Source organism: Lactuca sativa, chromosome 2 (genome assembly GCF_002870075.4).
Source record: "Lactuca sativa cultivar Salinas chromosome 2, Lsat_Salinas_v11, whole genome shotgun sequence".
NCBI lineage: Eukaryota > Viridiplantae > Streptophyta > Magnoliopsida > Asterales > Asteraceae > Lactuca > Lactuca sativa.
Window position 1 is genome coordinate 3,494,610 of NC_056624.2, and position 144,179 is coordinate 3,638,788.

At 39.6% G+C, this 144,179-nt stretch overlaps 1 non-coding gene across 1 annotated transcript; it reads left to right on the plus strand.

The window, feature by feature from the left end:
• Positions 1 to 83,020: 83,020 nt before the first annotated feature.
• Positions 83,021 to 83,127, plus strand: LOC111908561 (small nucleolar RNA R71). Its single transcript, XR_002855904.1, has one exon. It is a non-coding gene; the product is annotated as a small nucleolar RNA R71 (small nucleolar RNA).
• The last annotated feature ends 61,052 nt before the right edge of the window (positions 83,128 to 144,179 follow it).

Consider the following 144,179-nt stretch of genomic DNA (forward strand, 5'->3'; position numbering starts at 1 on the left):
AGGACACCGAGAGGAACCTAGAGAATTATACCCCCCCCCCCCCCCAAGATGTTTCTAAAGCCCTTTCGGAAACATCATCTACATGACAAGTTAAGTTTGGAGATTGACTCAAATCATGAAACCATTCTCATAGCTAGACCACCCAGACTACTTAGCACCAACATAAACACCGAAGGTATTCGGTCGATGGAACGACCCAGTAAGTATGAGGTTATCAAACCAAGACTTGATCCATAGAGAACGCCTATCCACTCAAAAATAGGAAAAGCTAAGTATCCATAGGACCACTGACTACTAAGAATCAAACGAAACCATACTCAAGGATCAATATCCCTTATCCCGAATCGAAGATTTACTCAACCTACTCCTAGAAGCAAGCAAAGAATCAACCTCCCACTAGTTCAAAATCTCTTAGTAAAAAACTCCCATGGCAACTTAAGAAGTATGAGGCCAACCATACCTCACAAAACTTTAACTTTGGTAACAAACGTGTTTGCCCTAAGGTTTAGAGACACAACTTTTGGGGCATCAAATATGTGATCCTCATTAACCATGACCATCCATTCACTTCACCATATAGGATGCAAAGAAAGAATACATGTGTGTTGGGCTGATATGACCAACACCCAACTAACCAAAGGAGCAAAGTCAAGGGCCAGTAGTAAAGGTCCGTTAGCACACTAAGCAAAGACTTAAATTCTCCTAGGAACGAAGAGACTAAACATAACAGAGACACTCACACCTTTTCCTTAGTACTTGGGATACTGCTTTAGAACGAATTTTGGGACGAAATTCCCTCTAACGGGGGGATGATGTCACAACTAGCAATTTAGGGTCAGATCTTAATCCGTGAACAAGATGATTCCTCCATGTAAATTTACAAGGACCCAACTAAAAAAATATATTCAAACTACGATGCCCTTTTAGTTCATACTTTCATATATTGTGATTCAAACCAAAAACTAGATCCAATAAGCCAAGCCCAATAATTTTTGGGCCATAACCCATAAATTCTCAACCCAATACCCTTATTGGACCAAGACTCTTGTAATGGGCTCAAACGGACTAATAACCCCTCTTTTGGGCTCTAAGCGGCCAAAAACTTCTTAATGAACCAAGAACTCTTTTAGGCCAAACCCAAAAACTCGAATCCAATCCTTTTGGGCCAAGAAATCCTTAAATTCGGATTAGCCCATCTAAACAAAAAAAAATAATAAAAAAGGGAGGAATTTTATATGCATGCCACCTCAATAATACACCAAAAATAATAATGTTATATCGTACATACATCCATGCAAATGATTATTGTCCAAAAAATATCCAAGACTACTCTCCTCCCTCCTCTCCATTTAATCGACCTACCTTCCTTTCCCCTCTCCACCATTAATTTTCAAACTTTACTCTCATTTCACTCTTCTCTCAAGATTCTCTCAAGCATTTTCGAGTTCATCATCTTTAAAGACCAATCCTAGGCTTTCTGGTAAGATCTACACCAAAGTCAAGTGTTTTGTTTCATATTTATGCTTAGAACATTCAATTTACATACTTTGTTGTGTGTCAAACTCCTTAGAACTGATGGGTTATTAGCATTCTAACACTCCTAAGTGTACATGCAACCCTAAATACCTTGGATCTATGTTTTCTCTATTATACATGCAAATATAAACATCCAAGGTATTATCCTAATCTAGCATACAATATATATCAATATAACAAGATAGAATACATACCTTGTTGTTGCTTGTGTTCCTTGAAACCTTGTGAGCCTAGCACCTCAAGTGGTGATGCCTCAAATGGTTCACACAACACCAAATACACTTGGAATAACTTGAGAGAAACTAGAACACTTCATGAAATCGGTTAGCCCTCTCTAGTATATTCTAGTGACCGATTTTGGGAAGAATAATATCTTTATATAGTGTTACAATTAGGGTAAACCCTAATTGTCATGACTTTCCATTTCCTTGGATCCATGGGTTCAAATACACCATGGAGCATCCATGGAGCATCATATGGGTTTTGGCCCAACTAGATAATCCATGGAGCATTAGCCCACTATATAAGTATGGATGATTTACACAATCAACCCATATATTTAATTAGTCTTCTTTTGATCACTTAATTAATCCTAGATTAATTCTTGATCAATACTAATTAAATAATCTTATTATTCTTATTATTAATATACTAGAGCTTATAATATATTAATAACCATTAGTGTCTTATTTCTCTCATTATAGTCTACCCAAGTGCATGATGCCATGCAACCCAAATGGACCATGCCGGGTCGGGTCAAGTCTTACCAATTATAGTTATGGACTTAGACATTAATCCAACAGTCTCCCACTTGGATAAGTCTAAAACTATTATTGCGTATGACTTCAGGAACCAACTAGCAATCGTAGCTCTCAAAAGCTTCTGTCGAACTCTGACCTTGTAGATGAACTCTGATTTTTGTCAACGACTTGTCCATTAGATAAGGGATCATATATTCCTCCATTCTAGATATCATATGGACTGAGACATGGATTATAATCATTCTCTCTGTCCATTTGTTGTTTCCCGATTTCCGATTTATGACGACTGACTAATTGAACAAATCAAATCAGTCCTGGCCCGGCCGAGCACTTCTATTTGTCATCATCAAATCATCGAGGGGCCCACAGATATCGCTTTCATCCCGAAGGTAAAAGGAATGGATAAACTTCGACTCATATGGCTTGTTCTACTACTTGTTGAATTATACATAAAGACACGTTTTATAGCACCGAGTTACCAAATGCAGTTTCGTGCAATTAATGTACAACCAACTCATAGTAACAACTCATATCTCTAGGTTTGAAGAATATAAGATATTATCGTCTCATGATCACTCGTGATAAAATCCATGAAGTGATTCCAATGAGCGCGGGTTGAATCCAATACTCAGAACTTATGAGCACTCATGAGTGTTGTAGCCCTTTGTCCAACAACTTAGACCTCTACAAGCCAACCCATGACAGTCTTAATTCATATCTACTTCCAACATATGACCGACTGTGGATGGTTTGAATAACTTAGTCATTCCGGAAGGATAACCTAGTTTATTCGGGAAGTCAAAACATGCAAAGTGAAACACAATAATAATTGAATCCAATATGGTCTCAGAACTTATGAATATAAATAAAACTCCTTTTATTTATCACCATATGATTACACATTATTCATTGTATATTGTTTCAGCTATCAACATTATTCTTGAATTTAAAACAATAGTTGTCCCATGCTCCAAGCATGCACACTATGTTTTCTAAACAATAGTCATGCCATACACCAAGTATGCATACTATGTTTGTCTATGATCTTTACTTTGTGAACTAGCTCAATTGAACATAACTTCAATGATTCTCTTTTCACACTCTCAAATCCTTACTGTAAATACAAGAATTCCAAATTCATGTTATTTACTGAAATCTGTTAGATTCTAAACTTATATGCATTGATCCTCTTGTAATGATTATGCACAAAGTCAGAAAGACTTTGCAAAAATCATTACAGAGTATTCCAAAGGAGATCAAGTCCTTGGAACCATCCTTCTTGCATTAAGTTTCCTTAATCTTACACAGATTGAAAATTCTAACTTTGAAACATTTCCAGATTCCATTTCGACTATCACTTCTGAACAAGAGTTGCCTCCTTACAGATTATGTCAATATGGTCCTTCCAGAATTATCACTATACTTCCAATTTTCCTTGAGCAACCAATCTTTGGTAAACCTTAGATTGTCCTCGACAATTGTTTAATCCTTTTAGTCATATCCAGTTCTAAACCTTTTCCCTTCTTAATGCCCCAGGCATTTGGAAATTTTTAGAAAGGATGAATATAGCACATGTAATCGATCCTATATTCGAAGCATATGGGACACGATTCATGATGCTCACATAAAGACTAAACCAGTCTTTTGCTATAACATTTCCATTTCAATTTGCCAAGTTCTCATAATTCAGATTATGAAAAGGGATGCCGTAATCATAATCGAATTTAAGAACGCAAATAATGGACCCATATACAGAATTTCCTTATGTTGAGCCATTCCAACATGAAATTCATATATATCCTTGACTAAATGATTAAAACCTCACGATCTAAGCTTATAGATTTGAGATGAAGTATAATTTCCTCTCCCTTAATTATAGCAAAACAACTTTTTCCCAATTGAAACCTTTTGTTTTCTATAATTAACATTGCTAGCTTGCAATACTTATCGTAATTATCATGCTCCCACTAGAAATCAATACTTTATTGACCAAAGTTCAGATTTCTGATACTGGATTGTTTTTTTATAGAACTTTATCAAAATCATACACCTTCTCTTAGATAGCTCATGGGTGTGTCAAAACAATTTTAAGAACTATGAAAAGGGATGCCGTAATCATAGTCTTGATTGTTTTGACCTTTGCCATTTCTCACAAGTCCAGGTTAGTGTGCCGGTAAACCACACACGCTCCACTAACGACTTTGAGAATGCAAATATCACAATTGCTATCTAGCTAAAATCTACTTAGTGGAAGTGTTTCCTCACCATCATTTTCATGAATCAGAGAGAAACCTTATGACACTTAGATTTATTGGTGTATGAGTTCCTACCCATATGAATTTGTCAAAACCATAATCACAAGACAAGGATAATAACAAATCCAAAACCATATGGATTGAACTCAATCTTAATTTCTTGCCACCTGGCAGCTCAAGGGCCTACCATTGCTTCCAAGTTGTTGTGCAACACATTGAGAACTCTAAGAACTCATATGCAAAGCCAACTTTAACTAGAATGGGCACAGAATATGTCAACACGATAGGTTATAAACCTCAAGTCGTGTGCTAGTGAAGAACTTCAGGTTTCATTCTTGATTAGTTCTTGAGAATTTCAAGACCTTTAAGACTCCCACTGTCCTCTTGACCTATAAGACTCCCTTGTCAAACATCCAAGAGATAGTGCGAATTCTAATCAAGACAAACACTTCACACAATTGGCCTAAGTTGGTCTTTGTTTTATCCAAAACATCACAACTTACCAATTTCAAATCTACAAGAGTAGAAAACTTTTACTCTTACATTTGATAAGTGTTTTAAACCTTCTTTAAGACATGTCACTCAAATTACAATCTTGGAGTATGACTCTAAGACTTGTATTGGAACGAAGTATGACTCATCTTCTTGATTTAACCATTTCAACAATTCAAGATCCCTTCTTCTTAGTCATAAGAATGCACTAAGACTTCCTTAGAGAACTAATTTTGATATGGTTTCTTAATCATTAGGATGATCACAAAACTGATACTAAAGTACTCTCCCATCTTTTCAGATTTGAGAAAATTTTATCCTTCTGCCTAATTTGATTCTTCTTATTCGCTCTGCCTTACATTGGAACATTTTCCAATGTCTCAGAGTTACACTTAAGTTTGTAAGTATAATAATATTTACTGAGCTTTAGTAAACTATGACGAATAGCCTTATATCTTTTGTGTTGGACTTAATCAGTGCACATGACTATGTACTCGATCCCTTAGTCCATTACTTGACTCACACATCCATGTGAACAAATAATTAGTCTTAATTTTTCCAATACTTGAAAGTTCTCATTCATCATGCTATACAACTTGTCCCGGTCCAATTGAGACTTGGGTGATGAGAATGTTTCCTTATTTGGTAAATTTAGACATTACCACAAATGAAGGAATCGATTTCATATTTCCACTCTTGCTATTAATGGAATCATATAAGCAACAATTTTTTTTCAAATGCCATTGTAAGGATATTTAAAATAAATAAAATCAAAAATTTCTTTTATTTTAAAACTATGCGGAAAAACTTATCCTTACAACCCATATGAAAACTTGTTGTTATCTATTCCAAAGCAATATCTCATAACTCCTAAGAAGTAGCTCAAGAATCCGATTTTCAAACTTCGCGATAGAAATCCATCTATGCGATCAGATTCAGCATATTCTTTCTTTAAGTTCCTTTACTTTTCTTTGATTCTTAAAACATCACCATGTGACCCAGTCACATCATGTATAAGGAATCTCAGAATAGAAACTTAACAGAGTTAGAGTAGTGGACTTTTACCTGAAGTAGAGTCAATCTTATTGACTTTAACATCCTTAGGTAAATTAGGCAGCTTCGCAACTAATGACCCTTACTTTGGCAATATAAACATATGGACCCTTTGATAATGGTACACGGGACTATCACAGACTTAGCTTTTCTCTTTACCATTTGTTCAACCGAGTTGACTATGGCCAATCCCTTTCCATTAGGAAGAGAATGCTTTTTCTGTATTTCCAGTGTCACCATTGTCAATGTCCATAAAGTTTCAGGAAGTTGATCTTAACAATAGATAAGATCATCAAGGGTCTTGTCATAGTCTATTTCATAGGTGTCCCAAAAGAACTCACTATGTGACTTAGAAAGTGATTGAACCACCAACTTTCTCAAGACTTTGACACCCTTCTCTCCTGGCTTGTCAATATGTGACTACATCTCCAAGATGTGATCACACCTAGACCTTGCCTTGCCAATAGGGCTTGAGTGACCTTAAACTTTTCAAGAACTTGTGGGTTAGGGAGAATAATTGGAGGAGGAGAGAGAAGTTTGATATCCATGCGACATCATCTTCATTTAGGAAAGCTTGTTTCAAGAGATTTGGGAAGATCATAAATGTCTAAACCAGACATGTTTTGGAGATATTCAAGATAGTTGATCTTAAAGTCCTTAATATGACACCCAATATGAAATATTAAGGCTAGGACCCAACAAACTATTTTATAACTTAGAAGAGGTATGCCGTAATCCAAGCTATAAAACAATTTGAAGGTAGGTGAATGACGATTCACCAATTTCCACCAAGATAAACGAAATGTATTATTTGGTTTTAATTGGTTTTGAAACTCCTAGATCTTTTGAGATTCATTGAACTGTTCAATGGCATGTTTCAATCTCGAGTGTGCCCTTCAGGTTTTGTGACTGGGATGTCGAGGATCACAAAACAAGGTGTGAAGTAACCATGAAAATTACTTGGTACCCTTAAGTGTTTACCCCTCAATCGATGTGCCGGTTAACCACACACGCTCCATCGATACTATGATAAACATTAAGTTACCCTTTGCCTACCTTGTTAAATACGAGTTAGTGTGCCGGTTAACCACACACACTCCACTAACCGACTTAAACAAAGTGCAAAGTGTAATTTCATGGATTAGCACCTTATTCACATTTTCCTAAGTAACTAAGATTGGGAATTATTAAGAGTTTAGTTACTTAGTATTTATCATTAATACTTTTAATGAAGGAAGAATTATAGTCATGTCAAACCCGTTCGGCTAACGACCCTCCACCAGTCAAGCAAGCGGTGGGTGAGAGTGGACACCCATTAAGTTGCCATTTTATAGGCAACAACCTTATACCCACCTTATAGACCGGCTTCGTGAATGAGGCGTACTAGCGGTAAGACCGACTTTACTCTTATACATATATATATTATTAACTTATAATATTATAAAGTATAAGGGTTGAATTTTAACTTTTAAAATTCTAAGGGCTAACTTGGAATTAAAGTATTCATAAGAGAAAACTTTACAAATTCCAAAACTTGAGGGCAAGTTTTGAAACTATTCAAAACTAATTAATTCCATAACTTATATGTTTAAAGTAGTTTTAATCCAAAAACTCTTCAAGTTCCATAACTTGAGGACAAATTATGGAAGACTTTAAACTAATAAAGAATTAACTTTTTCTTTATTTTATAACTTATGAAATTAATTAAGGTTACATTATTTTTTTTATATTTATTTAATGAAGAGACTCTTGGTCCTCCATAACTTGAGGACAAATTATGGAGTCATAACTCCAATTAATTAGAACTAGACTCTTCATTTTTGTAACCTTTGCCAACTTTATGAGTTTTATGAGTCTTTAATGTGACTCTTCATGTAACTTGAGGATAAGTTACACAAACACATTTTAGAATCAACTCTTAGATTAATTTGGATTGAAAACAACTTTTTCACTCAACTTTTCTATTAATCTAAGCAACTCATAAGAACAAGATAATTCAAATCAAACTTTTTCATGTAATTAGTCTAACCTTTAAACTAATACAAAACATGAATCTATTGACAATTATCTTGAAAATGGATTAGCATGAACATTACCACATTAAAAACAAGTTTATAAGTTCAAAAACAACTTAGGGTAATGTTCCTAGTCCATTTCTAGCCAAAAACCTCGAAGATATGCTGTCTGGGGTCCAACTCGTCGAGTGCATGAACACAACTCGGCGAGTTGGATGCATTTTGCCTTGGACTCGTCGAGTCCCTTCATGGACTCGGCGAGTCTGCTAGGCTGACAACACCAATTTCGATTTTTCAGCTTCTATTGCAGGTATAACAAGAAAACAAGCCTAGGCTCTGATACCACTGTTGGGTTATTAGCATTCTAACACTCCTAAGTGTACATGCAACCCTAAATACCTTGGATCTATGTTTTCTCTATTATACATGCAAATATAAACATCCAAGGTATTATCCTAATCTAGCATACAATATATATCAATATAACAAGATAGAATACATACCTTGTTGTTGCTTGTGTTCCTTGAAACCTTGTGAGCCTAGCACCTCAAGTGGTGATGCCTCAAATGGTTCACACAACACCAAATACACTTGGAATAACTTGAGAGAAACTAGAACACTTCATGAAATCGGTTAGCCCTCTCTAGTATATTCTAGTGACCGATTTTGGGAAGAATAATATCTTTATATAGTGTTACAATTAGGGTAAACCCTAATTGTCATGACTTTCCATTTCCTTGGATCCATGGGTTCAAATACACCATGGAGCATCCATGGAGCATCATATGGGTTTTGGCCCAACTAGATAATCCATGGAGCATTAGCCCACTATATAAGTATGGATGATTTACACAATCAACCCATATATTTAATTAGTCTTCTTTTGATCACTTAATTAATCCTAGATTAATTCTTGATCAATACTAATTAAATAATCTTATTATTCTTATTATTAATATACTAGAGCTTATAATATATTAATAACCATTAGTGTCTTATTTCTCTCATTATAGTCTACCCAAGTGCATGATGCCATGCAACCCAAATGGACCATGCCGGGTCGGGTCAAGTCTTACCAATTATAGTTATGGACTTAGACATTAATCCAACAAGAACACCCATAGTTTTCGAGATCTCTTCAAGGCACAAGCAAAACTCAAGGTTTCTTCTTCATCTCCTTATACATCTCAAAAAACCCCAAGGTGAGCTTCATACCCCCATGTTTTCGGTTTTATAATGTTTTTGGGGGGCGAATACAAGTGCTTTTGTGTTAGATTTATGTATATATGCATGTTTATGTGTTTAACTTTTAGATCTTTACATGAAAATGAAGTTTATCACTTGCATCTTCATATAAACTTTGAGAAAAGTATGTGTCCTCACATATAATACTTGTAAACTTGTAGATCTGGGATTTACGCACTTAAAATAGCAAAAACAAGTGTTGTGAACAAGCTTAGATAACTTAAACTCAAAAATCAGCCCTTAACAGAAAAGTTTTAGTACAATATCGGACTGTTTTGAACAACTTATTGAGAATATTTTTCAAAACTGTTTTACATGCAAACATTTCATGTTATTACCTTTAATATGACTATGCTCATGTTTTCATACGATTTTTCTACAATTTTTGGTGAATTTTACAAAACTGCCTATCGAATTTGAAATAATTTCGGACCATTCTGTGAAGGTGAGCAATTTCACACTTGTTAGAGGCTAATAAAAATTGTGAACAAAGTAGACAAAATTTCCAAACTTCTAGAATTTATGAATCCAAATTTCGACTTACGATGATTTTTCTACAAATCTTTCAACAACTAGGTCAGAAAAGCCAAAACCCAGAAAAATGTATATTTCACAAAAATCAAGCCAAAAATGATATTTTTGACAAAAATGGGTTTAAAATGTTATTTTTACCACAAACTAGTCAAAAACACAAGTTTTGAACAAAATGGGGGCGAAAGTGTTATTTTTACCATAATTGGGCCTTAATTGAAAACTTTGTGGCTTATTGGGCCAAGAACATCATTTTTTCAAAAAGTGGGCTTTTTATAACAATTTTGTAAATAATGAAGCTAAAGTAAACAAAACAATAACAAACGGGTTAAAAACGATATTCATATCCTTCTTGGGCTTGGAAATAATATACATGTTTAGTGGGACGTTGTGTCCTTTTACATGTATATTGGGCTCGGGATACATATTCATATCCTTATTGGGCCTGGAAATAATATACATGTTTAGTGGGCCTTAGTGTCCTTTTACATGTATATTAGGCTCAGGATAGACATTCATATTCCTTTTGAGCCTGGAAATAATAGACACGTATTGTGGGCCTTAGTGGTCCACTTACATGTTGATTGGGCATGGGAATGAGTTTTATATGTGTTATTCTTTCTTTTTCGTGTAAATTTTCGATTAAGGATCTAGTGAGACCTGTCGGTTGGCACTTTTGAGTGTACAATCGTAGCCTGTAGTTATAACCAGAGTTTCCTGGAGGGAAAGCGAGAGTTTGTGTACAGATCTATATGGGGGTGACACCGCACACCTGAGCTGTTGGCTACAGTTAGACTAGGCCAGTCTAGGGTGACAAAACCTTATTCTATTCTGTTGGCGTTCATAAAGACGCAAAGACAGGCGAAATTGTCATTATCTAGTATGGTTATAACGACTCACTTAGAGGAATTAACGTTATAGGATTTACGGGAAACCATTCTATTTTCTTTCTGGGATAAAACAAGAAACCATTCTATTTTATTTTTGGGATAAAACAGGAAACCATTCTATTTTCTTTTTGGGGTAAAACGAGAAACCTTCTTTTTGATAAAACGACAATCTATAAGCATCGGTACTCAACCACCGGGGTTGAGATTTCAGCATTATCTATTGTAGACAACATCGGGTTGTCTGGAAATCATTCTCTTTCTATTTCCACAAACATTAACACACATGCATTAATATAAGATTGGACACAAATATTTCAAACCATTTCTTTTTAGAAAATATTAGATTTTTGAAAGCATTATGAAAACGATTCTAAACAAGTACAAAAACCATTTTTATTCAAAACTGCTTATGAACTCACCAACTTGTTAGTTGATGCTTTTCAAAATGACTTGTATTCTCAGGAGTTCCAGTAGCAGGTAATAAGTTCGACTATAAGATCAAGTGGTGAGACTTGAAGAAATTTTACTTTCGTATTTTTGTGTAACTAATGAACAAGATTCAATATGTAAGCTGTGACATCCCCAAAATCACGGCCAGAAAAGACCGATTTCATTTATGCTTTTTAAAATAATTTCAGAGTAAATCCTTTTGATTTAAAAGAGTTGCGGAATTTGTTCCCAAAAACAAAATATGATAAGATAATATTTATCAAAGCATTTTATCAAGAGATGCATTTTCATTATATAATCAAAACTCGGGATGTCATGTTTCGATACAGACCATAAAGCATAAACGATAACATTACAAGTCATTCAACAAATATATACACATACAAAATTGTAAACAAAACAACTCGATGATTCATCCATCTTATGGCCTTGTGCCACTTCCTGTAATACAAATAAAACTGAGTGGGTCAGGCTTGGGAGCCTGGTGAGCATATAGGGTTTTCAACCCACAATAAATAATTATATTTAATTTCACCAACTAACAACAACCCGATTACCCATTCCCGTTATCCTCACTTTATGTCCCTAGAACAACATCTATCTCAAGCGACCTAATCTAGGATTTTCATCAGGACGGACATTACTGCTAAGGGGTTTCCTCAATAATAGATATCCTAAAGGCAACTATGAGGGGGGGGGGGGGGGGAGTAGAGTACACCGGTGAACACATCGTTCACAACACCTACAGGTTATGAGCCTGCTAGCGTTCCACAAGAATGTCTAGAAAGAGACTTTGGTTGTTATCCATACTCTGTTGAATAACTAGATCAACAACAACAACATCGAGGCCTCTCATTTGTTTATCACACATCAACTATCTACCCATGTTCTACCCAACATATTAGTAGATAAAAATATATATATTTTTATACATAGTTTAAAACCTGTATAGCATTCTCATTCAATACATATTCCACATAACAGATGAGGCACACCCACATACACGTATTTCATAGAGAATAAATCAATTATATGAGATAGAAGAAAGTGAATATACATTCACACATATAACAACAAAATATACACATAACACGTATATCGTATAAAATACTTCATAGTTATGCGTTAGAAGAAAATAACTACACACTCACTTGATCAGAAGATGATCGGACAGTACTATGACTTGCAGAAGTAGTATCCCTCAGTAGATCTGGAAGATCTTCACAAAAACCGGGCTTCTCGAGGGCAGAGCTTCGGCTCGGGAATTGCACTTCTGGGGAACTTCGGGGCTTCGGAACATGCTTCGGGGCTCGGGATTAATACTAGGGCATCGGGATACTTCTGGCATGCAAAACGATGCAAAACGGGAGAAAGAGAAGAGAATTTGGCAAAAGAATTTGGCTGCCCTCGCATGCCCTTTTATAGGAGGCTGAGGCCTCGCAGTACGTTGGGAGTACTGCTTTACGCAGGATGTAATGCCTCGGATCGTCACTGCATGCATCATCGGAGCACTCGAGTCTGAGGCGGTGCATGCATCGGGGTACGTTGGGCGTAGTTCGGATCAGACCAATGACTCCTTTGGATATTATCTGAAGTAAAGATTAAATAAATAAATATTAATCATTTGAAAATTTCTGAAATTCATATCTTCTTCATACGAACTACGTTTTCGACGTTCTTTATATCCATGCGTAGGTGAGACTACGGTCTACAACTTTCGTTTAGACTCCGTCGGCTAATTTTGACTTTATTTTTATTATTTATTTTTAGTAGGCCGGGACAAGAAAACTCCGTTATAAATTCTTAACTTCTTCATCTGACGTCCATTTTCGCCTATCCGTTCATCGTTTCACTACAATTAACAAGATTTTCGATTCTCGTTTATATTGTTTCGGCTAAGAACCTCTAAGGCTAAATATCGCTTTAACGTAAATTTCACTTTTTACGTCATTCAGCGTTGCCGGTTCCATCACGAAACTTCGATAGGTCATAACTTCTTCGTTATAACTCGGATTTCGACATTCTTTAAATATTCGGAAACCACGTTTCAACTACTACAACATTATCCATAGATATCGGCTTTATCAAACATTTCATTTTGATGCTTATTTTTAATTCTTAATTCAATTAAGTCACATAGTTAAGCACAAAACACATAATGCTCAAGTAATACACTTCTATTATTTCAAAACGGGTTACAAAGGTTAACCTAGACTATTACATCAACATTAATGACAAGCCCAGAAACACATGTGTTACAATTCTCTCCACCTTAGAATGATTCCGTCCTTGGAATCACACATCAACAAACAAATGCGGATAGCGACCCATCATGTCACTCTCCGTCTCCCAGGTGAGATTCGACCCATTCTTGTGTTTCCATCGGAGAAGCACTAACTCGACCGTCTTGCGTCGTAACTTCTTTGTCTTTTGGTCAACGATTTCCTCTGGTTCTTCAATCAACCTTTTGTTCTCATCGATTCTTAACTTTGAAAGTGCAATCATGTCAGGAACTTCTCCCGTGAACTTCCTCAAATAACACACATGGAAAGTGTTATGAATTCCATTAAGTTCTTTTGGTAGTTCGAGCTTGTAAGCTTGGTTCCCACTCCTCTCGAAGAACTTTAAACGGTCCAATAAACCTTGGACTTAACTTTCCCCTTTTGCCAAATCTTATTAGTCCTTTCCACGGCGAGACTTTAGGCAAAACCGAATCTCCAACTTCAAAAGTAATTGGTCTTCGCTTGTTGTTAGCATAGCTCTTTTGATGATTCTGAGCTGCTAACATTCTTTCCCTAATTATTTTCAACTTTTCAGCGGTTTCATGAACCATCTCGGGTCTCATAAACTGCTTTTCCCCAACCTCAAGCCAACAAGACGGCATACGACACTTCTGTCCGTACAAAGCTTGATAAGGTGCCATCTTTATGCTCGAGTGGAAACTATTATTGTAGGAAAATTCTACCAAATTTAAATTTTCATCCCATTTACCTTGTAATTCCAAAGTACATGCTCTCATCATATCTTCAAGTATTTATTCGTTCGCTCTAACCATCAGTCTGCGGATGGTAAGCTGTACTTAAACACAACTTGGTACCCATTTCCTCTTGTAGACTTTTCCAAAACCTCAAGGTGAAACGGCTATCACGATCCGATACAATCGTTAACGGAACACCGTGAAGCCTCACAATTTCCTTCACGTAAGAATTCGCAAGCTTATCCATAGACCATTTCTCCTTGGCTGCTATGAAATGCGCACTCTTAGTGAATCGATCAACGACCACCCAAATCACGTCGTGTCCATTCTTTGTTCTGGGTAGTTTAGTGACAAAATCCATAGCAATGTCTTCCCACTTACCCATAGGCACAGGCAATGGTTCTAAACTCCCGTACGGTTTCTGATGTTGTGTCTTTACTCTCGCACAAGTCACACACTCAGCTACATACTTTGCAACATCAAGCTTCATCGTCGGCCACCGGTAGTAGGGTTTCAGGTCCCTATACATTTTAGTGCTACCGGGATGAATTGAGTACATGGTTTTGTGAGCTTATTCCATCCGAAGATCTCTAATTCCTCTTGTCTTAGGTATCCAAATCCGATCTTGGAACACCTTTAGTCCATGACTGTTTATACCGAACACCAACGTTTTTCCCAAACGTTCCTGTTTTCGGTCATTCTTCTCAGAAGCTTCCTCTTGAGCTTTCTTTATACTTTCCACAATGGTCTAGACAACTTCAATTCTCAATGCTCTTGGTCTTTTTCTTTCAATATTGACTTTCCGACTGAGAGCATCAGCAACAACATTTGCTTTACCAGGGTGGTAAAGTATCTCACAGTCGTAGTCCTTAAGTAATTCTAGCCAGCATCGTTTCCTCATATTCAATTCCTTCTGACCGAAGAGATATTGGAGACTCTTATGATCAGTGAAAAGTTTGCACTTCGTGCCATAGAGGTAATGCCTCCATATTTTCAGAATGAAAACTACCGCTGCCAACTCCAAATCATGAGTCGGGTAGTTCCTTTCATGCTCTTTCAACTGTCAAGACGCATATGCGATCACCTTATCTCTTTGGGTCAAAACACAACCCAATCCAACACCAGACGCATCGCTATAAACAGCGAAGTCTTCAACTCCATCGAGTAGAGAAAGTATTGGTGCCTCGCATAGTTTCTTCTTTAGCTTCTCGAATGCTTCTTTATGCTTATCATACCAAGCATAAGTAGCTCATTTGTAGGTCAAAACTATTAATGGGCTAGCGATCGAAGAAAATCCTTGGATAAACCTTCGGTAATATCCGGCTAATCCCAAAAAGCTGTGGATCTCCGTGGGACTTTTTGGTTGTTCCCACTTCATCACGACCTCAATCTTTGCTGGATCAACCATTATCCCTTCTTGGTTGACCACGTGACCCAAGAATTGGACTTCTCAAATCCAAAAATCACATTTGGAGAAATTTGCATACAACATTTCCTTCTTCAAAACTTCTAACACTTCTCGCAAGTGTCTACCATGCTCCTCAAGGCTTTTTGAATAAATCAGAATATCCTCTATGAACACTATCACAGATTTATCTAGGAACGGATTACAAACCCTGTTCATTAAATCCATGAATGTTTTTCGAGCACTGGTTAGTCCAAACGACATAACCAAAAACTCGTAGTGCCCATATCGTGTTCTGAATGTAGTCTTCGCTGTATCCTGCTCTCTTACATTCAACTGATGATATCCTTGTAGGGTTTTAGTATACTACAACATCCTATGGTGCACATACAACCTTAAATACCTTGGATCTATGTTTTCTCTATTATACATGCAAGTATGAAGTTTCCAAGATATTACCCTATACTAGCATACAAATATCATATACTTGGGTAATCAGATGGATAGAATACATACCTTTGTTTGATGTAGCTTGTCTTCATGAAGCTTGAGTGCCTAGTGCCCAAGTGTGAAACCTCAAATGGTTCACACAACACCATGAACTCTTGGAATAACCTTGAGAATAAGTATACTTTGATTCTCTCTAGTGAAATCGGCTAGCCCTTCTTAATGTACCCACACTAGTGCCAATTTCACAAACCAAGGACCTCTTTATATAGTGTACAGATTAGGTTTAAACCCTAATACCCATGAACTTTCATTTCTTATGATCCATGGGTTAAATACTCCATGGACTATCCATGAAAGCTTAGCCCAACTTAACTGAACTTGGCCCATCACACATATATATCTAAGAGTCCATATTTAATTAGTTCCTTTTGATCACTTAATTAATTATAAATTAATTCTTGATCAATACTAATTAAATAATATGATTGTATATTAATATTTTAGAACTTATAATATATTAATATAAAATCACCAGTATCCTTTTTCCTCATCTTGTCTATCCAATTGTCCCGATGCCATGCAACCCAAATGGACCATGCCGGGTCGGGTCAAGTCTTACCAATTATAGTTATGGACTTAGACATTAATCCAATAGTCCACTTGGATAACTCTAAAACTATTATTGTGTATGACTTCAAGAACTGACTGGCAATCGTAGCTCTCAAAAGCTTCCATCGAACTCTGACCTTGCCAATGATCTCTGACCTTTGTTAATGACTTGTCCATTAGATAAGTGATCATATATTCCTCCATTCTAGATATCATATGGACTGAGACATGCATTATTAATCATTCTCTCTGTCCATTTGTTGTTTCCCGATTTCCGATTTATGACGACTGACTGATTGAACAAATCAAATCAGTCCTGGCTTGGCCAAGCACTCACATGTATCATTATTAAATCATCGAGGGGCCCACAGATATCGCTTTTATCCCGAAGGTAAAAGGAATGGATAAACTTTGACTCATATGTCTTGTTCTACTACTTGTTGAAATATACACAAAGGCACGTTTTATAACATTGAGTTACCAGATGCGTTTTCATGCAATCAATGTACAACCAACTCATAGTAACAACTCATATCTCTAGGTTTGAAGAATATAAGATATTATCATCTCATGATCACTCGTGATAAAATCCATGAAGTGATTCCAATGAGCGCGGGTTCAATCCAATACTCAGAACTTATGAGCACTCATGAGTGTTGTAGCCCAACTTTGTCCATCAAATTGGACCTCTACAACTCAACCCATGACAGTCTAGTTTCATATCTACTTCCAGCATATGACCGACTGTAGATGGTTTGAATAACTTAGTCATTCCAAAAGAATAACCTAGTTTATTCTAGAAGTCAAAACATGCAAAATGAAACACAAGAATAATTGAATCTAATATGGTATCAAAACATATGAATATAAATAAAACACCTTTTATTTATCACCATACTGATTACTCATTATTCATTGTTTCGGTTTTATCAACTTTATACTTAAATTAAAAACACTAGTTGTCCCATGCTCCAAGCATGTACACTATGTTTTTTCTAAACAATAGCTTTGCCATACACCAAGTATGTGTTGGATAAGGTGTCTAAGTCCATAACTATTTTTGGTATGTACTTGACCCGACCCGGTATGGTCCATTTGGGTTGCATGGCACCGTGCAATTGGATAGACTAAATGAGAGAAATAACACTTGGAGATTATTAATATATTATAAGTTCTAATATATTAATAATATTATTTGATTAGTTTGATCAAGAATTAATTTAGAATTAATTATGTGATCAAAAGATAACTAATTAAATATATGGGTTGATTATGTAAATCATCCATATCTTGTATAGTGGGATAAGAGGCTCCATGGATTGTCAAGTTGGGTTCCACCCATAGGATGCTCCATGGATGCTCCATGGGAGTTACAAACCCATGGGTCATGGAAATGAAGAGTCATGACATATTAGGGTTTAACCCTAGATGTGTCAACACTATATAAGAAACATGTTCTCCACCTAAAATCGGATACACTAAGAAACAAGAGGGCTTGGCCGATTTTGAGAAGTGTGTGTTCTCTCATAAGTTCTTCCAAGAGCATTTGGTGTTGTGTGAAGCATTTTAGGCATCACACTTGGGGTGCTAGGCTCACAAGGTTTCAAGGAACACAAACAACAACAAGGTAAGTTATTCTATCTACTATTCTAGTTAAAATTGTTCCCTATATATGCTAGATAGGAATATAACCTTGGAATTCAACTTTGCATGATAATTAGACAAACATAGATCCAAGGTTATTAGGGTGCATGTACACTTAGGAAGTGTTAGAATGCTCAAAACCCATCAGTGGTATCAGAGCCTAGGCTTGTTTGCTTTTTATTTGTGCTTAAAAGTTGAAAAAAAAGTCGAAAATCTTGCTGTCTACGAGTAGACTCGTCGAGTCTATAGGGGGGACTCGGCGAGTTCACGTGTATCTTCAACCAACTCGGCGAGTAAATTGATGCACTCGGTGAGTAGGGTCGACTGGTTGCAGAATTTCGACTTTAGTTGCTGGAAATGAATTAGAAACATTACCCTAAACTTTTTGGTACTTGAAAAACTTGTTTTGGGTGGTGTAATGTCTTTGCTAATTCATTTACAACAACTAGTTATCAAAATTACAAAGTTTTAAGTGTAATTTAGATTTATGAGTAACTTCATATTCATGTTCTTATTCTTATGATGTTTTAGATGATCATAGGAATTATTTGTAACCTATGTGGTAGATTAATTCTTGATCATAATGTGTTTTAATGGAGTCCATAACTTGTCCTCAAGTTATGGAAAACCAAGAGTCACACTTGAATTAAAACCATTAAAACAAACACAAGAGTTAGAAAAATGAAGAGTCTTCATTTTATTACTCTATTAAACTCATAAGTTACAAGAAATGAAAAGTTTTGAAAGTTACAAAACTTGCCCTCAAGTTTTGGAACAAATAAAGTTAAGTTAAAACTTTAGTTCCAACCCCTAGAATTTTAAAAGTTAAAATTCAACCCTTATACTTATATTATGATGATTTAATAATTATATATATATATATATATATATATATATATATATATATATATATATATATATATATATATATATATATATATATATATATGTATAAGAACAAAGTCGTCTTACCGCTATTACGCCTCATTCACGAAGCCGGTCTATAAGGTGGGTATAAGGTTGTTGCCTATAAAATGGTGACTTAATGGGTGTCTACTCTCACCCACCGCTTGCTTGACTGGTGGAGGGTCGTTAGCCGAACGGGTAAGACAAGGACTTATAAATTCTCATTCAAAGTATGATGAATATAATAAAGTAACTAAATGTTTTATTAAATTCCCAATCTTAGTTACTTTAGGAAAATGTGAATAAGGTGCTAATCCATGAAATTACACTTTACACTTTGTCTAAGTCATTGGTGGAGCGTGTGTGGTTAACCGGCACACTAACTTGGACTTAACAAGGTACGTAAAGGGTGACTTAAGGTTTATTATAGTATCGGTGGAGCGTGTGTGGTTTACCGGCACATCGATTGAGTGATAAACTTTAAGGGTACCAAGTGATTTGCATGGTTACTTCACACCTCGTTCTGTGATCCTCGGTATCCCAGTCACAAAACTTGGAGGGCACCCTCGAGATTGAAACATGCCTTTGAAAAGTTCATTGAATCTCAAAGAATCTAGGAATTTCTAAAAACCAATAAAACCTAATGTCTAATATTTCGGTTTTCGTGGTGGAAATTGGTGAATCGTCATTCACCTACCTTTCAAATATGGTATAGCTTAGATTACGACATACCTCTTCTAAGTTATATTATATTGTGATTGGATCCTAGCCTTAATATTACATTTGGGTGTTTTATTAAGGACTCTATTAAATCTATACTAAACTTGTTCTCCTCTTTCAGATGTCTTCAAATAATGCTTCTGGCTCGAATCCTAATGGCTCCTGTACTCTTATGAGTCTGTGTGGGAAAGTCACCTTTGATGGATCCAACTTCAATGAATGGATCAGAAACATCAGGATGATTACCCGCTACGAGGATAAAGAATATGTCCTTGACAAGGAGCTTAAGGAAATTGATGAGTCCACTGCAACTCCCCAGGAGATCGCTGACTTTCATACTCATGAAAGAGATGCAACCAAGGTGGCTTGCATCATGTTGGCCACAATGACAGCAGAACTCCAAAAGTCCTATGAGGATTTCTACCCTTATGAAATGCACCAAGATTTGATGGAAAGATACCATCAAAGTGCACGACAAGAGAGGTACGAAATCATCTGCTCCATGATAACAACCATGATGAAGGACGGAGATTCCGTCACGAGCCACATGCAGAAAATGCAAAGGTATGTGGATCCGTTGCTGAAGCTTAATGTGAACTTCCCTGAGGAGCTTGCAATAGATATCATTTTGCACTCCTTACCATCGTTCTATGATCAATTCCGCATGACATATCACATGAACAAGGAAGAGGTCACCCTCAGCAAACTTCAGGGACTTCTCAAGACCGCAGAAACAGGTCTTAAGGGGAAGTCGGTTGCTATCACTCCTACTCCAAACTCAACTTCGGTTTTGGCAATCGGGAAAAGTCGAGGGAGGAAGAGAAAGAGATCTTCGAAGGGTACCAAGGCTCGGACCCTTGATGGCTCTTCTTCAAGTGGAACCAAGAAAGGTTTCATTACTCCTTCTTCTGACCCAAAAAAGGCTCAATGCTTCTATTGCCATGAAAAAGCTCATTGGAAGCGGAACTGCCCAAAGTACCAGCAGGATGTGAAGGATGGGAAAGTCAAACCCAACCATGCAGGTATTTACACTATCATTTCTAATAACTCACCCCATTCTAAATCTTGGGTCCTTGATACCGGTTGTGGTATTCATATTTGTTGTGACTTGCAGGGACTAAGAAGAAGTGAGAATGTGGAGCAAGGAAGAATAAACTTGATCATGGGGAATAGGAAAGCTTCACCTGTCACCAAGATTGGAGTTTATACTTTATCGCTAAGTAGTGGGTTTAGTTTAGATTTGAATAAGTGTTGTTACTCGCCTGGAATGGCAAGAAATATTATTTCCTTCCATGCTTTGTACAAACAAGGGTTTACCTTTTCGTTTAATAATGAAGTTGGTTCTATTGATGCTTTCTTTAATAATGTTCTTTATTTTAAAGCATTACCTTGTGATGGTGTGTATGAAGCTGTGTCTGTTGTAGATAACTTAGGAAATAATGTTTTGTGTATTGATTCTACTAATAATAATAACTTGGATAAAGCATCATTATGGCATTGTCGTCTTGGACATATAAGCAAGAAACGCATACGCCAACTCCAAAAGGATGGAGTCTTGGAGTCATTTGACCTAAAGTCAGATGATAGTTGCGAATCATGCTTACTTGGAAAAATGACAAAGTCACCCTTCACAGGCTCTTGTGAAAGGGGTGAAGGTTTGTTGGACCTTATACACACGGATGTGTGTGGGCCATTCAAACATGCCACAAGGGATGCTAATCGTTATTATTTGACTTTTACTGATGATTACAGTAGATATGGATATGTCTACTTAATCAAGCATAAGTCAGAGAATTTCGAGAAGTTTAAGGAATTTAAACAGGAAGTCGAGAATCAATTGGGCAGGAACATTAAGATGCTTCGATCCGATCGGGGTGGTGAGTATCTTAGTTCAGATTTCCTCGACTATCTAAGGGAATGTGGGATTGTCTCACAATTGACACCTCCCAGGACACCACAGTTGAATGGTGTGGCTGAGAGGCGTAATCGAACCTTGTTGGACATGGTTCGTTCCATGATGAGTCGAGCTTCGCTACCAATCTCATTCTGGGGGTATGCCTTAGAGACTGCCGCCCATATCCTTAATCTAGTCCCTACAAAGAAAGTTTCCAAAACTCCTCACGAGATGTGGACTTGTAAAGTACCTAAACTAGACCACATCAAGATTTGGGGTTGCGAGGCTTTCGTGAGACGCGAGACTCATGATAAGCTCGAACCCCGAAGCGAGAGGTGTATTTTCGTTGGCTACCCACAACAATCCTTTGGTTACCTCTTCTACAGACCTAGTGACAATGTGGTCTTTGTAGCAAGAAGAGGAGTCTTTCGAGAAAGAGAGTTTATAAGCCAAGGAGACAGTGGGAGGCAAATTAATCTTGAAGAAATTCAAGAGTCAAGTGGTGAAGGAACTTCAAACTCTAGCCCTCAACTTGAGGAGGAAACTCCTGTTGAGCCAATTGACGAATCTGTGCCTCTGAGGCGTTCCACGAGAGTTAGGAGTGCACCTGAGCATTACTATGGATTCCATATTACTGCAGAAGGTGAGACACTTATTAGTGATGGGACACTAGTAAGTCAAGATGACCCTAACAGCTACGAGGAAGCCATGGCAGGCCCCGAGTCTGCTAAATGGAAAGAGGCTATGGATAGCGAGATACAATCCATGTATGACAATCAAGTTTGGAACTTGGTTGAGAATGTACCAGGTCGAAAGACTGTAGGGTGCAAATGGGTCTTCAAGAAGAAGACCGACATGGATGGTAAAGTACACACTTATAAGGCTAGACTGGTTGCAAAGGGCTTCTCTCAAATTCCTGGAGTGGATTATGATGAGACCTTTTCTCCGGTAGCCAAGTTTAAGTCTATTCGGGTTCTGTTAGCCATAGCCGCATTTCATGACTATGAAATTTGGCAAATGGATGTCAAAACCGCTTTCCTTAATGGAAAGTTGGCTGAAGATGTTTACATGAGTCAGCCAGAGGGTTTTGTTAGCAACAAGTACCCTAATAGAGTGTGTAAGCTTGAGAAGTCCATTTATAGATTAAAGCAAGCACCTCGCAGATGGAATCTTTGCTTTGATGAAAAGGTCAAGGAATTTGACTTTTCTAGGAGTGAAGATGAATCTTGTGTGTATGTCAAGGCTAGTGGGAGTATAGTTAGCTTCTTGGTATTGTATGTGGATGACATACTACTCATAGGAAACGACATTCCAACCCTGCAGGAAGTAAAGTCCTGGCTTGGAAAGTGTTTCGCTATGAAGGACCTTGGTGAAGCTGCCTATATTTTAGGGATAAGGATCTTCAGAGATCGGAGTAAAAGACTAATTGGACTTAGTCAAAGTACCTACTTGGATAAGGTGCTGAAGAGATTCAGCATGCAAGACTCCAAGAAAGGAGAGTTGCCTATCCAGAGTAATGCCAAACTGAGTAAGACACAAAGCCCTAGCACTGAGGCTGAGATAGCACAAATGAGTCGAGTACCTTATGCTTCGGCTGTAGGATCGATCATGTATGCTATGACGTGTACTCGACCTGATGTAGCTTTTGCCCTGAGCATGGTTAGCAGGTTTCAGGGGAACCCTGGCAAGGCACACTAGACTGCGGTAAAGAATATTCTCAAGTAACTACGAAGGACTAAGGACTAGGTCCTTACCCTCGGTGGGAGTGATGACTTGAGAGTTGTAGGGTATAGTGATGCTAGCTTCCAGACTGATAGGGATAACTTCCGCTCTCAGTCGGGCTGGGTCTTTATCCTAAATGGAGGAGCAATTTCTTGGAAGAGTTCCAAGCAAGAGACAGTGGCAGATTCTACTTGTGAATCAGAGTATATTGCAGCTAGCGAGGCGGCAAAGGAGGCGTTATGGCTGAGGAACTTCATTGGAGACCTTGGAGTTGTACCAGCTATTAAAGAGCCAATGGAAATTTTCTGTGATAGTGAAAGTGTTGTTGCCTTAGCCAAGGAACCAAGGGATCACGAGAGATCCAGACACATCGACAGAAAATACCATTTCATCAGACATCGGATCGAAGAAGGACTCCTCGTGGCAAAGAGGGTATCATCAGATGAGAATCCGACAGATCCCCTCACGAAGGGACTGACTCGGGTTAAGCATCTCCAGCATGCTCGGAGCATAGGGCTGAAGGATGATATTAGATTTAGTAGTTAGATAACCTCGAAATTTGTAAAGTGTAATTGACATCTGATGGTGAATAAAAGTGTTTTATTTATGAGTAAAGTGTTGCTATCTCTTGTCGATCGTTTACTATATTTCTTTTGCATGTTTTGACTTCCAGAATAATTTTTGTTTAGTATAACATATTATTCAAACCTCCACAGTCGGTCATATGTCGGAAGTAGGTATGAATCAAGACTGTCATGTTTGGTTGTAGAGGTCTTGGACAAGGCTACAGCACTCATGAGTGCTCATAAGTTCTGAGCATTGGACTCAACCCACGCTCACTGGAATCACTTCATGGAATTCTATCTCGAGTGATCGTGAGACGGTAATATCGTATAAGTCTTCAAACCTAGAGATATGATTTGTTGCTTACAAGTTGTTTATGCATTGATTGTACGAAAAACGCATTGGTAACTCGATGTTATAAATCGCGCTCTTGTGTATAATTCAATGAGTGGTAGAACAAACATATGAGTCGAAGTTTATCTGTTCCTTCTTGGATTAGAAGCTGATATCTGGGCCCCTCGATGATTTTGTTTTGACCTATGTACCGGGCCCGGTCAGAACTAAGTTGATGTGTTCAATTAAGTTCTTTATCGAACAAATCGGAAATCGGGAAACAAACTGTTGGACAATAAGTAAGACATTGTTCCATGTATTTGTCCGACTGATATCTAGAACAGAGGATTATATGATCACTTATCTTAAATGGCGTACCATCATCTTCTCAGTTCCGAGAAACCTTGTAAAGAGCTACGATTGCCGATCGGTTCCTGAAGTCATACTTGCAGTAATAGTTATTAGACTTATCCAAGTGGGAAACTGTTGGATAAGGTGTGTAAGTCCATAACTATTTCTGGTATGTACTTGACCCGACCCGGCATGGTCCATTTGGGTTACATGGCACCGTGCAATTGGATAGACTAAATGAGAGAAATAACACTTGGAGATTATTAATATATTATAAGTTCTAATATATTAATAATATTATTTGATTAGTTTGATCAAGAATTAATTTAGAATTAATTATGTGATCAAAAGATAACTAATTAAATATATGGGTTGATTATGTAAATCATCCATATCTTGTATAGTGGGCTAAGAGGCTCCATGGATTGTCAAGTTGGGTTCCACCCATAGGATGCTCCATGGGAGTTATAAACCCATGGGTCATGGAAATGAAGAGTCATGACATATTAGGGTTTAACCCTAGATGTGTCAACACTATATAAGAAACATGTTCTCCACCTAAAATCGGATACACTAAGAAACAAGAGGGCTTGGCCGATTTTGAGAAGTGTGTGTTCTCTCATAAGTTCTTCCAACAACATTTGGTGTTGTGTGAAGCATTTGAGGCATCACACTTGGGGTGCTAGGCTCACAAGGTTTCAAGGAACACAAACAACAACAAGGTAAGTTATTCTATCTACTATTCTAGTTAAAATTGTTCCCTATATATGCTAGATAGGAATATAACCTTGGAATTCAACTTTGCATGATAATTAGACAAACATAGATCCAAGGTTATTAGGGTGCATGTACACTTAGGAAGTGTTAGAATGCTCAAAACCCATCAGTATGCACTCTATGTTTTTCTATGATCCTTACTTTGTGAAATAAACCAATTGACCAACCTTTCAATGATTCTAATTTCAAACTCCCGAATTCTTATGGAAAATGCAGGAATTCATGCCATTTTACCGAAATCTGTTAGATTCTAAACTTATATGCAATGATTCTCTTGTAATGATTATGCACAAAGTCACAAAGACTTGACAACAAACATTACAGAGCATTCCAAAGGAGATCAACTCCTTGGAAACATCCTTTTTGCATTAAGTTTCCTAATCTTACACAGATTTATTGAACAACTTCCACCAATGGGATCATTTCCACATTCCCCTTTTAACTATCACTTCTGAACAAGAGTTGCCTCTTTTCAGAATATGTCAATATGGTCCTTCCAACAATTAACACTATACTTCCAACTGTCCTGAGCAACAAATCTTTGGTAAACGTTAGATTGTCCTCGACAATTGCTTAATCCTTTTAGTCTTATCCAATTCTAGACCTTTTCCGTTCTTAATGCCCCAGGCATTTGGAAAATTTTAGAAAGGATGAATATAGCATATGTAACCGATCCTATATCCGAAGCATATGGAACACGATTCATGATGTCTCACATAAAGACTAAACCAGTCATTTGCTATAATATTTTAATTTCTATTTGCCAAGTTCTCATAATTCAGATTATGAAAAGGGATGTCGTAATCAGAATTGAATTTTAGAACGCAAATAATGAACCCATATATAGAATTTCCTTATGAAATTCATATATATTTTTGACTAAATTTGATTAAAATTTCAATCTAAGCTTTTAGAATTGAAACGGAGTATAATTTTCAATGAATTGAAACTTTTGTTTTCTATAATTAACATTGCTAACTTGCAATACTTATCATAATTATCATGCTCCCACTAACATGATGATTATTAGCATAAAACTTATGTTCCCACTAGCTTTGACATGTACTCAGAAATCAGCTAGACTTCTAGAAAATCAATACTTTATTGACTTTCTTACAAAAGTTCAAATTTCTGATACTAGATTGCTTTGATAAGACTTTATCAAAATCATACACCTTTCATTACATAGCTCATAGGTGTGTCTAAACAATTTAAGAACTATGAAAAGGGATGCCATAATCATAGTCTCAATTGTTTAGACCTTTTCCACTTCTCACAAGTCCAGGTTAGTGTGCCGGTTAACCACACACCCTCCACTAACGACTTTGAGAATGTAAATATCACAATTGCTATCTAGTTAAAATTTACTTAGCGAAAGTGTTTCCTCACCATAATTTTCATGAATCGGAGAGACCTTATGACACTTAGATTTAATGGTGTATGTGTTCTTATCCATGTGAATTGTCAAAACCATAGTCACAATACAAGGATAATGACAAATTCAAACTCATATGGACTGAACTCAATCTTAATTTATTGCCATCTGGCAACTCAAGGGCCTGCCATTGCTTCTAAGTTGTTGTGCAACCAGTTGAGAACTCTAAGAATTCATATACACAACCAACTTTAATTGGAATGGGCACAGAATATGTCAACACAATAGGTTATAAACCTCAATTCGTGTGCTAGTAAAGAACTTCAGGTTTTATTCTTGATTAGTTCTTGAGACTTTCAAGACCTTTAAGACTCCCACTTTCCTCTTGACATATAAGACTTTCTTGTCAGATATTCAAGAGATAGTGCGGATTCTAATCAAGACAAACACTTCACACAATTGGCCTTAGTTGGTCTTTGTTTTGTCCAAAACATCACAACTTACCAATTTCAAATGTATAAGAGTAGAAAACTTTTATTCTTACATTTGACAAGTGTTTTAAACCTTCTTTAAGACATGTCACTCAAGTTACAATCTCGGAGTATGACTCTAAGAATTGTTTTGGAATGAAATATGACTCATCTTCTTGATTTAAACACTTCAACAATTCATAGCTCCTCTTCCTAGCTATCAGAATGCACTTAGAGGATGAATTGTGATAAGGTCTCTTAATCATTAAGATGATCATATGACATGATATTAAAGTACTCTCCCATCTTTTCAGATTTGAGAAACTTTTATCCTTCTACCTAATTTGATTCTTCTTATTCTCTCTGCCATACATTGGAACCTTTTCCAATGTCTCAGAATTACACTTAGGCTTGTAATTATAACCAAATTTACTGAGCTTTAGTACATTATGATGAATAATCTTATCGATATTTTGTGGTGGACTTTGGCCAGTGCACAAGAATGTGTACTCAATCCCTTAGTCCTTCACTTGACTCACATATACATGTGAACAAGGAACTAGTCTTAATTTTCCAAAGATGAAAATTTCTCATTCATCATGCTATACAACTTGCATGATTCCAAGTTTTGGTCCAATTGAAACTTGGGTGATGAGGATCTTTCCTTATTTGGTAAATTTAGACATTACCACAAATGAAAGAATCAATTTCATATTTCCACTCTTGCTATTAATGGAATCATATAAGCAACAATTTTTTTCCTCAAATGCCATTGTAAGGTTATTTTAAAATAAATAAAATCATCATTTTTTCCTTTTATTTTAAAACTTTATGGAAAAACTATCCTTACAATGCAAAAGTGCATGAAAACTTTGTTGTTATCTATTCCTAAGCAATATATCATAACTCCTAAGAAGTAGCTCAAGAATCCAATCTTCAAACTATGCGATAGAAATCCATCTATGCGATCAGATTCAACATATTCTATCTTTAAGTTTCTTCACTTTTCTTTGATTCTTACAAAAATCAATATGTGACTCAGTCACATCATGTATCAAGAATCTTAGTATAGAAACTTAGCAGAGTTAAATAGTGGATTTTACCTGAAGTAGGGTCAAACTTATTGACTTTAACATGCTTGGGTAAAATTGGCAGCTTCGCAACTAATGCCCCTTCCTTTGGCAATATAAACATATGGACCCTTTGGTAATGGTACCGGTACTATCACAGACTTAGCTTTTCTCTTTACCATTTGGTCAACCGAGTTGACTATGGCCGATCCCTTTCCATTAGGAAGTGAATGCTTTTTCTGGATTTCGAGTGTCACCATTATCATTGTCCATAAAGTTTTGGGAAGTCGATCTTCTAATCAAATTTGCTTTACTAGCCTTCCAAATCATTGTTGATTCAGCAGCACCAAGCAAATAGATAAGATCATTAAGGGTCTTGTCGTAGTCTGTTTCATAGGAATTCCAAAGGAACTCACTATGTGACTTAGAAAGTGATTGAACCACCAACTTTCTCAAGACTTTGACACCTAACTCTCCCAACTTGTCAATATGTGACTTCATCTCCAAGATGTGATCACACCTAGACCTTGCCTTGCCAATAGGGCTTGAGTGACCTTGGACTTGTCGGTTAGGGAGAATAATTGGAGGAGGTGGAGAAAGTGAAGTTCCCAGAGATTTGGGTAGATCATAGATGTCTGAACTAGGCATCTTTTGGGAGATATTCAAGATAGTTGATCTAAAGTCGTTAATATAACACCTAATATGAAATATTAATGCTAGGACCCAACACAATATTTTATAACTCGGAAGAGGGATGCCGTAATCCAAGCTATAAAATATTTGAAGGTAGGTGAATGACGAATCACCAATTTCCACCATGAAAAACGAAATAATTATTAGGTTTTTAATTGGATTTGAAACTCCTAGATCTTTTGAGATTCATTGAACTGTTCAATGGCATGTTTCAATCTCGAGTGTGCCCTTTAGGTTTTGTGACTGGGATGCAGAGGATCACAAAACAAGGAGTGAATAACCATGCAAATATACTTGGTACCCTTAATATTTACCCTTCAATCGATGTGTCGGTTAACCACACACGCTCCATCGATACTATGATAAATATTAATTTACCCTTTGTCTACCTTATTAAATACGATTTAGTGTGCCGGTTAACCACACACGCTCCACTAACCGACTTAAACAAAGTGCAAAGTGTAAATTCATGGATTAGCACCTTATTCACATTTTTCCTAAAGTAACTAAGATTGGGAATTATAAAAAACAGTTAGTTACATGATATTTATCATTAATACTTTTAATGAAGGGAGAATTATAGTCCTTGTCCTACCCGTTCGGCTAACGACCCTCCACCGGTCAGGGAAGTGGTGGGTGAGAGTGGACACCCATTAAACTTCCATTTTATAGGCAGTAACCTTATACCCCCCTTATAGACCGACTTCGTGAATTAGGCCTACTAACGGTAAGACTGACTTGCTCTTATATATATAAATATTATTAACTTCTAATAATATAAAGTATAAGGGTTGAATTTTAATTCTTTAAAATTCTAAGGGCTTGACATGGAATTAAAGTATTCATAAAAGAAAACTTTTCAAATTCCAAAACTTGAGGGGAAGTTTTGAAACTATTCAAAACTCTTGGATTTTTATAACTTATGAGTTTTAATTAAAGCCTTAAAACTTTTAATGAAGAGACTCTTGGACATCCATAAATTGAGGACAAGTTATGAAGCCATAAAAACTATTTATAAGGAAAGACTCTTCATTTTTTTTGTAACCTAAGGCATTTTTATGAGTTTTTAAGATTCATATATGTGACTTTTCATATAACTTGAGGACAAGTTACAAAAACACATTTTATGAACTAGTTTTAGATTAGTTTTGATTGAAAACTACTAACACATATTTTTCATTAATCTAAAAAATAACTCATAAAACAAGGTAACACAAAAAAAACTTTTGGATTCCATAACTTATGGAGTTTAATGTTTCTTTTATGATGAAACTTTTCATGTTCCATAACTTAAGAACAAATTATGGAATTCTTTAAAACATTAAGACCAAGATTTGTAACTCCATAAAAACTTTGAATCAATTTTTTTTAAAACCTTTTCATATCCATGACTTATGGAGGTTTCAAAAAACTCTTTAGATCAAACTTTTGAAACTAATAAAATAATCATATAATTTTATCTTTTACTAAATTTGACCTAATTCAACTCATATAGCAAATGATTCAAATTTTACAAATAATTAGTTTTTCACAAAAAGAAGTAATTATCTTAAAATTTGAAAAACGTCATGTTTTTTTTTTCCAACTTTGAAAATAAAACATTTGCATCAATATAACAGAAAACAACCCATGGCTCTGATACCACTGTAGGGTTTTAGTATAATACAACATCCCATGGTGCACATATAACCCTAAATACCTTGGATCTATGTTTTCTCTATTATACATGCAAGTATGAAGTTTGCAAGATATTACCCTATACTAGCATACAAATATCATATACTTGGGTACCCAGATGGATAGAATACATACCTTTGTTTGATGTAGCTTGTCTTCATGAAGATTGAGTGCCTAGTGCCCCAAGTGTGACACCTCAAATGGTTCAGACAACATCATGAACTCTTGGAATAACCATGAGAATAAGGATACTTTGATTCTCTCTAGTGAAATCGGCTAGCCCTTCTTAGTGTACACACACTAGTGCCAATTTCACCAACCAAGGACCTCTTGATATAGTGTGGAGATTAGGTTTAAACCCTAATACCCATGAACTTTCATTTCTTATGATCCATGGGTTAAACACTCCATGGACTATCCATGAAAGCTTAGCCCAACTTAAGTGAACTTGGCCCATCACACATATATATCTAAGAGTCCATATTTAATTAGTTCCTTTTGATCACTTAATTAATTATAAATTAATTCTTGATCAATACTAATTAAATAATATGATTATATATTAATATATTAGAACTTATAATATATTAATATAAAATCACCAGTATCCTTTTTCCTCATCTTGTCTATCCAATTGTCCCGATGCCATGCAACCCAAATGGACCATGCTGGGTTGGGTCAAGTCTTACCAATTATAGTTATGGACTTAGACATTAATCCAACGATCCTGACCTAAGATCGATCTTCAAGAAATAGCTCGGACCTTGAAGTTGATCGAATAAGTCATCAATCCTTGGGAACGGATATCTATTCTTTATTGTTTCCTTATTCAGCTCTCTGTAATCAATATACATTCTCATACTTCCATCTTTCTTCTTCACGAATAACACCAAAGTTCCCCAGGGTGATGAACTAGGTCTAATGAAACATTTGTCCAATAACTCCTAAAGTTGCATCATCAGCTCCTTCATATCTGTCGGTGCTAATCGGTAAGGTGCTTTTGCTATCGGCGTCATCCCTGGTAACAAGTCTGTTCTAAACTCCACTTGTCTATCAGGCGGTAATCCGGGAAGATCTTCGGGAAATACTTCCGGATAATCACATACGACAGGAATGCTCTGCATCGCCTTTTTCTCCTTCTTAGCATCTATCACAAATGCTATATACGATGTACATCCTTTGGCCAAACATTTTCTGGCTTTCATCAATGAAATGACTCCAGAATTTACTCTGCGTTTATCTCCATCCACCATAAACGAATCTTTCCCTGGCGGGTTTACCTTTACAATCTTCTTCTTGCACAATATCTCGGCGTCATTGGCGCTAAGCCAATCCATTCCCAACACGATGTCGAAACCATTAAGTTCTATAGGTAATAATTCCTCGCGAAACTTATTCCTATTTAAGTCAATTAAGATGTTTTTCATACGATGGCTAACAGGTACAAACTTTCCACTGGCAACTTCGACTAATAAAGCATCATCTAGTCTATCGACAGGCAAAGCTAGTTTTCTACCAAATTCATGCGAAATAAAGGAGTAGTTGGCTCCATAATCAAATAAAATTTGGGCAGACAATTTGTTTACGAGAAAGGTACCTGAAGCGGCATCAGCTTCATCTTTAGCAGCTTCCAGTGTCATCTGGAATGCTCTCTCCTTCAGCTTTGGCGAAATGTTGGGTCTAACTGCCTCCTTCTTCTTCGGGCAGTCCCTCGACATGTGTCCCTCCTCACCACAACCATAGCAAAATTTCTTAGAGAGGGTGCATTCATTGGCATAGTGTCTTGGATTTCCACATTTGAAGCATGTGGCTACCACTTCACATTTCCCATGATGCTTTCTCTTACATTTGTCACACCACTTGGCTTCCCCTCCTCCTCCTCTCGAACTAGACTTCAAGCACTTGTTTTTCTTGTTGGACCCTGAAGTTCCATCGAACTTCCTCTTTGCACTAACCTCTATCCTCTCCAGATCCTTTTCCTTCTGCTGGGCCTCCACATTCTTAGCTGCTCGAACAGCTGTTTTTAGAGTAGTTGCCATCTTGACTGTCGTGGCAAAGTCGGCAGGCAGCCCATTAGCGAACCTCTCAATCTTGGAGAGTTCCGTTGGCACTAGGTATGGAAATAACTTCATTTTCTCAGTGAATGTAGTAGCATAGTCATCTATGCTCATCCTCCCCTTCTTCAAGTTTTGGAACTCATTGTTCAGATCAATCAGATCTATCTCTGAACAATATTGCACCCTTAACTGTTCCAAGAACTCCTCCCATGACATTTTCAGGGCTTCTCCTCGTGGCATAGTAATTGCCAACAATTTCCACCAACTCAAGACTCCAGTATTCAGTTGTCTAACTGCAAAGGCAGTCTTCTCTTTTTTGCTATAGTCGCAACTTTCAAATACCATCTCCATTTCGGAGATCCAATCCATAATCTCAATAGGCTTTGGGCTTCCAGAAAGACTTGGTGGCTTGGCGCCCAAGAAATTCTTGTACATTCACCCATCCTTGTTGTTTCTCCTTTCCAGGTCGTTCCTTCGTTCTCCTTGAGTCCCAACTTGACTCATAATGCGACTATTGTTCCCTTCCTCTGATTGCTCGGGAATCAATTCAGGTTCCTTGATGGGTATGATAGGTTCGTCCCTATTATCATGCAACATCTATCGCATCTCATCCCTTTGTTCGGATAACATAGCCCGAATTATGGGTTGCACCCCAGCCATTGTTATTGGTTCTGGTGCTGCTGTTATAATAGGTATTTTCTCAATCAATGGTGATTGATTCCTGTTTTCATCCGCATTTCCAACGCCACTCCTTGTTCTCGCCATTTTGATCTACACACCAAATAAGGTGAAATTAGATCCTCATTTATGATAGATATTCAAATCATCCTTATTACTCTGAAACATTTACATGCTAGTTCTAATACCATAGACGTACGCTTAGAATCCTACACACATAAGGTTTCCAGATCCGGTCGGCAGCAGACCATAGATCCAAACAAATAATATCATATATGGCAACACAAAACATTTAGCACATAAAAGCATTTTAGGCAATTTTCCTAAAATAAACTAGTGCTCGTGTCTAAAATATAACAGACACACATCTAACAACCTTCACTTAGCATTCTAAGTCTAAGTCTAGAAATCCTACAAATTCCTAGTTCGCTTAAACTAATGCTCTGATACCAACTGTGACATCCCCAAAATCACGGCCAGAAAAAACCGATTTCATTTATGCTTTTTAAAATAATTTCAGAGTAAATCCTTTTGATTTAAAAGAGTTGCGTATTTTGTTCCCAAAAACAAAATATGATAAGATAATATTTATCAAAGCATTTCATCAAGAGATGCATTTTCATTATATAATCAAAACTCGGGATGTCATGTTCCGATACAGACCATAAAACATAAACGATAACATTACAAGTCATTCAACAAATATATACATATACAGACTTGTAAACAAAACAACTCGATGATTCATCCATCTTATGCCCTTGCGCCACTTCCTATAATACAAATAAAACTGAGTGGGTCAGGCTTGGGAGCCTGGTGAGCATATAGGGTTTTCAACCCACAATAAATAATTATATTTAATTTCACCAACCAACAACAACTCGATTACCCATTCCCGTTATCCTCACTTTATGTCCCTAGAACAACATCTATCTCAAGGGACCTAATCTAGGATTTTCATCAGAACGGACATTACTGCTAAGGGGTTTCCTCAGTAATAGATATCCTAAAGGCAACCATGAGGGGGGGGGGGGGGTAGAGTACACCGGTGAACACATCGTTCACAACACCTACAGGTTATGATCCTGCTAGCGTTCCACAAGAATGTCTAGAAAGAGTTTTTGGTTGTTATCCATACTCTGTTAAATAACTAGATCAACAACAACAACATCGAGGCCTCTCATCTGTTTATCACACATCAACTATCTACCCATGTTCTACCCAACATATTAGTAGATAAAAATATATATTTTTATACATAGTTTAAAACCTTTATAGCATTCTCATTCAATACATATTCCACATAACAGATGAGGCACACCCACATAACACGTATTTCATAGAGAATAAATCAATTATATGAGATAGAAGAAAGTGAATATACATTCACACATATAACAACAAAATATACACATAACATGTATATCGTATAAAATACTTCATAGTTATGCATTAGAAGAAAATAACTACACACTCACTTGATCAGAACATGATCAGACAGTACTATGACTTGCAGATGTAGTATCCCTCAGTAGATCTGGAAGATCTTCACAAAAATTGAGCTTCTCGCGGGCAGAGCTTCATCTCGGGAATGGCACTTCTCGGGATCTTCGGGGCTTCGGAACTTGCTTCGGGGCTCGGGATTAATACCGGGGCTTCGGGATACTTCTGGAATGCAAAACAGGAGAAAGAGAAGAGAATTTGGTGAAAGAATTTGGCTGCCCTCGCATGCCCTTTTTTAGGAGGCTGAGGCCTCGCAGTACGCTGGGCGTACTGCTTTACGAGGGGCATAATGCCTCGGATCGTCACTGCATGCGTCATCGGAGCACTTGATTCCAAGGCGGTGCATGCATCGGGGTACGCTGGGTGTACACAACTATGCTGGGCGTAGTTCGGATCAGACCAATGACTCCTTCGGATATTATTCGAATTAAAGATTAAATAAATAAATATTAATCATTTAAAAGCTTCTGAAATTCATATCTTCTTCATACGAACTTCGTTTTCAACGTTCTTTATATCCACGCGTAGGTAAGACTATGATCTACAACTTTCGTTTAGACTCTGTTGGCTAATTTTGATTTATTTTTATTATTTAGTTTTAGTAGGCCAGGACAAGAAAACTCCGTTATAAATTCATAACGTCTTCATCCGATGTCCGTTTTCGCCTATCTTTTCATCGTTTCACTACAATTAACGAGATCTTCGATTCTCGTTTAGATTGTTTCAGCTAAGAACCTCTCAGTCTTAAATCGAGTATTTGGGTTGCATACTGCTAAGTTGAAACTTTAGAAAATCATAACTTCCTCATACGAAGTCAGATTTGGGCATTCTTTTTACGCACGATCTCGGTTTAACGAACTCTACAACATTCGTGTAGATTACTAAGGCTAAATATCACTTTAACGTAAATTTCACTTTTTACGTCATTCAGCGTTGCCGGTTCCATCGCGAAACTTCGATAGGTCATAACTTCTTCGTTATAACTCGGATTTCGACATTCTTTATATATTCGGAAACCTCATTTCAACTACTACAACATTATCCATAGATATCGGCTTTATCTAACATTTCATTTTGATGCATATTTTTTATTCTTAATTCAATTAAGTCGCACAGTTAATTACAAAACACATAATACTCAAATAATACACTTCTATTATTTCAAAACGGGTTAGAAAGGTTAAACTAGACTATTACATCAACATTAACGACAAGCCCAGAAACACAGGCTTTACATAAACTATGTAAGTGTGTATTTCCAATGTATGATGTTTGGTTGCTACGTTTCATTCATATTCAATTGTTATGATACTGTACACGAAGTCATCCGCCCCGGGACGTTTCCGCGGTCCAGGTTCGGGGGTTTGACATATTATAAATACGATGGTTGTTGTTACTTTTATTACTATGATGCATGTGTTGTTATACTTAACATGAAGTCATCCACCCCCAGACGTTTCCGTCGTTCCGGTTCGAGGGTGTGACATATTAGTATCAGAGCATTGTTTATAGCGAACTAAGTATATCAACCTATAAGAGATATACAACTATAAATACAATGGGGAAAAGTGCTCTGACTAAAAGTATATTTTTAAAATATAAGTATTTTATGGAAGTATACATACATTCATATGTATATATATATATATATATATATATATATATATATATATATATATATATACTAGAACAAGTATCTTAAGAAGAATAAAACAAAAGTATTAAGATGTTGGATACTATAGTCAATCCTAGACAGTTTTGTAATCAAATTTGGGATAAATATAGCTTGATCAAATATATTTATTTGAGATATTACCAACATGTGTTTGGGAGTGATAGTGGTGTTGCAGCAAATCTAAAACTTACCAACCCTATATACAAAGAAATGCTAGAACAAAACATAAAGTTAAAATACTATAGGAGTATTTTAAGTACTATAACTAACTCATGTAAAAATTAAAAGACCTTTACTGGTAAGGCTATAATTACCAAGTGTATACATTAATATTATATATAATTGAGATTTTATAGACTTAGAATTGGTGATTTTCACTCTATTTCCTGCTCCATGTTTGGTTGTCATTTTAGAGTAGGATCACTTATTCGAAGGTCTATTTGATCCAGATTATATATAATCTATACACACTACGTGATTATAGAAAGAACGGTATGGATCATCCTCGTAAAAAAAATTTAATAAAAAAATGTTTTATTAATCTCATAGGTTCTTTAGACACTTCCATTCTCGTAGAACTAATACACTAAGACATCATAAACAGCCAACAGAGGAATCGATGTAGAACCAAGAGAGGGTTCACAAACCTTACCCATTCTAAAATAAAGTGTAAAGCACCCTATGCATCTTAATAATAATTAATAAAAAAATATAACTAGTGAGTTAGTGATTACACTACTCGCACTATGTGTTAAGTTTAATGTACTTTTTGTCACAACTAGTAACTATAAAATCAAGAGAGATACTTCCTTCCAAAAACTTATTTCTATTCTCTACAATGAATACATCATAATGATGTAGGTCAAAACATTGAGAATCGCACAACAAAACGAGAAATTTATATGTATAGATAATTAGATAAAGTACAAGTAGCAATGACCTTTGTTTGTAACATCTCATTTAGAATATAATAATTAAATAATAAACTTGGAACCCGAGAAACATTTTATATTATTATTAAATGTAATTATAGCCCAAAATCAAATAACAATTAGCTGGGAGTTGGTTTCTGGAAACCAAATTACAAGATTTGAATCTCCAGGGGTTAAAGTGTAACTTTGAGAGTCAGTTTGTAAATATTTTCATAAGGCAAGGGGTGTTTGGTATTATTTGGATTTAATGTGTAAGGATTTATGGAAGCAGGTACTAAATAGTAAGTTGTGGACCTAAGCTGAAAAGAAATTGTCGTGGAGAGGCCATTTGGTAAAATATTTGATTAAAGTTGAAAGGAAATTAATGAGCCATGGTTTAAATGGTAATTATGGGTCTTTGTTTGAAGAGATTGGAATGGGAGGGACCAGTTCTATCTTTTTCTCTATAAGTTTGCATGGAGTCCGGTATTTAACTGTTTGATTGCTCATCCACAACCCTAACTCTAAGGGATTGATACAGCCATCACCCTCCCTCTTCGTCTCCTATTTGCAGCTATCACCTCCAACATCCTTGTCGTCACTTTACACACCAAGTCGCTACCGCCCCTAAGACAAAGACTATCTTAGGGAGTCATGGCAGTTGAAGATCGGGTAAGGCCAACCTTGGGACAACCTTGCTGCCATTCATTGTTGTATCCTCCACTAACAAAACCAACCTCACGTATCTCTTCATCCAACGAAAAACGAAACCCTACAGAGAGCATCCGTATGATGTTGTGTCGGTTGGATATTAAAGAAAACCATTGTCACATGGGTTGCTGCTGCAGTCGCGAAGAGCTCCTTTCAGTCGTCGCCGCTGCTGAAGTCGCGAAGCCGTTAACTACCATACTTTACTAAGCCGATGAAATGAGCACCTAGACTGAAGTCGTGCCTGTCGGGAGGTTTGAATTTGAAACCACAACTATGTCACCGATAGTTGCCGCTTTCTTGCGCTACTACCATTGCCACCCACTTCAGTGGTTGTGAGGTTTATTTTTCCAAGCAAGTATGTGCGTGTGCTACTGCCGTATGGTGTCAATTTTGTGTGGTGTGTGTGGGTGCGTATCATAGATGGAATCACAAGAGGACCACTGCCACCACCATGAGGTCGTGGCTGTCACCATGTACCACCTTGGGAGGGGTGTATTTTAGTGGGTATTCGTGTGTACATTTAATATTTTCACTATAACTTGTAACAAAAAATGTGTTAATGGAAAAGATAGTCAAAACCACCACCGTGAGGTGTTAGCTGCCACCTCCCGCTGCCACCGGCCACCATGTCAGGTGGCGATGTGCCTTGTTTGGTTGTGACTCATTTGGATGTCTGGACAAAGGGACTACTAAACCCTAATGGTCCTAAAGTAACCCTAGTGGGTGAGACCTTAATGGGTCCAATGAAGACCTAATGGACCTAAACGCCCAACCATTTAATTAATGGGCTAGTAATTGGGTTGGAAAACCCTAATGGCTTGAAACCCTAATTTTGTGGAATTATCGAGACCCGCACTTGAATTAATTATCAAACTCAAAATATTAAAATACAATCATTGGAAAATTCAACTAAGGCAACAATGGACTTAATAGATTATATCCTTAATGGGTTAAGTAGGAACACTTAACCATAATCGTCATTTCATATGAAAAAACTATTTCACTTAGGCATTGAGTTTGGGCCTTTCCATTGAGCTTTGGTAATTGGATTATTAATGGGCTATCCGAGAATAATCATATGGACTAGAATATGTTGATGGGATTAGGGTAAGGCCCGTATGAGGGTGTGGGCCCAATTTGGAAAATTAGGTTGTGGATGGGCCATAGTTTGGGCCTTGATGATCATATGATATTGGGCCATTAGAAATGCCGAATGTTTGGACTCAACTAAGTAGTTGGGCCTTTGATTATGACCATGTAAAGGATTAGGCATTATTTGGAAAATCGGGCCATATGTTGGGCTTTGATTCCTAGTTTGACTTTTAGGTCTTTGGATTGGGCCTTGGGCTTTAATCAAGCCAAGATGGGGGTAATGTAGCATGTTACTCCAAGAACTTGTGGTAATGTTTTGGGACCCAATTATTAATTGGGTGATGTTTTGATTTTAACTGTTTGGGAATCTATCATCCAGCAGCTGGGATTGTGTCTACGGGACTTCAACATTTTGAGGTGTGTTATCCTCACTATATCAATAGGGTCTAAGGCACAAAGGTCGAACCTTATGGATTTATCTGGTTATGGAATGATATGTTTATTGATTACATCCTAGTAGTTAGGATTGTGATATGCTTATGCTTAGTAACCTGGTTAGGTAAGTGTCTTGGTTATAGGATGATGTTATGCTAGTGACCGGTAGGGTCTGTATCTCGATTTTAGGATGTTTCTATGATTAGTGATTGGTTCATTGATTTGATTGTTATATCATATGCGTTAGGGTATGATATTATGTGCACATGGGGGTTGGGTTGAGGCGGTCCTACTTTGTGCTGTAAGCCAACATATCCAGCGAGCGGTCCGGATATGATGTAGGCCCTTCGAGGTGGTCCAGTCATGACGAAGGCTCGGAAGCGGTCCAGATAGGCAGTAGGCCCTACAAGGCGATCAACTGAGGATGACGTCTCAGTATGTATGTTGTTTTGTAATTGTTACATGATATGGTTTTATTTGTATGGCGTTGGTATTTTGGGCAAACTCACTAAGCTTCAGGCTTATAGTTGCTTATTATGGTCCAAGTACTTCTGATGAACGTAGGAAGGTGAAGGCATGATCATGTTTTTGGATTAGGTGTCTAAGTTCATAACTATTCCTAGAATGTACTTGACCCGGTTAGCATGGTCCATTTGGATTGCATGGCATTTCGACATTTGGATAGACAAAACGAGAGAAATAACACTTAATTTTTATTAATATATTATAAGTTCTAATATATTAATAATATTATTTAATTAGTATTGATCAATAAGTAATTTAGAATTAATTAATTGATCAAAAAGAGACTAATTAAATATATGGGGTTGATTGTGTAAATCATCTATTCTTGTATAGTTAGGCTACTAATCCATGGTTTGTATGGATTGGGTTAAATCCCATAAGGTGTTCCATGGATATTCCATGAAGGATACAAACCCATGGATCATGGAATACTAAAATCCATGACAGTTAGGGTTTACATGGTGTAACCCTACTTGTGTCACAACTATATAAAGGCCCCATGTCTAGGAAAATTGGCCACTACAAGCAAGTAAGAGGGAAAATCGATTTTGGAGTGTAAGTGTACTTCTCTTGAGGTTATTCCAAGTATTGTGGTGTTGTGTGAGACATTTGAGGCATCACACTTGAGGTGCTAGGCTCACAAGGTTCTCAAGGAATCCAAACAACAAAAGGTATGTATCTCAACTAGCTATTATCTTTAAAAGTTCCCTATGCCATCCTAGTTAGGTTAATAACCTTGGAAATCAAATTTGCATGTATCTTAGTAAAACATAGATCCAAGGTTTCTTGGGTTGCATGAACACCTTAGGAGTGTTAAAATGCTCAAAAAAACCTTTAGTGGTATCAGAGCCTAGGCTTGTTTACTTGATACTTGATGCAAGCTTGTTGAAAAAACTCTAAAAACTACTATTTGCTGAGTGAACTCGCCGAGTCTATGGGAGGACTCGACGAGTCCATGTGATAATTCATCCTACTTGTCGAGTAGGTTTGTGCACTCGACGAGTAGGAGTCCCTAATTGCAGATTTTCAAGTTTTGCTGCCGGAAATGGACTAGAAACATTACCCTAAACTGTTTTGGTCTTTTAAAACCTATTTTAGATGGTGTAATGGTTATGCTAATCCATTTTCAATGGCTAATATCAAAATTTCAAGTTTTGTATGGTTTATTTATGATTCTTGAAATTGTTGATATGAACATTCATGAACTTATGAGTTTAGAAGATCATGGGAATTCTTTGTAACTTGCTTGTTAGTTTAATTCTTGATCTTAATGTTTTTAATGGAATCGATAATTTGTCCTCAAGTTATGGATTATCAAAAGTCACACTTTTAAAGTCCATTATTAAACACATAGGTTACATAAAATGAAAAGTCTCTCATTTTATTAATCCATTAACTCATGAGTTATGAAATATGAAAAGTTTTGAAAGTTACAAAACTTGCCCTCAAGTTTTGGAATATGTAAAGTCTCTTTAAAAACTTTAGTTCCAACCCCAAGAATTTTAAAATTATATATATATAAGAACAAAATTCGTTTTTCTGTTATTAGGTTGCATTCATGAAGCCGTTCTATAAGGGGGTATAAGGTTCTTTCCTATAAAATGGCAGCTTAATGGGTGCCCACTCTCCCCCACCGATTTCTTGACTGGTGTAGGGTCGTTAGCCGAACGGGTAGGACAATGACTTTAAATCCTCATTAAAATTATGATGAAAGTAAAGTAACTGAATGTTTTATAAATTCCCAATGTTAGTTACTTTAGGAAAATGTGAATAAGGTGCTAACCTATGAAATTACACTTTGCACTTCGTTTAAGTTGCTATTGGAGCGTATGTGGTTAACCGGCACACTAACCTGAACTTAACAAGGTAGGCTAAGGGTGATTTAAGGTTTATCATTGGTCGGTGGAACGTGTGTGGTTAACCGACACATCGATTGATTGATAAACATTAAGAGTAAAAAGTAATTTGCATGGTTACTTCACACCTTATTTTGTGATCCTCAGCATCCCTCTTCTAAATTATAAAATATCGTGTTGGGTCCTAGCCTTAATATTATATATGGGTGTTTTATTAAGGAATATCTTTATATCTAGTCTAAATTTATCTTTGTTATTTTTCATATGTCTTCAAGCAATGCTGCTTCTGGCTCAAACCCTACCGACTCCTTCTCTCTCATTAACCTTTGTGTGAGAGTCATCTTTCATGGTTCCAACTTTAAGGATTGCATCTGGAACATCAGGATGGTCACTCGTTACGAGGACAAGGAATATGTCCTCGACAAGGAGCTTAAGGAACTTGATGAGTCGTCTGCTACTCCAGAGCAGATCGTTGAATTCCGGACTCATGACAGAGATGCCAAAAAGGTGGCTTGTATCATGTTGGCCCTGATGACATTCAAGCTCGAAAACTCCTAAGAGGACTATTACCATTTTGAGATGCACCAGGACTTGATGGATTGCTACCATCAATGTGCCCTCCAAGAGAGGTATGACGTCATATGGTCCATGATAACAACCCGGATGAAGGATGTTGAACCCATCACTGGCCACTTGCAGGAAATGAAAAGGTATGTAGACCGGTTGCTAAAGCTAAATGTGAACTTCCCCGAGGAGTTGGAAATTGATATCATTTTGCACTCCTTACCTTCTTGTTTTGATCAATTCCGAATGACATGCCACATGAACAAGGAGGAAGTTACACTCAGCAAACTTCAAGGACTATTGAAGACCGCTGAAAGTGGTCTTACAGGTAAGTCGGTTGTTACCACTCCTACTCCTACCGTGGCCTCTATCTTAGTAATCGGGCAAGACAAAGGGAAGAAGAGGAAGAGCCCTTCGAAGGGTACCAAGGGAAAGTCCCTTGATGGCTCCTCTTCAAGTGGAACCAAGAAAGGTTATGTCACTCCTTCTGCTAACCCTTAAGAGGCTGAATGCTTCTATTGCCACAGAAAGTCGCACTGGAAGCAAAACTGCCCAAAGTATCTGCAAGATGTGAAGGATGGAAAAGTGAAACCCAACCATTCTGGTATTTACACTATCTTGTCTAATAACTCACCCCATTCTAATTCTTGGGGTCCTTGATAGTGGTTCTGGTATTCATATTTATTCTGATTTGCAGGGAATAAGAAGAAGTGAGGATGTAGAGCATGGGAAGATAAGGTTAATCATGGGGAATAGGAAAGCATCACATGTCACCAAGATTGGAGTTTATACTTTGTTGCTAAGTAGTGGGTTAACATTAGATTTGAATAAATGTTGTTACTCGTCTGAAATGGTGAGAATATTATTTCTTTTCATGCTTTGTACAAACAAGGGTTTACCTTTTCTTTTGATAATGTTTATGGTAGTATTAATTCTTTCTTTAATAATGTTCTTTATTTTAAAGCATTACCTTGTGATGGTGTGTATGAAGTTGTGTTTGTGGTAGATAACCTAGGAAATAATGTGGTGTGTATTGATTCTTCCACTAACATGGATAAAGCAACATTGTGGCATTGTCGTCTTGGACATGTAAGCAAGAAACGTATAGGACAACTCCAAAAGGATGGAGTATTGGAGTCATTTGACCTAAAGTCAAATGATTGTTGTGAATCTTATCTACTTGGAAAAATGACAAAATCACCCTTCACCGGTTCTTGGATCTGGTACACACTGATAACTGATGTGTGTGGACCCTTTAGAACCGCCACAAGGGATTCTAACCGCTTCTCTGTGACTTTTACTGATGATTTTAGTAGATATGGATATGTCTACTTAATCAAGCATAAGTCAGAAGCCTTTAAAAAGTTCAAAGAGTTTAAGCAGGAAATGGAGACTCAATTAGGCAGGAACATTAAGATCCTTCGATCTGATCGAGGTGGTGAGTAACTTAGTACAAAGTTCCTTGACTATCTTAAAGAATGTGGGATTGTCTCACACTTGACACCTCCCAGGGCACCACAACTTAATGGTGTGGCTGAGAGTCGTAATCGTACCTTGGTGGACATGGTTCGTTCCATGATGAGTCGAGCTTCGCTACCAATCTCATTCTGGGGGTATGCCTTAGAGACTGCCGCCCATATTCTTAATCTAGTCCCTACAAAGATGGTTACCAAAAACACCTCACAAGATTTGGACAGGAAAAGTTTCCAAAATATATCATATCAAGACTTTGGGTTGCGAGGCGTTCGTGAGGTGAGAGAGTCACGATAAGCTCAAACCTCGAAGTGAGAGGTGCATTTTCATTGGCTACCCATAGAAATCCTTTGGTTACCTCGTACAGACCCAGTGATAGAGTTGTCCTTGTAGCAAGGAGGGGATCTTCCGCGAGAGAGAGTTCACAAGCCAAGGAAACAGTGGGAGGCAAATTGATCTTGAAGAAATTCAAGAGTCCAGTGGTGAAGGAACCTCAAACCCTAGCAATCAACCTGAGGAGGAAACTCCTATTGATTTGTGACAACCCGGAACTATTCTATCACCATAAGCCGTTTTCTGTTAATAAAACTCATTCTTATTTAACTTTTCCGTTAATTTTTGGGATCAAACAAATAAAAATTTGTACTTTTACAATAACTTAATAAGGATCGGAATAAATCGAGAATGCGGGAAACACCCTAAATATCCTTTTAATAAGTTTTAGTTACAAACGAATTAAAATACGACCATTTAATCGGGTGCGACCATAAGCCCCATTTAACGTTGGTATCGGGTACAATTCCACCGGGCCACAAACTCAACCCTATATAAGGGTTGAGTGGTCACGAAGTTGGAACTTTTACCACTCAAATCCCTCTCTCTCTCTCTCTCTCTCTCTTCAAGGCCCGATCCTCCCGAAATCCGCTAGTTTCCGCTCCAAACTGTAAGTACACTTACCCTAGCTTGTTCTACAACCCATGGCATGTAATTATAGCTCAAAAATCGTCCAAGAAGGCCAAGCTTAAGGATTTTACATCCCAAGAACACTCTAGGGCTGTAAACCCCAAAAAATGTGCCAAAATGGTCCCAAATCCCTTCCTTAGGCTTAGAGGCTAATTTAGAATATACCCTAGAAGTGTTTTAAACATTTAATCTTGTGTTTAGAGGATTAAAATAGGGTTTAATGCCCAACAATATCCTTAGGTTGTAAACTCCCTTAAACCATGAAAAATGAGCCTTTAACCCCAAATTAGCCATATACCTTCACCTAGAAACACATAGGAGTGAACAAATGACCCAAAATCGAAGTTTAAGGGGTGTCTAAGAGTTCACGGTCGTAAACCATGGGGTTTACGACCGTAAACTCCCAAGGAGTGGTCCTAGGACCACAAACTCCAAGGGAGGGCTCTTTTGGAACCTTAAACACCCCTCAAGCCTTGTATATTGCCTTGGAATCACTTCTAGAGCCACAAGAGACTTGAAAACACACCAATACACTCGTCCCATGAGTTTACGGCCGTAAACTCATGGGGGAGGTGGTCTCTTAGCGGTAAACTCACCTAAGGTGAGTTTGTGAGGTGTAAACTCCATAGTGAGGCCTAAAACTCCTTCCTTGCAACCCAATATGTCACACCCCGAAACTGAAGGTGGAAACGTCCTGGGATGGATGTGACTTCATGTGAATATCATAACCAATGTACATAGTAAGCAAAATAAAACACAAAACATTACATTACACAGATTTCATTACATAAGTTTAAAAGTAAAGTATTACAATTTTCATAGATACATAAGTTAAACAAAAGAAAGATGTGACTTCCATACGCTCCGTTTTCAAAAGAACACGGGATACCTGTCTAAGGAAAACTTGAGAATACAAGCAGTTTAAAAATCAGCATAAAGCTGGTGAGTTCATAAGCGGTTTGTTTTTATGAAAATGTACGAGATTCCTTTTGTTTTCTGAAAAAGTGGTTATCCAAGAAAATCCCATATTTTCTTAAAAGTAAAGTTTAATTGTTCTGTTATGTTACACGGTTCTGGTTATGAATTGTGATTACCCTAGGAAAATCCTATATTTTCCTAATGTGAAAGATGTGTACTGACAACCTGATTAACCTTGTGAAGTGTGTGTTTGTTTACCATCCCAAAAATGTAATGTAAAAGATGTATACTGAAAACCTGATTATCATAGTAAACTAATTCTTAAGGTTAGTAATCTACTATATCCATTATTACTGAAAAGTAAATCTCTGTTATCCAAATTGCGAGTTCTATAACCATACTACAGACTAGATATGACTCGAGACGAGGCCAATATCTTTTATGACTTTTGTCACCCTTGAACCTTTCGGTTTGGCTATAGCTAGCAGCCAAGTGCGGGATAGTTAATCCCGTATAGATCTATACACTCAAGTCACGATCCCTATCTAAGAGATTTTGGTTACAGGGGCGGTCCTCCACTCGTGTATCTCTGTGGAGTGTTCTCCGAGGACGTGTCTCCACTTTATAGGAATAACAAATCTATAAGTAATAATGCGGAAAGTCCTGTTTAAGTTCTACCTACAAAGACGATCTTCCACTCGCGTATCTCTGTGGAGTGTTACCGAGGACAAAATGATATATACTAACTTTCTTGTTCAAACTTCAAAGATTATTTTTTTAACTATTATAATGTGGAAAACCATTTGTGAAAAATATAAAGTACAACAATTTATAACATTTTTCACAAATACTATGATAATGAAATTTGCAAGTTCAAACGGTTATCTGTTATGATTATCAGTGTTAAAAACATATGTAATATGAAACACAACACATATAAAATAATTTTTGAGTACAAGTATTACTTGTACTTTGCTTGTATTCCCCCCTGAAAATAGTGAAAAATATTAAAAAAGGGTAGGGGTATAAACTCACCGGACAAGGAAATGTGTCGACTAGGATGCTAAATGTCGGATCGAGGCTTGAATACGTGCGAGGTTCCTATGTAATGGTAAATTATACACAAATGTATCTAATTAGACTTTTATACACTAATCAGATACGATTATACACTCCAAGACGCGAAAATACTTCAAATTAAGTGTTTGGAGTGACCGGGTGACATTTATTGACATGAATGGCTTGGATATGGAGTTTACTCTTCAAGAGTAAACTCTTGGAAGAGTTCACAGCCATAATGACCCACTCCGCATGAGTTTACGGCTGTAAACTCATTGTGGGGTGTTCTAGAGTGCTTAATGGCCTTATATCATTTTAGGGGTGATGCTAGGTTTGGTTCTAGGGCGTTATCAAGGAATTAATTAAACCATGTGGACCAATTGATGAGTTTATGGCAGTAAACTAAGTGTTTACGACCATAAACTCTCACCCACATCATTCTTAAGTGCTTTGAAGGACATAGATTAATCATAAGTGATTCTACTCATTTTTACAGGCCTGGGGTGAGTTTAGGGCATCGTACAACCCATTTATAGGAGTTTACGGCCCAGGAACCCATTCATGGGGGGTTTATAGTTGTGAAATCCTTATGGAGTTGTTTTCATCAAGTTTATGGTCCCTAACTTGTTTGTGGTTGCTTCTAGACTTTATTCCAGGGCTTATGAGGTGTGTAAGTTGCATTTTAACACTCAAAAAGGAGTTTACTACCGATGAAGGGGTGTTTACGGCCCAAGCATGTTCTTGGGCAGTAAAATCATGTTTACTCCCCAAAAGTTGAGTTTAAGGTGTTCTAAGTCCAATCCAATAAATCCTTAAGCCATATCTAAGCTTCAATGGTGATTTCGAAGGGTTTTAAGGCTCAAAAACACCATTTATATGTGTTCACGGCCCAAGAATGCTCTAGGGCTGTAAACACATGTTTGTGGTCCTAAATCATGATTTGAACTTGAAATTGAAGGCTAAGGATGTTGTACAAGAAGCTAGGATGGTTACCTTGGTGTTTTGAAGCTTGAAATGAGTGATATTTGGATCAAATTCTTGGATTCAGGAGAGAGGTTAGAGAGAGAATGAAAAGGCTTCAAATGAGTGTTAGTTCACTTTAAATATGGTTTGGATTTGATACATGGTGGAATTCTACCCGATACTGATGTTAATCGACGCTTTTGGTCGCGCCAGATTAAGTTGTCGTCACCCGATATGGTCGAAACTAAAATTTTTCAGTTTGGGACGTTTTCACATGTTTCTAACATGTTTGGATTCTTACAAGGTCAAAATAAAGGTCTTAACTTAATTGACCTAATCCAAAAATGAAATCGGGAAAATTCGCTTAAGACGAGTTTTACGGACGAAACGGGTTTCGGCGATTGAACAACTTCGGGTTGTCACACAATTGCCTTCTAGCACTTAACCATAGCGCTTTTATTCACATTAGGATGTCTATATGTGTTTAATTAGTGTTTAAATCACTAATTACTTTTAAACATATGTCTTCATATGTTACGAGGGTCATAAAGTGTGTACAAGTCTTTACTTGGCACCAAACGCTCAACCGACACTTCCACCCGATCTACTCGCTTCAGGTGAGTTCATACCCCTTAATTAACCTTTTTAAATGTTTTTACATGTTTTAGGGGTGATACAAGTAAATTCAAAAAATTCTAGTTCCTAATCATATGTGATTTATAACTTACAACCAAAAAGGATTTTTCTATACTTTTAGCTATTTGTCAATAAAACTGTTTTAAATATTCATCAAACGCACTTTTCTAATCTAAATTGTTGTTAAACTATTTTCAAGTTGTATTTAAATTACTCTTTCTTTAAACTATATCGACATCAATATATTTATATAAACAAGACTTGAAGGACTTAGGACAGATAGCTCACCTTATTTCATGTTCTTGTTTGATTGCGGTCTTAGGGTATATTGTTATCCGTCCGGCTGTCATTGATTTCTTACTTATATATCATATATATTTTGTTTGATATGAAAGTCTTCATCTTATATAATACCTTTGCTTATCAAAGGCATACAACTCTACACTCTATATAACTATAATAGGTATAGTTAATACTACTGCTCGTTACCTCTATCACTATGATACCCGCTATAATTACTACCAACATGAGTTAAGACACATTTAAGAAAACACTCACTATACTATACTATAAGTTAGTATACTGTAATACAAGAGAATGTACTAATCCAGAATATAACACACTATTCCTTTATACGACACTCTACTACGTAAATACCATGTAACCAGGGCTTCCAAAAAGGAAAGCAACACTACATGTATAGATCTATACATGACGGACGCTGTTACATCCCGACTGTTATTTACAATCCGAGCCGACTAGGCCCAGGGATGGCACTACATCACTACACTGTGGATGACCGGGAAGGTGTCACACCCCCGAACCAGACGGCGGAAACGTCCGGGGGCTTGCCGTGACTCAATTGTATACCATAACATTGAATATATATGAAACATAACAACATTCGTTACCATTCATCAACATAGTACATCCAGTAGTGTTTACATATCAAGCATTGTTTAAACATTACATTCCCAAAAATTAAATTGTTTAATTCATACATAAATAAACTGCAACAGTCACTGAATGTGATTTCCCTCGATTCACTGGTTCCCTGAGAATACAAGTATTTTGAAAAACGTCAACATATGAAATGTTGGTGAGTTCATAAGTAGTGTTTAAAATCGAATGTTTGTATTGTTTGAAAAACCACCAGAAAATCCGATATTTTCTGAAAAGGAAAGCCTTTAAAAGGGTTTGTGAAGATCCATAGGTATGCTTTGCTTGTTTCTATACTTAAAAAAAATGTTCATTGAAGTTGTATGCTTTTCAAATTTGTGTGTATTGAAAACCCTAGGAAAACCCGATGTTCTCCTAGTTCCTTGAATTACGTGATGTTACATTGAAACCATTGCATAGCGTATAGTGTCAGTCCCGGGCGACGTTGGAAGGTTCTCGAGCAGGATTATTTACTAAAAACCCGCGTTACACAAACGCCCAGTTTATAGTTATACTAACGACTCCGAAGGCGTCGTCAGTACAAATCGCGTTATCCAATCGCCCTGACTAGGTGTAGTCCCACATCCGAAGAGAAAGAGGTCACGAAGACCCCGGTAACTCCATTAGCCGGTTGGGGATAAAATGTACGAGGGGTCCCAGACCCGCCTCGCATGAAATGTAGACCTTACTAGCAAGACCAAAGGACCCTTGGGGACCGGTGGTATACAAGCCATTGAAAGTCCATTTACGTTGTGTCGGATCGGTAAAACCCAACACTCCGTAAAAAAAATGTCTTCGGGCCTTAAGATCAGGTCATTGGGCTAGCTAGGCTCAACGAACAAGATTTTACACTTGTGGGGCCCAAAGATGGTGCATAGACGTCTGTGCACACTCGCATGTGTATGTATAACCAAACGTTACTTGTATGAATCTTAGTGTTAGTAGTTGTAGATTTTTATTGGCTCGAGACCGAGCCAATTCGTTTAACAACGACTTTTGGTATTGTAATGTATTGTATTTCGTTGATAGTCGTGGTGCCATCATTCGATCAAATTGTGTATATTGAACTAGCCTTGAAATATTCCTGTTTTCAGCCCCTCATCATTTGTAAAATTTACATTTTTAACCCTTTATATTAAATACTTCCCGGTTTAGTCCTTAAACTATTTTTCTTGACATTTTAACACCAAAAATTATTGAAATTAATATTTTTCAACATGTTTTTCATAAAAACAGTTTAAGTTCTTAAAAATGCAGTTTTCACGGTTTTAACCCCTTCTTTTCGCAACTTTTACAATTTTGGCCCAACTTGGAAAATTTTTGCAACTTTGGTCCTTTTTAAATTTAAAAAGCATTTTTAACCTTTGAAAAGGGGTTGGAACACTTATAGTCCACTGTTTTACAGAAAGTTACAGTTTTGGCCCTCCAAAACAGAAAAATTCGCATAATGGGCCTTATTGGGCCGAAAGTTACATTTTTAGCCCATTAAGCTTAAAATTTATGATTTTAGTCCCCTAAATGAGTATATTTCCAGAAATTTACTTATGAAAACTGTTTTGGCACACTTCATCCATCAGAATCTGTGAAATGACGATTTGGGCCCTTATTTTTGCATTTTTCACATTTTAGGCCCAAAATTTGTGTTTTTAACCCAAAGAAATTATTACTAAACTACTTAGCCATTTTTCTTGAAGCACTTTGTGTTTAGAAATATATTTGAAGTAAAAATCATGTAGCACAAGTTATATCTCGGTTTTGATGAGTTTTGAGGCTAGATCCAACATAAAAACACATAAAAGCATACATATAAGCATGGAAATCATACAAGGCATACAAACACATATAGATCTACACTTTCACTTGTATTCCCCCCCCCCCCCCCCACAAAACTCATAAAAACAGAAAATAGGGGTATGAAGCTCACCTTGGGGTGTTGGTTCGGTTTTTGCAAGGAAAATGGAAGGAAAAATGAAGTGTTTTTGGCCTTGGCTCCCTTTGATGAAGATCTCGAGTTTTGAGATGGTTCTAGGGTGCAAGATCACGATTTTTGTATAGATTAGGAAAGGATTTTGATAACAAAAGAATTTAAACCATAGATCTATGCATAATCTTACCTTAGATGATGATTTTCTTGCAAAAATCCTCTTGGAAAGTCCCTAATTTTCGAGATTTTTGGAGAGGGGAGGAAGGAGAGTTCTTGGGTGAATCTAGAGAGAAATGAAGATATTTTTGGTGTGTGTGGTGTTGCTCTCGGCCGAACAAGAAGAGAAGAGAGAAAAGAAGTGATCTTTGACATGATGTTTGCTTGGAAACATGAGTTATATGCATGGAAGTCCAACATGTAAAGGTGAGGTGGCAACCCAAGGTCAACTCTCTCTTTTCCTTGGGCTTGGGCCGAGAATGGGGAGAGAAGAAGGAAAAAAAACTGGGCTTTTTGCCCCTAAGCCCAACATTAGAGGTAGTTTAGGGTATTTATTGGCCTTATAAAATAAAATTGTGGTTTTTATGCTTTATTAAGGTAGGTTAGGTTAAATTATGGATCAAAACTTGTGTTTTTATTTCATTCTAGGTTCTACCTAGCCCAAAATATTGAAATAAACGAATGTGGGTCTAATTAGAGCCCAATTAGGGTCCTAAACCCATGATAGTCCAATTGGAAGTTTGTTGGTCCATTTGGATCCAATAAGGAAGTCCTAGTCCTAAATGGACTTAACAGGAACTTCTAGGGTCTCCAATTGTTTGATGACTACTTATAGTACTTGTATCTTGTATTTGATTGAAGTTTTTGATTCACATTAGGTTGAATGCATAGATTACATGGCTCAAAATTTACAGTTGTGACAGAAGGTCATCGGACCCTCTATAATCACTTAGTTTAGTTACATGAGAAATCATATCCATATCCAAATTAAAACACTAAGAATTAAAGTCTAAGCTAATTCCCGAAGTAAATGAACATACATTGAAGTTGCAACACTACTATAATAAATCAGCAATACTTTTACTTAGCTATGCTACTTGTATGAAACATATTACCTTATTTTAGCACTGATAGTCTTAATAAAAATACTTTTACACACTCAATGGATTTAACTTACACATATCTAAAACTGGAAAATATAGGATTTTCTAGGGATTTCTACTACTCTCAACATTTATTTCAACTTTTATATTACATGATTGTAAACACTTTTATACAAGAAATGACACTAAAATCTTATGAACTCACCAGCTTTATGCTGATACTCGTTTTCAAAATAACTTGTATCCTTAGGTCAAAGATAGATAGGTACTGGTGTAGCTTTTGGGAAGATGGAGCATATACAAGACTCATATTTTATTTTTGTTATACTTTTGGTGTCTATCAACTGTACAGAACACGTTTGTATCTAAAATCACTATATTAATGAAATGGTTGTTGTCGCTTGTTTTTACTATTTTGCAATTGTTATGATACTGTACATGATGTCCTCCACCCAGAACGTATTCCGCCGTTCTCGGTTTTGGGGTGTGATAGATTGGTATCAGAGCATTGTTTATAGTGAATCAACTATATCAACCCATAAAAGATATACGAATCATAAACACTTCGGGACTAAAACACTCTGAACAAGAATATATACTTTTAAATACTAAAATATTTAATTAAGTATATATATATATATATATATATATATATATACACATTCACTAATACAAAGGGTCAGTATCATCGTAGAACAGAACAGAAGTATTAAAGATTGTTGAATAGCACAATTAAGCTTAGAGACATATAGTCACACCTGGGTGGATGTAGCCTGATCAACTACATCTCTCTAGGAGTGACTAGCATGTGCCTAAGAGTGATTGTGGTGTTGCAACAAGTCTAAAACTTACCAAAACTACCATAAGAACAAGAATACTATAGGAGTATTCTGTACTCTACTAACTACATATCTGATAACAAAAAGGGTTGTTACTAGTAGGACAATAATTGGTAAGTGGATACATCACGGTTACATGTGACAAGGGCGCTATAGACTCAGAATTTGTGACCTTTGCTTCATTTCTTGTTCTTGTTTGATTTGGGGTCTGGAGTTAGGGTCGCTTATTTGAAGGACTATCTTGCTTCGGTTACATGTAATTAGTATGCACTATGCAAGTATTGGTTCGACTAGTAACGATCATCTTATAAGTATTATAGATTAGTACGTCTATTAACCTTTCTTTCCCCATTCTCGTGTAGATAACATGGCTGGCTTCCACCATCCCGACGATCCGTATTATCCGAACCAAGGAAATGAGGGATGGCTAGATGAGGAGCCAGAAGATGATTACCCGGTCCCTTTGGATGATCACCGTGCTGAAGGCTTTTCTGATGACTCCGACTCTGAGCCAGAAGTCAACAACCTGCCCCTAGTAGCTCCAAACCCTAACCCCCGTCCAGTATTTGAAGGCCCCACTCCCATGTAGGCAGTAACCACCGATGGAGCGATGAGAAGGGTCAGCCTGTACCTTTCAACAGAGACCGAAGCTTCTACAACATAAGCGAAGGAGGATCAGTGGACCGAGTCTTGCTCATCATGGTCCGTAGGATCACTAGGAACATCGAACAAGGTCAAGAAGCCATCGGCAAAGTCATGGAAATTGATGCGAACTCCAGCCTTAACACTGCCCGCCATGGATAGGACTAGGAGGACCAATGAGGTTCTACAGCAACAGCAAGCTGCATCCCGAGCCGAAATTAGGGAACTCCGAGCACGTCGGAAGGTTCAGGAGAGACACCTTCAGGAAGTTGTTCGCCAACTGGATGATCTTAGGGTTTGCCCAATGAGTACCCGTCGTCAGTAGAAGATATCTACTTATCTTTCCCTTCTGTTTAAGGAATAGCCTTCTCTTTCTATGCTCGATAGAGCACTTGTTTGTAAACATTCCTAACTTTGAAAGTACTCTAATTAGGTCTCTAGGCTACCAACGTTTTCCTTATGATTTGATGTAAGACCTATTGTTAGGTCACTTTTCCCGAATTTGTATTACATCATTAATAGTAATATTGGCAGCTATCTACTCTGTTACTATGACTCTATCTGATAGTTGTACTATGGTTTAACTGTAACATCGTAAAAATTTGAATAATTTTTCACTTTTGAAAAACCATGAAATATAGTTTGCATTCATAAATATAAACATTGTATCAACATTGTATCAGTACAAAACCCCAAGATCAAAATGTTTAAACTCCAATGTGCGTGTGTACGAGTCATGTCGGCGCCTTCCCGCGATCATCGCTAGTACCTGAAACATATAACACATAACACTGTAAGCATAAATGCTTAGTGAGTTCCCCAAAATACCACATATCGCACATACGCCTTTCTAGGCCATAGCACCTTCCGATCCAAGTGTCTCAGGGGATTTCCATCCCAGACTCTGTTGACCTTCCGGTGCGTATCATCTTGACCTTCCAGCCCACATCATGCTCATATCACATAACATATCACATATAACTTACATCCCATATACATCATACACATAAGACCCTTCGGTCACATACAATTACCCCATCGGGTAAGGCATAGTGAGAAGACTCACCTCAGACGTCTCGTAAATCTCTGACTCAGTAGAAGTATTGCCTAGGCTCCGCCTATTCACACAAAGTAAATACCCTCATAAACATAACAATCGAGGCTAGACTCAACTCTTTGTTGTCACCCTCAGAATGGTAAAATACTATTTTACCCCCTCCTGACTCAAGGACCCCATTGTTGACCAAACCCTAAAAGTCAACAAAAGTCAACGATCAACTTTTACCCAACTCGCCGAGTGCACTCCGGTGACTCGGTGAGTACACACATGTCCACTAACTCTCTGTCCCGCTTGGTACGTCGAGTCCTACCCTATGCTCGATGAGTCACTCCTGGCATGAATCATGGGGCTACCTCGACTCAACTCGTCAAGTCTCAAGAACAACTCGGCGAGTATCGCCTTGAACTCCAGTCTTTTAACCCCCTTCTGACTCACTGAGTTATCCCCCAACTCGGAAAGTCTACTCACTGAGTGATCTGCGTGGACCTTAACCATGCTCGCCGAGTCTCAAGAACAACTCTGGGAGTTCATGCTATGCACAGACTCTATTGACCTCCTGTGCTCATATCTGTGCCCCTAATCCATAGATATGGCCTTCCCAAGCATAGATGTCACGTAAAGTCTGAATCATGATGCTTATAACTCAACCAATAGGCATCAAATGGTGATTTTGTCCCAAATTCCTTAACCCAAGGTCATGACCTCCATTGTTCTTCATAAAGCTTGAAGGATAAGGCTCTCTGGACCACTATGGGTCCAGGTACAAAGCCTCATCTGTAGAAGGGACTATTTGGACCTCAAATCAACTTAGTCAAGGGTACAAAAAACCCTAAAACCACATATCCTTCCCAAAACAGAAGAAGAGTCGAAATAATACCTCAAATGAATGATCTTAGCTTTTAGTCCTTAGAATAGTAACCTCCTTTGCTTTCCCTTAGCTAGAACCTCCTTCTTCTTACTAAATGACACCACAAAGATCAACAATGGTCACTCCTTGCTTCTCAAACGATCTGAGACTCTCTCTTGGGGGGGGGGGGGCGGTAGTAGCCGCAATGGACGGCCACAAGGGTCTTTAAATAGGTTCCAAACCTTAGAAATTAGGGCTTCACCAAACAGCGTGGACTCGCCGAGTCCGGACATGAACTAGAATGAACATCCGCGTCCCTACTCAGCGAGTCTTGGCGCCAACTCGCCGAGTTCCTCCACAAACTCCAAAAAATGAATAGATAATATACCTCGGAATTCGGATGTTACAATTCTCCCCCTCTAGAATCAGACTTCGCCCTCGAAGTCTCACTCTGAAAACAACTCCGAATGCTGCTCACGCATCTCATGCTCCGGCTCCCAAGTAAGCTCCGACCCTTTCCGATGCTGCCACTGGACCTGCACCAGAGGCATTTCCTTGTTCCTCAGGACCTTGATCTTTCGATCCCGAATCGCTACGGGTTTCTCAATATTGTTCAGGCCCACATCCACCTGAATATCCTCCAATGGCACCATCGCCGACTCATCGGCTATACACTTTCTCAGCTGCGACACATGGAAGGTATCATGAATCTGGTCCAACTCCACAGGTAATTCCAAACGATAAGCTACCCTGCCCACCCTCGCGATCACTCTGAATGGCCCAATATACCGGGGTCCTAGCTTGCCCCTCTTCCTGAATCAGATCACTCCTTTCCAAGGAGATACCTTCAGAAGCACGAAGTCACCAACCTAAAACTCGAGCTCAGATTCTCGCCTATCCGCATAACTCTTCTGGTGACTTTGATCGGTTAGCAACCTCTGCCGGAGCTGCTGAATCTGCTTAGTCGTCTGAAGCACGATCTCTATACTTCCCATCACACGCTGCGCTACTTCTCCCCAGAAAATAGGGGTCTGACACCTCTTCCCATACAACAGCTCAAAGGGTGGCATACCAATGCTCGAATGATGGTTGTTGTTGTAGGAAAACTCCGCTAAGGGCAAATACATGTCTCAGCTCCCACCGAAATCTAGCACACATGCTCGAAGCATGTCCTCAAGTGTCTGAATTGTCCGCTCACTCTGTCTGTCAGTCTATGGGTGGTATGTGGTACTAAAATGCAACTTCGTACCCAACTCCTCATGGAATTTCTTCCAAAATATGGAAGTGAAACGCACATCTCGATATGAGACAATCGAGATTGGCACTCCATGTCGCGATACCACCTCTCTCATGTATAATTCTGCCAGCCTCTCAGCAGAAGAGCTCTCACTGATGGCAAGGAAGTGAGCGCTCTTCGTCAACCTGTCCACAATCACCCAAATTGCATCGACACCCCTAGCAGTCCTCGGCAACTTGGTGATAAGATCCATGGTGATCTGTTCCCACTTCCACTCGGGAACCTCCAATGGCTGAAACTTGTCAAGCGGACGCTGGTGCTCAGCCTTAACCTTGCGACAGGTTAGGCACCTCTCAATGAACCACGCGACATCACTCTTCATACAAGGCCACCAATATTCCCTCTTCAGATCCAAGTACATCTTAGTGGCACAGGGATGGATTGAGAACTTCGTTCTATGCGCCTCCTCCATCAAAACGGTATGCGCTCCGCCCACAAACGGTACCCAAATCCGTCCCTGAAAAGTCATAAGCCCTCGGTTATCGGTAATGAACTCCGATACTTGACCGATAACTCGCTCCCTCTTTTGGTTTTCTGGTCTCACGGCCTCGGCCTGGGCTCCTCGGATGGTGTCCAACACCGGAGTCATCACTGACAATCTCATACAAACATCTTGCATCGGAACGCTCTCCACCCTACGGCTTAGGGCATCGGCTACCACATTATCCTTACTCGGGTGATACAGGATCTCGCAATCATAATCCTTTACCAGATCCAACCACCTCCTCTGACACATATTCAGGTTGGGCTGATCCATTAAGTACTTTAGGCTCTTATGATCCGTGTAAATGGTACATCGGACTCCATACAAATAGTGACGCCAGATCTTGAGGGCGAACACTAATGCCCCCAACTCCAAATCGTGGGTAGGATACCTCGCCTCATGAGGCTTCAACTACCTCGATGCATACACTATCACGTGCCCCCTCTGCATAAGCACTGCTCCCAACCCTGATATCGACGCGTCACAATATACCACAAAATCATCCATTCCCTCCGGAAGGGCTAACACCGGGGCTTCACATAGCCTCTGGCGAAGTGTCTCGAAGGAGGCCTGTTGCTCTGGACCCCAAGCAAAAACTACACCCTTCCGGGTCAATTTAGTGAGTGGCACGGCGATCTTGGAGAAATCCCTGATAAACCTCCGATAATAGCCTGCCAGTCCTACGAAACTCCTGATCTCCGTTGGTGACCTCGGCACCTCCCAACTCATCACTGCCTCAATCTTGGCCGGGTTGAGCAATATCCCTTTCTAGTTAACGAGATGTCCCAGGAACTGGACTTCTCACAACCAGAAATCACACTTGGAGAATTTAGCATAAAGCCTCTCCGATCTCAAAACCCCGAGGACCACCCTCAAATGCTCATCATGCTGCTCTCTAGATCTCGAATACACCAAAATGTCGTCGATGAATACGATCACCGAACGACCCAACATCGGTCTGCACACCCTGTTCATTAGATCCATGAACACCGTTGTTGCGTTGGTGAGCCCGAAAGGCATCACCATGAACTCGTAATGCCCGTAACGAGTCCTGAATGTTGTCTTCTGGATATCCTCATCACGCACCCTTACCTAATGATATCCAGACCTCAAATCGATCTTGGAGAACCAAGATGCTCCCTGCAACTGATCGAACAAATCGTCAATCCTCGGCAACGGATAACGGTTCTTGACCGTCAACTTGTTCAACTCCCAGTAATCTACGCACATCCGGTGTGAACCATTATTTTTCTTGACGAAAAGGATGGGTGCTCCCCACGGCGAACTGCTCGCCTGAATAAATCCCTTCCCCAGCAACTCCTGAAGCTGCGAGGACAACTCCTGCATCTTGGGAGGCGCAAGGCGATAGGGCGCCTTGGTGATAGGCGCAGCCCCCGGGATCAGATCGATACTAAACTCTACCTGCCACGCGGGAGGCACCCCCGGTGACTCCTTTGGAAATACATCCGGGAACTTACGCACTATCGGGACCTCTTCCACTGACCTCGATCTCTCTGAATCAACCCTCACGTCCATCATATACGCTATAAATCCCTTACATCCCTGCTGAAGACTCTATCTTGCCCTGGCGGCTGAACAAAACGCCGACCCAGAACGTGTACCCTCGCTGTACACTGAAAGAACTCCCCCACTAGGGTTTCGCATGGTCACTAGTTGTCACTCGTAGTTGATGATCGCACCAAATCTGCTCAACCAGTCCATGCCCACGATGACACAGACATTCCCCATCGTAATGGGGACCAAATCGATCGGAAACTCAACCTCAAAAATCCCAAGCACATAACCTCGAATCACCTCGATGGCATAGACTACTCTCTCATCCGCTATGGAAAGTCTCAGAGGTCGACTCAACGCCTCTCTACTCATACTGATGTGTCGGCTAAATGCCAACGATACAAAAGATCGACTCGAGCCCGAGTCAAATAACACTAGAGCAGGTACAAAATTCACAAGAAAAGTACCTACGCATAACATAATACAAGCACAATATCTGAACATAAAATGAATACATGATAGAATACATATCAGCCACGATGTCAGGTGCTGCACGGACCTCCTTCGTTGTCAGCTGAAATGCTCCCCCTCGCGCCTTTGGCACCTCGGATTTCACCGGCTGACTCTCACTAGCTCTTGCAACAGTAGGGGCAGATCCCTGAGGTGCTCCCTACGTCGTCCCTCGTAACTGTGGACATTCCCCCTTCCGGTGCCCGGTTTGGATGCAGTGAAAACAAACCATGAATCCCATTGGGGCAATCCTTGGCGATATGCCCCTCCTTGCTACACTTATAGCAAGCACCAACCCTACAAAATCCGTCATAACCCTTTCCGCACTTTTCGCAAGTGCGGCCCTTCTGACCCCCAGTCCTCGAATCGGTGGGCTTGGCCCACTTGGCTGCCGGTTGAGACTGTACCGGCCGCCGATCCATCCTCTGAGACTCGGCCTCCTTCTTGGCATGCATCTCTAATTCGATCTCGCTCTTCCAGGCATTTTCTTGAGGCTCAAAAAATGTACGGTATGATGAGTGATGTGTGTAAAACTCACTTAGTTTTAAACCTACTTTTAATTATCAAATAACACACAAAAGGCAGTGAACCTATCAATTGTGGTATAGCTAAATAAGCAGGGTATCGAACACAGGGAACGGAAAATTAAATTAAAAACTAATTCTATCTAAGTTAATTAAGAAATAGGGGTTTTTCTCTAGTTTTACAAGACTAGAAACTTACTAACTATTACTAATTTGAGACTAGAAAATAACGACTTAACTAGATTCAATAATTGGAAAGGAACTTCTGTTTAGTTCAACTTGGTTAACTCTATGGTTGATTTCAAGGTAATAGTGCAATGGATTAATTCTTTCGTTGGTTACCGATTCAAGTGATTAGGTTCATGTTCACTACTCTAATCCTTAGCGAATGAACTAACTCAAACAGTGGCCAATTGTCTAATTTAATTATATTCACTAGATTTATTATTTGGGTTAAGTTAGACTTGCAATAGCTAATTCATTTATTATTTTTAATTAACCTCTTGTTTGATGGTCGTCTTACAAGCTTGCACATGAATTTACTCAATTTTCTTATTAATTATAGTTTCATACTCATTAATCCTAGACATATAGTATAGTGGTCACATATCATATGAGGTCAATAATCAATAGATGTTCATGCTAATCAATTATCTTCCTATTAACAAAAAATTAATTATTATTCACACACAAGGTTCTTTAGCAAGCTAAAATAACAAAAATTCACCAACTTGGAATTAATCCTACCAATCAATCAAACCATATTATCAACTTTGTATCCCCAAACAGAAGTCTAAAGGTTTTAGTTCATAATTAAAGTAAATAACAGCAAACAAACAAAGTCAAGTTGCTTAATCATAATGATAAAACAAAAGAATAAGTGGAATGATGAAATTTTGCCTTAATTACTCCCCGGAATTGAATTCTAGCTTTCTTCGTCGACTTCTAGGGTTTTTCTGGCTTCTCAATCGTAGCAAAGCACTTCTGAATTGTCCCAGAACTCCCTCTAATCGATCTGTGGAATTATCTTTAAATAAGCGAATCGACTCATCGAGTCAATTGGGGACTCGACGAGTCCCTCTCACATTCCCCGTATTGCGATAACTATCTGGAATCCCGAGTCATTATCTTTCTGATTCTTCGACTGGACTCGCCGAGTAGTCTATCTGACTCGCCGAGTAGGTGCCATTTTTAGTGTTTTTCTTCTTTATTCCATTCTCGAGCTCCTAACCGCTTCTCGTGCTTCCTTTTTCTTCCGAGCTTTATCTTTGGACTGAAAAACATAATTTAACACTTTTAAGTACCTTTTATCCATAATATGCGATAATTTAGCTAATATATGAATAAAAAACTATACTTAATACACACTAAATATGCACATATCAAAATACCCCACACTTGACTTTTGCTTGCCCCCAAGCAAAATTGAATTTTAAGACATTAGAATTATGTATGACAACTCCAATCTAACCCAGCCATTATGCCAAGACCGCAACGCATGCATTTGTGTCTAAAAATTTTTCCGAAAGAACCCCCCATACTCCAAATACTCACAATCCTCATAAACATTCGCCCACTCACCCCGAACTATGCTCATTTTATGCAACCCTCCGAATCCATCCTCAGAAAACCTCTTTACCCTCAAGGTATTTTTAATTGAGCAACCCAAGCATACATATTCTAGAATTACAACTTTTCAATACCACTATGGAGCTCTTTAAATTCTTCACTTCCTTGATAATTTGATCTTTGATATGTTTGAATTCACCACCTTGTATTGATTTATTTTTGATATCTTCAACTTTTTGGATTTCTTGGAATTTTGATCTTTAGATCTTCACTTCATTTGCTCCAAAATTCTTACAACTTTTCTAGTAATTCTCTCTTTTTTTTACATGTATACCTCACTTTTGTCACTCAAATCCTTACATGCTTAAGCAGGGGCGCTCAATCTCAACCTTTATTGGCTAACGATAAAAATTTTCCTGGATACATTTCAGGTTTAGGCTGCTAAACGTATTGCATCCCTCAGGCTGAGCAAGGTCGTGTTTTTGTCCCATGATTTCACTGGAATAAGGAAGCCACAAATGCACTAGAACGTATATAGGCTCAACTAAATATTTGGGTTTTCATGCAATTATTAACAGAATTCTAACATGGAATCCTAATGTTTTACCAAAATTTTCTAAATAAGTCCTAAGTAATACTTCCGGTATGATTTTTTTTTTAAAATTGACTCTAAATTGTCTATTATGTAACCAACCCCTACCCCACACTTATGTGATGCAATGCCCTCATTGCATATTATGAATAAAAACATAAAAAGAAACTAAATAGGGAATTGGAACAAACTCCCTTGGGATAGCAGTGGATAGGTTGATCACTTCCATATTAGCTCCAACTTCAATTGACTTTAGACATGGTCATCTCATCCATGCCTTGGGTGTCTCGTCTCGTGTGGGTCGCTCCAAATACACGGAAATCAGTGTAAGATCTTCAGGAATTGATATGGAAAAATAAGTGAGCAAGTGGTACACTTAGCAGCATCAAATCAGCAGTCCTTTGGTATAAAAAATAATTGACTCGTCGAGTCATATGGTGGACTCGTCGAGTACCAGCGCGGCCATCTCAGAATGTGTGGAAGTACAAGGTGACTCGTCGAGTCAGTTAAGTGCACTCGACGAGTAGGCCACAAAACGAAAAAAAATTGGCATTTTGCAACTGTGTCAGCCTCTAAGAACTCTTCTAACTCTTCCTCACGTTTAGACTCAATTGCTCATACCCCTAGGGACCGGACTCGGCACTTTGACGTTAACGTTCCGCTTCCTTGACTCACTTTCATTCGTTATAACACCCGTTCACTATGACTTTAAACCCTTCCTAAGCAAGCAATCCTAATCCAATCCTGAAAAATAACAAATGCACACAATCATCAATCAAAATAAAGTCTTGAACAAGTCATACACACCAAATAAAAAAAACAGAAAATAAAAATTGTTTGATTAAAACATAAATAAATCAATCTTCTTCCTCATCATCATCCGCGGTTGCTCCACTTCCCCCCGCACCACTTCTTCTCGCACCAATCACCTCATCCCATGACGAAATAAATGGATAATTGCCACCATCAATATGTGGGATGTTGAAGTGGTCAAAAAGTCGGATATGAGATTGGTTGCTAAAATTCAAACCCCGTGCCATTTGATCCTGTAGTCGCCTCATCTCCACATTGTACCAATCCATTGGTACATCTTCATTCTCAACCGGAATCACCGGCGGCTCGTCCTCCACATCCCGCTCTCTTCTTGATCTAGCCCTCCTTCCTGGTGCTTCGGGACCAACAACGGGGTCATCATTCGGGATGGCATAATGGCCACCTCCATAATCTTCAATAATCCTCGCTCTCCGGAAAATAATTGGATTGAACGGAGGTGTAGGGATCAATGTCATGAAGTTCCGTGCACCGCGGTTCTGATGGGTTTTAGCCATAAGAACTTTCCTATGTGCGCATGCAAAACCCTAATGCTTGGATCTAGGCTTTCTAATAAACATGCTTTTGAATCCAAGACTTATAATGGCTAATTAGGTTAAATAACAATATTGAAATAGATCTAGAATCATACCTTTGAATTCCTTGTTGATCTTGTTTGTCTTGGAGCTTCTAGAGTCACAATTGTCACTCCTCTAATGGCTTACAAACACCAATAGCAAGCAAGATGAATTAGGAGAGAGGAGAGGGGAGGAATTCGACCAGAGGTTCCTTGCTTAAGGTTGTGTGTCGAACTCCCTCATCCATAGGGTCTATTTATACTATTAGACTCCTTAAGGGTTTCACCCTAAACCCTAATTGGATAATCTTCCCTTAAGGCTATCCAAATCCATTCCATAGATAACCCTATGGACGATTTGAGCTATCCTAAAGCTCTTAGAATCCGTCCAAGGTATATCCTAATGGATTTACAGTCTAAAGTTTAACTATCAAACAATTGACAGTTTATACCCTCTTATTTAATTAATCTCTTTAAGTCACCAAATTAATACCAATTAATTTATGACTTATAATAATCAAATAGCTAAATATTATTCCTTATAATATTTACTCTCTCTTAATAAATCATCCTTCAAGTTGCTATGGTGAAGGCAACCCAAAAGGACCATGCACCACCGAATATAGTTATAGCCTTAGACACTATTCCAACAGTCTCCCACTTGGATAAGTCTAGTAACTATACAAGTACAATACGGTTTGCAATCGTAGCTCTCAAAGACGCTGTCAACTCTGATCTAATCAATCTTGTCCTTTAGATAAGGGATCGTACAGTCCTCTGTTAGATATCATGCTGACAATCCTATGGAATGGTTAGTCTAGCATTTAGATTTCTCGATCTCCGATTTATTTGACATAGAACTTAATCGAACACATCAATTCAGTTCTGACCGGGCCCGGCACATAAGTCAAATCAAATCATCGAGTGGCCAAGATATCTCTTCTACCCTCTTAGGATAAAATTTACAGATAAACTTCGACTTATATGCATTTACTTATTCATTAACCAACTATACACAACAATGCGTTTTATAACATCAAGTTACTGATGCGTTTTTGCATTATCAATGCACAATCAATTAACAAATAATAAACCATATATCTAGGTTTTAAGACCATATGATATTATCGTCTTGCGATCACCTTTTTATATCGTATTCCATAAGGTGATTCCAGCAAGCGCGGGTTTATTCCAATGCTCAAAACCAGTTCATAAGGACTCATGAACGTTGCAGCAACGCTTGCTATGTCTAACACCATTTAGACACTCTACACACCAATTCATGACAATCTTCATTCATATCTACTCCCAACATATGAACGATTGTGGACCATTTGAATAATTCGATTATTCCTAATAAACTCAATTATTCTGGAAGTCAAAACATGCAAAGTGAAACAATAGTTAAACAATTGACATGTGACAGTAACTTTACTCATAAATAAAACTCCTTTATTTAATCATCAAATGTTAATTACATTTATCTATTATATGTTTCTAATACTATCTAATCTATGCTAATATCATCCTTCGGCCCAATACTCCTAGCATGCTGCAAGTGCTTAACCCTACTCAGTCCCTTCGTAAGCGGATCTGCTGGGTTATCTTCTGATGATATCCTCTTCACTACGAGTTGTCCTTACTACACGATGTCTAATGAAGTGATATTTTCTGTCGATATGTCGAGATCTACCATGATCCCTTGGTTCCTTGGTCAAGGCAACCGCACCTTCGTTATCACAGAAAATCTCCATGGGCTCCTTTATGGCCGGCACAACTCCAAGATCACCGATGAAGTTCTTCAGCCATATTGCCTCCTTCGACGCTTCGCTCGCTGCGATGTACTCTGATTCGCACGTTGAATCAGCTACGGTTTCTTGCTTGGAACTCTTCCAAGTCACTACTCCTCCATTTAGGGTAAAGACCCAGCCCGACTGCGAACGGTAGTTGTCCCTGTCGGTCTAAAAGCTAGCGTCACTATACCCTCGCACCTTCAAGTCATCACTCCCTCCAAGGACTAAGAACCATTCTTTCGTCCTCCGAAGGTACTTAAGGATGTTCTTCACCGCAATCCAATGTGCTTTGCCAGGGTTCCCTTGATATCTGCTAACCATGCTCAAAGCGAAGGCTACATCAGGGCGAGTACAAGTCATAGCATACATGATTGAGCCAACTGCGGAAGCGTATGGTACTCGGCTCATTTCTGCTATCTCAGTTTCGGTACTCGGACTTTGAGTCTTACTCAACTTGGCATTTCACTGTATCGGTAGTTCTCCCTTCTTTGAGTTTTCCATACTAAAACGTTTTAGTACCTTCTCCAAGTAAGTATTCTGACTAACTCCAATTATTCTCTTACTTCTTTCTCTTACTATCCTTATTCCCAAAATGTAAGAAGCCTCTCCGAGGTCCTTCATACCGAAGCACTTCCTGAGCCAGGACTTAACCTCCTGCAGAGTCGGGATGTCGTTTCCTATGAGTAATATGTCATCGACATATAGAACAAGGAAGCTTACTATACTCCCACTGGCTTTGACATATACACAAGATTCGTCTTCGCTTCGTACAAATCCAAACTCTTTGACTTTCTCATCGAAGCAAAGATTCCATCTGCGAGATGCTTGCTTAAGTCCATAAATGGACTTCTCAAGCTTACACACTCTATTTGGATGCTTCGGATCCACAAACCCCTCTGGCTGAGCCGTGTAAACATCCTCAGCCAACTTTCCGTTAAGGAAAGCGGTCTTGACATCCATTTGCCAAATCTCATAATCATGAAATGCGGCAATTGCTAGCATCACTCTAATAGATTTAATCTTCGCAACTGGTGAGAAGGTCTCATCATAGTCAACTCCGGGAGTTTGAGTAAAGCCCTTCGCAACCAATCGTGCTTTATATGTGTGTACGTTCCCATCCACGTCGGTCTTCTTCTTGAAGATCCACTTGCACCCTACGGTCTTACGTTCGGGCACGTAATCAACCAAATTCCAAACTTGGTTATCGTACATGGATTGGATCTCGCTATCCATCGCCTCTTTCCATTTCGCAGACTCCGGGCCTGCCATGGCTTCCTTATAGCTATTAGGTTCATCAAGATTTACTAGTGTACCATCACTAATATACGTGTCCCCTTCGGTAGTAATATGAAAACCATAAAACTGGGGTTGAACTCTAACTCTATCGGAACGTCTAAGAGGTAAGGATTCGTCAATCGGTTCAACCGGAGTTTCCTCCTCGGGTTGAACGCCAGCGGTAGAGGTTCCTTCATCTATCGATTCTTGAATCTCTTCAAGTTCGATTTGCCTCCCACTGTCTCCTTGGCTTATGAGTTCTCGCTCTCGGAAAACTCCTCTCCTCGCAACAAAGATAACATTATCTTTCGGTCTATAGAAGAGATATCCAAAGGAAGTTTGCGGGTAGCCGATGAAAATACATCGCTCACTTCGAGGTTCAAGCTTGTCGTGAGTATCTCGTCTTACGAAAGCCTCGCAACCCCAAACCTTGATATGTGCCAACGAGGGAGCTTTCCCCGTCCACATCTCGTGAGGTGTTTTGGCAACCTTCTTGGTAGGGACTCGGTTAAGGATATGGGCGGCAGTCTCTAAGGCATACCCCCAAAAGAAGATAGGTAGTGAAGCACGACTCATCATAGAGCGAACCATATCCAATAAGGTTCGATTACACCTTTCTGCCACACCATTCAACTGCGGTGTCCTAGGAGGCGTCAATTGCGAAACTATTCCACACTCCTTGAGATAATCGTGGAATTCAAGACTTAGGTACTCTCCTCCTCGATCGGATCGAAGCATCTTGATTTTCCTGCCCAATTGATTCTCCACTTCATTCTTGAACTCTTTGAACTTTTCAAAGGTTTCTGACTTTTGCTTGATTAAATAGATATACCCATATCTACTATAATCATCGGTAAAAGTCACATAGAAGCGGTTCCCATCCTTCGTGGTTGATCTAAAAGGTCCACATACATCGGTATGTATTAGGTCTAATAGTCCCTCACCCCTTTCACAAGTACTCGTGAAGGGTGACTTAGTCATCTTTCCAAGTAAACAAGACTCGCATGTGTCATCTTCCCTAAGGTCGAATGACTCCAACACTCCATCCTTTTGGAGTTGGGCTATGCGTTTCTTGTTGACATGTCCAAGACGACAATGCCACAAGGATGCTTTATCCATACTAGTGGAAGAATCAATATTCAAAACATCATTTCCTAAGTTATCAACAATCATAACAGTTTCATATATTCCATTACATGGTATAGCTTCAAAGTAAAAGACACCATTTAGATAAGCCAAAATAGAACCATTCTCATTATTAAAAGAAAATCTAAATCCTTGTCTATATAAACCATGAAATGAAATGATGTTTCTAGCCATTTCTGGCGAATAGCAACAATTGTTCAAATCTAAAACTAAACTATTCTTAAGCACTAAAGAATACACTCCAATCTTGGTCACAGGCGACGATCTTCTGTTCCCCATGATTAGATTGATCCTTCCTTGCTCCACATCCCTACTTCTTCTTAGTCCCTGCACAATAGAACAAATGTGATAACCACAACCGGTGTCAAGAACCCAAGAAATAGCATGATTAGAATCGTTAGATTTGATTGCATATATACCTGCGAAAGATGGCTTGATCTTTCCTTCCTTGATGGCTTGCAGGTAATCCGGGCAGCTTCTCTTCCAATGTCCTATCTTGTGGCAGTGGTGGCACTCTGCCTCCTTCGGGTTAGAGCAGGGCTTAGAGGGATCAACTTTGGTCCCACTAGAAGAGGAACCATCTCGGGCTTTCACCTTTCGATAGTTATTTGAAGAAGCTTTCCTCTTCTTTCCCTTCCCTTGACCAATAGCCAAGACAGGAGCAGCGGATGGATTGGGAGTTGGTGCAACAGACTTGTCCTTGAAATTGCTCTCAGCAACCCTCAAGAGACCTTGGAGTTTACTTAGAGTGACCTCCTCTTTGTTCATGTGGTAGGTCATCCTAAATTGATTATACATCAGAGGCAAAGAGTGAAGCACCATGTCGATCGCCAAGTCTTCGCCGAAGTCAACATTTAACTTGCGAAGGCAGTCGACATACCTTTGCATCTTTTGCAAGTGCACGGTAAGAGATTCTCCATGACCCATCTTAGCGGAAATCATGTTAGTGAAAATCTCATAACGCTCTTGTCTCGCGTTTTGGTGGTACCTCTCCAACAAGTCTTGATGCATCTCGTATGGATACATGTCCTCGTAGGACTTTTGGAATTCGGAGTTCATGGTGGCGATCATGATGCAATGTACTTTCGTTGCATCTCGCTCATGAGTTTCAAAGGCGGTGATTTCGGCGGGAGTAGCAACTTCAGGGTTGATTTTCTCGAGCTTCTCATCGAGGACATACTCTTTATCCTCATAGCGAGCAATGGTGCGAATGTATCTTTATCCATTCGCTAAAGTTCGTTCCATCGAAGGTGACCTTTTGGCAAAGGCTCATCAACGTGAAAGAACTAGCAGCAGCGTTGTTTGCGTTTGACATCTATAGAAATGACAAAGATTGATTAGAATAAGAATCCCTAATTATCACCCAATAAGATAAATTAGGGCTAGGATCCAACAATAACATTTACATACTAGAAAAGGGATGCCGTAATCTAACATGCAAATAAATTGAAGGTAAGTGAATGACGATTCACTAATTCTCCATCACAAAACTTAAACTATTAGTCCTAAGTGTTTTTGAGAATTCCTAGGTTCGGATGAGATTCATTGAACTATTCAATGGCATGTTTAAATCTCGATATGCCCCTCTTGTTTGTGACTGGGATGCCGAGGATCACAAAGCGGGTGTGAATTACCATGCAAATTCACATGGTGCCTTCATTGTAACGATCACCTATTCGATGTGCCGGTAAACCACACACGCTCCATCGAACTATGATGAACAATGAATCACCCTTTGCCACCTTCGCTTAGAACCAATTAGTGTGTCGGTAAACCACACACGCTCCACTAACATCTTAGCAAGGTGCAAAGTGTAATTTCATGGGATTGCATCAATTCACTTTTCCTAAAGTAACTAAGATTGGGAAATTTTAAAAAAAGTTTAGTTACTTCGTATTTCTTATTATACTTTTAATGCGAGGAGTCCACCTTGGAACTCGCCGAGTCAGTGACTCAAAACCCAACAAAATCGAATTTTGCAGGTTTGTTTCAGTTATTCAAGCAACAATTTAAAGAAAACCAATCTAGGCTCTGATACCACTGATGGGTTTTAGCCATAAGAACTTTCCTATGTGCGCATGCAAAACCCTAATGCTTGGATCTAGGCTTTCTAATAAACATGCTTTTGAATCCAAGACTTATAATGGCTAATTAGGTTAAATAACAATATTGAAATAGATCTAGAATCATACCTTTGAATTCCTTGTTGATCTTGTTTGTCTTGGAGCTTCTAGAGTCACAATTGTCACTCCTCTAATGGCTTACAAACACCAATAGCAAGCAAGATGATTTAGGAGAGAGGAGAGGGGAGGAATTCGACCAGAGGTTCCTTGCTTAAGGTTGTGTGTCGAACTCCCTCATCCATAGGGTCTATTTATACTATTAGACTCCTTAAGGGTTTCACCCTAAACCCTAATTGGATAATCTTCTCTTAAGGCTATCCAAATCCATTCCATAGATAACCCTATGGACGATTTGAGCTATCCTAAAGCTCTTAGAATCCGTCCAAGGTATATCCTAATGGATTTACAGTCTAAAGTTTAACTATCAAACAATTGACAGTTTATACCCTCTTATTTAATTAATCTCTTTAAATCACCAAATTAATACCAATTAATTTATGACTTATAATAATCAAATAGCTAAATATTATTCCTTATAATATTTACTCTCTCTTAATAAATCATCCTTCAAGTTGCTATGGTGAAGGCAACCCAAAAGGACCATGCACCACCGAATATAGTTATAGCCTTAGACACTATTCCAACAGGTTCATCAACCTGAATGAGTTGGCCAACCGGGTGACAAACATCCCACCATTAATTCAGGAAGTTTTGTGATCCTTGACCGCACCCTCCGAGAGATATGAAGCTAAACACCAAGGAATGTTGCAAAAGACGTCGGGTGTAATGATGCTCCATAAATAGAAGACGTCGAGGTTGGAAACCTTGTCATCATCTTTTCTTTGATTGATGGTAGATGAAATGAGGCGGTGTATGAGGCGGTGTGTTGGCGATCGAATGCTCCCTTCCTGTGCAGACTTTGGGATATAGACTTTGTTACCAATAGTATTCCACCAGCCCGTACTCGTAACTCCCTCGGGAAACACCATATGGGTTTGTGCCAAAAAGGCCCGAAAGATGTGTGTTGAGACCAAGGGCTGATCATAGACCCCTAGTCGACAGGCAAGATCCACCACAGAGCATTGATGAAACTCTCCCCCAAGACAAAAACTAAAGCTAGCCGGGTGATAAACATCCACTCCCCCGGTGAAAGATACCGTGGAGAAAAACTCCAAACAAAGCTCCAAATAAACCGACTCTTGAATACGGAAGACCCGGCTCCACCCATCACAGACCATTGTTTCGCCTTCATGGTGAAACTCCTTCAAAAGATAAGGAGCTAATTCCTCCTCATAGCGAACATTCTGCAGCCACTCCCAATCTATCCGGTTGGGCACATAGACCTCTTTCTTCTTGATATCAGCCAACTTCTTCTTCCATTTCCGCAATGTTGAAGCGGACTCGATTTGTGGGAAGTTTAGCCATGGAAAATCCCCTTGGTTGCCACTGGAAAGTTGTCCCCTTCTGAACATGATTTCTGCAAAACATATACACAAAACCCAGAAAACACAGAATATAACGAAAAAAATATCTCCCATATGTTTCTAGACTCGACTAGTCGAGTCCAGGCTCGACTTGGCGAGTCGCGCGAACTCCACGAGTCAGTCGACGGGTTGATGAAGACTAGACCATGAAACCTGGAAATTTTGTCAAGGGTTTTGTCTAAGCACTTACTATTAAGGTATTAAGGCCAGAATAAGCAGTCAAAACAACATAATTCATGAAAAATCAAAACCCTAGAAATTTAGTACTTTTCAAAAACGGGTTTTTCATGCAATTGCTACCATAGATGGCCTTATAATCATGTTCTTAACAGAAAACAAGAAGAAATTTGTTACCTTTTGAGATTGGACTTCAGAAATTTGAAGAAACCTTGAAGAACAAAGATGAATGCTTGAGAGAAAGTGTATATGACGGCACCCAGCGAGTGTGTATGTGAAAAAACTGATTCTTAGGGTTAAAACCCTAGTTACCGGTTGTAAAAGTAATTTCGAAATTATTTTTTTCTGTAAATAATACCGACTCGTCGAGTCGTGGTCAGACTCGGCGAGTCTGGTCGCGAAGTCATGCTTTTTCTGAAATCCATATGGACTCGTTGAGTCGTGGTCACTCTCGGCGCGTCGCTTAAAAATTCAAAATTTTCAAAAATTTGCTATTTATTAGAAATCATTTCACCCCACACTTAACCTATGCACACTCTCAAGCAGACATGACCGATGATTTGGAAAATTAAGATTCTAAAAACGAAGCGAAAATAAAAAAAAAAACTAAAAAGTAAAAGAAAGCAAACTCTATATAACGGGTTTCCTCCCGCCAAGCGCTTCTTTTTAAGGAGTCATTAGCTAGACTCCTTCCCATCTACTTTTCGTCATCTCCGAGCATTGGGAATGCGCGCCTAACTTTTTGTGATTTGTACTTGGTCTTGTAAGCGTGAATCTTTTTCTTGTAAGCCCTTTTCAATGCATCTCTTTTCCTTTTCACAACCTCATCCTCAGCTGCTTGGGCTACCCTTTTCCTCTTTTTCTTCTTTACCCCATTCTTTTTCACCTTCTCTTGAACCTCCCTCTCTTTAAATTTAATTATTTCACATTTCATGATGGTCCGTGCTTTAGGTTTAGTAGTGAATAGGTGATCAGCTTCCTCCCTCCTTTCCTTTATCTCTTCATCCTTTCCAGTGCTTAACCCATCTTCGATATGAACCGTATCAAGACATGCTACATCGACGTATTGAACTTTCCTTCCCTTTCCTCCTTCTGCTGTTTGTTCTTCTAAAGAATCATGTATATTATCGAAATCCAAGGTATGTCAAGAACTAGTAACAAACAGATCTAAGTCGGCCAAGTCTTTGCCCAAGTCGACTGGACTCGTCGAGTCCATTAAAGTGACTCGGCGAGTCTGAACGAATTCCATCAATTCTTGGGTGTTTTCTGAGTGGCCTCCTTCCAGTAGTTTTTCTAATTCATCCAAGTCCTTGTTAACATCTCCTTCTTCTTCAGAGTGTGTCACAAACTTGCTTGGATCCTCTTTTAGCAAACGTGCAAGCTCTTTTTCTAATATCTCATCATCCAATTGCATCATTGAGACTTCTTCAATCTTTTCCTCTTCTTGCTTGATTTCTGGAATAGCTTTAAACGTCACAGCCTCATCACCCACCCTTAATGTCAATGTAGACTCACATATATCAATTAAAGCACACGCAGTGTTCAAGAAGGATCTCCCCAAAATAATTGGAATATCGGGGTCTTCTTCCATATCAACTACCACGAAGTCTACTGGGAAAATAAACTTGTCAATTTTTATAAGGAGATCTTCACAAACGCCTTGTGGATGAATTATTGTCTTGTCCGCCAAATGGATCTTCATATTCACCGGTTTTGGTTTTGGTAAATTCAACTTCTTAAAGAATGAAAAAGGCATCATATTGATGCTTGCCCCCGAGTCAGCTAATGCTCGGGTGAAGACTTCATTACCAAATTGGCACGGAATCACAATATTTCCTAGATCACCATTCTTTTCAGGTACCTCACTCATCAATACTTCTGCGACTTCAGCCAAATCCTTCCTAGCAGCAAAAAGGCCCTTAAGCAAGTTGAAGTATTTAGGTGTTTGGAGTATTGTTTCCACAAATGGCACATTAACTTGTAGAGCGTTAACATGATTCATGAAGGTTTTGTATGCTTCTACTTTTTCTGCAGGCATGGCTTTGATTGGGTATGGCAGCGGAGGATTATAAGGTTTCAAAGAACGGACAGGTGGTTCAATTGCGCATGGACTCGTCGAGTCCAATGGAGTGACTCGGCGAGTCGGGTCGGGTTTTGCTGGGTCCGATTCTTCTACCTTTTCTTCCTTCTTCTTGGAGATCCTTAGTGATTCTGTAAATGTTCCTTCACTGCTGGAGGTTATTGTTGGATAAGGTGTCTAAGTCCATAACTATTTCTGGTATGTACTTGACCCGACCCGACATGGTCCATTTGGGTTGCATGGCACCATGTAATTGGATAAACTAAATGAGAGAAATAATGCTTGGAGATTATTAATATATTATAAGTTCTAATATATTAATAATATTATTTGATTAGTTTGATCAAGAATTAATTTAGAATTAATTAAGTGATCAAAAGATAACTAATTAAATATATGGGTTGATTAAGTAAATCATCCATATCTTGTATAGTGGGCTAAAAGGCTCCATGGATCATCAAGTTGGGTTCCACCCATAGGATGCTCCATGGATGCTCCATGGGAGTTACAAACCCATGGGTCATGGAAATGAAGAGTCATGACACATTAGGGTTTAACCCTAGATGTGTCAACACTATATAAGGAACATAATCTCCACCAAATCGGTTACACACTAAGAAAAGAGGGCTTGGCCGATTTTGAAGAGTGTGTATTCTCTCATAAGTTCTTCCAAGAGCATTTGGTGTTGTGTGAAGCATTTGAGGCATCACCACTTGAGGTGCTAGGCTCACAAGGTTTCAAGGAACACAAGCAACAACAAGGTAAGTTATTCTATCTATACTTTATGTTAAAATTGTTCCCCATGTATGCTAGATAGGAATATAACCTTGGAATTCAACTTTGCATGACAAATTAGACAAACATAGATCCAAGGTTATTAGGGTTGCATGTACACTTAGGAAGTGTTAGTATGCTCAAAACCCATCAGTGGTATCAGAGCCTAGGCTTGTTTGTTCTTATTTGTGCTTAAAAGTTGAAAACAGAATCGGAAATTTGCTGTCTGCGATCAGACTCGTCGAGTCCATAGGGGGGACTCGTCGAGTCCATGTGTATCTTCAACCAACTCGGCGAGTCATGTTCATGCACTCGGCGAGTAGGGTCGAATGAGTGCAGAATTTCGATTCAGTTGCTGGAAAATGAATTAGAAACATTACCCTAAACTGTTTTAGTAAATGTAAACTTGTTTTTGGTGGTGTAATGTTTTGCTAATTCATTTACAACAACTAGTTATCAAAATTACAAAGTTTTATGTAATTTTTGATTATGTTAATATTCATGTTCTTGTTCTTATGAAGTTTTAGATGATCATAGGAATTATTTGTAACCTATTTGGTAGTTTAATTCTTGATCATAATGTGTTTTAATGGAGTCCATAACTTATCCTTAAGTTATGGAAAACCAAGAGTCACTTGAGTTAAAAACCATTAAGAAAACACAAGAGTTATAAAAATGAAGAGTCTTCATTTTATGACTCTATTAAACTCATAAGTTACAAGAAATCAAAAGTTTTGAAAGTTAAAAAACTTGCCCTCAAGTTTTGGAACAAGTAAAGTTAAGTTAAAACTTTAGTTCCAACCCCTAGAATTTTAAAAGTTAAAATTCAACCCTTATACTTATATTATGATAATTTAATAATTATATATATATGTATAAGAACAAGTCGTCTTACCGCTAGTACGCCTCATTCACGAAGCCGGTCTATAAGGTGGGTATAAGGTTGTTGCCTATAAAATGGTGACTTAATGGGTGTATATTCTCACCCACCGCTTGCTTGACTGGTGGAGGGTCGTTAGCCGAACGGGTAAGACAAGGACTTATAAATTCTCATTCAAAGTATGATGAATATATAAAGTAACTAAACATTTTATTAAATTCCCAATCTTAGTTACTTTAGGAAAAATGTGAATAAGGTGCTAATCCATGAAATTACACTTTACACTTTGTCTAAGTCGTTAGTGGAGCGTGTGTGGTTAACCGGCACACTAACTTGGACTTAACAAGGTAGGTAAAGGGTGACCTAAGGTTTATTATAGTATCGGTGGAGCGTGTGTGGTTTACCGGCACATCGATTGAGTGATAAACTTTAAGGGTACCAAGTGATTTGCATGGTTACTTCACACCTCGTTTTGTGATCCTCGGCATCCCAGTCACAAAACCTGGAGGGCACTCCCGAGATCGAAACATGCCTTTGAAAAGTTCATTGGATCTCAAAGAATCTAGGAATTTCTAAAACCAATAAAAACTAAATATTTAATATTTCGGTTTTCGTGGTGGAAATTGGTGAATCGTCATTCACCTACCTTTCAAATATGGTATAGCTTAGATTACGGCATACCTCTTCTAAGTTATATTATATTGTGATTGGATCCTAGCCTTAATATTACATTTGGGTGTTTTATTAAGGACTCTCTTAAATCTAAACTAAACTTGTTCTTCTTTTTCAGATGTTTTCAAACAATGCTTCTGGCTCGAATCCTAATGGCTCCTTTACTCTTATGAGTCTGTGTGGGAAAGTCACCTTTGATGGATCCAACTTCAATAAGTGGATCAGAAACATCAGGATGATTACTCGCTATGAGGACAAAGAATATGTCCTTGACAAGGAGCTTAAGGAAATTGACGAGTCCACTGCAACTCCCCAGGAGATCGCTGACTTTCATACTCATGAAAGAGATGCAACCAAGGTGGCTTGCATCATGTTAGCCACCATGACAGCTGAACTCCAAAAGTCTTACGAAGACTTCTACCCTTATGAAATGCACCAAGATTTGATGGAAAGATACCATCAAAGTGCACGACAAGAGAGGTACGAAGTCATCTGCTCCATGATAACAACCATGATGAAGGACGGAGAGTCCGTCACGAGCCACATGCAGAAAATGCAAAGGTATGTGGATCGTTTGCTGAAGCTTAATGTGAACTTCCCTGAGGAGCTTGCAATAGATATCATTTTGCACTCCTTACCATCGTGCTATGATCAATTCCGCATGACATATCACATGAACAAGGAAGACGTCACCCTCAGCAAACTTCAGGGACTTCTGAAGACCGCAGAAACAGGTCTTAAAGGGAAGTCGGTTGCTATCACTCCTACTCCAGAAACAAATCCGGTCTTGGCAATCGGGCAGAGTCGAGGGAGGAAGAGAAAGAGATCTTCAAAGGGTACCAAGGCTCGGACCCTTGATGGCTCTTCTTCAAGTGGAACCAAGAAAGGTTTCATTACTCCTTCTTCTGACCCAAAAGAGGCGGAATGCTTCTATTGCCACGAGAAAGCTCATTGGAAGCGGAACTGCCCAAAGTACCAGCAAGATGTAAAGGATGGGAAAGTCAAACCCAACCATGCAGGTATTTACACTATCATTTCTAATAACTCACCCCATTCGAAATCTTGGGTCCTTGATACAGGTTGCGGTATTCATATTTGTTGTGACTTGCAGGGACTAGGAAGAAGTGAGAATGTGGAGCAAGGAAGAATAAACTTAATCATGGGGAATAGGAAAGTTACACCTGTCACCAAGATTGGAGTTTATACTTTATCGCTAAGTAGTGGGTTAAATTTAGATTTGAATAAGTGTTGTTATTCGCCAGAAATGGCAAGAAATATTATTTCCTTTCATGCATTGTACAAACAAGGTTTCACCTTTTCGTTTGATAATGAAGTTGGTTCGATTAATGCTTTCTTTAATAATGTTCTTTATTTTAAAGCATTACCTTGTGATGGTGTGTATGAAGCTGTATCTATTGTAGATAACTCAGGAAATAATGTTTTGTGTATTGATTCTAATAATAATAACTTGGATAAAGCATCATTATGGCATTGTCGTCTTGGACATATAAGTAAGAAACGCATAGGCCAACTCCAAAAGGATGGAGTCTTGGAGTCGTTTGACCTAAAGTCAAATGATAGTTGCGAATCATGCTTACTTGGAAAAATGACAAAGTCACCCTTCACAGGCTCATGTGAAAGGGGTGAAGGTTTGTTGGACCTTATACACACGGATGTGTGTGGACCATTCAAACATGCCACAAGAGATGCTAATCGTTATTATTTGACTTTTACCGATGATTACAGTAGATATGGATATGTCTACTTAATCAAGCATAAGTCAGAGACTTTCGAAAAGTTTAAGGAATTTAAACAGGAAGTCGAGAATCAATTGGGCAGGAACATTAAGATGCTTCGATCCGATCGGGGTGGTGAGTATCTTAGTTCAGAGTTCCTCGACTATCTAAAGGAATGTGGGATTGTCTCACAATTGACACCTCCTAGGACACCACAATTGAATGGTGTGGCTGAGAGGCGTAATCGAACCTTGTTGGACATGGTTCGTTCCATGATGAGTCGAGCTTCGCTACCAATATCATTCTGGGGGTATGCCTTAGAGACTGCCACCCATATCCTTAATCTAGTCCCTACAAAGAAAGTTGCCAAAACTCCTCACGAGATGTGGACTGGTAAAGTACCTAAACTAGACCACATCAAGATTTGGGGCTGCGAGGCTTTCGTGAGACGCGAGACTCATGACAAGCTCGAACCCCGAAGCGAGAGGTGTATTTTCATCAGCTACCCACAGCATTCCTTTGGTTACCTCTTCTACAGACCTAGTGACAACGTGGTCTTTGTAGCAAGAAGAGGAGTCTTTCGAGAGAGAGAGTTTATAAGCCAAGGAGACAGTGGGAGGCAAGTTGATCTTGAAGAAATTCAAGAGTCAAGTGGTGAAGGAACTTCAAACTCTAGCCCTCAACTTGAGGAGGAAACTCCTGTTGAGCCAATTGACGAATCTGTACCTCTGAGGCGTTCCACGAGAGTTAGGAATGCACCTGAGCATTACTATGGATTCCATATTACTGCAGAAGGTGAGACACTTATTAGTGATGAGACACTAGTAAGTCAAGATGACCCTAACAGCTACGAGGAAGCCATGGCAGGCCCCGAGTCTGCTAAATGGAAAGAGGCTATGGATAGCGAGATACAATCCATGTATGACAATCAAGTTTGGAACTTGGTTGAGAATGTACCAGGTCGAAAGACTGTAGGGTGCAAATGGGTCTTCAAGACGAAGACCGACATGGATGGTAAAGTACACACTTATAAGGCTAGACTGGTTGCAAAGGGCTTCTCTCAAATTCCTGGAGTGGACTATGATGAGACCTTTTCTCCGGTAGCCAAGATTAAGTCTATTCGGGTTCTGTTAGCCATAGCCGCATTTCATGACTATGAAATTTGGCAAATGGATGTCAAAACCGCTTTCCTTAATGGGAAGTTGGCTGAAGATGTTTACATGAGTCAGCCAGAGGGTTTTGTCAGTAACGAGTACCCTAATAGAGTGTGTAAGCTTGAGAAATCCATTTATGGATTAAAGCAAGCACCTCGCAGATGGAATCTTTGCTTTGATGAAAAGGTCAAGGAATTTGGCTTTTCTAGGAGTGAAGATGAATCTTGTGTATATGTCAAGGCTAGTGGGAGTATAGTTAGCTTTTTGGTATTGTATGTGGATGACATACTACTCATAGGAAACGACATTCCAACCTTGCAGGAAGTAAAGTCCTGGCTTGGAAAGTGTTTCGCTATGAAGGACCTTGGTGAAGCTGCCTATATTTTGGGAATAAGAATCTTGAGAGATCGGAGTAAAAGACTAATTGGACTTAGTCAAAGTACCTACTTGGAGAAGATTCTGAAGAGATTCAGAATGCAAGACTCCAAGAAAGGAGAGTTGCCCATCCAGAGTAGCGCCAAGCTGAGTAAGACACAAAGCCCTAGCACTGAGGCTGAGATAGCAGAAATGAGTCGATTACCTTATGCTTCGGCTGTAGGTTCGATCATGTATGCTATGACGTGTACTCGACCTGATGTAGCCTTTGCCTTGAGCATGGTGAGCAGGTTTCAGGGGAACCCTGGCAAGGCACACTGGATTGCGGTAAAGAATATTCTCAAGTACCTACGAAGGACTAAGGACTGGGTCCTTACCCTCGGTGGGAGTGATGACTTGAGAGTTGTAGGGTATAGTGATGCTAGCTTCCAGACTGATAGGGATAACTTCCGCTCTCAGTCGGGCTGGGTCTTTACCCTAAATGGAGGAGCAATTTCTTGGAAGAGTTCCAAGCAAGAGACAGTGGCAGATTCTACTTGTGAATCAGAGTATATTGCAGCGAGCGAAGCAGCAAAGGAGGCGTTATGGCTGAGAAACTTCATTGGAGACCTTGGAGTTGTACCAGCTATTAAAGAGCCGATGGAAATTTTCTGTGATAGTGAAAGTGCAGTTGCCTTAGCCAAGGAACCAAGGGATCACGGGAGATCCAGACACATCGACAGAAAATACCATTTCATCAGACATCGGATCGAAGAAGGACTCCTCGTGGCAAAGAGGGTATCATCGGATGAGAACCCAGCAGATCCCCTCACGAAGGGACTGACTCGGGTTAAGCATCTCCAGCATGCTCGGAGCATAGGGCTGAAGGATGATATTAGATTTAGTAGTTAGATAATCTTGAAATTTGTAAAATGTAATTGACATTTGATGATGAATAAAAGTGTTTATTTATGAGTAAAGTGTTGCTATCTCTTGTCGATCGTTTACTATATTTCTTTTGCATGTTTTGACTTCCAGAATAATTTTGTTTGGTTTAACATATTATTCAAACCTCCACAGTCGATCATATGTCGGAAGTAGGTATGAATCAAGATTGTCATGTTTGATTGTAGAGGTCTGGGACAAGGCTACAACAATCATGAGTGCTCATAAGTTCTGAGCATTGGACTCAACCCACGCTCACTGGAATCACTTCATGGAATTCTATCTCGAGTGATCGTGAGACGGTAATATCATATAAGTCTTTAAACCTAGAGATATGATTTGTTACTTACGAGTTGGTTATGCATTGATTGTACGAAAAACGCATTGGTAACTCGATGTTATAAAATCGTGCTCTTATGTGTAATTCAATAAGTAGTAGAACAAACATATGAGTCGAAGTTTATCTGTTCCTTCTTGGATTAGAAGCTGATATCTGGGCCCTCTCGATGATTTTGTTTTGACCTATGTACCGGGCCCGGTCAGAACTAGATTGATGTGTTCAATAAAGTTCTTTGTCAAACAAATCGGAAATCGGGAAACAAATGTTGGACAATAAGTAAGACATTGTTCCATGTATTTGTCCGACTGATATCTAGAACAGAGGATTATATGATCACTTATCTTAAATGGCGTACCATCATCTTCTCAAGTTTCGAGAAACCTTGTAAAGAGCTACGATTGCCGATCGGTTCCTGAAGTCATACTTGCAGTAATAGTTACTAGACTTATCCAAGTGGGAGACTGTTGGATAAGGTGTCTAAGTCCATAACTATTTCTGGTATGTACTTGACCCGACCCGGCATGGTCCATTTGGGTTGCATGGCACCATGTAATTGGATAAACTAAATGAGAGAAATAATGCTTGGAGATTATTAATATATTATAAGTTCTAATATATTAATAATATTATTTGATTAGTTTGATCAAGAATTAATTTAGAATTAATTAAGTGATCAAAAGATAACTAATTAAATATATGGGTTGATTAAGTAAATCATCCATATCTTGTATAGTGGGCTAAAAGGCTCCATGGATCATCAAGTTGGGTTCCACCCATAGGATGCTCCATGGATGCTCCATGGGAGTTACAAACCCATGGGTCATGGAAATGAAGAGTCATGACACATTAGGGTTTAACCCTAGATGTGTCAACACTATATAAGGAACATAATCTCCACCAAATCGGTTACACACTAAGAAAAGAGGGCTTGGCCGATTTTGAAGAGTGTGTATTCTCTCATAAGTTCTTCCAAGAGCATTTGGTGTTGTGTGAAGCATTTGAGGCATCACCACTTGAGGTGCTAGGCTCACAAGGTTTCAAGGAACACAAGCAACAACAAGGTAAGTTATTCTATCTATACTTTATGTTAAAATTGTTCCCCATGTATGCTAGATAGGAATATAACCTTGGAATTCAACTTTGCATGACAAATTAGACAAACATAGATCCAAGGTTATTAGGGTTGCATGTACACTTAGGAAGTGTTAGTATGCTCAAAACCCATCAGTTATCACACTTACATTCTCCATTCTTGGATTAGGTTCGGTGTTGCTCGGAAGTTGGCTCGGTCTTCTTTCATTCACTTGATGTGCAAGTTGTCCCAACTGTTTCTCAATGTTGAGAATGGATGCTTGCTGATTCCTCAACATGTTTCTGGTTTCTTGCATTGCTACATCGTGATCATTGTGTCTTTTCTCGGACGCGGTTATGAATCTTGTGAGCATATATTCTAAATTGGCCTTCTTTTCCATCACCGGCTCTTCCTTTTGATAGAATCCCCTCTCCTTCTGTTTGTATTTCTCCTCCTTAGCCTTTTTATATTCTTCGTATGGGAGCCATTCCTTCTTCGGTTTCCTCTAATCTTCGTCGTATCTATCGCCACTAGAATAAAATACTTGAGCCTTTTTATTTCCGTTTTCGTCTCGATCACAATCCTTGGTGAGGTGGGGGCCGCCACAATTTTCACATCCTACCCTAATAGCATGGATTGTTTGATCCATTTTTGTCATTCTTCGGTCTAGGCTATCGAGCTTGGCTATTACCACCGCCATGCTATCATGCACTGAGTTCACTGCTCCACGACTCACTTCATTCCTCGGATTGTGGTATTCTCTAGAATGCTTGGAGAATTCTTCAATTAATTCTTTTATTTCCGGAGGCGGCTTTCTGGTGAGCGGTCCTTGTGAATCGAGTAGTTGCCTTGTGGTGACATTAACTCCATCATAAAAGATGGAGACCTCTTGCTGGCTATTAAGGTCATGGTGTGGGCAATTTCTATGTAGGCTCTTGTACCTTTCCCAAGCTTCATAAAAAGATTCTCCGGGTTGTTGCTCGAAGTTGGCAATGGCTTTCTTTAGCTTGGCTATCTTGGAAGGTGGGCAGAAATGGTCTATGAACTCTTCTTTCATCTTGGCCCATGTGGTGACCGATCTGGGAGGAAGTGACTTTAACCAATGTTTTGCAGCTCCTTTAAATGTGACAGGAAGCATGCGAAGAAGTTGGATCTCGCGAGGCACATTGGGTACATTGAAGTAATCAGCCACATCATTTACTTCATCCAAGTGCTTATAGGCGTCTTCGTGATCTCTCCCGTGAAAAGGAATCTCCTTGAGTTGAGCGAGAATATGGCCTTTTAGCTCAAAAGTAGCGGTTACGGGAATTGCGGGTTGCACAAGTCCCGAGCCGGTGTCATCACGCATCCTCTTCTTCCATTCCCCCATGGGGATTTCGTCAATATTAGCCATAGCGGTGGCGAAATCGTCTTCAAATTCAGATGTGTGCTCGTATGTGGGTTCGTTTTCTTGCTCGGTCTCGTACTCGGTGTCTTTTTGAATCGGGTCTTCGATTGTCAACGAGGCACTGGGTGCTCTTGATTTGCTACTCCTTTTCTTGCTAAAAACGGATTTGAGGTTTTTGAGTGGTGAGTTCTTTGAAGAAGCGGATTCTCCAACGGTTTTGCCTTTGTTCCTTCTTAATGCGGTTTCCGGATCTTCAAGAGGGGGAACCAGAGGTGTATCAGATCCTCGGGTCATGAAACAACTGCAAACAAAATAGAAAACGCATAAAAAGAACAAAAAAATTAAAGCTGATTTAGCGTCGTACTTGCCGAGTCTGGGCGAATGCACTCGGCGAGTCCAAGGTAAAATCAGGTTTTTTTTTTTTTTTACTACCTAAAAACATAAACAGAAATTAACTTTGTGTAAGATAAATCTCACACAAAGGATCGATTGAATCAGATTTTTAATGCTAATTTTAGAACCGTTCCCCGGCAATGGCGCCAAAAACTTGATGTGTGTAAAACTCACTTAGTTTTAAACCTACTTTTAATTATCAAATAACACACAAAAGGCAGTGAATCTATCAATTGTGGTATAGCTAAATAAGTAGGGTATCGAACACAGGGAACGACAAATTAAATTAAATACTAATTCTATCTAAGTTAATTAAGAAATAGGGGTTTTTCTCTAGTTTTACAAGACTAGAAACTTACTAACTATTACTAATTTGAGACTAGAAAATAACAACTTAACTAGATTCAATAATTGGAAAGGAACTTCTGTTTAGTTCAACTTGGTTAACTCTATGGTTGATTTCAAGGTAATAGTGCAATGAATTAATTCTTTCGTTGGTAACCGATTCAAGTGATTTGGTTCATGTTCACTACTCTAATCCTTAGCGAATGAACTAACTCAAACAGTGGCCAATTGTCTAATTTAATTATATTCACTAGATTTATTATTCGGGTTAAGTTAGACTTGCAATAGCTAATTCATTTATTATTTTTAATTAACCTCTTGTTTGATGGTCGTCTTACAAGCTTGCACATGAATTTACTCAATTTTCTTATTAATTCTAGTTTCACCAACTTGGAATTAATCCTACCAATCAGTCAAACCATATTATCAACTTTGTATCCCCAAACAGATGTCTAAAGGTTTTAGTTCATAATTAAAGTAAATAACAGCAAACAAACAAAGTCAAGTTGCTTACTCATAATGATAAAACAAAAGAATAAGTGGAATGATGAAATTTTTCCTTAATTACTCCCCGGAATTGAATTCTAGCTTTCTTCGTCGACGTCTAGGGTTTTTCTAGCTTCTCAATCGTAGCAAAGCACTTCTGAATCGTCCCAGAACTCCCTCTAATCGATCTGTGGAATTATCTTTAAATAAGCGAATCGACTCATCGAGTCAATTGGGGACTCGACGAGTCCCTCTCACATTCCCCGTATTGCGATAACTATCTGGAATCCCGAGTCATTATCTTTCTGATTCTTCGACTGGACTCGCCGAGTAGTCTATCTGACTCGCCGAGTAGGTGCCATTTTTAGTGTTTTTCTTCTTTATTCCATTCTCGAGCTCCTAACCGCTTCTCCTGCTTCCTTTTGCTTCCGAGCTTCATCTTTGGACTGAAAAACATAATTTAACACTTTTAAGTACCTTTTGTCCATAATATGCGATAATTTAGCTAATATATGAATAAAAACTATACTTAATACACACTAAATATGCACATATCAATGAGTTTGCCACAAACTCACAAATCTCTCTCCTAAAAATGCTCAGATATAGACTCATACGTTCCTGCTCAGTCGACACGTGCTCATGGCAGAACATCGCCCTCTCGTGAAACCTCCGTGTAATCTCTATAACCGACTCAGTACCCTGCTTAAGGGTTAGAAACTCCTGTGCCAACCACTCCCTCTCCACCTGGGGAACGTACTCATCTCGGAACATAGCAGTGAACCTCTCCCAGGTTACTGCAACAAGCTCAGCAGGGGTGTAGTGTGCTGTTACAAACTTCCACCAGTCCTTCGCTCCCAAGCGAAGCTGGTTCAGCGCAAACCGATCTCTCAGATGCTCCGGATAGGAACATGTGTAGAAGCACCCCTCTATGTCAGAAACCCACCTCATCGCGGCTATCGGATCCTGAGTTCCGTCAATTTCTGGTAGCTTCGTGTTGCTGAACTCCCGATAAAACAACGAGTAACCCCCTTGCGGCCTGGCAGCAGCAACGGTCGCAGTGGCTGCAGCAATAGTAGCATCAGAAAGAGCAGCATACCGCTCATCAAAAGTTTCAATCAAAATTTTCTTAGTAGACCCGAACATCTCTGGAATCTCAGCCCTGATGTCCGCAGCCACCTCCTCGTGGATGATCCTACAGATCTCCTCTCACTCTTCCCATTGACCTCTGGTGTTTGGCGCGTCCCAACCATGATTTCCCTCTAAAATACAACATAGGAATATTAGGGACCCACTCGAATATAATCACACTCGATAACTCCACCCCACTGGTTCCTTAGCGCCCTAAGGATTCTTACTTGGACTGCGCACCAACCTGTTATTTTCAGTAGTACGGGCCCAATACTACCGTCCATACCGCATCGGCATTCATCCCAAGTCCTCCGCCTTGAGCCCCAAACCCCAAGTGCTCTACTCTTACCATCATGTTCTACTCGCTAGCAATTCTCTCATAAGCACCTCGCTGCTACCTAAACACTCTTAAGCATTTCTAGCAGCAAAACCCCTAGACTAAGGCATCTATATCAGGCCACTCTAGTCCTAATAGGAATACCTAGTCTACTCTAGCATGCATATCGTAATTCATCATATAGCATAACATAGCATGTCTGATAACACTTATTATGAGAGTATTTTGGGAAATCACCGTTCGGACGCTGGCTGATCGTACACACGGCTCTGCTCCGTTTGTCTCAAAACCCTTTTTCTCTTTTTCAAAAATTTTACTTTATTATTAAAAATTTCCTCAATCCCCAGTTTGAGTTCAGATACGCCATAAGATGTATCTAAATCCCTCAAACCAAGGCTCTGATACCAACTTGTAACATCGTAAAAATTTGAACAATTTTTCACTTTTGAAAAACCATGAAATATAGTTTGCATTCATAAATAAAAACATTGTATCAACATTGTATCAGTACAAAACCCCAAGATCAAAATGTTTAAACTCCAATGTGCGTGTGTACGAGTCATGTCGGCGCCTTCCCACAATCATCGCTAGTACCTGAAACACATAACACATAACACTGTAAGCATAAATAGGACCTTCCGATCCAAGTGTCTTAGGGGATAGGACCTTCCGATCCAAGTGTCTTAGGGGATTTCCATCCCAGACCCTGTTGACCTTCTGGTCCGTATCATCTTGACCTTCCGGCCCACATCATGCTCATATCACATATAACTTACATCCCATATACATCATACACATAAGACCCTTCGGTCACATACAATTACCCCATCGAGGCATAGTGAGAAGACTCACCTTAGACGTCTCGTAAATCTCTGACTCGGTAGAAGTATTGCCTAGCCTCCGCCTATTCACAAAAAGTAAATACCCTCAGAAACATAACACTCGAGGCTAGACTCGACTCTCTGTTGTCACCCTCAGAAGGGTAAAAGACTATTTTACCCTCCTCTTGACTCAAGGACCCCATTGTTGACCAAACCCTCAAAGTCAACAAAAGTCAACGGTCAACTTTTACCCAACTCGCCAAGTGCACTCCGGTGACTCGGCGAGTACACACATGACCACTAACTCTCTGTCCCGCTTGGTACGTCGAGTCCTACCCTATCCTCGACGAGTCACTACCGGCATGAATCGCGGGGCTACCCCGACTCAACTCGCTGAGTCTCAAGAACAACTCGGCGAGTATCGCCTTGAAGTCCAGTCTTTTAACCCCCTTCTGACTCACTGAGTTATCCCCCAACTCGGAAAGTCTACTCACTAAGTGATCTGCGCGGACCTTAACCCTGCTCGCCGAGTCTCAAGAACAACTCGGGGAGTTCATGCCATGCACAGATTCTATTAACCTCCTGTACTCATATCTGTTCCCCTAATCCATAGATATGGCCTTCCCAAGCATAGATGTCATGTAAAGTCTGAATCTTGATGCTTATAACTCAACCAATAGGCATCAAATGGTGATTTTGTCCTAAATTCCTTAACCCAAGGTCATGACCTCCATTGTTCTTCATAAAGCTTGAAGGATAAGGCTCTCTGGACCACTATGGGTCCAGGTACAAAGCCTCATCTGCAGACGGGACTATTTGGACCTCAAATCAACTTAGTCAAGGGTACAAGAAACCCTAAAACCACATATCCTTCCAAAACCAGAAGAAGAGTCGAAATAATACCTCAAATGAATGATCTTAGCTTTTATTCCTTAGAATAGCAACCTCCTTTGCTTTCCCTTAGCTAGAACCTCCTTCTTCTTACTAAATGACACCACAAAGATCAACAATGGTCACTCCTTGCTTCTCAAACGATCTGAGACTCTCTCTGGGGAGGAGGGGGGATAGTAGCAGCAATGGACGGCCATAAGGGCCTTTAAATAGGTCCCAAGCCCTGGAAATTACGGCTTCACCAACCAGCGTGGACTCGCCGAGTCCACGAATGGACTCGCCGAGTCCGAACATGAACTAGAATGAACATTCGCAACCCTACTCGGCGAGTCTTGGCGCCAACTCGCCGAGTTCCTCCACAAACTCTAAAAATTAAATGAATAAATAATATACCTGGGAATCCGGATGTTACATTAATTCATGAAATGCTCTCATCATATATGTAATTGATAATCACTACTGTCATTATCCCTATGAACTTTTAGTAAAGGATGCTTCCCCACAAGCGCACGAACAGAGGCAGTCCTGCAGCTCAAACTCCACCTCCACCACCCCTTCCTCCACATATTGATCCTGTGATATTCCAAACAGCTGTAACCGCAGCTATAACGGCCGCTATGGCCCAAATGAATTCCGGCAATGCTAGTGGAGCTGGAATGGGCACCAACTCCAGACATGGTGAAATTCCCCCACGTGCATAGGGATGTACTTATAAAGATTTCATGAGCAGTAAACCAACATTTTTCAATGGCACCGGAGGAATCCTTGCTTTGTCCCAATGGATCGAAAGAGCCGAAGCCGTTTTCGAAATGTGCTCATGCCTCGAAGAGAGCAAAATCAAGTTCGCTGCTGCCACCTTCACTGAAAGGGCCCTGACATGGTGGAATGGCCATGTCAATTCACTCTCCTTAGTAACAGCCAATGCCATGGGCTGGGATACACTAAAGGACCTACTAAGAAAGGAGTATTTCCCTAGATGTGAGGTTCAGAAGTTAACGAGGAACTCTGGAACCTCAAGATGAAGGGGACAGATATAGTGGCTTATACGGCCAGGTTCTGCAACCTGGTGGCTATGTGCCCTAACATGATCCCTTCTGAGAGCAAGAAAATCGAACGATACATCTAGGGTTTAGTGCCCCCGTATCAAGGAAACGTTCTATCTTCACATCCTGCAACCTTTGACAGTGCCAAGGAATTGGCCTACAGGTTGATTGATCATGAAACTCCTTCCACTCCAGTAACAACAACCACAACTGCCATAACACCACCCAAATCAACTGACAAAAATAGGAAGCGTTGGGATCAGAAGAAGGGCAAGAAAACTCAAACCTCCTCCAAACACCAAAAAATCGTGACTGTCAATGCTGCCACCACTCCTACTACCCCTGTACCAGCAAAAACCTATGTTAGGAACCTTCCCAAGTGCCCCAAGTTTCCCTTCCATCACAATGGCCCCTGCCGTGAATTGCACTGCACCAACTGCGGCCGGAAGGGCCATACCATCCGGTTTTGCAGATCCCAACCCAAACCCATTTCTCAAGTCTCCGGCTCGGGAGTGAGCCAGGCCTGCTATGGCTATGGTGAAGTTGGCCATTTCAAGAAAAACTGTCCGAAGGCCGGGAATACGAGCCAGAAAATGAAAGATCTAAAAGACTCCCAGGTTTACCTCCCAAACTTCAGGTTGAGTTCAGAATCGACCTAATCCCAGGAGCTACCCCCGTAGCTAAATCTCCTTATCGTCTAGCACCTGCTGAAATGCAAGAACTGTCCGGTCAACTTAACGAACTGCTTAGCAAGGGCTTTATAAGACCAAGCTTCTCACCCTGGGGAGAACCGGTCCTGTTCGTAAAGAATAAGGACATATCATTCCGTATGTGCATCGACTACAGAGAGCTCAACAAACTGATGGTCAAAAATCGCTACCCTCTTCCCCGTATAGACGACCTATTCGACCAACTGCAAGGGGCGAGTTATTTTTCCAAGATTGATCTTAGGTCTGGGTATCACCAGTTACGAGTGCTTGAGGAAGATGTTCCGAAAACAGCCTTCCGAACTCATTATGGAGACTACGAGTTCGTAGTGATTACCTTTGGACTGACTAATGCACCCACAGTATTTATGGATTTGATGAATAGGGTGTGTCGTCCTTACTTAGATCAGTTCGTCATCGTCTTTATTTATGACATAATTTTCTACTGTCGGAGTGAGGAAGAACATAGCAATCATCTACGACGAGTCCTAGAAACCCTACGATCGGAGAAGTTATACGTGAAGTTCTCCAAGTGCGAATTTTGGATTCGAAAAGTCGAATTCTTAGGACACGTGGTTAGTGAGGAAGGAATCCACGTGGACCCATATATGGTTAGAGCTGTTGAGAACTGGTCAGCACCGAATACGCCTACAGAAATTCATCCATTTCTAGGCCTCGCTGGCTACTACCGAAGATTCATTCAGAACTTCTTTTGGATTGCAAAACCCCTCACTACATTGACTCAGAAAGGCGTGACATTTGACTGGGGAGAGAAATAGGAGAAGGCATTCCAAACCCTGAAGCGAGCCCTATGCACCGTACCGGTATTGTCCCTTCCCTAAGGGACAGATGATTTCATCGTGTACTGCGATGCATCAAACCAATGGCTGAGTTGTGTCCGGATGCAATGAGGTAAAGGTATCGCCTATGCCTCGAGACAACTGAAGACACACGAGATCAACTACACCACGCACGACCTCGAGTTAGGAGCAGTCGTATTCGCTCTAAAGATCTGGAGACATTGCCTGTATGGTACGAAGAGCACAATATACACTGACCACAAAAGCCTCCAACACATACTGAACCAGAAGGAGCTCAATATGAGACAACGACGGTGGGTCGAACTACTCAATGATTACGACTACGAGATTCGTTATCACCCGGGTAAAGCCAATGTAGTAGCAGACACCCTAAGCAAAAAAGAGTATTATGGTCGAAGGGTCAAGTTGTTAACAATGACTATCCATTTGCATCTATCCACACAAATTATGGAGGCTCAGCTCGAAGCTTTAAAGCCTGAGAATGTGGCGGGAGAATCCTTACGTGGAATGGATACGAACTTGGAGGTCAAGGGTGACGGAGCCTATTATCTCATGGACCGAATCTGGATGCCGCATCACGGTGGTTTCAGAGACTTGGTCATGAAGGAAGCACACAACACTCGATATTCCGTTCACCCAGGTTCAGATAAGATGTATATGGATCTCAAAAAGTTATACTGGTGGCCTAATATGAAAGCAGAGATTGCTACCTTCGTGAGTAAATGCCTTACCTGCGCGAAGGTCAAGGTCGAATACTAGAAGCCATCAGGTCTTCTACAGCAACCGGAGATATCGGAGTGGAAGTGGGAGCGGATCACTATGGATTTCATAACTAAGCTACCCAGGACAACGGGTGGGCTGGATACCATATGGGTTATCGTCAACAGATTGACCAACTCCGCACACTTCCTACCCATCGATATTTTGTACAAATTCGCGAACGATTAAAAGCTGCCAGGGATCGACAGAAAAGCTATGCAGACAAACGAAGAAAACCTTTGGAATTCCGAGTGGGCGACCGAGTCCTTTTGAAAGTCTCTCCCTGGAAGGGCATGATACGCTTTGGGAAGCATGGAAAGCTGAATTGAACATACATAGGGCCTTTTGAGATTCTCGCCAGAATCGGCCCCGTAGCTTACAAACTTAATCTACCCCGCGAGCTTAGTAACATACACTCTACCTTCCACCTCTCAAACCTGAAAAAGTGCTTATCTGATGAAACCCTAGTGATCCCACTAGACGAGATCGAGATCGACAAAAGCCTCAACATTGTGGAAGAACCTTTGGAAATCATGGATCGGGAGGTCAAACGAACGAAACTAAGCCGCATTCCAATTGTGAAAGTTTGATGAAACGTTACGCGAGGGCCAGAATTCACTAGGGAACGCGAGGATCAAATGAAGCTTAAGTATCCCCATCCTTTCACTTAGTTATCTTGTAATAACATTGTTGTTCGAACTCTAATTTCGGGATGAAATTCCCTCTAACGGGGGGATGATTTGACAACCCGGAACTATTCCGTCACTGTAAGCCGTTTTCCGTTAATAAAACTCGTTCTTATTTAACTTTTCCATTAATATTATGGATCAAACAAATAAATATTTGCACTTTTACTATAACTTAACAAGGATCGGAATAAATCAAGACTGCGGGAAGCACCCTAAATATCCTTTTAAGAAGTTTTAGTTACAAACGAATTAAAATACGACCATTTAATTGGGTGCGACCATAAGCCCCGTTTAACGTCGATATCGGGTAAAATTCCACCGGGCCACAAACACAACCCTATATAAGGGTTGAGTGGCCACGAAGTTAGAACTTTTACCACTCAAATCCCTCTCTTTCTCTACTCTCTATTTTCAAGGCCCGATCCTCCCGAAATCCACTAGTTCCCGCTCCAAACTGTAGGTACACTTACCCTAGCATGTTCTACAACCCATGGCATGTAATTATAGCTCAAAAATCGTCCAAGAAGGCCAAGAATAAGGAGTTTACAGCCCAAGAACACTCTAGGGTCTTAAACCCCTAAAAATGTGCGAAAATGGTCCCAAATCCCTTCCTTAGGCTTAGAGGCTAATTTAGAATATATCATAGAAGTGTTTTAACCATTTAATCTTGTGTTTAGAGGCTTAAAAGAGGGTTTTTAGAGCCCAAGAATATCCTTAGACTGTAAACTGCCTTAAACCATGCAAAATGAGCCTTTAACCCCCTAATTAGCCTTATACCTTCACCTAGAAACACATAGGAGTGAACAAATGACCCAAAATCAAAGTTTAAGGGGGGTGTCCAAGAGTTAACGGCTATAAACCATGGGGTTTACGACCGTAAACTCCCAAGGAGTGGTCCTAGGACCGCAAACTCCAAGGGAGTGCTCTTTTCGAACCTTAAACACCCCTCAAGCCTTGTATATTGCCTTGGAATCACTTCTAGAGCCACAAGAGACTTGAAAACACACCAATACACTCCTCCCATGAATTTACGGCCGTAAACTCATGGGGGAGGTGGTCCCTTAGTCTTTACATGGAGCTTTTATTCACCTAAGGTGAGTTTGTGAGGAGTAAACTCCATAGTGAGGCCTAAAACTCCTTCCTTGCAACCCAATAGCCTTCTAGCACTTAACCATAGAGCTTTTATTCACATTAGGATGTCTATATGTGTTTAATTAGTGTTTAAATCACTAATTACTTTTAAACATATGTATTCATATGTTACTAGGGTCATAAAGTGTGTACAAGTCTTTACTTGGCACCAAAGGCTCAACCGACACTTCCACTCGATCTACTCGCTTCAGGTGAGTTCATACCCCTTAATTAACTTTTTTAATTGTTTTTACATGTTTTAGGGGGAAGATACAAGTAAATGAAACAAATTCTAGTTCCTAATCATATGTGATTTATAACTTACAACCAAAAAGAATTTTTCTATACTTTTAGCTATTTGTCAATAAAACTATTTTAAATATTCATCAAACGCACTTTTCTAATCTAATTTGTTGTTAAACTATTTTCAAGTTGTATTTAAATTACTCTTCTTTTAAACTATATCAACATCAATATATTTATATAAACAAGACTTGAAGGACTTAGGACCGATAGCTCACCTTATTTCCTGTTCTTGTTTGATTGTGGTCTTAGGGTATATTGTTATCCGTCCGACTGTCATTGATTTCTTACTTATATATCATATATATTGTGTTTGATATGAAAGTCTTCATCTCATATAATACCTTTGCATATCAAAGGCATGCGACTCTACACTCTATATAACTATATAGGTATAGTTAATCCTACTGCTTGTTACCTCTATCACTATGATACCCGCTATAATTACTACCAACACGAGTTAAGACACATTTAAGAAAACACTCACTATACTATACTATAAGTTAATATACTATAATACAAGAGAATGTACTAATCCAGAATATAACAAACTATTCCTCTATACGACACTCTACTATGTATATACCATGTAACCAGGGCTTCCCAAAAGGAAAGCAACACTACATGCATAGATCTATACAGGACAGACGCTATTACATCCCGACTGTTATTTACAGTCCGAGCCAACTAGGCCCAGGGATGGCACTACATCACTACACTACGGATGACCGGGAAGGTCATCGGACCCTCTATAATCACTCAGTTTAGTTACATGAGAAATCATATCCATATCCAAATTAAAACACTAAGAATTAAAGTCTAAGCTAATTCCCGAAGTAAATGAACATACATTGAAGTTACAATAGTACTATAGTAAATCCGCAATACTTTTACTCAACTACGCTACTTCTATGAAACATACTACCTTATTTTAGCACTGATAGTCTCAATAAAAATACTTTTACACACTCAATGGATTTAACTTACACATCTAAAACTAGAAAATATAGGATTTTCTTGGGATTTCTACTACTCTCAACATTTATTTCAGCTTTTATATTACTTGATTGTAAACACTTTTATATAAGAAATGACACTAAAATCTTATGAACTCACCAGCTTTATGCTGATACACATTTTCAAAATAACTTATATCCTCAGGTCAAAGATAGATAGGTACTGGTGCATCTTTTGGAAAGATGGAGCATATACAAGACTCATCTTTTATTTTTGTTATACTTTTGGTGTCTATCAACTGTACAGAACACGTTTGTATCTAAAATCACTATATTAATGAAATGGTTGTTGTCACTTGTTTTTACTATTATGCAACTGTTATGATACTGTACATGATGTCCTCAGCCCCAAAACGTATTCTGCCGTTCTCGGTTTTGGGGTGTGACATGATCCGACTGATGAGTTTGTACCTCTGAGGGGTTCCACGAGAGTGAGGAGTGCACCTGAGGATTCCTATGGTTTCCATATTACTGCGGAAGGTGATACAATTATCAGTGATAACAAACTGATTGGTTTGGATGAACCTAACAGCTACACGGAAGCCATGGCACGCCCTGAGGCTGTTAAATGGAAAGAAGCTATGGACAATGAGATACAGTCCATGTATGACAATCAAGCTTGGAACTTGGTTAACAATGTACCATGTCGTAAGACAGTTGGGTGCAAATGGATCTCCACGATGAACATCGACATGGATGGTAATTTTCATACTTATAAGGCGAGATAGGTTACAAAGGCCTTTTCTCAAACTCCGGGAGTTGATCATGACGAAACCTTTTCACGAGTAGCAAATATTAAGTCTATTACGGTTATGTTAGCCATTTCTACATTTCATGACTATGAAATATTGAAAGTGGATGTCAAAACCACTTTCCTTAATGGAGTGTTAGCTGAGGTTTTTACATGAGACAGCCAGAGGGTTTTGTCAACACAAAATACCCTAATAGAGTGTGTAACCTTGAGAAATCCATTTATGGATTGAAACAAACACCTCATAGATGGAATCTTTGTTTCGATGAAAAGTCAAAGAATTTGGCTTTTCGAGAAGTGAAGATGAATCTTGTGTATTTGTCAAGTCTAGTAGGAGTATAGTTATCTTTTTGGTACTGTATTTAGATGACATACTACTCATGGGAATTGACATTCCAACTTTACAGGAGGTTAAGTCCTTGCTTGTGAAGTGTTTTGCTATGAAGGACTTTGGAGAAGCTGCCTATATTGTAGGAATAAGAATTTTGAGAGATAAGAGTAAAAGAATAATTGGACTTAATCAAAGTACCTACTTGGATAAGGTGCTGAAGAGGTTTAGCATACAGAATTCCAAGAAAAGAGAGTTACTGATCCAGAGTAATGCCAGACTAAGTAAGACTCAGAGCCTAAGTATAGAGGCTAAGATAGTTGAGATGAGTCGAGTACTCATCCTGATGTGGCCTTCGCATTGAGCGTGGTCAGCAGATGTTAGGGGAACCCTAACAAGGCTCACTGGACTTCAGTAAAGAACATTCTTAAGTACTTTCGGAGGACTAAGTATCGGGTCCTTGCCCTCAATGGGAGTGATGACCTGAGAGTAGTAGGGTATGGTGATGCTAGCTTCCAGATTGATAGAGATAATTTCCGCTCTCAGTTATCCTGGGTCTTTACGTTAAACGGAGGAGCAATTACTTGAAAAATTCAAAGCAGGAGACAGTGGTTGATTCAACCTGCGAATCAGGGTATATAGCAGCAAGCGAGGCAGAAAAGGAGGCTATATGGCTAAAGAACTGCATTGGATATCTTGGAGTTGTACCAGCTATAAAGGAGCCTATGGAAATTTTCTATGATAGTGAAAGTGCAGTTGCCTTAGCCAAGGAACCAAGGGATCACGGGAGATCCACACACATTGACAGAAAATATCATGTCATCAGACATCATATAGAAGAAGGACTCCTCGTGGAAAAGATGGTATCATCGGATGAGAACTCAACAGATCCCCTCACGAAAGGACTGGGTAGAGTTAAGCATCTCCGGTATGCGAGGCGCTTAGGGCTGAAGGATGATATTAGTTTTAGTAGTTAGATAGCTTTGAAATTTGTAAAGTATAATTGACATTTGATGATAAATAAAAGTTGTTGTTTATTTATAAGTATAAGTGTTTCTATCTTTTGTCAATCATTTACTATCATTTCATTTTGTATGTTTTGACTTCCATAACATTATGTTATGGTATATCATATTATTCAAATTCTCCACACCGGTCATATGTTGGACGTTGTCACACCCCCAAACCATTGAACAGTGGAAACGTTCTTGGGAGGAGGACGTCATAAGTAGTAAAAAGCAACAACATCAGCCATTTCATTAATAATGTAATTATTATACAAGTGTGTTCTAACAAATTATAATAGACACTAAAGTATAAATCAAAAGAAAGATGAGTCTTGAACGAGCTCCATCTTCTCCAAACCTTGCATCGGTACTTGTATATTGATGACCTGAGGATACAATTAATTTTGAAAGAGAGTATCATCTTTAAAGCTTATTTTGTGTGTAAATACTTGTATGTATTTGAAAATGTAAATGAACTGTAAGTATGAAAATGTTTGTAAAACAACTATAAACATTTGAAAAACCTTAGAAATCCCTGTGATTTCTACTAGTATATAAGGGTGTCTACTACCAAGACCTAACTGCTCTGAATGTAGCCTTCTACCAAAATTAACTATTCTAAATGTTCGTTTCTTGTAAAAGTGTGTAGTTTTCCCAAGTGTAACTATCATTAACAAAATATAGTTTTTACATTTAATGATTAAGTGAAAAGATCACTAAGTATATGTAAAAGGAAAATTAATGTAGTACTGTAATGTAGTACTATAAGAACTACTGCTGTACTAACTACCTTAAACTACATTTCTTAAGGTATCATGTGATTAATTGTACCATACTATCGACTGGATAACAACGACAAATATAGGTCGTAAAAAGGTATGACGTTTGGCACCCGTAGACCTGCAGGTCCGGCTGTAGCTAATATCATAGAGTATTGTAATAACAGTGTTGCACAAAACCCTAGTGCATCCACTGTCCTGATATCTCCTTAAGTGCTAAACCTGAAATACTTAAACTTATACCCAAAGTCTGGAATTGCACTGTAACTGTTCTAAATTCTATTGACTTGGTATGGTTTGTTCAGAATGGAAATTTCAGGTTGTCACAGACGTAGATATGAATCAAGACTGTCATGAGTTGGCTTGTATATATCTACGTTGTTGGATATAGCAAGAGGTGCTACAACACTCATGAGTGCTCGTAAGTTCTGAGTATTCGATTCAACCCACGGTCACTTGTATCACTCCATGGAATTTGTCTTGAGTGATCGTGAAACGGTAATATCATAAAAGTCTAAAAACCTAGAAATATGAATTGTTGACTAGGAGTTGGTTATACATTGATTGTACGAAAACGCATTGGTAACTCGATGTTATTAAAAGTGCCTTTTTCTGTAATTCAACAAGTAGTAGAATAAGCATATGAGTCGAAGTTTATATTTTCCTTCTTGGATTAGAAGCGATATATGGGCCCCTCGATAACTTTGTTTTAACTCATGTACCGGGCACGGTCAGAACTAAATTTATGTGTTTCATTAAGTTCTATGTCAAACTAATCGGTAATCGGGAAACAAATTGCTAAACAGTAAGTAAGACATTGTTCCATGTATTTGTTTGGCTAATATCTAGAACAGAGGACTATATGATCGCTTATCTTAAATGAAAAATCATCATCATCTCAGTTCCGCAAAACCTTGAAAAAGCTACGATTGCTGATCAGTTCATGAAGTCACTCTTGCAGTTATAGTTATTAGACTTATCCTAGTGGGAGACTGTCGGATTAGGTGTCTAAGTTTATAACTATTCCTGGAATGTACTTGAGCTGGTTAGCATGGTCCATTTGGGTTGCATGGCATTAAGACATTTGGATAGACAAAATGAGAGAAATAACACTTATGTTTTATTAATATATTATAAGTTCTAATATATTAATAATATTATTTAATTAGTATTGATCAAGAATTAATTTACAATTAATTAAGTGATCAAAAAGAACTAATTAAATATATGGGGTTAATTGTGTAGACCATCTATTCTTGTATAGTTGGGCTAATGATCCATGGTTTGTATGGATTGGGTTAAAACCCAATAAGGTGCTCCACGGATAGTCCATAAAGGATACAAACCCATGGATCATGGAATATGAAAAGCCATGACAATTAGGGTTTACATGGTGTAACCCTACTTGTTTCATAACTATAAAAAGGCCCCATGTCTAGGAAAATTGGCCATTACAAGCAAGTAAGCGGGCAAATCAATTTTTGAGTGTAAGTGTACTTATTTTGAGGTTATTCCAAGTATTTTGGTGTTGTGTGAGACATTTGAGGCATCATACTTGAGGTGCTAGGCTCACAAGGTTCTTAAGGAATCCAAGCAACAAAAGGTATGTATATCAACTAGCTATTATGTTTAAAAGTTCCCCATGTCATGCTAGTTAGGTTAATAACCTTGGAATTCAAATTTGCATGTATCTTAGTAAAACATAGATCCAAGGTTTCTAGGGTTGCATGTACACCTTAGGAGTGTTAGAATGCTCAAAAAACCCTTCACGTGCACCTCCTCATATTTTCATGAATTGATTCTGGAGATACTCTGATCCATAAACTATTTTGAAAACAAATTATACTAAATTAATGGTTTTAAATGTTTTAAAAAGTTTTAAATTGGCTTCAATTTTATGGGTGTTACAAGTTGGTAGCAGAGCCTTGGTTTGAGCGAATTGGAGGAACATTCGTGTGAATCCAGACTCAAACTAAGTAAACAAATTTTCAAAATGATTTCAAATTGGTCAAAATAAGTGAAATAGGATGCGAAGTGTATGATCAGGAAGAGCCAGTAAGTAGACCCCAAAATACCATACATTTATTTGATATTGTGATATGTTATAACAGCATGGTAGTACTAGGCTAGGGATCTTCAAGAATTGCATGATAAAACTGTCTGATTACATGATGCCTGATAGCCTAGGATTTTCCTTATATGAGATTGACATCATTACTATAGTTGCTTGGGTATGTATCACAACAGTTTTAATTAAGATCATATAGCCTGATAATGTTTGATTTGGCCTTATTTTATGTTCTTGTTGATTAGGGACTTAGGGTTGGATCAGATATTCGAAAGTCTATATGGTCCAGCATTATGTATGGCTAGCATACACTAGTGTTACAGGGTTGGTGGAAGTTTCAGGGATGGGTGGGTTGTGTGAGGCCGGTAGAATCACTACGAGATATTTAGTGTTCCTCTAGGAGCGAGTATTGAGCACTCACAATGATTCTGTATATTGTTAGGGTGTTATAATGATACTTGAGACAAATATGGGTTCGTGTGGAGGGTAGTATGGATTCGTACTACTTAAAGCACAGGACCCATACGCATAGCAATGAAGTCACAACCCCTAGGGTTTTGGGTTGGGAGTTGTCCCCCTGTCATTATATGGATTATGAGAGATTTTTCTGGTGCTTTACAAAAATGTTAGTTATGTGACGTCTTGAGACCAGATCCAGGTTAGGATCGTGAGCGGGCAGCCAGGATAGGCTAGCATTTCAGGGGATTGTGTTACTTAGATCATCCGGGAGGAGGTGATCAAGATTGTCCGGAGTTAATTTCTGGAGATGACGAGTCTATTAAAACCGCCATGGTTGAGTATTTCAACGAGCGCTATGCAGCCATTGCCGAGATGGTTTCAGTGATAGCCTTAGCAGCAATAATGATGGCAAGGGGAGGAGCTGGTCGACCTTTCTAGTACTGGGACTTGTTACTGGGATATATTTTGATGATCATAGGGTTGTAGTTACTTGGGACCAGGGAGATATTCTCTACTCATTACATTCTGCGGGCTGCGCGGGAGTGGCTATCATTGGAGTTTTTGAAATTGAGGCTTCGGGGGTTTTGCTCGAGGCTGCAATGTGGGTCGCGGGGACTCCAGAAAGGAATGATGATTAACTTCAGCTAGGGTTTTCCAGCTAGAAGTAGAATGGTTAAGTGATGGATTGGAATGTTGTTTTATAGGACAAGGATTGTGCCCTTTCAGTCTTTCGAGCTCGAAGGAGTAAGCATACTTGTGACTCTAGGATTAGATTATATTCCAGCTCGGGTCAGTTAGTCGCAGGGGTTGGTGACAGTATTTCAGTGCTGGTGAGCACGGGTGGTACGATGTGGCATAAATATCTGGTGAGATCCGAGTCGCCTTGGATCTCTTACATCTGATGGTAAGGATAGATTATGCGATCTTTTGCACTTTTGGGATTGTAGACTATGTCTTCGGAGTAGTTTGTAGCCTGGTTTAGGGTAGAGGTTGTTTCAGCTACTGTAGTTTAGCTATGAACGATAGAGTTGGTGAGTGATTCAGGGTGCAAACCTTCAATGAAACGATTTCTAGAGCCAAGAGAGGGAAATTTGTTGGATTACTTTGGGAACAGCAGTATTATATGGGAAGTCTACGGATAGGGTCCCACAGGATGGTTATTCAACATTGTCAGAGTTCAGTGGTATTAGTAACCATTATTGATTGGCGGAGGAAAGCGCCAAGAGAAGTAGATCGTTGTTGAGACATTAGTTGGAGCATCTATCTTTGGAATTCAAGATTTAGGCATGGGATCATTCAAGCATTAGGGACTGTTGGTTTCCTTGGGATTCAGGAAGGGTTCATCTAGTTATTAGAAATGTGTGATCATTTGGGGTTGGCTAGTTAGGAGTACTAGCTAGGAAGGTCTGGTTGTCATCAGATCGATTGTTGGAAGTAAGAAGGATTAGGAATTCTCAAATTTCCGTGTATTATGAAGACTTAGTTGAATCTAAGTGGGGGAGAATTGACCTGGAATGTAGAAGCAGGATCGGTTTTGAAAATAGGATAAGTTTCGCATCATTGTCGGGAAGGAAGACAACCCAAATGGCTGATTGGTTTGAGTGTTGTGTGAGTTGGGAGTTCGGTAAAGCTCCCTAGCATGTGAATCGCATCTTCTTGGTTCTTGATAGCGGCACTTGGGAAAATCAGGATGGGATTCTAGCCATGAATTAAGTTCAGTTGTGTGTTAGGTTGAGCGCGTGTTTGACCGGTATAGGAAGTGTTGTAAGACTGCGGGGGTAGCCGTAGCACTCACTAGCAATCATTTAGTATGGGAAGTGTTATAAAACTACGAGGGTAACCATATCATTCACTAGCGATTAGCTAGTATGGAAAGTGTAGTAAGACTGTGGGGGTAGTCGTAGCATTCACTGACAGTAGATAGTGTGAGAAGTATTATAAGTGAGCGGGTGTAGCCAAACATTCACAAGGTTAGTGAATAGTGCTAGAGTGATCTAAGTCTATGGGTGTAGCCTTAGCATTCGCTAGGTTGGTAGATAGTATGAGCGTGTTGCTAGGACGCAAAATAAACAGTAGTACCCCACCAGTTCGGGTGAAGCAGTGAGGATATGGAAATCCACGAATTGGTTTATAGGTTTCCTTAGTGGAATTAGACATGGTTAAGCCAATGATAAGAGTATAGGAATGTCATTACAGTTATGAGATCAAGGAAGAAATGGATTGCTTAAGGTTTCTTGTGATGTAAGCCTACCATTGGTCATGTAGCAATCACTTTTAGCTGTGGATTTGGTAACGATGGGATTTGACACATGGATCCGATTGGTTGGAATCAGAAAGTTGTAAGAGTCGCAGTGGCATGATAACTAGTGGCAACTAGTTCCAGGGAAGGATTTCGTTCGGAATTCGTGTGAGAAAACTTTGTGGGAGCCCTTTAGCTCTGCGACCGGGTCAAAACCTAGTATGTCAGATGATTGTTGAATGAATTAAGACCAGGGAGGTCTCGGCAGATTTTGCAAAGCAGCCACATGGCAGCATACTACTTCACGCAGATCAGTGTTCAGATAGTTTCCGTGTTTAGAGTGATATTGAAAAATTGGGTCTTCAGGTGTATGAGAAGTATCTAGATGTTAGAGCCCCCAGATATCGGGAGTTAAATAGTTATATGAGAGACAAGTGGACTCGACTCAAACATAATGATTTGGTATGAGAGGTCTGTCAGGGAGCCAGGCCATCTCGATACTTCAGGCCTCTGATCGAGTAAATGTGATCATATTGCAAGGGATTCGTTTATTTTCAGGTTTTAGAACCCTGCAAGGGTTGGTTACAGTTACCTTGGAAAGGGTAGTGTTATGTTCGGGATTGTAGTCCAAGTTTTTTGGCATGTAAGGAATGATGAGAAACGGTTTCGAGGATGAAATACAATTTTAGTGGGGGAGAGTTGTAACATCCCATTTAAAATATAATTATTAAATAATAAACTTGGAACCCGAGAAGCAATTTGTATTATTATTATAAGTTATTATAACCCAAAATCAAATAACAATTAGCTGGGAGTTCGTTTCGGGAAACCAAATGACAAGATTTGAATCTCTAGGGGTTAAATTGTAACTTTGGGACTTAATTTATAAATATTTTCATAAGGCAAGGAGTGTTAGGTATTATTTGGATTTAATATGTAAGGATTTATGGAAGCAATGACTAAAGAGTAAGTTCTGGACCTAAGCTGAAAAGAAATTGTCATGGAGGGGCCATTTGGTAAAATATTTGATCAAAGTCGAAAGGAATTTCAAGAGCCATGGTTTCAATGATAATTATGGGACTTTATTTGAAGAGATTGGAATCAAGGGACTAGTTCTACCATTTTTCTCTATAAGTTTACATGGAGCTGGGTATTTAACTGTTTGATTGCTCGTCCACAACCCTAACCCTAAGGGATTTATATAGCTGTCACCCTCCCTCTTCGTCTCCTGTTTGTGGTCGCCACCTCCAACATTCTCGTCATCACTTTACACACCAAATCGCCACCACCCCTAAGACGTAGACTAGATTTGGGAGTCATGACAATTGACGATCAGGTGATGCCAACCTTGGGGAGCCCTTGATGTTGTTCATTGTTGTATCCTTCACTGACGAAGCCAACCTCACGCATCTCTTCCGCTAGCGAAGAACGAAGACCAACCTAGAGCATTCGAATGATGTTGTGCCGGTTGGATATTGGATAAAACCATTGTCGCGTGGATTGCTACTGTAGTCGCTCGTGAAGAACTCCTTTAAGTCGTTATTGCTGCTGAAGTAGCGAAGCCATGAACCACCACACTTTACTCGGTCGGCGAAATGAGCACCAAGGCTGAAGTCACGCCTGTCGAGAGGTTTGAAGTCGAGACAAGAGTTGTGTTACCGATAGCCACAGCTACTACCGCATTTTTTTGCTACTCTCATCTAAGTCTTAACTGTTGTATGTGATAATATTCAGGTGATAGCTAATTGGCATTGCAGGGAGACTTTCAGCAACTGAGGACTGGTTTGAGTAGACTCAGAAGTTCCCTAGGGCAAGCCTAGGATGAGAGTAACAGAGATCAGTAGTAGTAAAAAAGGGACTTGGTGGAGTCAAGGCGGTTCTTGAGGAAAGTACGGATTGATGTGGAAGGTAGTATGTGTTGGATAAGGTGTCTAAGTCCATAACTATTTCTGGTATGTACTTGACCCGACCCGGCATGGTCCATTTGGGTTGCATGGCACCGTGCAATTGGATAGACTAAATGAGAGAAATAACACTTGGAGATTATTAATATATTATAAGTTCTAATATATTAATAATATTATTTGATTAGTTTGATCAAGAATTAATTTAGAATTAATTATGTGATCAAAAAGATAACTAATTAAATATATGGGTTGATTATGTAAATCATCCATATCTTGTATAGTGGGCTAAGAGGCTCCATGGATTGTCAAGTTGGGTTCCACCCATAGGATGCTCCATGGATGCTCCATGGGAGTTACAAACCCATGGGTCATGGAAATGAAGAGTCATGACATATTAGGGTCTAACCCTAGATGTGTCAACACTATATAAGAAACATGTTCTCCACCTAAAATCGGTTACACTAAGAAACAAGAGGGCTTGGCCGATTTTTGAGAAGTGTGTGTTCTCTCATAAGTTCTTCCAAGAGCATTTGGTGTTGTGTGAAGCATTTGAGGCATCACACTTGGGGTGCTAGGCTCACAAGGTTTCAAGGAACACAAACAACAACAAGGTAAGTTATTCTATCTATACTTTAAGTTAAAATTGTTCCCCATGTATGCTAGATAGGAATATAACCTTGGAATTCAACTTTTCATGATAATTAGACAAACATAGATCCAAGGTTATTAGGGTTGCATGTACACTTAGGAAGTGTTAGAATGCTCAAAACCCATCAGTGGTATCAGAGCCTAGGCTTGTTTGCTTTTTATTTGTGCTTAAAAGTTGAAAAAAAAAGTCGAAAATCTTGATGTCTACGAGTGGACTCGTCGAGTCTATAGGGGATACTCGGCGAGTTCACGTGTATCTTCAACCAACTCGGCGAGTAAATTGATGCACTCGGCGAGTAGGGTCGACTGGTTGCAGAATTTCGACTTTAGTTGCTGGAAATGAATTAGAAACATTACCCTAAACTTTTTGGTACTTGAAAAACTTGTTTTGGGTGGTGTAATGTCTTTGCTAATTCATTTACAACAACTAGTTATCAAAATTACAAACTTTTAAGTGTAATTTAGATTTATGAATAAGTTCATATTCATGTTCTTGTTCTTATTATGTTTTAGATGATCATAGGAATTATTTGTAACCTATGTGGTAGATTAATTCTTGATCATAATGTGTTTTAATGGAGTCCATAACTTGTCCTCAAGTTATGGAAAACCAAGAGTCACACTTGAATTAAAACCATTAAAACAAACACAAGAGTTAGAAAAATGAAGAGTCTTCATTTTATTACTCTATTAAACTCATAAGTTACAAGAAATGAAAAGTTTTGAAAGTTACAAAACTTGCCCTCAAGTTTTGGAACAAATAAAGTTAAGTTAAAACTTTAGTTCCAACCCCTAGAATTTTAAAAGTTAAAATTCAACCCTTATACTTATATTATGATGATTTAATAATTATATATATATATATATATATATATATATATATATATATATATATATATATATATATATGTATGTATAAGAACAAAGTCGTCTTACCGCTAGTACGCCTCATTCACGAAGCCGGTCTATAAGGTGGGTATAAGGTTGTTGCCTATAAAATGGTGACTTAATGGGTGTGTACTCTCACCCACCGCTTGCTTGACTGGTGGAGGGTCGTTAGCCGAACGGGTAAGACAAGGACTTATAAATTCTCATTCAAAGTATGATGAATATAATAAAGTAAGTAAATGTTTTGTTAAATTCCCAATCTTAGTTACTTTAGGAAAATGTGAATAAGGTGCTAATCCATGAAATTACACTTTACACTTTGTCTAAGTCGTTGGTGGAGCGTGTGTGGTTAACCGGCACACTAACTTGGACTTAACAAGGTAGGTAAAGGGTGACTTAAGGTTTATTATAGTATCGGTGGAGCGTGTGTGGTTTACCGGCACATCGATTGAGTGATAAACTTTAAGGGTACCAAGTGATTTGCATGGTTACTTCACACCTCGTTTTGTGATCCTCGGTATCCCAGTCACAAAACTTGGAGGGCACCCTCGAGATTGAAACATGCCTTTGAAAAGTTCATTGAATCTCAAAGAATCTAGGAATTTCTAAAAAACAATAAAACCTAATGTCTAATATTTCGGTTTTCGTGGTGGAAATTGGTGAATCGTCATTCTCTCTAGAACACACAAGAACTCTCCTTCCTCCCCTCTCCAAAAATCTCGAAATTTAGGGACTTTCCAAGAGGATTTTGCAAGTAAATCATCATCTAAGGTAAGATTATGCATAGATCTATGGTTTAAATTCTTTTGTTATCAAAATCCTACCCTAATCTATACAAAAATCGTGATCTTACACCCTAGAATCATCTCAAAACTCAAGATCTTCATCAAAGGGAGCCAAGGCCAAAAATCACTTCATTTTTCTCCCATTTTCTTCCAAAAACCGAGTCAACACCCCAAGGTGAGATTCATACCCCTATTTTCTGTTTTTATGAGTTTTTGTGGGGGGGAATACAAGTGAAAGTGTAGATCTATATGTATTTGTATGCCTTGTATGATTTCCATGCTTATATGTATGCTTTTATGTGTTTTTATGTTGGATCTAGCCTTAAAACTCATCAAAACCGAGATATATCTTGTGTTAAATGATTTTAACTTCAAATATATTTCTAAACACTAAGTGCTTCAAGAAAAATGGCTAAGTGGTTTAGTAATAATTTTCTTTGGGTTAAAAACACAAATTTTGGGCCTAAAATGTGAAAAATGCAAAAATAAGGGCCCAAATTGACATTTCACAGATTCTGATGGTTAGAATGTGCCAAAACAGTTTCCATAAATAAATTTCTGGAAATATACTCATTTAGGGGATTAAAAACATAAATTCCAAGCTTAATGGGCTAAAAATGAAAATTTCGGCCCAATAAGGCCCATTATGCGAATTTTTCTGTTTTGGAGGGCCAAAACTGTAACTTTCTGTAAAACAGTGGACTATAAGTGTTCCAAATCCTTTTCAGAGGTTTAAAATGCTTTTTAAATTTAAAAAGGACCAAAGTTGCAAAAATTTTCCAATTTGGGCCAAAATTGTCAAAGTTGCGAAAAGAAGGGATTAAAACCGAGAAAACTGCATTTTTAAGGACTTAAACTGTTTTTATGAAAAATATGTTGAAAAATATTAATTTCAATAATTTTTGGTGTTAAAATGTCAAGAAAAATAGTTTAAGGACCAAACCGGGAAGTATTTAATAAAAAGGGTTGAAAATGTAAATTTTACAAATAATGAGGGGCTGAAAACAGGAATATTTCAAGGCCAGTTCAATATACACAATTTGATTAAATAATGGCATCGCGGCTATCGACGAAATACAATACATTACAATACCAAAAGTCGTTGTTAAACGAATTGGTTCGGTCTCGAACCAATAAAATCCGAAACTACTAACACTACGACACTATGACACTACGACCCTATGACGCTATGACACTACGACCCTATGACGCTATGACACTACGACACTATGATTCATACAACTAACGATTTGGAATTCACTATACATGCGAGTGTGCACAGACGTCTACGCACCATCTTCGGGCCCCAAAAGTGTAAAATCTTGTTCGTTGAGCCTAGCTAGCCCAATGACCTGATCTTAAGGCCCGAAGACCTCTATCTTACGAAGTGTTGGGTTTTACCAATCCGACACGACGTAACCAGACTTTCAATGGCTGTAGACTACTGGTCCCCAAGGGTCCTTTAGTGTCGCCAGTGGAGTCTGCCTTTTTGCGAGGCGGGTCTGGGACCCCTCGTACATTTTTATCCCCAACCGGTTAATGGAGTCACCGGGGTCTTCGTGACCACTTTCTCTTCGGATGTGGGACTACACCTAGTCAGGGCGATTGGATAACGCGATTAGTACTGACGAAGCCTTCGGAGTCGTTAGTATAACTATAAACTGGGCGTTTGTGTAACGCGGGTTTGTAGTAAATAATCCTGCTCGAGAACCTTCCAACGTCGCCTGGGACTGACACTATACGCTATGCAATGGTTTCAATGTAACGTCACGTAATTCAAGGGACTAGGAGAACATCGGGTTTTCCTAGGGTTTTCAATACTTACAAATTTGAAATGCATACATTTTCAACGAACATTTTTACAAGTATAGAAACAAACAAGCATACCTATGGATCTTCACAAATGTTTTCAAAAACTTATCTTTTCAGAAAATATCGGATTTTCTGGTGGTTTTTCAAACAATACAAACATTCGATTTCAAACACTACTTATGAACTCACCAACATTTCATATGTTGACGTTTTTCAAAATACTTGTATTCTCAGGGAACCAGTGAATCAAGGGAAATCATACTCAGTGACGGTTGCAGTTTATTTTTGAATGAACCAAACAAATTAATTTTTGGGGAATGTAATGTTTAAACAATGTATGATATGTAAACACTACTGGTTGTACTATGTTGATGAATGGTGACGAATGTTGTTATGTTTCATATATATTCAATGATATGGTATTCAATTGAGTCACGACAGCCCCCGGACGTTTCCGCCGTCTGGTTCGGGGGTGTGACAGGTTGGTATCAGAGCTTTGTTTATAGTGAACTAGCATGTCGAGCCATACATTGATATGCAACTATAAACCAAAAAGAAGGACTAACATAACTCTGAACAAAACAAATAAATAAAATACACTTGCTTGCATTAGGAGTAAGGACCTAACACTGAATCAAACACCATAATGCTGGTATCCCGGTTAACTCGGGACTGTTCTTAGTGATACCAAGGGGTGAATGTAGCCTGATCAACTACATTCTCTCCAAGGTAAAACTAACACATGTCTTGATGAGATCGGGATAGCTAGGGAAACTAAAATTATACCCCTTAACACCAAAAAGAGAACGTATGTTAGTCTGCAATAGTGGAAGAGACATAGGATAATATCAGTGAACTTTTACGTGGTCTGCTATGTGTTGCAAATATATGATTGTATGCTAAATGATAGAAGTACTTAGGTTCGTGCCATACACCTAGTCAGTAGGACCACGACCTCACCGAAACCATGTACACTCAACATCTTTCCGTTTCATGACAGAAAGATGCCTCGCCCAGCTACTCGCAGAAATCCCGAACCAACCCCGCCGGAAGTTGACTCCACTGCTTTCCAGGCAGCCGTGTCTGCTGCAGTCACAGCGGCTATGGCACAACTTCACCGAGGGAACAACGGAGGAGGTAACGGGCAAGGATCCGGAAGTTCGAACAACGGGACGAACCAAGGACTCACTAAAACGTGCACCTACAAGGATTTTGCGAACGCTAAACCCCGAACTTTCAACGGCACTGGGGGAGTGATCGCTCTAAAGCGATGGATTGAGAAGGTAAAGTCGGTGTTCGAGATATGCGAGTGCCCCGAGCAGATGAAGGTGAAGTTCGCGGCCTGCACTTTTGTGGACCAAGCACTCACCTGGTGGAATGGTCACATAGAAGCTATGACACTTCCTGTTGCCAACTCTATACCCTGGACAGAAATGAAAGAGATGTTGACGGCTGAGTACTGCCCCCGAGGTGAAATACAGAAGATGGAGCAAGAGCTGTGGAATCTCACGGTGCAGAATGGGAACATCGATGCTTACATATCGAGATTCAGCGAACTATCTCTGTTGTGCCCGGGTATGATCACATCAGAGGGGAAGAAGATTGAACGATTCATTTGGGGACTGACATCCCCCATTCAAGGGAATGTGATAGCTGCGAACCCTGAAACTTTTGACAGTGCGAAGAGATTGGCAAAGAGGCTGTACGATCATAATAACAAAAGAGGTGAGAAACCAATAGAGACTGAGAAGAAAAAGGAGGGTGATGGCAGGAGAGGGAAGAACCCCAAGAGGAAGGGGCGTCAGGGCCCCGAGACCTCTAAAAGGCAGCAAACAGTGGCAGTTAACGCTGTCACCGCACCGGTTCCAGTCACCCCACATGCTCCAGCCTCAGCTGCTTCAAATGCTTCAAGACCCTATTCCGGCAGTCTTCCCAAATGCAACAAGTGCAGTTTCCATCACCAAGGAGAATGCCGGGAACTCCATTGCACCAGTTGCAACCGAAGGGGACACACTGCAAGGTTCTGTAGGACTTATCCTTCTCAGAACCAGAGTCAGGGAAACAACCAGAACAACAACCACCCCCGCAATAACATCAACACCCATACCGGCGGCAACAACGCAGGGCCTAGCCACACCTGTTTCGGGTGTGGAAGGACGGGACATTTCCGTCGAGACTGCCCTAACAAGAACAACAACTCAGGAAACAGAGGAGCAGGTAGAATGCTGACTATGGGTCAGAGTGATGCAGTTCAGGACCCCGCAGTTGTGACCGGTACGTTCCTCCTAAACCACACTTATGCATGCATCTTATTTGATACCGGAGCGGAGCGAAGTTTCGTAAGCGAGAAGTTTAAACATTTATTAAAACAACAACCCCAAAAGCTAAATGAAACCTATACGGTGGAAATGGCCAATGGGAAGACCGAATCCACTAGGGAAATCTACACTGGATGTACCCTAACCCTCAACCAACACGTCTTTCGAATAGATCTGATGCCAGTGTCAATTAGGAGTTTCGATGTGATTATCGGCATGGATTGGTTAAGCCCCCACCATGCTGAGATTATGTGCCACGAGAAGGCCATTCGCCTTCGTCTTCCGAATCACGAAACCCTAGTAATTTACGGAGACAAACCTAGCACGAATCTTCGTCTTGTCTCGTGCATCAAAGCACAAAAACATCTGCGAAAGAACAACTTAGCGTTCTTGGCCCACATAGTGGACAAGACAAAAGAAGAAACTAACATCCAAGACATTCCGGTAGCGTGTGAATATCCGGACGTGTTTCCCGAAGATCTTCCAGGAGTACCCCCAGAGAGACAGGTTGAATTCCGAATCGACCTCGTTCCAGGAGCAACTCCCCTTGCTAAATCACCATATCGACTGGCTCCTGCTGAAATGCAGGAATTGTCCAGCCAACTCAGTGAGCTTCTGGACAAGGGATTTATCCGACCTAGCTACTCGCCATGGGGAGCTCCGGTGCTCTTTGTCAAAAAGAAGGACGGATCTTTCAGAATGTGCATCGATTACAGAGAGTTGAATAAACTCACTGTTAAAAACCGCTACCCACTCCCGCGAATCGATGATCTATTCGACCAGCTCCAAGGAGCTAGCTATTTTTCTAAAATAGATCTACGGTCCGGATACCATCAACTCAAGGTCCGAGAAGAAGATATTGCTAAAACCGCTTTCCGAACCCGCTATGGACATTATGAATTCGTCGTAATGCCCTTCGGTCTAACAAATGCACCCGCTGCGTTTATGGACCTAATGAACCGAATCTGTCGACCGTTCTTGGACAACTTCGTCATTGTGTTTATCGATGACATCCTCGTCTATTCTCGAAGCAAAGAGGAGCATGGCCAACATCTCCGACAAGTCCTGGAAACGCTGCGATCGGAAAAGCTTTACGCCAAACTCTCCAAGTGCGAGTTCTGGCTTCGGAGTGTGAATTTCTTAGGCCACGTAGTTAGCCAAGACGGAATTCATGTGGATCCCTCTAAGGTCAAAGTTGTGGAAGGATGGGCAACTCCGACTACGCCCACAGAAATTCGTCAGTTCTTAGGCCTAGCAGGCTACTATAGGAGATTCATCCAAAACTTCTCAAAAATCGCCAAGCCACTTACCTTGCTTACGCAAAAGAGTGTGCCATTCAAGTGGACAGACCGACAAGAGATTGCGTTTCAAACCTTGAAGCAAGCTCTTTGCAGCGCTCCTGTACTATCTCTACCTGAAGGAACGGAAGATTTTGTAGTTTACTGTGACGCGTCAAATCAGGGCTTAGGTTGCGTTCTCATGCAATGTGGAAGAGTAATAGCATATGCGTCCCGTCAACTAAAGGCGCACGAAGTAAATTACACAACCCATGACCTAGAACTGGGAGCTGTGGTCTTCGCCCTAAAAATTTGGAGGCACTACCTGTACGGTACAAAGTGCACCATCTTTACGGACCACAAGAGCCTCCAGCACATCTTGAATCAGAAGGAGCTGAACATGAGACAACGAAGATGGGTGGAATTGTTAAACGACTATGAATGCGAGATCAAGTACCATCCAGGCAAGGCCAACGTGGTAGCTGACGCATTAAGTCGGAAGGAATACACAAATCGTCATACGAAAACGCACTCGATAACCATTCAGTCTCATCTGACCACTCAAATTGCATCAGCCCAGGCAGAGGCTATGAAAACGGAAAACAGAACTAGCGAGGCATTACGCGGAATGGAGAAGAACCTGGAAGTCAAAGAGAATGGGGTATACTACTTCATGAACCGTATTTGGATTCCAAAAATCGGAGGGTTCAGGGAGATCGTTATGAAGGAAGCCCACAAGACACGATACTCCATTCATCCTGGTTCGGACAAGATGTATTTGGACATTAAGCAGCACTATTGGTGGCCTAACATGAAGGCGGAAATCGCAACTTATGTTAGTAAGTGCCTTACGTGTGCCAAAGTAAAAGTGGAATACCAGAAACCTTCCGGATTGTTACAACAACCGGCAATCCCTGAGTGGAAATGGGAGGGGATTTCTATGGACTTCGTGACCAAGCTGCCCAAGACGTCGGACGGATTGGACACCATATGGGTAATAATCGACCGACTGACGAAATCTGCCCATTTCCTGCCCATCAAAGAGTCCTACAAGATGGAGAGGCTGACGCGTTTGTACCTACGAGAGATTGTAAGACTTCATGGAGTGCCAAAATCCATCATTTCGGATAGGGACAGTAGATTCACGTCATGCTTTTGGCAGTCGCTCCACAAGGCAATGGGAACTCATCTTGATATGAGCACCGCGTATCACCCACAAACGGACGGTCAAAGCGAACGAACCATTCAGACGCTTGAAGACATGCTTCGTGCATGTGTGATAGACTTCGGAAAGTCTTGGGATACCCACCTACCGTTGATCGAGTTTTCATATAACAATAGTTATCATTCGAGCATTAAGGTGGCCCCTTTCGAAGCACTGTACGGGCGTAAATGTAGATCACCGTTATGTTGGGCTGAAGTAGGTGACACCCAGCTAGCAGGAACACATACGTCGAATAGGGCAATGACAGGACCGGAAATCATTCGCGAGACCACAGAAAAGATTGTTCAGATCAAAGCTCGATTACAGGCATCGCGTGACCGGCAAAAGAGCTATGCTGATAAACGGCGAAAGCCCTTAGAGTTCCAGGTCGGTGATCGAGTATTGTTGAAGGTCTCACCCTGGAAAGGGGTTATACGTTTCGGAAAACGAGGAAAGCTAAACCCACGGTACATTGGACCTTTCGAAATCGTCGCCCGAATAGGTCCGGTAGCCTACAGACTACAACTACCCCCGGAGCTAAACGGTGTGCACCCCGTGTTTCATGTTTCTAATCTGAAAAAGTGCCTATCAGATGAAACCCTTGTCATTCCTCTTGACGAAATCGAAATCAATGAGAATCTCCTGTTCGTCGAAGAGCCAATCGAAATCATGGACAGAGAGGTGAAGCGTACTAAGCAGAGTCGCATCCCGATCGTGAAGGTATGGTGGAACGCAAAGCGTGGGCCAGAATTCACGTGGGAACGCGAAGATCAAATGAAGCAGAAGTACCCTCACCTATTCTAGCATTCTCAAATCTAGCCTTCAAACAGAATTTCGGGACGAAATTCCCTTTAACGGGGGGATGATGTCACAACTGTGAATTTTAAGCTATGTAATCTATACATTCAAGTTAATGTGAATCAAAAACTTTAATCAAATACAAGATACAAGTACTATAAATAGTCATCAAACAATTGGAGACCCTAGAAGTTTTGGTTAAGTCCATTTTGGACTAAGACTTCCTTATTGGATCCAAATGAACCAATAAGCTTCCAATTAGACTATCATGGGCTTAGGACCCTAATTGGGCTCTAATTGGACCCACATTCATTTATTCCAATATTTTGGGCTAGGTAGAACCTAGAAGGAAATAAAACACAAGTTTGATCCATAATTTAACCTAACCTAGCTTAATAAAGCATAAAAATCACAATTTTATTTTATAAGTCCAATAAATACCCTAAACTACCTCTAATGTTGGGCTTAGGGGCAAAAGCCCAAATTTTTCCTCTTTCCCCTTCATATTCTCGGCCCAAGGCCCAAATCCAAGGGAGGTTGACTTTGGTTGCCACCTCACTATTATCTAATGGACTTCTAGGCACATATCACATACCTCCATGCATGTATCACTTCAAGAGTCACTTCTTTTCTCTCTTCTCTTCTTGTTTGGCCGAGAGCAACATCACACACACCAAAAATATCTCAACTTTCTCTCTAGAACACACAAGAACTCTCCTTCCTCCCCTCTCCAAAAATCTCGAAATTTAGGGACTTTCCAAGAGGATTTTGCAAGTAAATCATCATCTAAGGTAAGATTATGCATAGATCTATGGTTTAAATTCTTTTGTTATCAAAATCCTACCCTAATCTATACAAATATCGTGATCTTACACCCTAGAATCATCTCAAAACTCAAGATCTTCATCAAAGGGAGCCAAGGCCAAAAATCACTTCATTTTTCTCCCATTTTCTTCCAAAAACCGAGTCAACACCCCAAGGTGAGATTCATACCCCTATTTTCTGTTTTTATGAGTTTTTGTGGGGGGGAATACAAGTGAAAGTGTAGATCTATATGTATTTGTATGCCTTGTATGATTTCCATGCTTATATGTATGCTTTTATGTGTTTTTATGTTGGATCTAGCCTTAAAAATCATCAAAACCGAGATATATCTTGTGTTAAATGATTTTAACTTCAAATATATTTCTAAACACTAAGTGCTTCAAGAAAAATGGCTAAGTGGTTTAGTAATAATTTTCTTTGGGTTAAAAACACAAATTTTGGGCCTAAAATGTGAAAAATGCAAAAATAAGGGCCCAAATTGACATTTCACAGATTCTGATGGTTAGAATGTGCCAAAACAGTTTCCATAAATAAATTTCTGGAAATATACTCATTTAGGGGATTAAAAACATAAATTCCAAGCTTAATGGGCTAAAAATGAAAATTTCGGCCCAATAAGGCCCATTATGCGAATTTTTCTGTTTTGGAGGGCCAAAACTGTAACTTTTTGTAAAACAGTGGACTATAAGTGTTCCAAATCCTTTTCAGAGGTTTAAAATGCTTTTTAAATTTAAAAAGGACCAAAGTTGCAAAAATTTTCCAATTTGGGCCAAAATTGTCAAAGTTGCGAAAAGAAGGGATTAAAACCGAGAAAACTGCATTTTTAAGGACTTAAACTGTTTTTATGAAAAATATGTTGAAAAATATTAATTTCAATAATTTTTGGTGTTAAAATGTCAAGAAAAATAGTTTAAGGACCAAACCGGGAAGTATTTAATAAAAAGGGTTGAAAATGTAAATTTTACAAATAATGAGGGGCTGAAAACAGGAATATTTCAAGGCCAGTTCAATATACACAATTTGATTAAATAATGGCATCGCGGCTATCGACGAAATACAATACATTACAATACCAAAAGTCGTTGTTAAACGAATTGGTTCGGTCTCGAACCAATAAAATCCGAAACTACTAACACTACGACACTATGACACTACGACCCTATGACGCTATGACACTACGACCCTATGACGCTATGACACTACGACACTATGATTCATACAACTAACGATTTGGAATTCACTATACATGCGAGTGTGCACAGACGTCTACGCACCATCTTCGGGCCCCAAAAGTGTAAAATCTTGTTCGTTGAGCCTAGCTAGCCCAATGACCTGATCTTAAGGCCCGAAGACCTCTATCTTACGAAGTGTTGGGTTTTACCAATCCGACACGACGTAACCAGACTTTCAATGGCTGTAGACTACTGGTCCCCAAGGGTCATTTAGTGTCGCCAGTGGAGTCTGCCTTTTTGCGAGGCGGGTCTGGGACCCCTCGTACATTTTTATCCCCAACCGGTTAATGGAGTCACCGGGGTCTTCGTGACCACTTTCTCTTCGGATGTGGGACTACACCTAGTCAGGGCGATTGGATAACGCGATTAGTACTGACGAAGCCTTCGGAGTCGTTAGTATAACTATAAACTGGGCGTTTGTGTAACGCGGGTTTGTAGTAAATAATCCTGCTCGAGAACCTTCCAACGTCGCCTGGGACTGACACTATACGCTATGCAATGGTTTCAATGTAACGTCACGTAATTCAAGGGACTAGGAGAACATCGGGTTTTCCTAGGGTTTTCAATACTTACAAATTTGAAATGCATACATTTTCAACGAACATTTTTACAAGTATAGAAACAAACAAGCATACCTATGGATCTTCACAAATGTTTTCAAAAACTTATCTTTTCAGAAAATATCGGATTTTCTGGTGGTTTTTCAAACAATACAAACATTCGATTTCAAACACTACTTATGAACTCACCAACATTTCATATGTTGACGTTTTTCAAAATACTTGTATTCTCAGGGAACCAGTGAATCAAGGGAAATCATACTCAGTGACGGTTGCAGTTTATTTTTGAATGAACCAAACAAATTAATTTTTGGGGAATGTAATGTTTAAACAATGTATGATATGTAAACACTACTGGTTGTACTATGTTGATGAATGGTGACGAATGTTGTTATGTTTCATATATATTCAATGATATGGTATTCAATTGAGTCACGACAGCCCCCGGACGTTTCCGCCGTCTGGTTCGGGGGTGTGACATGACACCTCCCAGGACACCACAGTTGAATGGTGTGGCTGAGAGGTGTAATCGAACCTTGTTGGACATGGTTCGTTCCATGATGAGTCGAGCTTCGCTACCAATCTCATTCTGGGGGTATGACTTAGAGACTGCCGCCCATATCCTTAATCTAGTCCCTACAAAGAAAGTTGCCAAAACTCCTCACGAGATGTGGACTGGTAAAGTACCTAAACTAGACCACATCAAGATTTAGGGTTGCAAGGTTTTCGTGAAACGCGAGACTCATGATAAGCTCGAACCCCGAAGCGAGAGGTGTGTTTTCATCGGCTACCCACAGCAATCCTTTGGTTACCTCTTCTACAGACCTAGTGACAATGTGGTCTTTGTAGCAAGAAGAGGAGTCTTTCGAGAAAGAGAGTTTATAAGCCAAGGAGATAGTGGGAGGCAAATTGATCTTGAAGAAATTCAAGAGTCAAGTGGTGAAAGAACTTCAAACTCTAGCCCTCAACTTGAGGAGGAAACTCCTGTTGAGCCAATTGACGAATCTGTGCCTCTGAGGCATTCCACGAGAGTTAGGAGTGCACCTGAGCATTACTATGGATTCCATATTACTGCAGAAGGTGAGACACTTATTTGTGATGGGACACTAGTAAGTCAAGATGACCCTAACAGCTACAAGGAAGCCATGGTAGGCCACGAGTCTGCTAAATGGAAAGAGGCTACGGATAGCGAGATACAATCCATGTATGACAATCAAGTTTGGAACTTGGTTGAGAATGTACCAGGTCGAAAGACTGTAGGGTGCAAATGGGTCTTCAAGAAGAAGACCGACATGGATGGTAAAGTACACACTTATAAGGCTAGACTGGTTGCAAAGGGCTTCTCTCAAATTCCTGGAGTGGATTATGATGAGACCTTTTTTTGGTAGCCAAGATTAAGTCTATTCGGGTTCTATTAGCCATAGCCGCATTTCATGACTATGAAATTTGGCAAATGGATGTCAAAACCGCTTTCCTTAATGGAAAGTTGGCTGAAGATGTTTACATGAGTCAGCCAGAGGGTTTTGTCAGCAACGAGTACCCTAATAGAGTGTGTAAGCTTGAGAAGTCCATTTATGGAGTAAAGCAAGCACCTTGCAGATGGAATCTTTGCTTTGATGAAAAGGTCAAGGAATTTGGCTTTTCTAGGAGTGAAGATAAATCTTGTGTGTATGTCAAGGCTAGTGGGAGTATAGTTAGCTTCTTGGTATTGTATGTGGATGACATACTACTCATAGGAAACGACATTCCAACCCTGCAGGAAGTAAAGTCCTGGCTTGGAAAGTGTTTCGCTATGAAGGACCTTGGTGAAGCTGCCTATATTTTAGGGGTAAGGATCTTGAGAGATCGGAGTAAAAGACTAATTGGACTTAGTCAAAGTACCTACTTGGATAAGGTGCTGAAGAGATTCATCATGCAAGACTCCAAGAAAGGAGAGTTGCCCATCCAGAGTAACGCCAAACTGAGTAAGACACAAAGCCCTAGCACTGAGGCTGAGATAGCACAAATGAGTCGAGTACCTTATGCTTCGGCTGTAGGATCGATCATGTATGCTATGACGTGTACTCGACCTGATGTAGCTTTTGCCCTGAGCATGGTTAGCAGGTTTCAGGGGAACCCTGGCAAGGCACACTGGACTGCGGTAAAGAATATTCTCAAGTACCTAAAAAGGACTAAGGATTGGGTCCTTACCCTCGGTGGGAGTGATGACTTGAGAGTTGTAGGGTATAGTGATGCTAGCTTCCAGACTGATAGGGATAACTTCCGCTCTCAGTCGGGCTGGGTCTTTACCCTAAATGGAGGAGCAATTTCTTGGAAGAGTTCCAAGCAAGAGATAGTGGCAGATTCTACTTGTGAATCAGAGTATATTGCAGCTAGTGAGGCGGCAAAGGAGGCGTTATGGATGAGGAACTTCATTGGAGACCTTGGAGTTGTACCAGCTATTAAAGAGCCAATGGAAATTTTCTGTGATAGTGAAAGTGTTGTTGCCTTAGCCAAGGAACCAAGGGATCACGGGAGATCCAGACACATCGACAGAAAATACCATTTCATCAGACATCGGATTGAAGAAGGACTCCTCGTGGCAAAGAGGGTATCATCAGATGAGAATCCGGCAGATCCCCTCACGAAGGGACTGACTCGGGTTAAGCATCTCCAGCATGCTCGGAGCATAGGGCTGAAGGATGATATTAGATTTAGTAGTTAGATAACCTCGAAATTTGTAAAGTGTAATTGACATCTGATGATGAATAAAAGTGTTTTATTTATGAGTAAAGTGTTGCTATCTCTTGTCGATCGTTTACTATATTTCTTTTGCATGTTTTGACTTCCAGAATAATTTTTGTTTGGTATAACATATTATTCAAACCTCCACAGTCGGTCATATGTCGGAAGTAGGTATGAATCAAGACTGTCATGTTTGGTTGTAGAGGTCTTGGACAAGGCTACAGCAATCATGAGTGCTCACAAGTTCTGAGCATTGGACTCAACCCACGCTCACTGGAATCACTTCATGGAATTGTATCTCGAGTGATCGTGAGACGGTAATATCGTATAAGTCTTCAAACCTAGAGATATGATTTGTTGCTTACAAGTTGGTTATGCATTGATTGTACGAAAAACGAATTGGTAACTCAATGTTATAAATCGCGCTCTTGTGTATAATTCAATGTGTGGTAGAACAAACATATGAGTCGAAGTTTATCTGTTCCTTCTTGGATTAGAAGCTGATATCTGGGCCCCTCGATGATTTTGTTTTGACCTATGTACCGGGCCCGGTCAGAACTAAGTTGATGTGTTCAATTAAGTTCTTTGTCCAACAAATCGAAAATCGGGAAACAAACTGTTGGACAATAAGTAAGACATTGTTCCTTGTATTTGTCCGACTGATATCTAGAACAGAGGATTATATGATCACTTATCTTAAATGGCGTACCATCATCTTCTCAGTTCCGAGAAACCTTGTAAAGAGCTACGATTGCCGATCGGTTCCAGAAGTCATACTTGCAGTAATAGTTATTAGACTTATCCAAGTGGGAGACTGTTGGATAAGGTGTCTAAGTCCATAACTATTTCTGGTATGTACTTGACCCGACCCGGCATGGTCCATTTGGGTTGCATGGCACCGTGCAATTGGATAGACTAAATGAGAGAAATAACACTTGGAGATTATTAATATATTATAAGTTCTAATATATTAATAATATTATTTGATTAGTTTGATCAAGAATTAATTTAGAATTAATTATGTGATCAAAAAGATAACTAATTAAATATATGGGTTGATTATGTAAATCATCCATATCTTGTATAGTGGGCTAAGAGGCTCCATGGATTGTCAAGTTGGGTTCCACCCATAGGATGCTCCATGGATGCTCCATGGGAGTTACAAACCCATGGGTCATGGAAATGAAGAGTCATGACATATTAGGGTTTAACCCTAGATGTGTCAACACTATATAAGAAACATGTTCTCCACCTAAAATCGGTTACACTAAGAAACAAGAGGGCTTGGCCAATTTTTGAGAACTGTGTGTTCTCTCATAAGTTCTTCCAAGAGCATTTGGTGTTGTGTGAAGCATTTGAGGCATCACACTTGGGGTGCTAGGCTCACAAGGTTTCAAGGAACACAAACAACAACAAGGTAAGTTATTCTATCTATACTTTAAGTTAAAATTGTTCCCCATGTATGCTAGATAGGAATATAACCTTGGAATTCAACTTTCCATGATAATTAGACAAACATAGATCCAAGGTTATTAGGGTTGCATGTACACTTAGGAAGTGTTAGAATGCTCAAAACCCATCAGTATGGGCCCGTACTACTAAAAGTAGAGGATTCGTACTCAATTCAAGAGTGGCCAAGAAAAAACCAGGGATCTTGTAGTATGTATATGTAATCCCTCAGCAATAAAGTGTATTTTGATAGTTATTGTGATATGCTTTCAGCATGGTGATGTTGCTTGTAAGGCTAGCAGTCGGCAGTTCAGATGTCGGAGAGGGATCAGGTCTAGGCTCGGGTTAAGGGGTCGAGCAGCTCAAGGAGCATATGAAAGAATAGTTTGTATCAGTTGAGATCACACACAGTATCTTAGACCAGAATCCTATGATCTTTGGCAGGATCTAGGAGGGTATACTAGAGATTTTGGATGAGTAGCTCGGAGTCTTTCGTGCGAAGATGATGACATTGATAAAGGCGCGTAACTTGACTTTTCGGAAGTTCAGAGCTTGTGGAGCATCAGATTATCATGAGGCTTGGGATCCCTGTCACACCCCCAAACCAAACAGCGAAAACATCCGAGGGCTGTTGTGACTCAACTGAACACCATTACATTGAATATACATGAAACATAACATCAATCATTTCCATGCATTGAGATAATACAACTGATAGAGTTTACACTTAGTACATTGTTTCAAACATTACATCCCCAAAAGTAAATTGTTTGATAATAGTTAAATAAACAGCAAGTCGTCACTGAGTACATTTTTCCTTGGTTTACCTGTTACCTGAGAATACAAGTATTTTGAAAAACATCAACATATGAAATGTTGGTAAGTTCATAAGTAATGTTTGAAATAAAACGTTTTGTATTGTTTTGAAAACCACCAGAAAATCCGATATTTTCTGAAAATAGTATTGTATAAAAAGTGTGAAGATCCATAAGTATGCTTGTTTGTTTCAAAAAAAAATTGTTGTACTTGGTAATGCATCTCGCAGTTCTATGTATTGAAAAACCCTAGGAAAACCCGATGTTTTCCTAGTTCTTTAAATTACGCTTTTTGTGTGGTGTTGTATCGTTGCGACATGTGAAGTCAATGATTCTAGGTGACATTGAATTAAATGCACATTGTGAATTGTCATAAACACACGTTAATAGAAACGACTAGTTTACAACCATACTAACGATCCCTTAGGCGTCGTCCATACTATTCACTTAATCCAACCACCCTGACTTCTTGTAGCCCCACACCCGAGGAGAAAAGAGGGCACAAAGACCTCAATAATTCCATAAGTCGTTCAAGGCTATAGTAAATGCGAAGGGCCCTTGGCCCATCCTGCATTTTTGAGAATTCTCGACTTTACTAGCCGTACCAAAGGACCCTTGGGGTCCAATAGCCTAAAAGCCATTGAAAGTCCTTTTACACGGAGTTAGGTCATGTAAGGCCCAATAGTCATGTATGTAAGTTGTCTTCGGGCCTAAAGATCAGGTCATTGGGTAGCTAGGCCCAACAAGCAAGATTTGATACTTTTGGGCCCAAAGATGGTGTATCGACGTCTGTGTATTCCCACGTATGTATTGACTTCCCGAAATTTCCGCGTGTGTATTAATATCGTCGTGTTAGTAGTTTTGGATTCGTTATTGATTCGAGACCGAATCAATTCGTTTATTAACGATTTTTGGTATTGATGGTGTATTTGGTTTTGTCGGTAGTCGCGGTACCAGTATTTTATCTCAACGGATTTATTGTTTAAACTTTGGAGTTTTTCTGTTTACAGCCCCTTTCTTTTATCTCAACGGATTTATCTCAACGGATTCCAATTTAGTCCTTAGACCATTTTTCTTGACATTTTAATATCAAAACTTGTTAAAAATGATATTTTTCAACTCATATTTATTTGAAAACAATTTTAGTCCCTCAAAATGAAGTTTTCTCGGTTAAATCCTCATTTTTCGCAACTTTTACACTTTTGGCTCACAATAGAAAATTTTTGCATCTTTGGTCCTTTTTAAATATGAAAAGTGTTTTTAACCCTTGAAATGGACTTGGAGCACTAGTAGTCCCCTGTTTTACAGAAAAATACAATTTCAGCCCTTCAAATTTGAAAATCTCGCATATTGGGCCTTATTGGGCCGAAAATCCATTTTTGGCCCATTATGCTTAATATTTTGCATTTTAATCCCCTCAAAAGAATATATTTCCAGAAAATACCTTATTGAAACTGTTTTGGCATATTTCAACCATCAGAATTGCTAGTTTGTCATTTTGGGCCCTTATGTTTTATATTTTTGACATTTTGAGTCCAAAAATGGGTTTTTGGCCCAAAGAAATTCATATTAACCATCTTGGTTATTTTTCTAGAAATGATTTATATTTATTAATATAATTTATACTAATATCATATAACTTGATGCAAATCTCGGTTTTAAGGGGTTTTTGACTAGATCCAACATCACAATCACAAAAAAAACAGAAATATAAACATAGAAATCACACAAAGCATACATATACACATATATCTACACATTTGCTTGTATTCCGCCCCCCCCCCCCCCATAAAACTTGTAAAACCGAAAAATAGGAAGCATGAAGCTCACCTTTGGGTGTGGTTTCGGTTTTGGAGAAGAGATGGAAGAAAATGAGATGATTTTTGGCCTAAGCAACCTTTCCTTGGAACATTTCGAGTTTGGGAGCTTCTAAGGTGCAAGATCATGATTTCTTAATATTTAAGAAGAGATGTTTGATAAATCAAGGAGCTTAGATCATATATTTACTTATAAACTTACCTTAGTTGATGATTCTTGTGGAAAATCTCTTTGGAATGCTTCTTAAGTCTCGAAAATTTTGTGAAGAGAGGTGAGGGTGTTCCTTGAGAGAGTTTGATAAACAAAAGTGATTGAAGTGTGTGTGTGGGTGAACTCTTGGCCGAGAACAATTAGAAGAAGAGAGAGGGAGTTGAGGTGACACTTCTAGATGCATGTTGGTCCATGCATGGAGGCATGTGAGGTATAAGTGAGGTGGCACTTCTCAAGTCAACTCTTCACCCTTGGATTTGGGCTTTGGGGCGAGATTTTGAATGAAAAAGGAGAGTATTGGGCTTTAATGCCCCTAAGCCCATATTAGAGTTAGGTTGGGATGATTTTTAGCCCTATAAAATATAAGTGTGATTTTTATGCTTTATTAGGCTAGATTAGGTTAATTATGGTCCATAATAGTTCATAATATTTAATTTATTTCATTCTAGGCCCAATATGGCCCAAAATGTTGAAATAAATGAAAGTGGTTCCAATTAGAGCCCATTTAAAGGTTCTAAGCCCATGATAGTCAATTTGGAAGCTTATTGGTCCATTGGGCCCAATAAGGAAGTCCTAGTCCAAAATGGACCTAAACAAGAACTTCTAGGGTTTCCAATTGCTTGTTGACTATTTGAAGTGCTTTTATGAAGTGTTTGATTGAAAATTTGTTGCCATGAACTAAGCATCTTACATGCTCTTTAGTTTTTGATTCAACATATTACTTGAATGTTGTGATTACAAGACACAAAATTTCTAGTTGTGATAGTATCCCCCCGTTAGAGGGAATTTCGTCCCGAAATTCTGTTTGAAAGCTAGATTTGAGAATGCTAGAATAGGTGAGGGTACTTTTGCTTCATTTGGTCTTTGCGTTCCTACATGAATTCTGGTCCACGCTTTGCGTTCCACCGTACTTTCACGATCGGGATGCGACTTTGCTTAGTACGCTTCACCTCCCTGTCCATGATTTCAATCGGTTCTTCAACGAACAGGAGATTCTCGTTGATTTCGATATCGTCAAGGGGAATGACGAGTGTTTCATCCGATAGGCACTTCTTTAGATTAGAGACATGGAACATGGGGTGTACACAGTTTAGCTCTGCGGGTAGCTGTAGTTTGTATGCTACTGGACCTATTCGGGCGACGACTTCGAAAGGTCTAATGTATCGTGGGTTTAGTTTTCCCCACTTCCCAAAACGAATAACTCCTTTCCATGGTGAGACTTTTAACAGTACTCGATCCCCGACCTGAAATTCTAAGGGCTTTGATCGTTTATCAGCGTAGCTCTTTTGTCGGTCGCGTGATGCTTGTAATCGAGCTCTGATTTGAATGATCTTTACTGTGGTTTCACGAATGATCTCCGGTCCCGTTAAAGCCTTATCCGATGCAAGTGTTTTTGCTAGCTGGGTATCGCCCACCTCAGCCCAACATAACGGTGATCTACACTTACGCCCGTATAGTGCTTCGAAAGGAGCGACCTTGATACTCGAATGGTAACTGTTGTTATACGAGAATTCGACTAAAGGTAAATGGGTATCCCAAGACTTCCCAAAGTCTATCACACATGCGTGAAGCATGTCTTCGAGCATTTGAATGGTTCGTTCACTTTTACCATCCGTTTGTGGATGGTAAGCGGTGCTCATGTCGAGGTGAGTTCTTAGTGCTTTCTGGAGTGATTGCCAAAACCATGAAGTGAACCTACTATCTTTATCTGAGATAATAGACACTGGTACTCCGTGGAGTCTCATGATTTCTCGAATGTATAAGCGTGTCAATCTCTCCATCTTGTAGGATTTTTTTATTGGTAGGAAATGGGCAGATTTCGTCAGTCGGTCGACTATTACCCATATGGTGTCTAGTCCATCCGACATCTTGGGTAGCTTGGTCACGAAATCCATAGAAATCCCTTCCTATTTCCACTCAGGGATTACCGGTTGCTGCAATAACCCTGAGGGCTTCTGGTACTCCACCTTTACCTTGGCACAAGTAAGGCGCTTACTAACATAGGTGGCAATCTCCGCCTTCATGTTAGGCCACCAATAGTGTTGTTTAACATCCAAATACATCTTGTCTGAGCTAGGATGGATGGAGTATCGCGTCTTCTGAGCTTCCTTCATGACTATCTCCCTAAATCCTCCAAGTTTAGGGACCCAAATACGGTTCATGAAGTAGTATACTCCGTCTTCTTTTACCTCTAGATTCTTCTCCATTCCGCGTAGTGCTTCACTTGCTCTGTTTTCTGTCTTCATGGCCTCCGACTGGGCTAACCCAATCTGAGTGGTCAAGTGGGATTGGATGGTTATTGAGAGGGTTTTCGCACGACAATTAGAGTACTCCTTCCGACTCAATGCGTCAGCTACCACATTGGCCTTGCCTAGGTGATACTTGATTTCACACTCATAGTCGTTTAATAATTCAACCCATCTTCGTTGCCTCATGTTCAACTCCTTCTGGTTCAAGATGTGTTGAAGACTTTTGTGGTCCGTGAAGATGGTGCACTTTGTACCATAAAGGTAATGCCTCCAAATCTTCAGGTCAAAGACCACTGCCCCTAATTCCAGATCAGGGGTTGTATAATTTGCTTCGTGCATCTTTAGTTGACAGGATGCGTAAGCTATCACCCTTCCACACTGCATGAGAACGGAACCTAAACCCTGATTTGACTCGTCACAGTAGACTACGAAGTCTTCCATTCCCTCCGGTAGAGATAGTACCAGGGTGCTACAGAGGGCTTGCTTTAGGGTTCGGAATGCAACCTCTTGCTTGTCTGTCCATTTGAATGGTATGCCCTTTTGCGTAAGTGACGTAAGTGGCTTGGCGATTTTTGAGAAGTTTTGAATGAACCTCCGGTAGTAGCCTGCTAGGCCTAAGAATTGACGAATTTTTGTGGGCGTTGTCGGGACGGCCCATCCTTCGACGGCTTTGACCTTGGAAGGATCCACATGAATTCCTTCTTGGCTAACAACATGCCCCAGGAAGTTCACGCTACAGAGCCAAAACTCACACTTGGAGAGTTTTGCATACAGCTTTTCCGATCGCAGAGTTTCTAGAATTTGTCGGAGATGTTGACCATGCTCTTCCTCGCTTCGGGAGTAGACGAGAATATCATCAATGAAGACAATGACAAAGTTGTCGAGGAATGGTCGACATATTCGGTTCATCATATCCATAAATGCGGCAGGGGCATTTGTTAGACCAAAGGGCATTACGACAAATTCATAATGTCCGTAACGAGTTCAAAAAGTGGTTTTTGGAATATCCTCTTCCCGAACTTTGAGTTGATGGTATCCGGACCATAGATCTATCTTAGAAAATTAACTAGCTCCTTGGAGCTGGTCGAATAGATCGTCGATTCGTGGGAGTGGATAGCAATTTTTGACAGTGAGTTTATTTAACTCTCTGTAGTCGATGCACATTCTAAAAGATCCGTCCTTCTTTTTGACAAAGAGGACTGGAGCTCCCCACAGCGAGTAACTAAGTCAGATGAATCCCTTGTCCAAGAGTTCACTGAGTTGGCTCGACAATTCCTGCATTTCAGCAGGAGCTAGCCAGTAGGGTGATTTAGCGAGAGGAGTTGCTCCTGGAACGAGGTCAATTCGGAACTCCACTTATCTCTCTGGGGGTACTCCAGGAAGATCTTCAGGAAACACGTCTGGGAACTCACATGCTACAGGAATGTCTTGAACATTAACGTCTTCCTTGGTTTTATCCACTATGTGAGCCAGGAACGCCAAATTGTTCTTTCGTAGATGTTTCTGTGCCTGAATGCACGAGATCATGCGGAGGTTCGTGCTAGGCTTGTCTCCGTAAATTACTAGGGTTTTGTGATTGGGAAGGTGAAGGCGAACGGACTTCTCGTGACACATAACTTCAGCATGGTGGGGGCTTAACCAGTCCATGTCGATAATCACCTCGAAATTCCTAATGGGAACCGGCATTAAGTCTATTCAAAAGACGTGTTGATTTAAGGTTAGGGTACATCCGATGTAGATTTCCCCAGTGGATTCGGTTTTCCCATTGGCCATTTCCACCGTAAAGGTTTCATTGAGCTTCTGGGGTTGTTGTTTTAATAAATGCCTAAATTTATTGCTTACGAAACTTCGCTCTGCTCCGGTGTCAAATAGGATGCATGCATAAGTGTGGTTTAGGAGAAACATACCGGTAACAACAGCGGGGTCCTGAATTGCTTCTCCCTGAGCCATGGTCAGCATCCTTCCTGTTCCTCCATTTCCAGGATTGTTGTTGTTAGGGCAATCTCGATGGAAATGCCCAGTCCTCCCACACCCATAGCATGTGTGGCTAGGCCCTGCATTGTTGCTGCCTGTGTTGATGTTGTTGTTTTTGTGGGTGTTGCTGTTATTGCGGGTGTTGTTGTAGTTGTTGTTGTTGCTGTTTCCCTATTGTTGGTTCTGGGGAGGGTAAGTCCTGCAGTACCTTGCAGTGTGTCCCCTTCGATTGCAACTAGTGCACTGAAACTCCTTGCATTCTCCATTGTGATGGAAACCGCACTTGTTGCACTTAGGAAGATTACCGGAATAAGGTCTGGGAGCATTCGAAGCAGCTGAGGCTGGGGCATGTGATGTGGCCGGAACTTGTGTGGTGACAGCATTAACTGCCACTATCTGCTGCTTCTTAGAGGTCTCGGGGCCCTGGAGCCCCTTCCTCTTGTTGTTCTTCCCTTTCTTGCCATCACCTTCCTTCTTGCCTTCAGCCTCCGCTGGCTTTTCACCCTTCTTGTTGTTATGGTCATACAGCTTCTTTGCCAATCTTTTAGCACTGTCGAAGGTTTCGGGGTTTGCAGCTATCACATTTCCCTGGATCGGTGAGGTTAGTCCCCAGATGAATCGCTCAATCTTCTTTCCTTCCGAGGTGATCATACCCAGGCATAACAGAGATAGTTCACTAAATCTCGATATGTAGGCATCGATATTCGCATTCTGCACAGTGAGGTTCTACAGCTCTAGCTCCATTTTCTGAATTTCCCCTCGTGGATAGTATTCGGCCATCAGCATTTCTTTCATTTCCGCCCACGGCATGGAGTTGGCTACCGGGAGTGTCATGGCTTCCACGTATCCATTCCACCAAGTGAGCGCTTCGTCAACAAAAGTGCAGGCTGCGAACTTCACCTTCATTCCCTCGGGACAATCGCATATCTCGAATACCGATTCCACCTTCTCGATCCATCGCTTCAAAGCGATCACTCCTCCCGTGCTGTTAAAAGTTTGTGGTTTGGCGTTTGTGAAGTCCTTGTAGGTACATGCTTTGGTGGGTCCTTGATTCATTCCGTTGTTCGAACTTCCGGCCCCTTGCCCATTGACTCCTCCATTGTTCCCTTGATGAATTTGCGCCATTGCTGCAGTGACCGCAGTAGATACAGCTGCCTGGAACGCGGCTGGGTCAACTTCGGGTGGGGTTAGTCCTGGGTTTCCGCGAGTAGGTCGGAAAGGCATCTTTCTGTCACGAAACGGAAAGATGTTGAGTGTACGTGGTTTCCGTGAGGTTGTGATCCTACTGACTAAGTGCGTGGTACGAACTTAAACACCTCTACCATTTAGCATATAGTCATAGATTCTCAACACATAGCAATTTGTATTGTCATAATAAACATGCAAAAGTTCATTAATATTATCCGCATTTGATACATGAAAATTTTGCTCGTAAGAGCATACATGAGTGACACTAGTTTGATAGCATAACGGCTCTATGAGTAGTGTAGTCACTTAAACATAGAGTCGAAGTAGATAGTATAGTTCCTAATGACCTAGTAAGATAAGCCTATCCCTAACCGTGATGAGCTGTGTCTGGGGGTGGTGCTGAGGATGTGGATGCTCCCTGAAGATGAGCCACCTGTCGTTCTGCGTCCTGGAGTCGAGACTCCCACCTCACTTGTCTCATGTGGAACTCTCGATGGGCGTCACGTGTCTCCTGTTCCGCACGCTCGACCCTAGTCCACAACTGGCGTACCTGATCAGCAGTCCCCTGAGCAAGGTCGCCAGTGTTCCGTAATCATTTCACCATGACTGGAAGGGCTCGATCAGCAGGTCCTTCGTCCCTCAGGTCAAAGAACTCGTGTGACATGCTGTACGGGGGTCGTTGTCTTTGCTATCTGCTCCATCTCCAAAGATCAATACCCCAGGGAGGTGTAGGACTAGTGGGGCCCACCCGGTAAGCAGGTACTCTGATCGGGTAAGGGGGGTTGATGACTTCGGACTCCGCGTCCGAATCACCCCCTTCACTGTCATCGGTTTCTTCCTCGAAGCTTCCTTCCGCTTCTTCTGGTTCGGCAGGCTCACCCTCGACCCCTGCCTCCGGTTCCCCGTCAGAATCCTCTTCGGGGTCTTCCTCAGGTTCTTCCTCAAGCTCTTCCTCAGGCTCCTCATCTAGCCATCCGTTGTTTCCCTGGTTAGGGAAGTAAGGATCTCCGGGGTGATGAAAACCAGCCATGCTGTCTGCGAGAGTGTGTAAATATGCTAACATTATTCCTAAGATGCTATGACTATTGTATAGACTATGCAGTCGTTCTCCTCTTTTGGTGATATAGGGGTATGGTGTTAGATTCCCTAGCTATCGCGATCTCATCGGAACATGTGTTAATTATACCTTGGAGGGAATGTAGTTGATCAGGCTACATTCACTTCTTGATATCGCTAAAACAGTTCTGAATTAACCAGGATACTAGCATTATCTTGTTTGGTTCGTCGTTATGTTCTTATTTTTAATGCAAGCAAGGGTGTTTTTATTGTGTGTTTACTTGTTTTGTTCAGAGTTGTGTTATTCCCTCTTTTGGTTTATAGTTGCATATCAATGTGTGGTTAGATATGCTAGTTCACTATAAACAAAGCTCTGATACCAACCTGTCACACCCCCGAACCAAACGGCGGAAACATCCGAGGGCTGTTGTGACTCAATTGAATACCATTACATTGAATATACATTAAACATAACATCAATCATTACCATGCATTGAGATAATACAACTGATAGAGTTTACACTTAGTACATTGTTTCAAACATTACATCCCCAAAAGTAAATTGTTCGATAATAGTTCAACAAACAGCAAGTCGTCACTGAGTACATTTTTCCTTGGATTACCTGTTACCTTAGAATACAAGTATTTTGAAAAACATCAACATATGAAATGTTAGTGAGTTCATAAGTAATGTTTGAAATAAAACGTTTTGTATTGTTTTGAAAACCACCAGAAAATCGGATATTTTCTGAAAAGAGTATTGTATAAAAAGTGTGAAGATCCGTAAGTATGCTTGTTTGTTTCTAAAAAAAAATTGTTGTACTTGGTAATGCATCTACCAGTTGTATGTATTGAAAAACCCTAGGAAAACCCGATGTTTTCCTAGTTCTTTAAATTACGCTTTCTGTGTGGTGTTGTATCGTTGCGACATGTGAAGTCAATGATTCCAGGTGACATTGAATTAAATGCACATTGTGAATTGTCATAAACACACGTTAATAGAAACGACTAGTTTACAACCATACTAACGATCCCTTAGGCGTCGTCCGTACTATTCACTTAATCCAACCACCCTGACTTCTTGTAGCCCCACAACCGAGGAGAAAAGAGGGCACGAAGACCTCAATAATTCTATAAGTCGTTCAAGGCTATAGTGAATGCGAAGGGCCCTTGGCCCGTCCTGCATTTTTGAGAATTCTCGACTTTACTAGCCGTACCAAAGGACCCTTGGTGTCCAATAGCCTAAAAGCCATTGAAAGTCCTTTTACACGGAGTTAGGTCATGTAAGGCCCAACAATCATGTAAGTAAGTTGTCTTCGGGCCTAAAGATCAAGTCATTGGGCTAGCTAGGCCCAACAAGTAAGATTTGACACTTTTGGGCCCAAAGATGGTGTATCGACGTCTGTGTATTCCCACGTATGTATTGACTTCCCGAAAATTCCGCATGTGTATTGAATATCGTCGTGTTAGTAGTTTCGGATTCGTTATTGATTTGAGACCGAATCAATTCGTTTAGTAACGATTTTTGGTATTGATGGTGTATTTGGTTTTGTCGGTATTCGCGGTACCAGTATTTTATCTCAACGGATTTATTGTTTAAACTTTGGAGTTTTTCTGTTTACAACCCCTTTCTTTTATGAGTTTACACTTTTAACTCTTTGAATAATAGAATTTCCAATTTAGTCCTTAGACCATTTTTCTTGACATTTTAATATCAAAACTTGTTAAAAATGATATTTTTCAACTCATATTTATTTGAAAACAGTTTTAGTCCCTCAAAATGAAGTTTTCTCGGTTAAATCCTCATTTTTCTCAACTTTTACACTTTTGGCCCACAATAGAAAAATTTTGCATCTTTGGTCCTTTGTAAATATGAAAAGTGTTTTTAACCCTTGAAATGGACTTGGAGCACTAGTAGTCCCCTGTTTCACAGAAAAATACAATTTCAGCCCTTCAAATTTGAAAATCTCGCATATTGGGCCTTATTGGGCCGAAAATCCATTTTTGGCCCATTATGCTTAATATTTTGCATTTTAATCCCCTCAAAAGAATATATTTCCAGAAAATACCTTATTGAAAGTGTTTTGGCATATTTCAACCATCAGAATTGCTAGTTTGTCATTTTGGGCCCTTATGTTTTATATTTTTGACATTTTGAGTCCAAAAATGGGTTTTTGGCCCAAAGAAGTTCATATTAACCATCTTGGTTATTTTTCTAGAAATGATTTATATCTATTAATATAATCTATACTAATATCATATAACTTGATGCAAATCTCGGTTTTACGGGCTTTTTGACTAGATCCAACATCACAATCACACAAAAACACAAATATAAACATAGAAATCACACAAAGCATACATATACACATAGATCTACACATTTGCTTATATTCCCCCCTCCCCATAAAACTTGTAAAACTGAAAAATAGGGAGCATGAAGCTCACCTTTGGGTGTGGTTTCGGTTTTGGAGAAGAGATGGAAGAAAATGAGATGATTTTCGGCCTAAGCAACCTTTCCTTGGAAGATCTCGAGTTTGGGAGCTTCTAAGGTGCAAGATCATGATTTCTTATGAGTTAAGAAGATATGTTTGATAAATCAAGGAACTTAGATCATAGATTTACTTATTCACTTACCTTAGATGATGATTCTTGTGGAAAATCTCTTTGGAATGCTTCTTAAGTCTCGAAAATTTTGTGAAGATAGGTGAGGGTGTTCCTTGAGAGAGTTTGATAAACAAAATTGATTGAAGCGTGTGTGTGGGTGAACTCTCGGCCGAGAACAAGGAGAAGAAGAGAGAGGGAGTTGAGATGACACTTCTAGATGCATGTTGGTCCATGCATGGAGGCATGTGAGGTATAAGTGAGGTGGCACTTCTCAAGTCAACACTTCACCCTTGGATTTGGGCTTTGGGCCGAGATTTTGAAAGAAAAAGGAGAGTATTGGGCTTTAATGCCCTAAGCCCATATTAGAGTTAGTTTGGGATGATTTTTAGCCCTATAAAATATAAGTGTGATTTTTATGCTTTATTAGGCTAGATTAGGTTAATTATGGTCCATAATAGTTCATAATATTTAATTTATTTCATTCTAGGCCCAGTATGGCCCAAAATGTTGAAATAAATGAAAATGGTTCCAATTAGAGCCTATTTAAAGGTTCTAAGCCCATGATAGTCAAATTGGAAGCTTATTGGTCCATTGGGCCCAATAAGGAAGTGCTAGTCCAAAATGGACCTAAACAAGAACTTCTAGGGTTTCCAGTTGCTTGTTGACTATTTGAAGTGCTTTTATGAAGTGTTTGATTGAAAATTTGTTGCCATGAAGTAAGCATCTTACATGCTCTTAAGTTTTTGATTCAACATTTTACTTGAGTGTTGTGATTACAAGACACAAAATTTCTAGTTGTGACAATCCCATTGCTAGCAGCAGGTGGTTGGCCAATGTAGCCAATGTTTTCCGTACGAGCCGGTGTCCTAAGGGGGACAAGGTCAGACTTGCCTCCTGTCTTCTGAAGGACAGAGCGTGAGATTAGTGGGAGGAGGTTGTTCATGCTTTGGGGGATGATGTCATATTCGACGTGATGACCTGGAGTAATTTCTCAGCCAGGTTCAAGGCTGAGTTTGCACATGTTATTGAGGTGCAACAATTAGTACAGGAGTTCCAGGACCCTCAGTAGACGAATGAGACTGTGGCGGAGATCACTACTAAGTTCAGGGAGAGGGCTCTTCTTGTTCCGCAGTATGTGGCGGACAAGGAAACGAAGAAATCCTGGTATCACGAAATGCTGAGGTGTGACATCAAGCAGTTTGTGAGAAGGTCTAGTTGCAAAACACTAGAGGATATGCTTGCTCGGGACAGAGAGAGGGAGATCGACCTGGAGCAGATCCGGAAGAGGAAGCCAGATGAGGTTCATATAGCCACGGGTTCAGGAAAAAGGCCCAGGGGATCAGTTTAGAGATCAAGGAATTATTAGAGTTGCAGCTGATGCAGGAAGTGTAGCAGGACGCACGAGGGAGTGTGTAGGAGTGGCAGTGGCGATGACTCTGCTTGCTTCAAGTGTGGCCGGACTAGTCATTTTAGCAGAGAGTGGACTGCTACCACCACTCAGGGGTAAGATCTGATTTGTTTCCATTGCAGTCAGTGCGACCACAGAAAGGCCCAGTGTCCGAGTTTGCTTCCGGCAGGACAGATGATAGCACCTGTCCCTGCCACTTTGAGGATCACCGACGACCGTCAGGGCCAGGAAGAGGCACCTGCGGTGGGAAGCAGGGCTTGTTATTTGTCCATAGTGGAGTCGCAAGCGGTATGCGAAGAGTTACCAAACAATATTGGGCGTGTTGCAGATAGGCTAACTACTAGGCTTTAGAGTTAGATAGAGATTATTAATGCGGATAAGGAGGTAGTCAAGGTAGCATAGGAAAAAGAGATTAGTTTGGATGGACTGCCCGGTAAAACGAAGCCTGCACTTATTTTAGGACAATTGGGAAGAAGTGAGGCGTCATGCTTAGCCGATTTGGGCATTGGGAGTCGGAAGGACCTTGACGTGTGAGGTAAGTACGAAGGGACTCATGGGTTTGCTTGTCACAAGTTCAGGTTTTTCAAGTGTGGGGATAGGGGGCATATGTATCGGGATTGTAAGAAAGATCATATGTGTTTTCATTGTCACCAGCCGGGTCATTTCAAGTCTTGTTGTCCTGTTTTGGTGGCAGATAGAGTTCAGGTTCAAGCGCCCATCAACCCGTAGGAAGTCAAGATTGAGCCGCACTATGTCACAGGTATGTCGTTTGAATTCTCCCTTTGTAATGACTCAATTGTTTTGTTCCTGCATCGATATTAGTAAGCATATGTATTGGAGTATTATATTACCTGCTTGTGATTGAGTTATATGCCATCTGCATACCTCTGATTTTAGAATGATAGTTAAGGACGTCCCCTGAAGAGCAGCCTAATTCGGATTCAGTAATTGTAGTAAGTATGAATGAGACTCTGTAGTGTCTCACAATTTTCGGGGAGGTGTTATTTGGGTATAGGTCGGTTATATCCTCAGCAGTGGTAAGCGTAAGTTCCCAGTGGAGTAACCAGAGGACAATAGGATAGTAGTTCGAAGATATACCCCCTTAAGCGCAGGTTCTCAAGATGCAGTCACTGAAGCAGGAACAATCGGGGATTGAAAGGTGCTCGATTAGTTGACAAGATTGGTTTAGGTCTGATAAAGGGTTATTGAAAGCGCCAGCAGAGGTAAACGTTGGTTGACAGTGGATCGACCCTTTAGACGATAGGATGGGGAATCCTTTTCAAGTTGTGAGCTGTAAGAAATTAGCCAAATGAAAGTGGGGGGGGGGGGGAACCATTCTTGTGTTCAGGGTTAGTAGCATGTTAAACTTAGGAAGGGTTGGTAATCTTGAGTAGGAAGGGAAAGCAGTCAGATAGTGTTAGAGTGCTATAAGTCTGCGGGTATAGTCGTAGCATTCACTAGTAGCCAGATAGTGATAGAGTGTTGTAAGTCTTTGGGTGTAGTTCTAGCATTCACTAGTAGCCAGATAGTGATAGAGTGTTGTAAGTCTGCAGGTGTAACCGTATCATTCACTAGCATCCAGATAGTGATAGAGTATTGTAAGTCTGTGGGTGTAGTCGTAGCATTCACTAGTAGCCATATAGTGATAGAGTGTTGTGAGACTGTGGGTGTAATTGTATCATACAAAGGTCGGTAGATAGCATGAGCGTGTTGTTAGGACACGAGAGGAATAGTAGTAACCACTAGTTCGGGTGCAGCAATGAGGATTGGAAATCCACAAATTGGATTTTGGAATTTTCCCAAATGGGTTAGATATGGTTGAGCCAGCAATACGACAGTTGGAACGTCACTATAGCTATGAGGGCAAGAAAGCAATGGATTGCTTAAGGGTGCTTGATATATAAGGCTACAATTAGTCATGTAGCAATTGCATTTAGCCGTGGTTAGGTAACTCCAGGATTTCGACGTATGGAATCGATTAGTTAGATCAGAGGGTCGTTAGGGCCACGGTGACAAGATAACTAGTAGCAGTTAGTTCATAGAAGGATTTCATTCAGAAGTTGTGTGAGGCGGCTACGTAGGTAGTCCTTTGGCTTCGTGATCGGGCTGGAACCCGATATCTCAGATAATTGGTGAACAAACTGAGACTAGGGAGGTCTCGTTAGATTTTGGAGAGCAACCATGTGGCAACATACTGCTTTAGGCAGTTCAGTGTTTCAGGCAGTCAGTGTTTCAGGCAGTTTAGTATTTTAGGCAGATCGATGTTTCAGGCAGTTTTAGGTCTCCAACGGTAATTGTATTTTGGACTTTCATGGATAGCTTGGGGAGTGGCAAGTCACTCATAGCACGATTATCTGAGTTTTGGCCAAGTATAAGTGAATTGCAGGGATAAGTGGATCTGTGACTTCTGTTGTTCTAGTGGGAACCTGGAGTAGTTAGCATGTAAGGAATGGTAAGGAATGATTTCGGGGATGAAATCTAATTTAAATGGATGGAGTAATGGACAGTGTGAAAGGTAGGTATGTCCTTCGCAGTGGCAGGGGAGGTGGTTAGTTATGGGGATTTGCCTTGGCAAAGCCATAAAATGTGCAAGGAAAAGGGGGTGAGCCCCTAGGATGTTCAACATAAGTACCCGGGAAGTACCAGATGGATGGTCAGTTGGGTAAGATGTGTTCTCACGATTGTTGAGGATTAGAGTGCACTCAAGGTTATTAGCTACAAGAACTAGTTTTAGTCGGAATGACCGAGCAGAAGACCATTGAAGGCGGTTCCCCGAGGGTTGGACCGAACAAATGAAGTGTGCATCGTGCAGGAAGGTTGTGAGCAGATTGCAGGATGGTTGGTCGTAGCGGACTTTGAGGATGAAGTCTAGTTTAAGTGGGGGAGAGTTGTAACACCCAGACTCAGAAAGACCAAGAATGGAAAGAAAAGCCCTTAGTCAAAGGAATCAACTCGTCGAATCCAAGAAAGAACTCGACGAGTCGGAGCGGGCTCCGTGTGGAAGTTTAAGTGACCGACTCGATGAGTCGGAAAGTGGACTCGGCGAGTCTAGTATGGGTTAGGAAACCCTAATTCCGGGACTTGGTACCCTATTTAAGCATCTTATTCTCTTCCCTAGGGTTCATTTGCGGACCCTATAGCTCAGAACTCGAAACCCTAGCCACCCAACTGTTAGGTTTTGAGCATTCTAACACTTCCTAAGTGTACATACAACCCTAATAACCTTGGATCTATGTTTGTCCAATTATCATGCAAAGTTGATTTCCAAGGCTATGATCCTATCTAGCATACATGGGGAACAATTCTAAAATAAATAATATCTAGAATTACATACCTTATTGTTGAAAGTGTTCCGTGAAACCTTGTGAGCCTAGCACCTCAAGTGTGATGCCTCAAATGCTTCACACAACACCAAATGCAAAGTATAAACTTGAGAGAATACTCTAACACACTCAAAATCAGTCAAGCCCTCTTGTTTCTCTTGTGTCTCACACGTGTAACCGATTTTGGGGAGAGACATGGTTCTTATATAGTGTGTTGCATTAGGTAAAGCCCTAATGTAACATGACTCTTCATTTCTCAATCCATGGGTTAACTCCATGGAGCATCCTATGGGTGGAACCCAACTTGATAATCCATGGAGCCTTTTAGCGCACTATATAAGATATGGAAGATTCATATAATCTACCCATATATTTAATTAGTTATTCTTTTGATCACTTAATTAATTCTAAATTAATTCTTGATCAAAACTAATTAAATAATATTATTAATATATTAGAACTTATAATATATTAATAAACCATATTTATTATTTCTCTCATTTAGTTTATCCAATTGCATGGTGCCATGCAACCTAAAAGGACCATGCTGGGTCAAGTCAAGTATTTGCCAGAAATAGTTATGGACTTAGACACCTTATCCAACAGTCTCCCACTTGGATAAGTCTAATAACTATAACTGCAATACTTCAGGAACCGATCGGCAATCGTAGCTCTTTCAAGGTCTCTTGGAACTGAGAAGATGTTGATACGCCACTTAAGATAAGTGATCATATAATCCTCTGTTCTAGATATCAGCCGGACAAATACATGGAACAATATCTTACTTATTGTCCAGCAGTTTGTTTCCCGATTTCTGATTTTGTTTGACAAAGAACTTAATTGAACACATCAACTTAGTTCTGACCGGGCCCGGTACATAGGTCAAAACAAAATCATCGAGGGGCCCAGATATCAGCTTCTAATTCAAGAAGGAACAGATAAACTTCGACTCATATGTTTGTTCTACCACTCATTGAATTACACACAAAAGAACGTTTTATAACATCGAGTTACCAATTCATTTTCATACAATCAATGCATAACCAACTCGTAAGTAACAAATCATATCTGTAGGTTTGAAGACTTATATGATATTACCGTCTCACGATCACTCGAGATAAATTCCATTAAGTGATTCCAGTGAGCGTGGGTTGTGTCCAATGCTCAGAACTTATGAGCACTCATGATTGTTGTAGCCATGTCCAACACCTTAGACCTCTGCAACCAATCATGACAGTCTTGATTCATACCTACTTCCGACATATGACCGACTGTGGAGGTTTGAATAATATGATATACCAAACATAATTATTCTGGAAGTCAAAACATGCAAAAGAAATTATAGTAAACGATTGACAAAAGATAGTAACACTTTACTCATAAATAAACACAACTTTTATTCATCATCAAATGTCAATTCCACTTTACAAATTTCATAATTTATCTAACTACTAAAACTTATATCATCCTTCAGCCCTATGCTCCGAGCATGCTGGAGATGCTTAACCCTACTCAGTCCCTTCGTGAGGGGATCTGCTGGGTTCTCATCCGATGATACCCTCTTTGCCACGAGGATTCCTTCTTCTACGCGATGTTTGATAAAATGATATTTTCTATCGATGTGCCTGGATCTCCCGTGATCCCTTGGTTCCTTGGCTAAGGCAACTTCACTTTCACTATCACAGAAAGCTGGTACAACCCCAAGGTCTCCAATGAAGTTCTTTAGCCATATTGCCTCCTTTGCTGCCTTGCTCGCTGCTATATACTCTGATTCACAAGTGGAATCAGCCACTATCTCCTGCTTGGAACTCTTCCAAGTGATTGCTCCTCCGTTTAAGGTAAAGACCCAGCCCAACTGAGAGCGAAAATTATCCCTATCAGTCTGGAAGCTAACATCACTATACCCTACAACTCTCAAGTCATCACTCCCACCGAGGGTAAGGACCGAGTCCTTAGTCCTTCATAGGTACTTGAGGACATTCTTTACCACAATCCAGTGTGCCTTTCCAGTATTCCCCTGATACCTGCTAACCATGCTCAAGGAAAAAGCTACATCAGGTCGAGTACACGTCATAGCATACATGATCGAGACTACTGCTAAAGCATAAGGTACTTAACTCATTTCTGCTATCTCAGCCTCAGTATTTGGGCATTGTGTCTTACTCAATCTGGCGTTACTGTGGATGGGTAACTCTCCTTTCTTGGAGTTCTGCATGCTGAATCTCTTCAACACCTTGTCCAAGTATGTACTTTGACTAAGTCCAATTAATCTTTTACTCCGGTTTCTCAAAATCCTTATCCCTAGAATATAAGCGGCTTCTCCTAGGTCCTTCATAGAGAAACACTTCCCATGCCAGGACTTAACTTCCTACAGAGTTGGGATGTCATTTCCTATGAGTAGTATGTCATCCACATACAATACCAAAAAGCTAACTAAACTCCCACTAGCCTTGACATAAACACAAGATTCATCTTCACTCCTAGAAAAGCCAAATTCCTTGACCTTTTCATCAAAGCAAAGATTCCATCTACGAGGTGCTTGCTTTAATCCATAAATGGATTTCTCAAGCTTACACACTCTATTAGGGTACTCATTGCTGACAAAACCTTCTGGCTGACTCATGTAAACATCTTCAGTCAACTTTCCATTAAGGAAAGCGGTTTTGACATCCCTTTGCCAAATTTCATAGTCATGAAATGCAACTATGGCTAACATAACCCTAATAGACTTAATCTTGGCTACTTGAGAAAAGGTCTCATCATAATCCACTCCAGGAATTTGAGAGAAGCCCTTTGCAACCAGTCGAGCCTTATAAGTGTGTACATTACCATCGATGTCGGTCTTCTTCTTGAAGATCCATTATCACCCTACAGTCTTACGACCTGGTACATTGTCAACGAAGTTCCAAACTTGATTGTCATACATGGATTGTATCTCGCTATCCACAGCCTCTTTCCATTTCGCAGACTCGGGTCCTTCCATGGCTTCCGCGTAGCTGTTAGGTTTATCTAGACCTACTAGTGTCTCATCACTAATAAGTGTCTCACCTTCTGCAGTAATATGGAAACCATAATAATTCTCAGGTGTATTCCTAACTCTCATGGAATGCCTCAGAGGTACAGACTCGTCAATTAGCTCAACAGGAGTTTCCTCCTGAAGTTGAGGGCTAGGGTTTGATGTTCCTTCACCGCTTGACTCTTGAAGTTCTTCAAGATCAATTTTCCTCCCACTGTCTCCTTGGCTTATAAATTCTCTCTTTCGAAAGACTCCTCTTCTTGCTACAAAGACCACATTATCACTAGGTCTGTAGAAGAGGTAACCAAAGGATCTTTGTGGTTAGCCGATGAAAATACACCTCTCGCTTCGGGGTTCTAGCTTATCATGAGAGTCGCGCCTCACAAAATCCTCGCAACCGTAAATTTTGATATGGTCTAGTTTAGGAACTTTACCAGTCCACATCTCATGAGGAGTTTTGGCAACTGTCTTTGTAGGGACTAGATTAAGAATATGGGCGACAGTCTCTAAGGCATACCCCCAGAATGAGATTGGTAGTGAAGCTCGACTCATCATGGAACGAACCATATCCAACAAGGTCCGATTACGCCTCTCAGCCACACCATTCAACTGCGGTGTCCTAGGAGGTGTCAATTGTGAGACAATCCCACGTTCCCTAAGATTGTCGAGGAACTCTGAACTAAGATACTCACCACCTCGATCGGATCAAAGCATCTTAATGGTCCTGCCCAATTGATTCTCGACTTCCTATTTAAATTCCTTAAACCTTTCGAAAGTCTCTGACTTATGCTTGATTAAGTAGACATATCCATATCTACTATAATCATCAGTAAAAGTCAAATAATAACGATTAGCATCCCTTGTGGCATGTTTGAATGGTCCACACACATCCGTGTGTACAAGGTCCAACAAACCTTCACCCCTCTCACAAGAACCTGTGAAGGGTGACTTTGTCATTTTTCCAAGTAAGCATGATTCGCAACTATCATCAGACTTTAGGTCAAATGACTCCAAGACTCCATCCTTTTGGAGTTGGCCTATGCGTTTCTTGCTTATATGTCCAAGACGACAATGACATAGTGATGCTTTATCCAAGTTATTATTATTAGGAGAATCAATACACAAAACATCATTTCCTAGGTTATCTACAACAGATACAATTTCATACACGCCATCACAAGGTAATGCTTTAAAATAAAGACTATTATTAAAGAAAGCATTAATCGAACCAACTTCATAATCAAATGAAAAGTTGAAACCTTGTTTATACAATGCATCAAAGGAAATAATATTTCTTGTCATTTCTGGCGAATAACAACATTTATTCAAATCTAAACTAAACCCACTACTTAGCGATAAAGTATAAACTCCAATCTTGGTGACAGGTGAAGCTTTCCTGTTTCCCATGATCAAGTTTATTCTTCCTTGCTCCACATTCTCACTTCTTCTTAGTCCCTGTAAATGAGAACATATATGAATACCACAACCGGTATCAAGGACCCAAGAATTAGAATGGGGTGGGTTATTAGATAAGATAGTGTAAATACCTGCATGGTTGGGTTTAACATTCCTATCCTTCACATTTTGCTGGTATTTTGGGCAGTTCCAGTTCCAATGTGTCTTTTTATGGCAATAGAAGCATTCAGCCTCCTTTGGGTCAAAAGAAGGAGTGATGAAATCTTTCTTGGTTCCACTTGAAGAAGAGCCATCAAGGGTCCTAACATTGGTACCGTTCAAAGAGCTCTTTCTCTTCTTCCCTCGTCCTTTCCCAATTGCCAAGACAGGGGCGGAGTTGGTAGGTGGAAGACCCCAACTTTCGTATTTTTGAAAGACCCAAACTTTTGTATTTTTGAAAGACCCAAACTTTCGTACTTTACAATATCATTACTCCAAAACATGCTATTTGCATATTCATAAAAGCAATATTTTACATTGATAAAAAAGGAATTACAAACTATTGGATACAAACCGACTATTACAAAGTGTTATATATTACATAACTACACAGGATATTGTAATTTATACAAACATAAACTGTAGTACAAAAGTACTATTACAAACTATTCTACATCTTTCAATAGTATGTAAACATACTAGTTACTTATCACCTGCAATTGTTAAACATTGATAGGGTAAGCGGTGACGCTTAATGAGTTCAAAAATAGATACAATATAATGTTATGCCATATATATACTTCAATGTGGCAAAAGCAAAGAGGAACAACAAGATGTATGTGAGATCATGTGACAAGCGTTCATATCAATCAAAGATATACTTTTCAATTCTTGATATACATCAATAAAGTTTTGGCCCAATGGCATAGAAGACATGCAATTTCTTATTAACATCTTGTTAGATTTCAGGCTTATAGTCCTGTCTAACAATTTGCCAATGCCATAGAATAGAAGTCATTCTCTTATGGAGACATGCTCTACATGGCCAGAGGCTACGTACCTGTACCAATGTGAATCTAAGTCCTTTCACTGATCACATGGTCAAAGGTATTACAATTGCTATAAACATAGCGAATAACACGAGAAAATAACTCAGAATAATAACACTAAAAAGCACATAGCACATATAACACATAACATACAATTGTTCCTATATATTGAACTCACCTTAAGTTAACCGGGGGTTAAAATAGTAATTTGGACAGCACTTCGGCTTTAAATATGTCTTTCTATGTTGAAAACCGGGAGCTTAATTGAAAACCGGGCTCTACGAAGGTAGGGCTTCAAAACCGAAAAGATAAATTTTTCGGGCTTCTCGGGGGTCTCGGGACGTGTTTTGGGTGCTAAAATTGATACCGGGGCTTCGGGAAAAGTCAAAATAGTGAAAATATGGATTAGGGTGAAAAAGTGTCAAAATCTCAAAATTACCCGGGAAGGTTCGCAGCCTCCCTTTTATAGGGCCGAAGCTCGGACGATGCGCTGGCAGAAGGGACATGTGGCAGTAGGATGCGAAGGCAGATGGCTCGCATGCGAGAGGGGGCGGCGGTGGCGAAGCGAGGTTCAGACACGCGTCGACATGCGTCGACTTCGGACTGGTCCAATGTCTCGGTGACGTAGCTTCCTCGTGCGAGGGACATGGCAGCAACGAGGGTCTCCGGTGGCTTCGCATGTTTCGGACACCTGTGCGACAAGCGTCACTCCTTAGATGCGCCATGCAGCTGTTTCGGATACGTGGCCAGCCCGGAGCGAGGGTGACGTGATCGGTTCCTTTCCATGCGAATTTTTCGAAAAATGCACTCAAACCTTCTAAAATCCATAACTTTCTCATAAGGACTCTGTTTTTGGCGTTCTTTACATGCACGCGTAGCTAAAATTACGCTCTACAACTTTTGTTTACACTTTGTCGGCTAATTTTGAATTTATTTTTAATATTATTATTTTTAACAGACCGGGACAGGAAAATCCGTTAAAAATTCATAACTTCTTCATCCGACATCCGTTTTCGTCAGAATTTTTACCGTTGTACTACAAATGACGAGACCTTCGATTCTCATTTAGGATGTATCGGTCAAATATCGCTCAATCTAAAATTCAAGTTTTTAGTTGTCTACTGCTAAGTTGAAACTTCAAAAATCATAACTTCCTCATACGAAGTCAGATTTTAGCGTTCTTTTTATCGAATTTCTCGGTTTAACGAATACTAAGACTTTCATTTAGATTACTAAGGCTAAAAATTAGTTTATCAAAAACTCACTTTTTACGTCATTCGGCGTCGTGCCGGTTTTGTCGCGGATCTTCGGTTGATCATAACTTCTTCGTTATAACTCGGATTTTGACGAGGTTTTCGCCTACAAGTTTCTAACGAGAGTCTACACAATGTCAAATAATAAAATTTTACTTATTTAAAATTTCATATTTTCACTAAATTTCACTATTTGACTTTTAATTGAAATCTCATAAAACTTCCAACATTTTCTGAGTGATTCTAAACATAGTTTTACTTTATTTTTAGTAAAAACCATCTGTTAGAACTCAACACTCAATTTTACATAGTATTTCACAATTTAATTCATTACAAAACACGATTTCAAAATGTGTATGTTACAGTAGGAGTAGAAGTAGTA